Here is a 144179-nt window from a genome sequence, read left to right as displayed (position 1 = left end):
AGTAATGTCACTTGGGGGAAAAATATTTGCCAGGACACATAACACATTAAATTTATCATTAAATTATAATTTATTTTACTTTTTATTTCTGTACTTATTTGTTATTGTTGTTCATTCAAATCTCATGCAAAATCATAATTGATGCCCATTCATGGAAGCTACAATTCTAACCTTAGGGCGGAATCATCCCAGATTTGCACTAAGTGCAGCAATGGGCGGGAAAAAGAATGTTTTACCTGCCAGCCGTAATGGCGAGTTTTCGTGCCACGTTGTCCCAGTCCCGCCTTATTAATCATGCATTCTCAGGAAACACACCGTTTCGATGGCGGGCAGGCTCTCATTCGCCTGCCATACCATCGCCTCACCGCTTCATCTCACTGGGCACTATATTTAATGTGCAGCCGCGTGTACACCTCTCTGTGTTTCCAGCCCAGGACTGCTGCACAGAAGACATTGCCCTGAAAGGCAAGAAGACTGGAGTCTCCCGGTTTAATGATGCGTCCCTCGAGCAACTTTTGGATGCTGTGGAGGCCCGCCATGAAGTCCTCTACCCCTGGAGGACCAGCAACACCACCCATCCGACTTGGGAGGCGGTGGAAGCTGTGGTCAGTGCCAACACCTTGGAAAAGAGTTCAGCCACCCAGTGCCACAAGAGGATGAAGATCTCCTCCATTCCACCAGGGCAAGTCACTCTTCTCATCACTTCCAGCTCACACAATCACAAACCCATCACACATCCACAGGGGTCTCACTTAATGCCAGTTCAAGGGACATCACCATTCACTCTCACACAACTTCACTGTCCACATCACGTTCATGGGACCACTCACCTACCACACATTCCAGGCATACTTATCATCTGGCCTGGCAGGCATCCTGCTTACACTCGCTCCATCTCCATTGATGCAGGGCACAACAAGGAGAGGGTGCTTACTGGTGGAAGAATGCCTGAAATTAAGGTCCTCACAGACTTTGAAAATAGAGTCATCAAGCTGGCTGGCAAAGATCTGGACTGATCCTGTGCTGATGGTGAGGTCGCCGGTGCTCTACCACGTGAGGATTCAGCAGTGCAACATCCATCAGACAACCATGCTGTGAGTCACTTCCTCTGTTCCGCAGTCCCCTGCCATACGCTAATTATCTCTCCTTGCTTTCACAGGCACATCTGGGAGACAACCAACAGAGTCCATGACCCAGGTCCTCCAATCAAGCCCCAAAGAAACGTCTGAAGAGGAATCTGAAGGCACCTTCACAGCACTCGCCCACACCCTCCAGAAGCACAGAGACACACACCTCGGTGGGGCCTAGCTTTAGAGTATCCTCGGGATCACAATGAGCATCATCGCACTGTCTGATCCACAGCAGGCGGCGACAGGGACTTCCCAGTCCTCCAGCACTTGGAGGACTGCTAGAGACCAGAGATCTCCTGAGTCCAAGTCAGATGGCGAGCCTCTGGACTCGGTCATACCTCAGTTGCTGGAGCTGTAAAGGCAAGCTCGGAAACATCAGGAAGGGATGTCCACTGCAATCCTCAGATTGCAAGGCAGGATGGAGGAGTCCATCCACCCTCAGTCTGAGGTGATAAAGCCGGCATGCCAATGCACCAGGGTCAACACTGGTAGGATGGTGGTTGCCATGGAGATGTTGGTCAAGGACATTGCTCCTGCACTGCTGCCTAGGCTGAACTCTGTTACTGACATCATAGTTGGCCTCCAACAGTGTGTACGCGAGAGGGGTGCAGGGCTCACTCGATCTCACTCCAGCTTCCCCTCCTTTTGAAGGAGTCAGCCTGGGGCCGTCGGACACCCATAGGGAGGAGGTCCAGCAGCTCGTCATCCCGGGGCCATCCACACAGATGACTCCGGGAGCGTCTGGCCCATTCGAATCCCCTTTTTCTATGATCCCAGCAGCTCCAGATCCACAGGCCGAGGAGGGTGCCACTGCCACACAGCAGGATGCCAAAAGCAGGCCAGGGCCCTCAGGTCTTGGCCCTCCAAAGGACGCCCCCAAAGTAATCAAAAACAGGGCATAGCAGTTAGCAGGCTGTCCCCACCTCCACTGTGGATGTCGGGGGAACTCCAAGATGTAGCGGCAGGGTTAGGAAAGTTTAGAAGATGTAGTTGCACAACTTGGGCATGGGTGCTAATCACTTGTATATAATGTTCACTATTGTCAATAAACTCCCAAGAATGTCTCCCTGCCTATGGCTCCATGTTCTGGTGAGCAGTATTCATGTCACTCAGGTGTGAAATCTTGGTTCCTGCACAAGATAAGGGCAGGTGTCTCAGTCCAGGGCCTCTTCCCTGTGCTTTGTGCAGCCATCCGACCAAGGTGATGGTCCGGCCTCACACTCCCTGGACACATTACTGATGGCTGCACCTCGAAGGTGTTTGTTATTGCTGCCAGAATGTCATGAGCAGGTGTCACAGAGTTCCATCCTTCTCTCTGTGTGCTCTCAGCATCTTTAAGGCGGTGCTGGCCCCCATTTTTTCAGCATCTGTGACCAATGACGCTGTGCTCCTGAAGGGGTCAGGTGCTGAAGGCTGACAAAGGATCAGGTGCATTAAAAGTTTCACGGCTGCTTCTCCATGATATGACCCTGATCATAAAACACAAGTGAGCTGCCCTCAGCCAGACAGGAGTCAGACATTTTCAGAGGCAATGTGAAGATCTATGGAGTGTCCTCACTGCATGTTGTCATCATCCTCCTGGAAACAAGCAACTATTAGGGCCTCCACTGCGTCTCCATGACAGGAGCATTATACCAGAGGTTATGTGTGCTGCTATCAGCCAGACTGGAGTCAAACATTCACAGATGTAATGTGAGGATCTATGGTGTCTCCTCATTGCATGTCGTCATCATTCACAAATCTAGCAACTATGAGGGCCCCCCAAGTGCACCTACCTCACCTGGCCAGTGCGATGGCCTCATCACCTTCAATGTTGCCTTTGAAGACCTCCTCACCCTAACCCCCATCGACGTCCTCCTCATAAAAGGAGATTTGCAGCTCCTCCATCTCCTTCTCAGCCAGCTCCTCACCCCGTTGCGGTGCCAGGTTGTAAAGGATGCAGCAGGTGACGATGATGCATGACACCCTCTGTGGGCTATATTGTAGGGCTCCACCAGACCAGCCCAGGCCCTGGAACCTCACTTTCAGCATCCTGATGGTTTGCTCCACCAAGGTGCAAGTTGCAGCATGAGCCTCGTTATACCTTCGCTCGGCTGCAGTCTGAGGCCACCACATGGGTGTCATCAGCCACAGCATTTGCAGGTAGCCCTTGTCCCCGAGGAGCCAACCCTGCAGCCTCTGTGGACCTTGGAAGACATCAGGGATCCAAGATCTGCTAAGGATGTAGGAGTCGTGACAACTGTGCGCACACCTGCAGAATGCGTTTGTGGTGGTCACGCACCAGCTGAACATTCAGCAAGTGGAAGCCCTTGCGGTTAACGTAGTTGGCCGCTTGTTGCCACGGAGATCTGAGCACCACGAGTGCAGTCAATGGCACCCTGCACCTGTGGGAAACCTGAGAGCTGGGCAAATCCCAGTGCTCTTGCATCCTGGTTTTCCTGGTCCTGGTCAAAATGCACAAAGTTGTGTGCCCTTGCGAAGGTCGCATCCGTGACCTCATGGATGCATTTGTGGGTGAAGACTTGCGATAGCCCACAGAAGTCACCAGGAGCCCTGAAAGGAGCCACTGGCGTAAATTTGAGCGCTGCGGTCACTTTCACGACCATGGGCAGTGGATGCCCTCCATGCCCCCATGGCACCAAACCCTGCAGTAACTGGCAGATGTGAGCGACCAGTTCACAGGCTCCATGATCCTGATGTACCCTTCCTGCAGGATGAAAGAGAGAGACACATGGGTTAGCTTGGGTATACTAAGAACCTCTCTTGGTTAAGTCTGAAGGCCCTTTAATGCATGTCAGAGAGTGCTGGCCACCACTTGGATGGCCAGAGTTTAGTGCACTGTGAGGCTACCCAAAATCCCACCCATCTTCACCCAACTCCACCTGACTGATTGGCAGCAGCCTTGCCCATTGGACTGCATGCTGTACTGTCAGCTCAGGTGTGGGCGTTCTCCTAACCTGTGTTCCAAGGCTGCACTGTTAACTTGAACCATAGGGCAGACTGGTCCAAACCGGATGATGACATTGCAAGGGTCTGTGGCCATCTCCACCAGTGACTGCTCCATGACCAGATTTAGCAAGGAGATTGTACAACATGCCCAGTCATCCAACTGTTCTGCAGTCCACTACTCGCTCCTTAGTTTATAGTCTGTTCCCGAGGGGTGATAAGTTCAGGAGCATTTGATGGCACTTTCATGCCTCTGCGTTGCTTGAGTGGGCAGATAAGCAAGAGGCCCAACTCCAAGCATATTAATGTGGCTGCGTCTGAACTGTCTCAGCTGCAGAGGAATGGTCACTTTATACAAGGTTTCCCTAATGCGTGACCGCTTCCCTCTCCCTGACCCTGCACGAGCTTGTGCTCTACCATCAATCTCAGTGCAGCCCTTGCCCCCTCCCTCAAGTCACCTCGACTGCAGTGCAGTTCTTGCCCCACCAAGTCGCTTCAGTCGCAGTGAAACCCTTGCCCCTCCCAAATCACCTTGAACGCAGTGCAGCCTTTGCCCCCACCCCCGCAAGTTGCCTTGACCATAGTGCAGCCCTTGTCCCCACCAAGTCATCTCCATCTTGAAGTCCAACAGACGACCCTGGCGAGCGCTGCACAACCTTACTGTGCACTCACCTCTGAGTTCCCCTCAAAGTAAAGCCCACCAAGTGCACACATTATATGTGCTGTTGTGAAACATGTCAGCGTGATTGTAGGCGGACGATCAAGCATGGGGGTTGATTCCAGCGGGCTGGGCTTATAATGATATGTAGATGTATTACAATGAGGTTCCTGATGTCCGACGGCGGGAAACATTGATGGGCGGAGCCGAGTGGATGGCTGCAAACTGGTTTCACAACATTGTGAAACTGATTTTTTGGCCTTCTCGCCATATTGTCCACTCACACTGCCGACCATGCCCGATGCCAGTGGGCACAGAAAATTCTGCCCTTAGTCTGTTGTGCCATGTTTTATCATGATTCTTTGTGCTGATGTGCCATCTGCTGGCTGTTTGAAATGCTAGCAAAAGGTCGAAATGCCTAACACTGATGTCAAAGAATATTAAATATTGCTACCTAGCTCATGTCAGCTAGATTGTACTTAATGCACATACTTGCCTCTAAAACACAAAACACAGTCACATGTATGCACTAGCATTTTTCATATAGTTGCCTGTAGAGTGGCTCTCAGAGTTTTTGAGAAAGCCAAAGAGCCCTATATTTCTGGCCTATTTCATTTGTCATTATTCACATTTCTGCCTTTGTACTGGTTTGAGCCATTGGTTTGGATGGTTGAACTTGCACCTCTGAGAGTCTTTCAAGAAGGAGGCAGTTCGATTATAGATTAAGCATATTCCTGTGAGAAGGAGAGGGAGATTTTTTAAAACTAGAGCTCCTGGATGACTAAAGAAATTGGAATTAAAATGAAACAGAAAATGGATAAATGTCAGGTTCATAATATAGTGGAGAATCAAGCCGAATACAGAAACTGCAGGGGAGAAAATGGAAATAAAAGAGACAAAAAGCGGTTTTGTTTTATTCGTTCATGGGATGTGGGGGTCGCTGGCTAAGCCAGCAGTTATTGCGCATCCCTAATTGCCCTTGTTCAGACCACATTGCTGTGGGTGTGGAGTCACATGTAGGCCAGACCAGGTAAGGACAGCAGATTTCCTCCCCTAAAGGACATTAGTGAACCAGATGAGTTTTTAAAGAGATAGATAGGTTCTTGATTGGTAAGGGGATCAAAGGTTACTGGGAGAAGGCGGGAGAATGGGCTTGAGAAACTTATCAGCCATGATTGAATGGCGGAGCAGACTCGATGGGCCAAATGGCCTAATTTCTGCTCCTATGTCTTATGGTCTTAAAACAATTGGCAATGGTTTCATGGTCATCATTGGACTTTTAATTCCAGATTTTTAGTGAATTCAAATTCCACCATCCGCTGTGGTGGGATTCAAACCCAGGTCCCCAGAGCATTACCCTGGGTCTCTGGATTACCAGTCCAGTGACAATACCACTATGCCACCATAGGTAGTGGGTAACATAAAAGGGAGCACTAAAGTAGTTTATAAACTTATAAAGAGTAAACAGGTAGTCAAAGGATGAGGCCAATTAAAGACCAAAAAAGAAATCTTGTTGCGGCAGAACGCATGCCCATTACATGTGAATACATTACACTGCTATTTCTTGTCTCACTAACTATACATCTTCACCAGTAAAAAGTAAATAAACAAATATTTGTGAATGTGCACACTTGGCATGATTACGACTGACTTTTTAAAACTGTATCTTGTTATGAATATCTTGTTCATGGTTCATGTTAATACTTTAAAGGTAATGTTTAGTTCTGGGAAGATTATTGTTGTGAAGGTAAGGTAACTAAAATGCTGGGCTTTAGAGATTGCCAGAACACCTAAAAGAAAATGGCAGTTCAGAAGGTTACCCATGTTTGTTTAACAGAGTCAGAATAGAAGAGATAGGGCCATAAAACAGCAGGTGGACTTACTTAGCTGGACAACTGGAGACAACGTCTACACTGCTTGCAAAGAAGTGCAGTCCAAAGAGATGTTTTGTTCTGGGAGCTAAATTAGTTTAAAAGTATTCAGTGAACCCTGAAAGGTTACATCATCATGGAGCTAGGTGGAGCTTAAGAAGGTTCTCCGGTTTCAATTTATCTGAGTGTTCTGCAGCAAGGAAAGAGTGCTGTTAGGAAGGGAGTTCCAGGGTACCAAAAAGGTGCTGCAGTGGGATCTGTCTTTTAATATGCAGTGTGGTGTGTTCAATCTCAGTTTGCCAGTTAATTCGTATTTACCTCTTGTTAATTCTGAATGTTAGAGTATAAGATAGATATTGTAGATCATTTTACTATTCTGACTTTGTAGAGTAAAATTTATTTTGTTTGTTTAAAACCGTGGAATCTTTTAGCGTTATTCTCCTAGTGGGTAACTGGGATTTCAAACTTTGTCTACTTTAAACAAAACGTTGTTGGTCCCTAACCAAATTGTAACAATCTACAGAACAAGTTTAGTAATGAAGCCTTCCTGATCTTCTTATAAGTTTTGCCTATGGTTCAGTACCAACAGAAGATCCTGTTCCTTTCTCAGAAATTGGTACTTCAGACACTAAAGACTTAACTGGTTCATACTCTGGCATGAACTCATAAGTCAGCGGATCATGCTCATGATAGGTTCATCCCTCGCTGTGATCCTACGATCTACATGGATATTTCTCCCCTTTCTGTCAATTTGATCTCCACAAACTTCTACTACATTTCCCATATCCCACTTGTGTGACTTGTGAGGGAGGCTCAGAACACATACATGTTTATTTTGCCTGAAACATTGTTCTCTTTTGTTTATGTCACACTGACATTTTTGACTGAGCTGTTTACGTGCAACTCTAACAGTCAAGTTTGGTTGAACCAGACTCCAATGTACCCTTAACCTTCTCCTCATCAAAAGCTGGTATCTACCCTAATGTGGGGTTGTTCTATACTTGAGCAGGAAATTAGCCAACCGCTACTCATTTCGTACAGAAATTTGAACACCCATGGAGTATTTGTTTCTTGGGTGTTTCATTGCCTATCCTAACAGATCTTTAAACTGCTTCATTTGATGCTGGAAAGTAATGAAGGGTGAGAGTATGTCTGATACCGTTTTTGCTTCATGAAATCTTTGGAGCGAAACAGAACTAAATTGAGGGTTGTTATCTGAGGTAAGCTGCTCAGGTAATCCATGGCAAGGAAAAATAGACCATAACCCATCTATTGTTCGGTCAGCACTGGTGTTTAGACCTATGTACTTTACTTCAATCCATTTCGAGTGACTATCAATGAGTACCAAAGAAATTGTCATTTTCCTTTTCACAAAAGACCACATGAACACTTTGAAATGGATGAGTCAACCTTGGTTACAATAGAGTCTTTGGAGCTTATCTCTACAGTTTTGGCAGAGAGTACATTTGCTTACCATTGATTCTAGATCACTTTCTAGACCAGGCCAATAAACAAATTATTTTGTAGTGAATTTCATACAGGCTGTCCCTGTGCGTTCCTATGGATTTCTGTCAGAACCCTACCTTTCAAAGAACTTGGTCCCACTTATTGTAGCTCATGATAACTCATTTCGACTACGTGCAACAGTTTCAGTTCCTCGTCTGTACACTGGTCAAACTTTGTCCAACCATTCAGTGTCTGTTTGTGGACTCTTCTCAATGCCGCATCTTTCTGAGTTCCAGCTGAAATTTCAGATGCTATGATTGAGAAGACATCGTCCAGTAACCATATTGGGAAGATTGCACCTTCACAGCCTACATTTGAGACTGCAACAGTGCTTCAGCGATAGCGTTTTCTTTCAAACTCATCTGAACTGCAATATTCAATATTGTAGTCATACGTTGAGGGAGGTACAGCCATCATTGCATCCTTGACACTGCCAGCATCAGTATTGCAGACTTCGGTCCCAAAATAGCTACTGAAGGTTTATGATTGTTACTAGCATGAAGTTTCTACCCAACAAAAGCTGGTGAAATTTTGCTATTTCAAAAATGATTCTAAGCGATTCCTTTTCTATCTGCACGTAGATTAATTCACTTGTAGTAACAGTGCACAGCGCGAATGCTATGGGTTTCTCTTGACCACCATCCATGACATGACTGATCACTGTCCCAACTCCATGGCCAGAATTTTACACTACCCCGCACCCTGCCCCCGCAACCCCTGGGCGGGTTCTGAGGCAGTGAGGGGGAAATTGCACGGACAGGATTCCCTCCAGGTTCCCAACCATCCGAACCTCACAATGATTATACACTGGTGCAGAAAGAACCTCAGACAGGAAGCCCCCCTTGCCCTTAAGTGGCCAAGCCCTGCCATCCTAAAAATTCAGGCCCGCAGTTTGAAGTATTGCACATTAGCTCCAAGTCATGATTTGTGTCGTAATAAACGGGTATCGCATCATAGAACCATAGAACCATAGAACACTACAGCACAGAAAACAGGCCAATCAGCCCTTCTAGCCTGTGCTGAAATATTATTCCGCTAATTCCATTGACCTGCACCCAGTCCATAACCCTCCAGACCTCTCCCATCCATGTATCTATCCGATTTATTCTTAAAACTTAAGAGTGAGCCGGCATTTACCACGTCATTCATCAGTGGACAAGCTTCTCTTACATGTATTATAAGCATCTTGTTGTGCTTTAGATCATTCCCATTTCACATTTTTCTTCATCAACAACTCATGAAGTAGAGAAACACAGGCATAAATTGTGAGTAATATTGGACCATACCAAGAAAAGATCTAAGCTCAGACACATCTTTTGACTTTGGGGTATTGATTATAGCCTCTATCTTCTCTTTCTCTGGCTGTAGCCCATTTTCCATGATTTTCAGGTCAAGGTACCCTGGATTGCATATTGCTTCTTTTCAACTTCACATTGAGATTGTCTAGCCTTTTCAACACTTCATCCATCACTTGAAGATTCTCTTCCTCAGTTGCGGTCACGATCAACACATCATCTTGATTGCACAGGCAACCTGGCAGTCTTCACGAAATCTTACCCATTGCTGCATTGAAGATTTTTGGGAGGATTTCACATCATAAGGCAGCTTCATGTAGTAGTATAATCCCATGTGTCTGCTTATTGTGAGATTCAGTGTTGACTCTCTCAATCCACATTGAACTGTGCATAAGTGTGAGACAAACCCAACTTCATAAATATCTTAGGACCTGCTAACTCCACATAAAAATCTTGGGAGGTTGGTAATGGATACAGCACATCATCCACTGCCTGGGTGGTTGTGACTTTGTAGTCTCACAGTTTTGCCTCACCTGGGTGCTACTATGATTGGGCTTGCCCAATCATTATAGTCAGTTTTCACAAGCACACCAATTCTCACCTGCTTCTTTAATTCCTCTTCGACCTGGATTTCAGAGCACAAGGAACTTGTCTAGCCTTGCAATATACTGGTCTTGCATCGGGACTGATTCAGATGTGCGCTTCTACACCAAATATGCCTTTTCATAACTATCCTTGAAAATGTTGCTGTAGCTATTCAATAGCTGATCAAGCTGCTTGGTCATCTCAACCTGAAAAATGTGCTTCCAGTCTAACTTCAGCTTGTGAAGCCCAACCTTATCCATTAATGTTAGTTTGTTGACATATCTCGCTACAACAATGGGCAACTTGAAGGATTTCCCCTTCTATTGGACATTGCTCTCCATTTATCCACACGTTTCTAACACCTCACCAGAGTAGGTTTTCAATTAAATTATGCTCTCAGTTAGAGGTACACTACTGAATTTGCTCTCTTAGGTGTCTCTACTCATAATGGAGCAATCTGCAGCCATATCGATGCACATGTTGATATACTGTTGATTTACCGACACCTTTGTACAAAATTCTCTGTCATTTGTTATTGATAGTGGCATAAATGCCGTACAACCCTAGTTTGTCTTTGCTTAAGCACTCTGGATTCACTTCAATATTGTGAACTTTATCCTTGTGACGTTGTCATTTTCTATTACCACTGGAAAGTGTTCTTTTTCCCACTTTGGATATCACTCAGCAAGCAATTGCAATTTGACCTTTATTTTGGCAATTAAAGCATTTGGCATTTCTGGACTGACATGTCCATCACCTGTGGTTGCCACTGCAGCAATAACAAGTCAATAAACTGCTATCACCAGCAATCTTCTGACCAGGTCTTCCCACCTTAGTCTTGGCAGAAGTCTTTAGACTGTGGGCAGAAGTTGTACTAGTTACTTGCATAGGACACAGTTCCTGAGTTCTTTTTGTGTCATCTGCAAGGTAAAAGCAATCCTAAACGCTAGCTCAAGTGTAAGATTTTATGTGTTTAATAACTTCAGTTGGGTTCTTTCCTCCACCAATCAACGTATAAATCTGTCCATAATGCGCAGTCTAAAAATATGCTAAAGTTGCAAAGTAGTGATAAATTATTCAATGCTACTCTGTACTCACCAACTGTTTTGCTACTTTTCTGGGTTCTGGTTCCAAATTTGTAGCTTTCTGCTAGCTCTACTGGCTTAGGATTGTTCCTCACCCTTGCTGATGATGGCACATCTTTTGCCGGTTTGTGTACAAGACGGTTTGTTATCACACTGCACACTTCTGGACCAATCTCCATTAGCTAATTTGCTTTATTGCACTCAAGAATTGCATTTTTCTGAGTCTAGACCTCTTCACTTTCACCTTTGAGTTCTAAAATATTATTAGTTCTGAAGAAAATGTCCATTTTTTTCAATGTGGAAACTGAATGGTTCTCGAGCTCTCTCATATTTCCTAGGCTTCCAATGTATCCCATGGGTGCAGCCAAATTGTCCTGTTTCAGATGTAATAGTGACACATTACCTTCACTGTTTTTTTATTCATTTATGGGATGTGTGTGTGTTGCTGGCTGGGCCAGCATTTATTGCCCATCCCTAATTGCCCTTTAGAAGGTGGTGGTGAGCTGCCTTCTTGAACCGCTGCAATTCATGTGGTGTAAATACACTCTCAGTGCTGTTAGGGAGGGAGTTCCAAGATTATGACCCAGCGACAGTGAAGGAATGACGATATATTTCCAAGTCAGCATGATGATTGACTTGGAGGGGAACTTCCAGGTGGTGGTGTTCCCATGTATCTACTGCCCTTGTCCTTCTAGATGGTAGTGGTCGTGGGTTTGGAAGATACTGCCTAAGAAGCCTTGGTGAGTTTCTGCAGTGCATCTTGTAGATGGTATACACAGCTTCCACTGTTCAACTGTGGTGGAGGGAATGAATGTTTGTGGAAGGGCTGCTTTGACTTGGATGGTGTCAAGCTTCTCTAGGTAAACAGAGGGTATTCCATCACATTACTGACTTGTGCCTTGTAGAGGAGTTTGGGGAGTTAGGAGGTGATACAGAGTCTAAGTCAGCTGATGTAGAACAAACTAACCTGAAGCCAGACTAGTAGGTAGTTAACTCAAATAGACACTAGGGCCCTGCAGCAGCCCATTTGACAGAGTGTATCCACGTGGTGTCAGGAACAGTGAGGCCCAGCACAATCCAGTTGGGATGTCTGCCATCCAAGCAGGTAAGTCGCTGGGAGCCAGCTGATCTTGTTCATCGCAGTCCCTACTGCCATTTGCTGCCAATATTTTTGTACTGCGATCCCATCTCATCACAAAAATCTTATACATATTGGGAGGTACATGCCAAGAAATACACCGAGGTGGCCAGTTCGCGTATTTAAAGACACCATTGCGCACTGTGCATGCACAACATGAATATATTACTTCCGCTAATCTCACAGCAAAGGAGAACAGTAATTAAAACTAAAGAGGAGGTACTAAAAAGGCTGTCAGAGCTCGAAGTTAAAAGTTACCCAGTCCGAATGGGATTCATACTATGTTGTTGAGGGAAGTGTGGAAATTTAGCGATAATCTTTCAATTCTCCTTGGATATGGGAGTGGTGCCATCGAACTGCAAGGTTGCAAATGTTACATCCCTGTTTAAAAAAGGGAAGCGCGATAAACTCTAGACCAGTCAATCTTACTTCCGTGGTGGGGGAGTTTCTAGAAACCATAATCAAGAACAAAATTAACTGTCACTCAGAAGAGCATGGGTAAAATGACAGCCAACATGGGTTTATTATAGCCAAATCATGGTCTGACTAACCTGGGGATTGATGAAGTAATGCAGTTGATATATGGACTTTCAAAAGGTGTTTGATAAAGCGCCACGTAATAGATTTGTTAGAAAAATTGAAGCCCGTGTCATTAAAGGGGCAGTGGCAAGGTCAGGAGGTCACTGTGATATCGGCATCGCACGATATTCAGGTCTTCAGTTTGAATGCGCGAAAGAACACAGGCCCTGACTCAGCCTCCTCCCTCCGCCCGCACAGGGAGCACTCAGTGCTTCTGGATGCGCGTCACGCTGGGCGGGCCTTAATTGGCCCGCCAACGTAAAATGGCGGCACGGAGCTGACCACGGGTGGCGATTGGCTGCACGCCTGCCCATGCCCGCTCCCGCTCAGCCCCCCGGACGGGGGGGAAATTCTCCCAGGTTTTAAAATCTTTGTTTAATTGTTTTGAAGTCTTCAGCTCCCTGAGGCAGCTCTCTGCCTTCAGGAAGGTTTCATTCAGCACTTGCATGCACCCGCTCTTACATCAGCGCCCACTCTCTTCCTGCCCCCACCCCAGCAGCGCTGAGCATTTCAGCGCGCGCTTCACGCTGGCTGGCCGTTAATTGGTCAGCCAGCGTGAAAACGCAGTCGGGGGCCGATCGCGGGTTCCCCGGCCGCTCCTGGGCCTGCTGATCGTGCCTGCAGGTCAATCTAAAAATCCTGCTCCCAGTAATTATCCAACAGAACTAGGCCACAAGATTTCACATTTTTAAACAAAAACAAACTTTACTGTGTATATTTTTAAAGAATTAAACAAAGCAAATGTTACTAACTTAACACTATAGTTTATGAAGATTTATGCTATAAACTCAGTTTTACTTTTAACTCCCCGCTCCGTCCACCTTATTTTACAAAACCTTGAAGGTTCATTCACTGGGACCGACCCAAATATACGTCACAGCTCTCCGGAATTCAGTTTAATTCTGGTCAGGGTAGATAGAGAGAAACGGTTCCTGCTCATGAAATGATTCAGAACAAGAGGGCTCAAATTTAAAGTAATTGCGAAAGAAGCAAAATCGACATGAGGGAAAACTTTTTCATGCAGTGAGTGGTTAAAAATCTGGAATGCACTGCCTGAGAGTGTGGTGAGGACAGGTTCAATCGAGGCATTCAAAGGGGAATTAGACTCTTATCTGAAAATGAAGCATATGCAGAGGTACGGGGAGAAGGCACTGGAGTGGCACAAGGTGAATTGCTTAATTGGAGAGCCGGTGCAGACATGATGGGCTTTTGCGCCGTAACAATTCTGTGATTCAGTGTTTCAGCCATTCTCCAAGGTCGAAGATTTTATGGGGATTCCTCCTTTTGGCTAAGTGACCCTCCAACTTTTCTTTAAGAAGTCAAAACTGTGGACTCCTCAGTTCAACCTATTCTTACTAACATCAGGGAGCTTGTGCCAAAATTGGGAGAGCTGTCACACAGACTAATCAAGCAAGTCATACACACCGAATCATACCTTATGGACAATGTCCCAGGTACCACCATCACCATCCCTTAGTATGTCCACCGGTAACAGCAGGGCTGTTAGGAAGGTAAAGCTTTATTGATTAGGGTACAACAGATAGTAAGGATCATCTATGTAATAGCGCATCCCCAGCCTCCCTTGTGCATATCTCATTGCGCCTTGCCTGTGGTCCCTGGGACCCTTCATCTTGCATCACCTGGTCAGCAGCCTCTTCACATCCTCATCATTGGAGGAGATATTGTGATTCACTATTTCCTCCCACTCTGCAGTGCCAGGGTGTCCAGCGCACAGTAGGCCACAATGATATGCAAGACTCTCGCTGGGGCAAACTGAAGGGCTCCATTGGATCGATCAAGGCACCTGAATTGCATCTTTAGGAGACCAATGATCTGCTTGACTGTTATTCAGGTTGCACCATGGCAGGTGATGTATCTCTCCGCATCCGTTTTGGGGTTCCTCACAGATGTGGGTAGCCATGTCCTCAGTGGATAGCCTTTGTCTCCAAGTATCCATCCCTGAAGACGTGCAGTGCGGGGCTGGAAAAGCTTCAACACCTGGGGTTGCTTCCTGGAAACCATGCATATACCTGGAGGATCTGTCCGCACTGGTTGCCAACCAGTAGAATATTGATGAAATGGAAGCCCTTTCTGTTGATGAAGGCCACTGGCTGGTCTGGCCTTAATGGCCACATGCATTCAGTCAATCAGACCCTGCACTTGGCCCAGAGATGGCCCTGAAACCAATGCCTCTCTCAGCTTGACCATCTGGATTGGAGTGGGAATGGACACGTTCACTGGCCCTCTTGAACAAGTTATTGGTCACCGCCCTGATACACTGATGAGCCACAGACTGCGAGATCGCACACATATCTCCAATGGATCCCTGGGAAGATCCAGAGGCACTGAAGCTCAACATCACAGTGACCTTCAGCCACACTGGCATTGGATGGCCATAACATCCAATGGGGCTCAGCTCGTCCTCCATCATGGCGCACAGCTCTGCGATGGTCTCCCTGGAGAGTTGCAGTCTTCTATGACACTGCTGTTTAAGCATTTGAAGGTAGCTGAACCTCTAATGATATACTCTCTCTGCTGGGCAGTCTCTTCTATGCACAGGAGGCTGCTTGTATGCCCTTCCACGCAATTTGACTGTTTACCCACCCTGAGACAGGTCCTCCACGTTGCTGATCTCCCAATGCCTTTGGCTGTATTTTCATCCTTCTCTGCTTCTTCTCTTCCTTACTGGAGGCAGCCAATGTGGAAAGGGGGCCTTTGAAGGAGGTGCCCAGCCCCTTTCCCACCAGCGGCCCAAGCAAAGTGATGTGCAGGGCTCACCCCAGCCATTACTCCTCCCGCCAGCCTCAAAATTGAGACCAGGTGTGAAGTAGCCTTTAAGTGGCCAATAAGGGCTTCAATTGGAACAGGGAGGCTGGGTGCAGGTGGGAGGGTGGCGGGAAGGCCACCTGAGGAATATTATGGTGCCTCCCTGTCTACAAACCCGCTAGCAGGAAACCATAAAATTTTGCCCCATGGTATTTTTTATCTTTGCTTTTTTTAAGTTTCCCCATGCTACATACAATAACTGACACAGTGAACAGATGACCTTCCTTCTGATATCTGCCTATGATGTCTACAAGAAACCACTAGGTGGTGCTTGAGAGCAATAGATGATAATTGAACCGCTGATTTTCCCTCCCATCTTATTCAAAGGATTGTACATTCTATTGATGGCAGGGGAGATTTAGAATTCAAAATCAGGAATCGCTAAGTAAAATCAGGAATCGCTAAGTGAAATTGTGTTGCTAAATGCGTCTAACACCTAAGGTATCCCAATCATTACTGTTAAAGATGCAAATGGCTATTATATCTATAATATCTGAAACTATCCCAATACATCCATTTGTGGCTTTCCTGCAGCCTCACCATGTAGAACATTATCTAGCTATATACTGATTTTGCAACACTAAAAATCGATTTCTTAATGAATTCTGAATTGTAATTTGAAGCTATTGATTTTGTGGTTTTGAACACAAACAATTCTGTTTCCCTTACCAATAGTGAAGAATCTTGTCTGTTTCTCCTTTGCATATTTATATCTTAATTTCATTAACACAACATCGTGCCGCAATTCCCAAACCCCTTTGTGATCGTATGGAACAAAAGATCCAAATCGGAAATCAACAATTATTCTACTACAAATAATAAGTTAAAAAAGACCCCAAAATATTTGTAAATTCCAACTTCTGCCTGACTAGATTGTTGGTGCAGAAACTGTGATAACAAAGGATCATGAAGGTAGAATATCCATTAAAAAAAATGTTACGTTGCATCATCATCCAGCAAATGAATATATACTGGCAGCTATGCACGCTGCAAATTTTAATATAGTGGTTAAGCTAGATTATGGCACAGAGGTAGGAAATCTTAAAGTGTTGCCAAGTTCCATCAGCGCTACACTAAGACAATGGCCACTCAAAATTGAAAAGCTATCTTTAATATTATAATTTTAAAAATATTGCCATTCAGTTGCTAGACTTTAATTTCTTGTCAAAAACCTAATTTAAAAATATTTGCATTTCATTTTTCTATGTATTTCTAAATGCAGTAGCATTTGCCTCTATTGTGCTATTTTGACCCAACTGTCCCCACCCCATACTACATTTTGGAACAGGAATAAAACGCAAAATTTCAATTGAATCTAACAACAGATACTTATGAAGCCAATTCATGTAAATTTTTATTTATCAGAGTATTTTATGCAATCTGCAATACATTAACTGCTTTTCAATAGCACATCGACTGCAAAAGATGCCACGATTCACACCTAATTAAATGATGGTGGGTGCACTAGTACATTCTCATAATGATCACGCTAGGTGGTTCAGCTGGCCCCACAACTCATTTTAAAAGGCTATTAAAACAGTCATCAAGGTAAAATGTTACCACTATTTTTAAAAGGAAAACACAGCTGGAGTAATGGACACAATCCCTTCCCTTCAGTTTGAATAACCTAATCTGCTGGAAAGTGGAAACAAATTTGCCATTTGTTCTTCAATACAAATCCGGCTGGCGTTCAGTTCCCTTTTTTAAAAAAAGCCGGCAGTTTTTTGCCACTCCCCAAACAGTGCCACCCTAGGCCACTGTCTGGTTCACCTAGTGGACGCGCCGGTCTGGCAGGTCTCACAGGCATGCCATTTCTTTTCGGTACTGTCTCAAGGTGACCATTGGTCTAACTCAGGACAAAACTTTGGGTAGCTATAAGGCCTGTAAATCCTTGTCTCAAAGTTGTCTTTATGTCTTTATGTGATGTCTCAACACGTTGTAGCTGGCCAAGACAGCATCTTTAAGATGCATTTGTGGAATCTTGCCTCATGTTAATGCCACAATACTTTAAAGCAGTTCAATATAAAACACTTGTAAAAGGCATGAATTTATACAATCATTTTTCAATATTTTTAAACTTAGAATAAAAATGGAACTTCACAGCATCATCCCCTAGAGCAGCAGATGTGCGTTTGTAGTCATGATTTTTTATTCTGCATCAAGATAATACCCGGCAATGCCAAAAGCTTGGGAATGGTTTGTTACCCTTCCCTGTTAACTAGAGATGGCCATATCAGGTTTTCAAACATTGAAGAGAAAAACTGAAAACTAACAGCAGCCTGTGGGAATATTGATGGACGTCAATAATTAATTCTGAAACTGGAAACATAACAAGCAGAAGTTACTAAAAATAAGGAGTACTGTTAATGATGATTCCCAAAGGGTTAAAATCAAAAACTAATGGTGTTCATTAGAAACAGGTTCATTAGTAACAACTTGAAGAAGAGGTTTGTTCGCAAAATTGTTTCTCTGGTTGGTCTTTATCTCTTCTCCCCATTTTATCCTCATATCTATGTATCGCAGTACAAGCCAACTAAGTATTTCTTCAGCATGGATAAAGTTATATTTGGGAACAAATCACTAGGCAGCATGAAATTGGTGAAACCCTATTTGTAGCTTTCTCAAACAATTCTCAAACATGCTAAATCCAAACAAGATAGACCCCAGCCTCTTGCACTTGAAAGTATCATGCCCAATTTTCCGGGGTGCAATTTGAGGGGAGAGTATGAAGCTGTGCTACTGCCAAGCGTAAATTTAAACAAGTTTTTTTTGCATTTAAATTGGATATCATTCTAAATTTCCCAACTTCGAATGAGGCTCAATCCACAATGCATACTATGTCTCGATGCAATAAGTATAACAGGGATCTGAGGGCTTGGCCTTCTCAAGTAGGCTTTTTAAAGGTAGGTTAATGTTGCACAGTTAAATTCTGCTGCAGCTTGCCAGGCAGTTCAACATTTTTGTATGTTTCCTGTTAACACTTTGTTTCAACATTACTCAATTCTGATGTCATTGAAATAACACAATACAAAGTGCTGATGATGGAAATTCTTTTGGCAGTTATGATAGCGCTGCATGATTTAGATGATGTGTGTGTATGGGACCAACAAATGTAGATACAATAACATCTGAAATGTTTGGTCCACTATCTCTTATTAAAATGCACGATGCCTACCTGGATGTTTCAGAAGAGACCTAATTTCGCCACCTCCACTTCAGAAGAGATGTACCAGCTACTTCAGGGTCACTACAGACAGCTCTCAAAGATTGATGGCTCATCTCATAGGAGGGAAAATAACCATAGCATTAGGATTTGATGTCACTACATCATACCAGTTCACTCCAAGGGACTTCTGCTGCATCAGAAAATCTGCCCTGTATGTCTTTATCAAGAAAATGACAAACACTCTGAAAAGTGCAAGACCATTATCATGTTTCTTGTGGAAAGGAAGCATCACAAAATATAGCTTTTGCTGGGAGGTGAGAATCACAGGAAGAGTGGTCTAGATGGTACCCATTGGTGCCTCAAGATGCCAGCACTCTAATTTCTGAGACAGGAGATTGTGGGTTTAAGCCTCAGTCCAGAGACTGAAGAAGATAATCCAATCTGGTACTTTTTTGTAGTACTAAAGGCGTTCTACAGCATTCGAGTTGCTATCTTTCTGATGAAATGTTAAAATGAGGCTTCATCTGTCCTCTCGGGTGGACATAAAGAAAGTCCCATACATTATTTAAAAAAGAGCTGGGAAGTCCTTCCAGTATCCTGACCAACATTTCGACATTTCCCTACAGTGCAAAGAAAACTACACTTTAAGAATACCTCCTCAGCTATGAAGCACTTTGAGAAGTCCTGAAGTCAGAAAAGGCATGAAATAAATGCAACTTATTTCTTTCCTAGTTTAAGATGCTTGGAGGTGCTAAAATGGACACGGGCATGTTTAGCACTCAAGCGCTGATTAGGAGCGATTTTCATGGAGCTGTATATGTAGCCTCTATGCACACACTTCCAGGTGTGCCTGCACTGGTTGACAGACAATGGCATGCATGAGGATGGCTCAGGGATGGAGGAAGAGGCCTCACAGGTTCTTGGACGTGGGACTGGAAGTCCTGGTGGAGGAGGTACAGAGGAGGAGAGATGTCCTGTTCGTGTAGGGGGAAGGAGGACACAGGGGCAAATAATACAGCAGATGTGGGAGGTGATCACTAAGGAGATCACAGTCGGCACCCCTGCCATCAGAACAAGGCTCCAGAGCTGCAAAGAAGCTAAACAATTTAGCACAGGTGACCAAGGAAGATCCAATCTCTTAAACACACTACTCAATAACTGCACCAACACCAGCATCACAATCTCAGCACGATTCATCCACCCACTGCACTATACACGCCCACACTATTGCATACTTTACAGGGGCCACTCACACCTCAGCCACAACTCATCAATCATGTAATCAGAGAAACAAACACAGTTGTCAATGCCCTCATTCACAATCATCACTCTCTTTTTTCTGGGACAAGTTGGCATATAACAAACACCAGCAGGACCTCACCAGGGGAGGGGAAGCATGACTGCATAAGATCACTCCCCTTGAGGTGGCAGTACTGGCAGTAAGGAGGAGAAACTTCTTTAGCCAGAGAGTGGTGAATCTATAGAATTCATTGCCACAGAAGGCTGTGGAGGCCAGGTCATTGAGTGTACTTAAAACCGAGATAGATAGGTTCTTGATTGGTAAGGGAATCAAAGGTTACGGGGAGAAGGCGGGAGAATGGGGTTGAGAAACTTATCAGTCATGATTGAATGGCAGAGCAGACTCGATGGGCCGAATGGCCTAATTTCTGCTCCTATGTCTTATGGTCTTATGGTCTAGTAATCAGGAGGAGAGTGCCATATGCTGTAGCCACAGGCAGTACTGGGGACATCTCACCTAGAGATATGTCATAATTTCCAGTTTCCTTACATATCCACAACTATTCCTGATCCCTCATCTCCGAACCTACACTCACTCACAAGCTCTGTAAGGTCTCATCACACACATTCTCCTATAGTGGCCACATGCATTACACCTTACTCTTCTAACTTTATCAGTAGAGGAACATTTAGGGGACAGTGATCAATGTATCATAAGGTTTATGTTGGCTATGGAAAAGGACAAGGAACAATCCAGAGTAAGAATAATTAACTGGGTGAAAGCCAACCTCAATGGGGTAAAAATGGATCTGACCTAGATAAATTGGAACCAAAGATTGGGAGGCAAAACTGTAAACTGAAAAATGGGCTGCCTTTAAAGAAGAGATAGTTTGGGCACAGTCAAGGTATATTCCCATGAAGGAGAAAGGTAGGGCAAACAAATCCTAGATTATGAAAGAGATTAAGATTAAGTTAAAGAAGAAAAAGTGTGCTTATAACAGATGACAGGTGGATAATACAACTGAGAACCAGGCTGTATAGAGAAGGTTCAGAGGGGGATTGCAAAAGCAAATAAGAGAAGCTAAGAGAAGCTAAGAGAGAGTATGAAAAGAGACTGGCAGCTAACATAAAAGGGAATCCAAAAGTCTTCTATTGGCATATAAATAATTAAAGGTGGTAAAAGGAGGAGTGGGGTCAATTAGGGACCAAAAAGTGTGTACGCATGAAGGCAGGGGGCATGTTGAAATATTAAATGAATACTTTGCATCTGTCTTTACCAAGGAGGAAGATGCTATCCAGGCCATGGTGAAAATGGAGGTAGCTCAGACACTTGAAGGGCTTAAAATTGATAAGGAGGAAGTATTGGATAGGCTGTCTGTACTTAAAGTTGATAAGGCATCAGGACCAGCAGAGGTACATCCTAGGATACTGAGGGAAGTGAGACTGGAAATTGCAGAGGCACTGACCATAATTTTCCAATCTTCCTTAAACTCAGAGGTATTTCCAGATGACTGGAAATTGCAAACGTTACAACTTGGTTCAAAAAGATCATAAAGATAAGCCCAGCACCTACAGGGCAGTTAGTTTAATCTTGGTAGTAGGGAAGCTTTAAAAACAATCATGGGACAAACTTAATACAGTAAGTCCCTGTTTTAAGTTGCCCATTTTTAACTGTTCCACTTTAACATCAATTACCTAATGGGGCCCGTACTTGCATTTAGAATTGGGAATTTTGTCTTAAAGTTGTTTTGCATCAAGTCACATTAACTGGTCGGTGTATTGTGGAGTGGCCACTCCCACTCCCGAATTTATTCAAGGCCGAGTTAAATAGTTTTTTGATAAACAAGGGAGTCAAGGTTTATGGAGGCAGATAGGAAAGCGGAGGTGAGACTGCAACCAGATTAACCATGATCTTTTCGAATGGCAGAGCAGGCTAAAGGGCCAAATAGCCTACTCCTGCTCTTAAGTCCTATGTTCCTATGTCTCCTAACCCGCTGCCTCACTGACCCTCAGGCTCACAGCCTCTCCACTGCCTGACCCTCCCTCTCGATGACCTTCCAGCTCTTGGCCTTGCCAGCTTGCGGCTTACCTCCTACAAGTCAAAGTTGCTCTTCCTGCTTCTCACCGTGCTTCATTCCCAGAGCCCTCACTCATAGCAAGGGTTCAGGGGAGGGAAGCAATGTGTAGGAGAGGCAGGAAGTGGGATTTTCAGTGAGCGAGAGTGTTGGCGAGAGGGTGGGGCAGGGAGCAGAATGTGTAGTGAGCCAGAGGGTTGGCGAGAGGGAGGCTCAGGGAGCAGAGCCTGTGGTGAGCTGGAAAGTCAGAGAGAGGGGAGGTTGGGGGCAGGATATGTAGTGAGCCAGAAAGTCAGTGAGAAGGAGGCTCAGGGAGCAGGATATGTAGTTGGCAGGAGAGTCAGCAAGAAGGAGGCTCAGGGAGCATAATGTGTAGTGAGCTGGAGGGTTGACGAGAGGGAGGAACAGGGAGCTGGACATGTGGCGAGCTGGAAGGTCAGAAAGAGGGGAGGTAGGGGGCAGGATGTGTTGCGAGCCAGAGGGTCAGCGAGAGGGAGGGTGAGGGAACAGGTTGTGTAGCAGGATCAGCAGCAACTGGGGAGGTAAAGGAGTGGGAGAGGCAGCAAGCTGAAGGGTCAGCTGGAGGCACTGGATACAGCAAAGGCTATGGGCCCTGACAAAATTCTGGCAATAGTACTGAAGGCATGTGCTCCAGAACTAGCCACGCCCCTAACCAAGCAGTTCCAGTACAACTACAACACTGGCATCTACCCAGCAATGTGGAACATTGCCTAGGTATGTCCTGTCCACAAAAAGCAGGACACATCCAACTTGGCCAATTACCGCCCATCAGTCTATTCTCAGTCGTCAGTGAGGTGATGGAAGGGGTCATCGACAGTGCTTTCAAGCGACACTTACTCAGCAATAACCTGCTCACTGACACTCAGTTTGGGTTCCGCCAGGGCCACTCAGATTCTGACCTCATCACAGCCTTGGTCCAAACTTGGACAGAAGAGCTGAACTCAAGAGGTGAGGTGAGAGTGACTGCCCTCAAGGCCGTATTTAACCGAGCGTTGCATCAAGGAGCCCCAGCAAAACTGGAGTCAATGGGAATCAGGGGGAAAACTCTCCACTGTTTGGAGTCATACCTAGCTCAAGGAAGATGGTTGTGATCATTGGAGGTGAATCATCTCAGTCCTGGGATATCACTGCAGGAGTTCCTCAGGGTAGTGTCCTCAGTCCAACCATCTTCAGCTCCTTCATAAGGTCAGAAGTGAGGATATTTGCTGATGCTTGCACAATGTTCAGCATCATTCACAACTCTTCAGATACTGAAGCAGACCATGCCCATATGAATCAAGACCTGTACAGTATTCAGGCTTGGGCTGATAAGTGGCAAGTAACATTCATGCCACACAAGTGCCAGGCAATGACCATCTCCAACAAGAGAGAATCCAACCATCTCCTCTTGGCACTCAATGGCATTACCATCGCTGAATTCCCCACTATCAACATCCTGGAGCTACCATTGACAAGAAACTTAACTAGACCAGCCATATAAATACTTTGGCTATAAGAGCAAGTCAGAAGCTGCAAATTCCTCCCCAAAGCCTGTCCACCATCTACAAGGCACAAGTCAGGAGTGTGATGGAATACTCTCCACTTGCCTGGATGAGTGCAGCTCCAACAACACTCAAAAAGCTCGACACCATTCAGAACAAAGGAGTCTGCTTGATTGGCACCCCATCCACCACCTTAAACATTCACTGCCTCCACCACTGACGCACTGTGGCAGCAGTGTGTACCATCTACAACAACTCACCAAGGCTCCTTCAACAGCACCTTCCAAACCTAGAAAGACAAGGGCAGCAGATACATGGGAACACCACCACCTGCATGTTCCCCTCTAAGTCACACACCATCCTGACTTGGAATTATATCACCATTCCTTCACTGTCACTGGGTCAAGATTCTAGAACTCCCTTCCTGACAGCACTGTGGGTGCGCCTACACCACACGGACAGCAGCGGATCAAGAAGGCAGCTCACCACCACCTTCTCAAGGGCAATTAGGGATGGGCAATAAATGCTGGCCTAGCCAGTGACACCCACATCCCATGAAAGAATTTAGAAAAAGGATCGGTGGCAAGCAGGTGGCAAGTTGAAAGTGTTAGCATATTTCTTTTATAGTTTTAAAATTATTTTATTTTAAAAGTTATTTCATTTATGAATATGGGAATTTAGCAATGTAAATTATTTCAACTTACAGGGTACAATGTTTTTTTTCTGATGAGAAAGATCCTGCAGAACCTAACTACAGCCTTTGCATTGGTTGTAATAGGAAAACCTAATTCGCTTAAAGTGTTTCACTTGAAAGCTTAGAGATTGTAGCTAAGGGGATGGCACAGAGCCTGGAATCCATCATCTTCAGCATGGAGAGGTTAGCCAATTTCATCCAGTGACCAGTGGAGTCAAATACCATTGAGAGTCTGATGACTATGGTCACATCTTCCACTGCAGTCATAGCAGCTTCCATAACATGATAAACATCTTCAATGGAACAACAAAGTGCTGCAGTGGAAGCCAAAACTGCTTCCATTGCACTACTCGCATCTTCCATGGAATAGCAAAGTACTGCAATGGAAGCTCATGTAGCTGCCATGGTGGCTTTGGGCCCATCAGTTGAAAGGGGCTTGCAGAGAGAGTCTTCTGGCAGATCACTGGACTGGCTGAACATACGCCCCGAGGTAATGATGTAGAAATCATGCAGCAGGGACTTTCCAGATTGCAGCATTCCTGCTCCCTTCACCTTTGTAATTGCAGCTGCCTGTGCCAAGCAACCCAGACTGCTCAAGCCCATGCTGAGATGGTGAATCTGAGGCTAAGTCATCATGGCCAACAGCTTCTCAAGGAGGACATTTTAGGGGCCATCACATGCCACTGCCAATCGGGTTTCATTTTGTAGAAGCACCAGACAAGAACACTGATAGAATAGCCACTAAGGATAAGCACTAGGGTGAATAATTTAATATTTCTAAGTATTGTTGTGCCATGTTTGCATTGCTCTGGATACAGTGATTTTGTTATTTGGGTAGTGTTGGAATTGGTGGATTCTTTTTATTGTGTTCTTCATGGGAAATGGTTTCACAGGATTGAGTGCATATGGTGAACTTTTTGATGTATACGCCATCATAGCAGATCAGGCATGTGGTAACAGTGCTCTGAAGTTTGACGGTGGAGGACAACTCTCAAAAGTGGTCTTCAATTAGGTGGTGGTGAGCGTCCTTCCTGAGTGTGACCTCAATGGAGTGTGAGAGTTTAGTGAGCTGAGGGAAAATTAAATATATTTCTAAAAATCTAATATTGTTTGTATTTAACATTTAACTCCAAATACTGTTTAACTGCAAGTACTTTTTAAATTCTAAGTCTCATCCAGGTCCTAAGCATGGAAATAGAATCCATTGGCAGCAGCTGAAATAGTTAACTAAGGAATCTAGCTTGAACTGGTCTTGCTATACCAGGGTTCAGCTAGTCCCTTCATTTAGAACATATAAATTCAGTCATTCTTCATGCGACCTGCACTGGGTGTGTGACCTCAGCAGAATGTGAGTTTGGTGAGCAGAGGGAGTTCGTTGAGGAGGGGATGGAGGTGCACCTTTGCTTTTTCTAACTTTCTCACCCTGTAGGAACTGGTTCTTGGTGAGTATCTGGTAAGTGGTCAAGGTCTGTTCTATTCCTAAGGTTTAAAATAGTAAAGGAATTTGTGATGAGATTAATGAATATATAAAAGAAAATAAATAATTGAATAAAATAATTAAGTAATTAATTAAAGCACATGAGTATGGCAGGACAGGTAATGTGTCATGGCTGCAGCATCTGGGAGCTCCTGGATACCAGTGTTATCCAGGGCAAACACGTCTGCAGTAAGTGTCTGTGGCTTGAAGAGCTTTGGCGCATAATCATTGAGCTGGAGGCTAAGCTGTAGACACTGCAACACATCAGGGAGGACAAGAGTTATCTGAACGCTCTGTACCAGGAGGGTGTCACACCACTTAAGATAAGGTCTTCTGATTTGGAAAGTGATCGAGGACAGGAGAGTGCGACTGCAGCTGAGGCAGGTAAGGGGACCCAGAGGGCAGGAATCCAGGATTGTGAGCCTCTGCAATGTTCAACGTGTTTGAGATCTTTCAGCTTGTTTGAATGAAAGTGGGGACTGCAGGTTGGATGAGCTGACTGACCATGGCAATGTGGTACAGGAAGTAATTCAAGTAAGGGGAGCACAAAGGAACATAGTGCTAGTAGGGGACAGTATACTAAGGGGCATTGACATTATTCTCTGTAGCAAGGAGCGAGAGTCCAGATGACTATCTTGCCTGGCCAGTGCCAGGATTCGGGACATTTGCTCAGGGCTGGAGAGGAACTTTCAATGGGAGGGGGAGGATCCAGTGGTTGTGGTCCAAGTAGGTGCCAATGACATAGGCAGGACAAGGAAGGAAGCCCTGCATAGTCAGTATGAGGAGCTAGGCACCAAATTAAGAAGCAGAACTTCAGAGGTAATAATTTCTGGATTATTACCTGAGCCATGTGCAAATTGGCACAGGGCAAATAAGATTAGAGAAATGAATGCGTGGTTCAAAGATTGATATGGGAGAAGTGGGCTCCGTCTCGTGGGGCACTGGCACATGTTTTGGGGAAATTGGGATATGTACCATCGGGACGGCCTACACCTGAACTATGCTGGGGCTGGTGTCCTTGCGAGCCACACAACTAGGGAAGTAGAGAATGTTTTAAACTGAATAGCGGGGGCAAGGGATCAAATTTGGGAAGATGTGGTAAACCAAAGAGTAGAGACAAGGCAAGAGAGAAAGATACTAAAATGGGAAATGATAAACAGACCATGACAGGAAGGGACAGAAAGTAAAATATAAGAGTAAACCAGCTGATAAGGCTAGGCGCTACATAAATAATAAAAGGACAAAACTAAAGGCTCTGTATCTAAATGCACATAGCATTCAAAATAAAACAGATGAACTGATAGTCCAAATAGAAATAAATATGTACGATCTGATAGCCATTACAGAGGCATGGCTACTGGATGACATATATGAGGACCTGAATATTGAAGGGTATGTGACATTTTGGAAGGACAGGAAGTTACGAAAAGGTGGAGGGGTAGCTCTGTTAATTACTGATGATATTAGCACATTAGAGAGGGATGACCTAAGTTCAGGAAACCAGGATGTAGAAGCGGTTTGGGTTGAGATGAGAAATAATAAAGACTAAGAAGTCACGTGTGGGAGTGGTGTACAGGCCCCCTAATTGTAACTACACAGTAGGACAGACCATAAAAGAAGAGATAATGGGAGCTTGTTAGAAAGCTATGGCGATAATCAACGGAGATTTCAATCGACATATAGAATGAAAAATCAAATGGACAAAGGTAACGTAGATGAGGAGTTCATAGAATGTTTTCGGGCTAGTTTCTGAGGACAACACCTTCTGGGGCCAAACAGAGAGCAGGCTATTCGAGGCCTGGTATTGTGCAACGAGATAGGATCAATTGATAACCTCATAGTGAAAGCACCCCTAGGTAGCAGCAATAATATGATTGAATTTTACATTCATTTTAAGGGAGAGACAAGTGCGTCCAAGACTAGTAATTTAAACTTAAATAAGGACATTTATGAGGGGATGAAAGCAGAGCTAGCTAAAGTGAACTGGCAAATGAGGTTAAGGGATAGATGCATAAAGGTTCAGTGGCAGACATTTAAAGGGATATTTCAGAATACACACAATAGATACATGCCAATGAGAAAGAGAAATTCCAAGAGGAGGGCCCACCATCTGTGGTTAACTCAAAAAAGTTAAAGATAGTATCAAACATAAAGAAAAAGCATATAATTGTGCAAAGACAGGTGGCAGGTCAGAAGATTGGAAAGAATATAAAGAACAGCAAAGAATGCCAAAAAGGTTAATAAGGAGGAAAAAATTAGAGTACGAGAGAAAGCTAGCTAGTAATATAAAGACAGATATTAAGAGTTTCTATGGATATTTAAATAAGAAAACAGTTAACAAAGTGAGCGTTGGTCCTATAGGAAGTGCACCTGGGGAATTGATAATGGAAAGTAGGGAGATGGCAGAATAATTAAACAGATATTTTACATCATTCTTCACTATAGAGGACACAAGTAACATCCCAGAAATAGCTATAAATCAGGAAATGGAAAGGAGAGAGGAACTCAAGGTAATTAGGGAAGCAGTGTGAGCAAATTGTTGGGGCTGCGGGCTGACAAATCCCTCATTCCAGATGGACTTCACCCTAAGGTCTTGAAAGAAGCGGCTAGTGAGATAGTTGATGCATTGGTTGTAATTTTCCAAAATTCCCTAGATTCGGGGAAGGTTCCATTCGATTGGAAAATAGCAAATGTTGCTCCTTTATTTAAAAAGGGAGGGAGACAGAAAGCAGGAAACTACAGGCTGGTTAGCCTAACATCTGTCATAGAGAAAATGTTATATGCTATTATAAAGATGTTATAGCAGGGCACTTAGAAAAATTCAAGGTAATCAGGCAGAGTCAACATACTTTTGTAAAAGGAAAATCATGTTTAACCAATTTATTGGAGTTCTTTGAAGGAGTCACATGTGCTATGGATAAAGGGGAACTGGTGGATGTACTGTTCTTAGATTTCCAGAAGGCATTTGATAAAGTGCCACATCAAAAATTATTGTGGAAAATAAAAGCTCATGGTGTAGGGGGTAACATATTGGCATGGATAGAAGATTGGTTAGCTAACAGGAAGCAAAGAGTTGGCATAAATGGGTCTTTTTCTGGTTGACAGGTTGTGATGAGTGGTGTGCCATAGGGATCAGTGCTGGGGCTTCAACATTTTACCATTTATATAAATGGCTTGAATGAAGTGAGCAAAGGTATGGTTGCTAAATTTGCTGATGACACAAAGATAGGTAGGAAAGTAAATTGTGAAGAGGAAACAAGGAGGCTACAAAGGGACATAGATAGGTTAAGTGATTGGGCAAAGATCTGGCAAATGGAGTATAATGTGGGCAAACATGTAATTGTCCATTTTGGCAGGAAGAATAAAAACAAAACTTATTATGTAAATATCGAGAGATTGCAGAGCTCTGAGATTCAGAGGAATCTGGGTGTCCTAGTGCATGAATCACAAAAGGCTAGTATGCAGGTACAGCAAGTAATTAGGAAAGCTAATAGAATGTTATCACTTATTGTGAGGGGAATTGATTACAAAAGTAGGGAGGTTATGCTTCAGTTGTACAGGGCACTGGTGAGACAACATCTGAAATGCTATGTACAGTACCGGTCTCCTTATTTAAGGAAAGTGTAAATGTGTTAGAAGCAGTTCAGGGAAGGTTTACTAGACTAATACTAGGAATGGGCAGGTTATCTTATGAGGAAAGGTTGGACAGGTTAGGCTTGTATCCACTGGAATTTAGAAGAGTAAGAGGCGACTTGATTGAAACCTTTAAGATCAATCCTAAGGGGTCATGGCAGGGTGGATGTGGAGAAGATGTTTCCTCTTGTCGGAGAATCTAGAACTAGAGGTCATTGTTTAAAAATAAGGGGTTGCTTATTTAAGACAGAGATGAGGAGAAATGTTTTCTTTCAGAAGATCTTGAGTCTTTGGAACTCCCTTCCTCAAAAGACGGTGGAAGCAGAGTCTTCGAATATTTTTAAGGCAGAGCTAGATAGGTTCTTGATTAAGAAAGGGGTGAAAGGTTTTCGGGGGTAGGCAGGAATGAAGGGTTGAAGTTGCAATCAGATCAGCCATGATCTTATTTTAATGGCAGAGCAGACTCGAGGGGCTGAGTGGCCTGCTCCTGCGGCTAACGTGTATGTTCGTATGTGTGAGCTGTCCACATGGAGCTTTCTGCTGTTCCCTCATTTCCCCTGGTCTTCCTCTTCCTCCTCAACCTTCCCCCCTTGTGGCTATTGACTCTCTGACACAATTGCTAATGGTAGCAGATGGTCATGATCATCAAATTGTGAAGCTTGCAGCAAATCACCACGAATCTAGAGCCCTCCTGTGTCCCTATACTTCTGCAGGTGGTGTCACTCTGCATGACCTCATAGAGCCGTAGAGTTATACAGCACAGAAACAGGCCCTTCGGCCCATCGTGTCCATGCCGGCCATCAAGCACCTATCTATTCTCATCCCATTTTCCAGCACTTGGCCCATAGCCCTTTATGCTCTGGTGTTTCAAGTGCTCATTTAAGTACTTCTTAAATGTTGTGACGGTTCCTACCTCTACCACCCCCTCAGGCTGTGTGTTCCAGATTCTAACCACCCACTGGGTGAAAAAAGGTTTCCTCAAATCCCCTCTAAACCTCCTGCCCCTTACCTTAAATCGATGCCCCCTGGTTATTGACACCTCCGATGAGGGGAAAAGTTTCTTCCTATCTACCCTATCTATGCCCCTCATAATTTTGTATACCTCTATCAGGTCCCCCCTCAGCCTTCCCTACTCTAAGGAAAACAACCCTAGCCTATCCAGTCTCTCTTCATAGCTGAAACGCTCCAGCCCAGGCAACATCTTGGCGAATCTCCCCTGCATCCTCTCCAGAGCAAACACATCCTTCCTATAGTGTAGCAACCAGAACTGCACAAAGTACTCCAGCTGTGGCCATCTAGCATTTTATACAGCTCCAACCTAACCTCCCTGCTCTTATATTCTATGCCTCGGCTAATAAAGGCAAGAATCCCATATGCCTTCTTAACCACCTTATCTACCTGTGCTGCTGCCTTCAGGGATCAATGGACATGTACACCAAGGTCCCTCTGATCCTCTGTACTTCCTAGGGTCCTAGCATTCATTGTGTATTCCCTTACTATGTTAGTCCTCCCAAGATGCATCACCTCACACTTCTCAGGATTAAATTCCATTTGTCACTGCTCTGCCAATCTTACCAGCCCATCTATATTGTCCTGTAATCTAAGGCTTTTCTCCTCACTATTTATGACACCACCAATTTTCATGTCATCTGCAACCTTACTGATCATACCTCCTATATTCACGTCTAAATCATAAATGTACAGTACAAACAGCAAGGGTCCCAGCACTGATCCTTGTGGTACACCACTCGTCACAGGCTTCCAATCTTAAAAACAACCTTCAACCATCATCCTCTGCCTCCTGCCACTAAGCCAATTTTAGATCTCCTCTTCCAGACCAAGGGGACCTCTAGCAACATTGACCAACCACTCCCTTCCTCCTGATGACTCCTATAAAATCTCCAATGAGGTACAGTAACATAGCACTAATTCGCTTTAGATAAGGTTCTCAGAGAATTTCTGGAATAAACGTTGATAGAATGTTGGTGAAGCCTGACAAGGTGTCCTAGAAAGTCTTCTAATGAGTAACAAAAATCCTCTTCAAACACAGGAAGTGTCCAGCGAAAGCTGAGCATGGCTTTAACTGGCACTCACAATCATCACCAACAACTTCTTCACCTGGTCAGTGTTAGGAGAAGTCACTAATTGCAGTGCTAGCCAGAAAAATGGCATGCAGCTTCTTTAATGAGCATAAGGAGCCAATTTAATTGGTCATGAGAGCCTTAATAATCATTGGGGTCCTTGTTCCTTCAACTCCTTTACCAGGATGCCACATTGTGTTGAAAGTGTTGCGGTTGTTCAAGAAATTCAACTTGACTAGCTCAAAGACTATTTAATGTCTAAAATATCCAGGAAAAGTAGACCCAACACATTTACTGCAACTCCCATATTTTTGCCTTGACTTGTCAGAGTGATAGTTGTGAATGTTGGCCGGCACAATGAGATGTACCAGCCCCTGTTCTCTGTGGTGGATGGTGCCTGTACCTTGCCATACTGTGCCATGTTGGAGCTTCTATTTGTTGTTTGGTTTTCATTTTTTCTGCTGGCCTGGAGCAATTGATCCAGGGCTCACTGAATGTTTTTAAACTAATTGTAGCTTGAACGCCCAAAACAAAACAACTTTCTGGGCTGCACTTTTTGCAAGCAGTGTAATGGGCAGAATTTTCTGAGCCCGCTGGCAGCCGGTTTGATATGTGACGTGCACGGAAAATATGGTGTGACCTGCTTCACAGTGGTGTTTCCTGCCATCGGTCAGCAGGGAGCTAATTGTAATACATCAGCATATAATTAAAAGCCATCTCGCCAGGCTCTTGGAAACCCATCATATCATCTGTCCACATCGGCAGGAAAGCACGCCGACATGTTTCACAACAGCACGCAGGCCACGTGCACTTGGCGGCCTTCACTTTGGGGGAACTGAGGTGAGTGAGTGGCAGCATTCTCCACAGCTTGCCTGTTGTTTACAGGCCTCAGGGGCACCGGGATCAGGGGCAGCTGATGCATGGCCCCGGAGACGACTGCTGAGGTGGGGCGGTGTCCAGGGGCAAGTGCTGGCCAGCCTACGAGGCAGCTGTTGTTGGTGGGGTGAGGGGTGGGGGGGTGGTTCAAGTGCTGTCCTGGCGCTGCATCCCACGCACAGGCAATCGAGGTGAGGGGTAGGGTAAGTGATGGAAGTGGCCACACATTAGGGACACCTGTATAAACTGACCATGCCTCAGCAACTGAGACAGATCAGGCACAGCCACAGTGATATGATTGGGGTCGGGCACCTAGCCTGCCCGCACATGCAAGCAATGCGGAGGCACCAAAGGGCCACCAAGTGCTCCATTCCTTACCCCGCCACCCCTTCCCAACCCCAGGCACAGACTTCGAGTCTGCCACCACTTTATTGGACCACGGAGCAGTTAGGCTACAAAAGTTGTACAATCTCCTCACCATCACTGGCCATTTAGCAGTCACTGCTGGTGGTGCTCACAGCCCCTTGCAATCTCAGCATCCCAGTGTGGACCAGTGTCCCCCATGTTGTAGGTTGACAGGATAGCCATGCAACACATTCATCTCTGGCCATCCGAGCGGCCACTATCTGGGAAGCGTAAAGGGGCGGTCACACAGGGCCAGGGAAGGTGCTAATTACACCCATCGTAACCACGTCTCTCTCTCTCTCTCTCTTTCATGCTGCAGGAGGACCATGTCGGGATCATGGATCCTGGTGACCCAGAATCCTGGGTCTCAGTATGCCTGATGGCCTACAGAGACCGTAGAAGACGGAGGAGAGAGCGACCGAGGCACATGGCCACGCAAAGGCAGGAGTGGCAACCTCATGAAGATGGGGCAGCAGGGGCTCCCGCACCCGCTGCCCAGGAGCGACAGCGAGCCTTGGCTGGTCAGCACCTAGAGACACTCAGGGTCTATAGACATTGTCTGCCTTTCCTGTAGATGACTGAGAACCAGTGTCGATGACGACTGCACATGTCTAAGGACCTGGTGACTCACATCTGCCACTTACTGCAGGACTTGGCGCCAAGCGGACACGGAAGGCACCCACTGATAGTGGCTGTGAAAGTGACTGCGGTGCTCAATTTCTATGCCAGTGGCTCCTTTCAGGGCTCCACAGATGACCTCTGTGGGATTTCACAATCCCCCATCCACAAATGCATCCATGAGGTCACGGATGGCACACAACTTTGTTCATTTCGCCCGGGAGCAAGACAGCAAGGGCCACTGGATTCACCCTGATCTCGGGATTCCCATAGGTGCAGAGTGCAATTGACTGCACTCATGTGGCACTCAGATCTCCATCGCTACACTCAGTGGACTTCATCAACTGCAAGAGCTGCCACTCACTGAACGGTATGCAACCACTAGAAATGCATCCTGCAGTTGTGCGCACAGTTTCCAGGGAATGTGCACGACGCCTACATCTTGAGCTGCTCGCAGATCCCTAAGTCTTCCAGGGTCCACAGAGGCTGCAGGGTTGGCTCCTTGGGGACAAGGGCTACCTGCAGAGTCTGTGGCTGATGACACCCATGCGCCGGCCTCAGACTGCAGCACAGCGACACTATAATGAGGCTCATGCAGCAGCTCGCAACTTGGTGGAAGAGGCCATCGGGATGCTGAAGATGCGGTTCCGGTGCCTTGACCGGTCTGGTGGAGCCCTGCAATAGAGACGCAGAGGGTATCAGGCATCATTATCGTTTGCTGTGCCCTGTACAACCTGGCACTGCATCAGGGAGAGTAGCTGGCTAAGGAGGAGATGGAGGAGCTGCATGACTCCTCCGATGAGGAGGATGCCGATGGGGATGAGGGTGAGGGGGTCCTTGGTGGTAACAATGACGGGGATGAGGGTCTCACAGTGGCTAGATGAGGCAGCCATGCTCGGGAGGCCCTCATAGCTGCCAGATTAGTGGAGGATTATGACGACATGCAGTGAGGTGTCCCCATAGATCCTCACATCGCAGTTGTGAACGTTTGATTCCAGTCTGGCTTATGGCAGCACCAATACACTCTGAGAGAATGCTCCTGTCATGGAGATGCAGTGGAGGCCCTAATAGTCGCTTGATCGCAGGAGGATGATGACAACATGCAGTGAGGACACTCCATAGATCTTCACATAGCCTCTGCGAATGTCTGACTCCTGTCTGGCCGAGGGCAGCTCACTTGCACTCCAGGATCAGGGCCATCTCAAAGACACAGACATGAAACTTTAGATGCATTTGATGCTGTGTCTGCCTGCAGCACCTCAGCCCTTCAGGAGCTGGTGCACAGCATTACTGGTTGCAGATGCTGCTGCAATGGTGGCCAGCCCCACCTTAAAGGTGCTGAGAGCACACAGAGAGTATGAGATAACTCTGTAACGCCTGCCCACTACATTCTGGCAGCAATGACCAGAACTGCCGAGGTGCAGGCATCAGTAATGTGTCCGGGGAGTGTGAGGACGGACCATCACTTTGGTCTGAAGGCAGCACAGAACACAGGGAAGAGGCCCTGGACTGAGACACCTGCCTTTTATCTTGTGCAGAAAGGTTTCACATATAACTGACATGAACACTGCTCATCAGAACAAGGAGCCACAGGCGAGGTGACATTCTTAGGAGTTTATTGACAATAGTGAACAGTATGTACAAGTGATCAATACCTGTGGCCAGGCTGTGCAAGTAGTTTTACCTAACTTTCCTAACCCTGCCACTACGTCTTGGTGCTGCCTGGACATCCACAGCAGAGGTGGAGGCAGCCTGCTGACTGTGATGCCTTGTCTGCGATGACTTTGGCGGGTGTCCCCTGGACAGCCAAGACCTGGAGGGCCACGGCCTGCTTCCGGGGTCCTGCTGTGTGGCAGTGGCACCCTCCTCAGCTTGCAAAGCTGGGACTGCAGAGGTCACGGGAAGAGGGGAGTCAAGTGGGCCGGTCAATCCCAGAGTCACCTGGGTGGATGGCCCCAGAGCGTCACCTGCTGATCCTCTTCCCTATGGGTGCCCTAGGGCCCCTGGCTGACTCTGTGTGGAAGGAATAGTTGGAATGAGATCGAGCTGCCCAGCACACTTCTCGCGTACACACTTTGGTGGAACGGAGGAGATCATTCATCCTTTTGCAGCTGGGTAGCTGTCCTTCTCTGTAGGGTGTTTGCGCTGAGCACCGCTGCCACCCCCTCCCAAACCGGGTTGGTGACTTTGCTGCCCATCCTGTGGCCAAAGCGGGTTAGAGCACATCCCGGCAGGACTCCATGACATCCAGCAGTTGCTCGGGGAACCCGTCATTGAAGTGGTGGGGGGGGGGGCGGGGGGGTGGGGGGGGTGCTGCAGTCTTTTTTCCTTTGCTGGCCATTTCTCCCAGGCAGCGATGGTGAGCTGCTGGCGATGAGCGCTTTGTTGGCAGATGACTTTTAAAGATGGCAGCTGGCGTGATGCAACAGGGCAGGCGAATGAGAGCCTGCTTGCCATGGAAACGGCGTGTTTCGTGTGAGTGAATAAATAATGAGGCATGCTCAGGAGGATATGGTGTGAAAACCCGCCATTTTTGTCAGCGGGTAGGGCTCCATTTTACCCGTCCGCTACTGCACAGTGCAATTCTGGGAAAATTCCACCCCTTGTCTCTAATTCTCCAGCTAAGTAAGCCTACCTCCTGTTTTATGGTCTTACCTTTCTAGTTATTAACCCCTTAAGTCAACATGGCCCCAACATTTTATCTGTGATAGTCTTCCAGCTGCTTTAGTTGTATTTATCCCATTTTCACCAGTTAACCTTCAATCTTCTCAGAACTAAAAATTACCTCCAAAACAGTGCTACAAATTATATAGTTATAACAGAATACAATGTCAGTAAGTGTGAGGCAGCACATTTTGGTTAAAAAAAAGCAACAAATATAGGCTGGGATTTTCCTCGGCCAAAGTTCCGTTGACTTCGAGTAGGAATTTCTGGTCCTACGGTGGGTGGGACCAGAAAATCCCCGCCATACTCTGAATTGAAATAGGCTCAGTGCTGAGAAAGAGCAGAAAGATTTGAGGTATAGGTTAACAGGGCAATAAGGGCAGCACTTCAGGATATTCGGCCATAACAAAAAAGCTCATAGGTTCCATCAGAAGACATATAAAATATAAAAGCTAAGAGGAATCAATGTGACTATATAAAATGTTAATATGACCTCAGTTAGAGTTCTGTGTGCAATATTGGGCTCCACACTATTAAAAGAATATTGAGACTATAGTGAGGGATAACACAGGTTCACTAGAATTATACACTAAGATAAAAGCAAAATACTGCGAATGCTGGAAATCTGAAACAAAAAGAGAAAATGCTGGAAAAATGCAGCAGGTCTAACAGCACCTGTGAAGAGGGAAAAAAAGCGCTGAAGAAGAGTCATTCGGACTCGAAACGTTAACTCTGGGTTTTTTTTCTCTGTTAGCCCTGCTGAGTTTTCAGCATTTTCTGTTTTTGTTTCACTAGAATTATGCCTCATACGGGGAAATACAAATATGCAAAAAATTGAAAAAATGGGTCTTTTATCATTAGAACAATGCAGGTTCCAGGATGATATGATGGAAGTACTTAAATTTATGAAATGATGGAACAGGCAAGATGGAAGCAAACATATTCCAGTGGCTGAAGGGCCTAAACGAGGAACCATGGTGACAGCTTTCTGTATCATAAGATGATGATTTGTACTGTGGTGGTCAACTCTCTGTTAAGCATTGCCTGACGTGGATCAGGAGCCCTACTCTGGCATGGCAGTCTCTGCTGCATTTGCTGGAGAGGAAGACAATGGCTGAGAATGTGCATGATTCACTGGCCTCTCTTTTCTCTGGGCCCACTTCTTAGACAGCTGAACTTTCATTTCTACTCACTTCTTCCAATGCCCTTCCAAACAGTCAGACTCCAAAGGTCATGGCCATCAGCGATTCTCTCTCTCATTTGTCAGTGTTAATGTGCGCCATCTCCATTTATTGTTTGTGCTTGTGGCAGAGGAATGGATGCCCAGAAGGTTGTGAGCCAGTGGTCAGTTCACCGTACATATGGCTTTTAGGTATACAGCCGTCATCCATCTGATAAATGAGTCTGAGCTAGACCAGATGTCGTTGACTTAACAATGAGTGTGTGCTGATGGAATTAGCATGCTCCAGGACCTCTGGATTGGTGACCTTGTCCTGCCAAGAGCTTTGTTGAGGATTCATCTGAGGCATTGAAGGTGGAAGCTGTTCAGCCTTTTCTCCTGCCTTGCATATGTTGTCCAGGTCACACCATTGTAGAAGAGTGCCCTGAGGACACAGGCTTGGTAGACTCAGTTTAGTGTTTTCACTCAGTTCGCTGTTGTTCCACATTCTTACTCAGCTTGGACATGACAGCTGCAGCTTTTGCAATGCATATGTCGATTTCAGCATCAAGTGACAGATTGCTGGTAATTGTGGAGCCTAGATATGTGAAGCTATCAACAACCTCCAGCATCATATTGTCAGTGCTGAATGATGGCAACATCCTGGACCATGACCTTTGTCTTCCTGATGCTGATGGTCAAACCAAACTCGTTACTAGTGTGACGGAGTCTGTCCATTTGTTGTTTAAAGTGTTTCTCAGCATAGAATGCTAGTGCGGCATCATCTCCTTAGAACAAGTCTCTGATGAGGACTTGGCATAATTTTGTCTTAGGTCTCAGGTGAGCAAGGCTGAACAGCTTTCCATCAGTTCTGGAATTTTTTTTTATTTGTTAATGGGATGTGGGCGTCGCTGGCTAGGCCAGCATTTATTTCCCATCCCTAATTGCCCTTGAGAAGGTGGTGGTGAACCACTCTGTTGAACCACTGAAGTCCATGTGTTGTAGGAACACGCACAGTGCTATTAGGATCTATGGACATGCACACCAAGGTCCCTTCCATCCTCTGTACTTCCTAGGGACCTGCCATTCATCGTGTACTCCCTTGCCTTGTTAGTCCTCCCAAAATGCATCACCTCACACTTTTCAGAATTAAATTCCATTTGCCACTGTTCTGCCCAGCTGAGGCTGAACCAGTGTCCTAAATAAGTTAAACATAACCTCCTTGCTCTTGTACTCCCCTATTAATAAAGCCTAGTATACTGTATGTTTTATTAACGATGCTGTCAACCTGTCCACCTTCAATAACTTATGTACATATACACCCAGATCCCTCTGCTCCTGCATCGCCTTTAGAATTGTACCCTTTATTTTATATTGTTTCTCCAAGTTCTTCATACCAAAATTAATCATTTCACATTTCTCCACATTGAACTCCATCTGTCCGCCCATTCCACCAAGTTGTCTATGTCCTTTTGAAGTTATACGCTATCCTCCCAACAGTGCACAATATTTCCAAATTTAGTTCCATGCTCAAATTTTGAAATTGTGCTCTGTATTCCAAGGTTGAGGTCATTGATGTATTTCAGTAAAAGCAAGAGTATCAACACTGACCCCTGGGTAACTCCACTACAAACCTCCTCCAGCCTGAAAAACAGCCATTATCCACTACTCGCTATTTCCTGTCATTCAGCCAATTTTGTATCCATGTTGCAACTGTCTCTTTTGTTCCATAACTATAACTTTGCTCACAAGTCTGTTGTACGGCACTGTGTCAAATGCCTTCTGGAAGTCCACGTACACCACATCAACAGCATTGCCCTCATCAGCCCTCTCTGTTATCTCTTCCAAACACCTCCAGCCATTCCTCCAACTGTTTATTGCTGCCAGTGGTGGCCTTCCCTTCCTATGTTTTCTACCTCAGATCTCTCTTGTAATGAAGATTAATTATTGTAATTAATAAGGAGACATTGCTGAAAGATTAAACAGAAAGCAGAAGAAATTTCTACAGAGAGAGAATTGTGAGACTATGGAATTCACTTCCCAGGTTAGTGGTTGAGGCAGAAACTATGCTGATTTTGGATTGGATTGGATTGACTGAAGGAAAACAAATATGGGACAGGGTGGGTAAATGTGATTAGGACTTAGGGCTCAAATGGAGGGTAAATGCTTACAAGGGCTGGTTGGACTGAGTAGCTTGTTCCCATGTTGTAACATACATGCACGTATAAATATATATTACATATACATATTGTTACAATTTTGACATTTATAAGATTCTTATGTTTTCAGACTGTATCTTTACAGTTAGGGGTTCATGTGTCCTGTTCTGTAGTCTGCATGGCAGTAAACCTGGGTGGTTTGATTATTAGATGTCAAAGGAAGGTTTAGATTGTTTTACAGAGAAGAAAATGCGAAGTATTTGCATTTGGAGACAATGGCAGCTGTTTCTGAGTTTACAATGAGTAGACTCCCAAAGTTCAGGAAAGGTGTTATTGGTATTGGCTTATAAACAGTTGTGCTGTAAACTGTCCATTTACTTTTAGGATAAAAAAGATTTGGAATCAAGAATAGCTAATTAACATTTCTACCTGGATGTAAGATTAAAGTGTTTCACTTTGTCATGGGAAAGAGGGCAGAAGAAGTCATTTTTGAGATCAGGTTACAGTCTTCCCTACAAATGAATGAATATCACAGACAGATTGCAGTTTGTTCTGTGTGATCAACAGAGAGAAGAGATTGCTTGGCTTTGTAAGCTACCACAGATAGATGCAGGAGGGAGACAGTCTCTAGTCGAAGAGACGTATCCTGCAGCCTTCTATGAATTCTGGGAGATTTGTTCTGGCATGGTCAGGGGGAAGAAGAACCATTGGAACAAGTTTTACTGCTGTTGGTGGATTTAAGAAACTCTCCAAAAACTGAAGAAAGCTCCTGGAGATGGTCACTTCAAGTTACTGCTCGACAAAACTGGAGTACAGAAACACATTGGAGCTGGAAGCAGCTGTGGACAGTTTGCTAAATGGACTGTAATTATGTGGAGAGTGCATTGGGTGATAAGTATAAAAAGGGGACATCAATTTCTTTAGTTTAAAGTGTACGTTGTCAACAAAAGGAAAATAGTACTTTGTCAACATTGCTTTTAGTTATTTGTTATAGTAAAAGCTCTACACGTGAAATATCAGTGTTTAAGCTTTTAGCTGGATGTTCAAATTTATTTTTAAATGTTATTGGTCTCAGCAGCGATCATAACAAAATATATAAAAGTTATAGAAGTACATGGAAGTCACAACACTAGTGTAATTTTAAGTTATTGCTGATTGTGCTCAATTCTCTAATTCTGTGAGTAAGGCTCCACAACAGGATTGGAACTGTAAACACTTTAAGGTTAGAATTTGGTATATTTGGGCCTAAAATGGGCACAAAGCATACCAAGTTAAGTAGTGGAACAACCTACAAGAGGATTTTTCAGCAGCCCCTCTAACAGTGCTCCCTACAATGCCACAGTCCAAATGAAGACCCACCCCACCATGCCCATCAAACCCTGGCCTGGTCAAATTCTCTCCTGGAACTTACCTGAGGGCTGCTGCTGGAAGCCCTAAATTCACCTTTCACATCGGGCAAGGTTGGAGGCATGGCTGATATCAGCAGCACGCCTGGAGGAATTAGATGGGGCCAAAGTCTAATTTAAGGATGGTCTCGGGTCTCTCTATCCACATGCACGTCCCTCATGCAGCATCACATCTAGGCCCCAAAATAATTAAGCCCAGATTAATTTCTACCTACAGTTTACTATTCAGCTTCACTGATGAAGAATGGCTTGTTTATTATTTATTAAAGGAGTGCTTTACCTGTGGGATTGGTATTGCAACATGAATCATTATTTTAAAGGGAAGAAGGATGAGTGGAAGGATATTGGAGGAAAACCTAAATGCTAAAAGTATTTTATGTACCAGCTGGCAGTCTAAAGGAGGTGTCAGATCTCTAGAGTCTGATTTATGTCAGTTTGCAGCTTACTGATAAGCATTTGTCAGTTTTCTACAGTAATCTTTTGGGAAAAGTATATCTGGTATTTACCTGTCTGGTGTGTCAATTTTCACCAGTGAGCCCATGGGACTGAATAGGAGAAAGAGCCCAGTCTTTGATACTTTAATAGGAAAGTATACAATTCACAGCCTGAGTGGGTGCCTTCAGGTAAATAAGACTACACTGTCTACATCAGGTCTCTGGTGATATAAAGTTTAGTCGCTATCTGTTTTCTCTAGATATATAGTGGTGGCAAGTTGTCTATTTATTCCTAAATGATCTACAGAGACTCAATTCGATTAAATGTTTGGATTTTTGAGTTTGGCTTTCCTAATATTCAAATTATCAATCATCAAACACAAATTTTAAGCAGAATAACAAATTTTCATCAACAACAGAAGCACAAAGTATTATTGGAACAAGCCACATATAACATCAGTTGTCATCATCCAATAAATAGTGTGATTCACTATAAATCAGTGGAAAGTCAGAATAGGCTCTGGATCTTGAAGAGACAAAACAAGAAAGCAAAATAAGAATAATCTGACAGGATGACAAGATAATTATAATGGCAAACTGATGTTTAGCATTTAAGTTTTGAATGTCATACTTATGTTAGCAAACTATGGTACACAGAGAACATAAGGAGATACATTTGCTTGGGACAGGAGCACATAATGGGTGCTAATAAATTGGCAGCTAGTTTTAATTTTATCTAATTTTCTTTTTTTTTCCACCTCTGAAGGCCCATTGAGGCAGTCAACAGGATTTGAACCTGTGCAGAGAAACCCTGATGGTTTTCTAGTCCATTCCCTTAACCACTCGGCCAGAACTACTACCAGCTGAGAGGACAGTGAAAAAGGAAATTGGGTGAAGCTCAAAATGGGCCACCAGTTTGCTGTTACCCTTTCTGTGTTACCCCCAAGACAAATTTATGCCCCATGATATTCTAGAATGAGTAAATAATATTAGATAACAATTCTAAACTTTAAAAAAGGTGTTCAGTTAAGGATGCATTACTTCATTAGCTGTGTGAAGTGTTAATTCTGTAATCTTATGAACAAAAGAAATAATTCCAAGGTCATGCTATGCAGCAGTTTTTTTGTGATGGTGAAGTGGAGAACTTGCCTAGCTCGATTCAGCAAGGTCAGCTAATGTAAATGATTTATATGTGCTCCCTGCATATTGATCACATGTAGGGAGTTGCTCCTTGCTAATTTTTTTCACGGTTCTGCTTGAGTGCTGCAAATAAAATGGAATGTAGTCAAAGCACAGAGTTGCCCCTGTTTATGAGCAGAGGTTGGGTGTGTTAGTGGAGGAGGAGCAGTAGGAAAAGGATTCCATTTTGGGACAGAGGGGACCTCTGCTTTCTAAATCAATAAACAGCAAACATGGCAGGAAGTTTTCCACAGTGAATTCAGCCTCCATGCCTATATATTGTTGGAGTAAACTATGAATAAGTGTTCGACTGAGGAAGTGTGCCTAGGTAATATTGTTTATAGTTTTCCATCTCGGCAGACATTAATAGCTGCACCATACATGCACCAAGCACTGGCTAACAGCATGGTGCATCATCAGCATTACAGCACTGAAAGCATTGGTTCTATCCCCGTCCCTCAAGCTTTACCCAAAGTTGTAAAGCCACAGCAGAAAATAGATCTCAAATAACTAAATACATCTTTTACAACCAATTCCCGGTAGCACTTTGTCATGAAAAGCCGATTTCAACCACAAATTAGTTATGGGCATATTGAACTTTTTAAGGAAGACTTGTCAAGAAATACAAGCAAGGATACTGAACAAAAGATAGTTGATAATGTAAAGTGACCTGGAAAAATTCCTTAGTGGATTATACTGACAGACCTGCCCTGAGAGAACATGGAATGTTGCAGCTGAAAAGGTGTCAAGGCCTTCTTCAAGCAGAGACATTTAATAGGTAGATAGAAAAAATGCAAAAGACTGAACTTTAATCACCTGTGGTTGCAATGACAAAAGATTGATTACCATGTCTCAGCAGTCATCTAAAATCCATTTTCTGTTGATTCATATCTCAGAATGTGTAAAATGGCCAGAGATCAATGAAAACCAACTCTGGGTGCAAGACTTTTTTTTCCCTTACAGGAATACACAGGGAAAAATGGGTTGAAAAGCTGGCTGCAGAGCAGTGCAGTGTGTGCTAGTGTGCCGTGTGTGTGACAGCAAGAAGAACACCAACTAGTCACCCCTACAGTTGCAGGTGAAGTTTCTCTCTCTCTCTGTTATTGGATGCAAGGCTCAGTGGAAGCTACAATCAAAAAAGAAACAGGAAAGCTTCTTCAGCTATCCTGCAGAACCAAGTGTGCGCAAACCCACTGCAAAACTGCCAAACTCAGCACTACCAGGATCATCCAATTTAATGGCCACAATGTTTCGCCATCTACGGCTCACTAACAAGCCAAAGACTGATTCGTATATCTTTTCAAACTTTTATTTGGACTCTTAACTTCTCATTTCTGATCTGTATGTATGTATGTTGCGTTTTTATTATTTTTCTCAGGTTTTTAGTAACTAATAAACTTACTCTTTCTTTGACTCAAGAAAGCCTGGTTAAATTGGCTCCATATAAAAAATAAGTGCATTTGGACTGGGAAAAGATATTCACAGGGGAAGGGATCCCTTTTAAATTAACCTTGTTGTGACCAGCCAAGGGATTGAATAAAGAAGGGGAGTCAGCTCATTCCTCCTTACCCGGTAGCATAACAAAACTGGGATCCCGTATGGGAAGTTAACAAATTGAGGGACCTTACCCAGGGACCGGTCATAACAACTGGGGACTCGTTGGATGTTAATAAATTGGGGGACCTCACCCGGGTACCAGAGGTACCAAATTGGTGGCTTGGTGCTGGGTATTTCCCACAGACAAAACAAAAGAATTAGAATGGGGAAAATAAATTGTTTTTTTTAGATCAATTTTTAAAAACTGCAAAAGGTTTTCTTGAGTTTTCCCGACCAAAGCGTAAAACTGTCTGTGTTTGATGCCAGTGTTTTCACAGACGGAAGGGATGTTAGTTATGAAAATTTAACAGTTCTGTTCCTCAAAGAGTTAAAAGAGCTAGCAGGGCACTAACTGGACAATGATGCACCAGGTAGTGGTGCCACTGAGGTACCGTAGGAAAATATTATGGCTAGCTCACAAAATTCCAGTGGCTGGACATATCAGCTTATGCAAAACCCAAGCCCGCATCAGCCAGCATTTTTACTGGCCACACCTCCACAGGGATGTAGTAAGGTTTTGCAGAATCTGCCAGGAAAACCCCAGCCTGCAATAAAACCTGCACCTATGACTCACGTGCCTCAAACTATCTCCATGCCATGAGGTCATCCCAATTCACAAAGTAGAATGTAGCTGCTGACAGGGATGCATCTCTTGCTACAACCAAATATCAAAAGCATATATTTTGTGAATTTTTAAAGGCAAAAGCTGGCCACAACCACTAAAAAAGAACCTGAATTGTTGTGGCACTGCCAATGTGTTCATCCTCTCTGAGAATGAAAAGGTAGTGAAACAGACTGTTGGGGTAGAGATCACTAAGGTATAGGTAAGGGAAAGTTTGGTTCTTTTGTGATATCCCAATGAGGTAATTGTTCTCTTCAACTTCTTCTTGCTTGTCCTTCAAATTAATTTGTGCCCTTCATTGTCACAGGACATTCCAAAGCTTTTTATTTTTTGAAATGTAGTCACTATTGTAAGTTAAGAAATGTGGCAGTCAATTTGTGCACAGCAAACTCCAGAAAATCTATTTTTGTGATATTGATTGAGGAATGAATATTGGCAATGACACTGGGGATAACCCTACTGCTCCTCATCAAAATATGACCTTGGGAGTGCTCTCGGATTGATGTCTCATCTGATATATGGCACATTTGACAGTACAGCACTCCCTCAGTACTAAAACTAAATTAAAATACAGGGAACAGTGACCAACCCCAATAAAGTTTGTTCTTGAGAGGGCACTTAGGGGTGGTAGAAGAATAAGCAAGAAAAATAACTCCCAGCAAAAAAGATCAACTATTTTATGCACCCCAAATAAGGTCAGCTTTGACTTTTGTGCTCAAGTCCTAGAATGGGACTGGAACTCATAGCTATCTGACTCAGAGGCGAGAGTGCTACTAACTGAACCATAGTTGGCATGGTATTAGTCTCACTACTATGCATAGAACCATTTGCTGAATACGTCATGCTAACACATAGTCTTTTTTCCTTATGTGTCCTAACGGGGTCCCTGCCAACGGAATATGCAGGAGCTGCCACATCACACAAAAACACGTCAAGCTTTCCTGATCTTGCAAACACAAACTCCTATGTACTTACCTCAAGAGACACTGAAGGAGAGGGTCAGAACCTATTGGCTGATGAACAACACAGTGCAAGTGAGGAGGAGGTGGCAGCAGAGAAGCAACAACAAAGGGAAGGGAAAACTAATGACAGATGTGTGTCAATTGCATGACCTATACTCCCTTTTGGCATGCAAAGTAGAACTTCTTAAATATTAATGATACTTTATTCAATCCTTTGGGAATCTTTAGAGTTTTTCAACATGGTATAACAGACATTCTTCAAGAATACAGCTCTGACACCTGTGCAAGCCTGCAAAAAGTTTTCATAATTGCACTAGTCGAAATTTTACAGCCATTTGTAGGAGTCCTTAAGAAAAGAGCTTCAAAGCTGGTGAGTTGTTTTGCTTGTCAATGTTGTGACTGGAGCTACATAGACCTGGGTCTCCAGTTTACTGGCAGCTCTCACATCTGGCCTTGATGGTGGTTTTCTAATTCTGTAGTGGTGTAGAAAATATGCCCTAAACATATCCAGTAGCTTTCTAAATATGGTTTTGCGATAACCCTGATAAAGTCTCAAAAAGTATCTGTGGTAACTGAGGGTATAGCCCCGCCTGCTGTCTATCAGGGGTCACGTGATGTTCTGTTACAGCTCCAACCAGTGAGCCCTAAGCGCGGGCAATCCAGGGGGTGGGGCTTCCTGACAACAGTCCTGATCGAGTGTGTAGCACCTGGAAAGCTCTCTGTAATAAAGGTTAGCTGTTTCTTGTTGAAACCTATCTATTCCATTGAGTCATTACATTTGGTGACGAGGGTAAAATTAGCTCCGACTATGCGCCTCACCCTGTTACTGTGAGTACATTGAATTTTAAGAGAAAGAAAAGCTACTTATCAGTCATGCCACTGTTTGGCAGAATCGATCCATATGATGCGACTATGGAATACTGGAGCTGGTATGTAGAGCGCCTCAGATTTTATTTCATAGGCCGCAGAGGAAATGAAGAAAGCCATCCTCTTGAGTGTATGTGGCAGTAAAACATACAACCTCATTTGTAACCTGACAGTCTCGAGCATGCCCAATTCTAAGTCCTATAATGAATTAGTGGACCTCATGAAAACACACTTCCAGCCGAAGCCATCTGTTATAAAGCAGTGTTTTAAATTCAATTCCGGGAGAGTACATTGCAACCTATGTGGCGAACCTCAAGCAGTTAACAGAACATTGCGACTTCAGGGACACGTTAAATGATATGCTGTGGGATTGATTAGTTTGTGGAGTTAAGAACGATGCGATACAACACCGTTTATTTGCCGAGGTCGACATTGACTTGAAGCGCGCCCTAGAAATCTCCCTCGCCATGGAAAGTGCTGCAAGAGACTCGCAAGCTTTGCAGCACATAGGACATGGCATCATACTTCATGTGGGGCAGGAAACTACCGCCAACTGTGGCGCAAAAACCAGACCCACAGCATCGAAGCGAGATGCAATGTTCGCTGTGAGAAACATGAAAAAGCCTAGTAGAAACACTTCAGCAGCAACTTCAAGATTAAGGGCGGGATTTTCTGCACTCACCCGCCGCCAGGATCTTCCACTCCCGCTGCAAGTCAAGGGACTTCTGGCTGGGACACCACTTCACCCACGGCAGGTCCTGCCCGCGACGGGGCCAGAAAATCCCGGCCTAAGTTGTTATAGACATGGAAGTGATCATGGAGTGGACATCTGTAAATTTAAGGTGGTGGAATGTCTTTACTGCCATAAGAAAGGTCATGTGGTAAGGCAATGCAGGAAAATCTGAAGCAGCCGGCAAAACAGCAAACCAACATGATTGAATTAAAGAATACAGCAGAGAGTGAAGCTGCCGCCACAGAGGTTTATTCCCTGTATAGCATAAGAGCTGTGAAAACCGAACCTATCACTGGGACAATCCAAGTTAATGAGAAGCCGCTAATAATGAAGGTGGATACGGGTACCTCAACTATGGTGGTGGGAGAGCACAGTTTCAGGTACCTTAATGAAGGTAGACAGCCAATAAACCTGGAGCAGACAACCGCTAAATTAAAGACACGCATGGGTGAATCCATTCAGGTATAGGGCATCGCCAAAGTACCGGTTTCTTACAAGCTACAGACAGCCCAGCTGCTTGTAATAATTGTGAATGGAGAAGGACCCAGTCTTTTAGGCCAATACTGGCTATAGAAAATCAAGCTCGATTGTTCTGAGGTATTTCACCTCAAATCTGATGGAGTTCCAGAACTTCTAAGAAAATACAACATAGTTTCTCGGGATGAGTTAAGAGAATTGAGAGACCTTCACATGCTGCAAGGATCCCTCAGGTCAGAGTTGGTTCCTCTGGAAAATCATGAAAAGAAACAAAATGAATTTTGTGCCACTCTGAACAAACTGAAGAAACAGTTGGGAGAGAAGACTCAACATGTTCAATATTCCAGGAGGAAGCCAAGAAAGAGACTGAAGAATCAGCTGAATGAAACAAAAGAGGCATTAGAAGGAAAAGTCATAGAATTTTCCAAGATGTGAGTGGATAATGAAGCCATGAGTAGCTCAACTGATCTGAGCCAAGTTAAGGTTTCACCAGAGAGAGCCTTGGCCGACTGTGAAATCAAAATGAAGGACACAGCAAAACTCTGCAGCAAACAGGAAAAGAAAAGATAGAAATCAGATTAGACAGGCTAACCCAACACTGGTTCCGAATTGGTGCTATTATTGAATTTCTTAGATTCTTCGCCTGTGTGTGTGAAACAAATTAGTAATTGGACAATCAGAGATCCAACATTATTGAAAGTCAGAGACTTTGTCTTAAAACGATGGCCAAACTTGCCCATATCTGAAGAAATGAGAGCCTTTCATGTCAGATAGATGGAATTGTGCTGCCAAGGCAGGATTTTGTTGTGGGGGTCAAGAGTCGTGGCCCCACCACAAGCCTGAGAGCCGCTCTTGACAGAGCTCCATAGGTGAAGTGCCATACATGCGAAATTTGGGCTCTGTAGGGCTCCTGGAATCATTGTCTCAAAGACTGGTCCATTATCTTTCCAAGTACAAGTGGGAGATAGAATCATCCGTAATCACGTAGACGATATTTGTGCCAGAGAGACATTCCAACAACCAACTATTCAGCCTGTGATTAATATCGAAACGTCAATTCCTGAGGTGATTGATTAACCTAGGATAGACATGCCCAATTTCTCTGTAGAGTTGCCAAACCCTGAACTGCCACGTTCCAATGATGTGTCTCATGCTGCAGTTCCAGATCTTGTTGAGGAACCTCAAGTGGTAGAGCTACGCCACTCTAGCCATACAAGGAGAGCACCTCAGGGACTTGATCTTTAATCACCTGAAATTGTATATATGTTTGTGTTGTTGGATGTTCAAATGTTTCTGTTAATAGAAACTGTAAAAAATTAAAGGGGAAGGAAAGGTGATAACTGAGGGTACAGAACCTCCTGAAGTCTATTAAGGGTCATGTGATGTTCTGTTGAGGCTCCACGGGCAATTCGGGGGTTGGGGCTTTCTGACGAGAGTCCTGAAAAGCTCTCTGTATAAAGTTTAGCTGTTTCTTGTTGAAATCTGTCTGCTCTGTCAAATCATTACAATAGCAAGCGTTAATGCTAAGAAACATTGGTCCTCCAATGCAACACTGTGAGGACAAAAGTTCTTTCATAGCTAATAGCTGGTTCCCATCTGTGACCACAGCTAGCTGATAGGTAAGTGACCCTTGTCCTGCCTTGAACTATGATTCAAGGCCAGGGAACATGAAAGAAGTTTTCACACAATAAGCTGGGGGCAATCTAATCCCTTTCTGGATTGTCTGAATGCAAATATTTGTATCTGCATGTTCCATTTATAATTAATAAGTAAATATGGCTTCTCTCAAGAAATTAAAAATTTGTTCATTATAATTGCTTAACAAGTCCGTGTCAAAGTTAATGTCACTAAATAAAGGAATGCTTGCCACAAGACATATTATTCAGATTGGTCAATAGATGGTTGAAATAGCATATGTGAGAATCAAAGGTAGGAAAGGTGGGCCCTGAGTTTCAACATTGTCTTCAGCACTTATGTCATAGTCATGCAGTTATTGGGCTGAAAATATGGAGAATATTTGCATTTTAACACATTTACACAGTTATTGTCTTAAACGCAAGTTTTCTCAATCATTTTAACAGTGCAAATCAAAGCCCCTCTGGAATCTTTTTCATAGCTACAAGGATATGAAAGATTCTTGGAATTATACTGCTATGGCAATCAGTGTAACTTTACATCCAAAATAATAGTCGTACAACTCCCCCTATCACTTTAGACAAGTGTAAGTGAGGAGTTGATGAGCTGAACATAAGAAATAGGAGCAGGCCATTTGGTCCTTTCAACCTATTCTTACCATTCAATAGGATCATAGCTGATCTTCTACCTCAACCCCACCTTCTCAGACCATCCCCATATTCCTTAATTCCCACACTTTCCAAAAATCCATTGATCTCTGTTTTAAACATAGTCTACCACTAAGCATTCACAAAATCTCTGGGATGCAGAATTACAGAGATTCCCAACCTTTTGAGTAAAAACAATTCTCCTCATCTCAATCCTAAATGACCAACCCCTTATTTTGAGATTGTGGCCTCTAGTTCAAGACTTCCCAGCCAGGAGAAACATCCTTCCAGCATCTGCCCTATTAAGCCCTTTAAGAATTTTAAATGTTTCAATGAGATCACTCTCATTCTTTTAACTGCCAAAGAATACAGGCCCAGTTTACTCAATCTTTCCTCTTAGGACAATCCTTTCATCCCAGGAATCAGTCTAGTGAAAATACCAGCAGAGGCAGGAAGATAATGGGCACAAAACCCCCTGTCATCCCACCCTATTTTATGCGCCCCTCCTCCCAACCTCCCAGCCCATTCCCAGGGAAGCAGCAATTTCTAGCCCATGTCTGTTGATGGAATGAAAGCGTTTTCTATTCACATATGGTTATTGTTAGGGGCATTGATGGCTATGCTTGTAACATCAATGAGACTCTGGGTTTTAGGAAAGCCCATCAGTAAACTTACTGCATCCTTTTATGACATTGATTCTTTTCCATGGGAAATGGACAAAAGTGTTTCCACTGCTTGATGTATCAATGGAACAAAGTCTGACAATTATGATAAATTTCACCAGTGGGAACTTAAAAGGACTGGTCATGTGAAAATTCAATGCTGTAATGACCTTCAGGCTTTCTCTGAGCTAGGTCTTGACTGTAGATCAGACTACAATGGACAGCATGTGATAGCTACCCTGGCGAAGATTATCCCAGTTAAAGAAGGCCTCCTTAGGCATAGCCAAGTAGATGTGCTTAGATTTGAATTGGGTTCCAGGCTAAACCTGGTGGTCACCAGATGTCTGAGGTGCCTCCGATATACTTTACCCTTTGCAGGCACTTATTTTCTTCTTCTAGATCCATAACAGCCATCCGAAAACTCAGTGGAATGCCCAACTAAGCAGTGTGGTTATAGCTAAGTGTTGAATCTGTTGGTAATAACAATGCTGTGGTCACAAGTCTGTAGAAAAAAGAATCGTATCATGCAAAAATGTAGGAGCAAAAGTAGAGGAAAGTTAATGCAACAAAACTAAGACAAGAATTCCAAGTCAAACAGTGAACCAGATGAATCTGAGATACCCTGGAAGCTGCCATATCCTTTCATTTTCTGACGGTTATTGATTGGCAGAATATCTAAGTTCCAGAGCAAACAATGTGGAAGTCTGAAACAATGCTACAGGAGTGAAAAGACAGATTGCATCAGGGCCCTACATTAGTATGATTTCATAAAATTACCGGATGTAATAAGGCCCATACACCTCCAAAACGCAGAAACATTTTGTGATCACTGAATTCAGAGGTCCAGTGATTCTGATGCTCAGATGAATTTGTCTGGTTCTGTAATGCTGGTGTACACTGATGTGCTTCCTGCCAATGAAGAAACATGCTGATATGCCATCAGTAAAACTCTTCCTTAGTTAATGATTTTAAAAAGTATTTTACCCCAGACAAAGGACCTCTTGTTGTTCTGTAACAGCACACTACACATGTAAATAGCATCCAATGAGCCAGGTTATTTTGCATTGTTACAAGATGGTAAGCTTCCCCCTTCCATCACAGCTCATTTTTCAATTTATTACATGCAACTCTTAATGATTAATGCCATAGTCTCACCTGTTCAGGCATAAACAGCTATAAGAATGTAGTCAATTCCCCCTGTTCTATGGTGTATTGGAGTCAGTCTGACCCCTGCATTGATGCCATAAATTGTTGAACTGAAAAGCTTTTAGCAGTATCAGTAATAAATAGCTACATTTCACTATAATGCCAGTGTGTGCATCGATTTTCAAAAAGTCTGTTTTTCTACAAGTTTTGACAGTGCAGTGCTCTCTCAGTACTACAGTCAAGTATATCCCTATGTGCTCAAGCCTCATTTCTGAGTCTCAAAGTCTTAAGCTTCAGGGTTAATGGCAAGAGAGCTATCACTCAGCCAAGATTGAGTACATAGCTTTACTTGTTGCATAGGCTGATTTCAGAATGGGAAATAGAATTAATTAGAATGAATGTTGATATGAGAACTGTAAAAAGGGGTGCATTTCCCTCCATTTGACAATTTTAGCAAATAATAAAAAGTAATGATAAAGTTCAGCAAACTGCATTTTTTTCGTTAACATTGTCAAATGCAAGAATACTCTATTTTTATTTTCACAGTCGATAGACCCTGAATATTGGGTAGTCAATTGTGGTCATTATTGTAATGAGGGCTGATGCAGCAGTCAACTTAAACACAGTCAGAACACACAAACAACAATGAGGCATCTCACCAGGTAATCTCACAAATTGGGAATTGAAGGTAATCCTTCTGAATTTGACCATTTCCATGAAACAAAATTCCTCTCAAAGGTCTTTCTTTTGATTATTAATCCAGAAGACATGGCACACCTCGAGCTAGGCCAGCATTTATTGCCCATCCCTAATTGCTCTTGAAAAGAAGCTGGTAAACCACCTTCTTGAACTGCTGCAATCCATGTGGTGAAAATATACAGAATGGTAGAGAACTTGCAGGATTTTGACACAGCGACGATTAAGGAACGGTGATACTTTTCCAAGTCAGGGTGTTGTGTAACTTGGACAGGAAGCTGGAGGTGGTGGCGTTCCCATGTATCTGCTGCCCTTGTCCGTCTAGGTGGTAGAGGTCACAGGTTTGTGAAGTGCTGTTGAAGAAACCTCAATGATTTTCTGCAGTGCACCTAGTATTTTGCAATTAAGTGTCACAGTGGGTTAAGAAACTACTGAGATTAACATACTTCTGAGCCCTAGGTCTGAATCCACTCTTGGTTGACAGTATAGGAGTCTCCTGTTTCTGCTAGGTGTAAGTATTGTACTAAAATGAGTTTGGTTAGTTTCAGCTCATTTCCCTATGCCTAACACTCACTCTGAGACACAAAACTGCAGTGTTCTGTTTTCCAGAATTGACATACTTTATCTCAGAAAGCACAAATCTTACTAAAATATTATAAAGTCAAGGACAAAAAAGAGTAAGGCACTTTAATTACAATCACAATATTTCTACAGCTGCAGTGAATTTGATGATAACGTATGGTACATATATACAAACATACATACGAATTAGGAGCAGGAGTAGGCCACTCGGCCCCTCGAGACCACTCCGCCATTTATTAAGATCATGGCTGATCTGATTGTAACCTCAACTCCACATTCCTGCTTACCCCCAAAAACCTTTCGCCCCCTTGTTAATCAAGAATCTATCTAGCTCTGCCTTAAAAATATTCAAAGACTCTGCTTCCACCACCTTTTGAGGAAGAGAGTTCCAAAGACTCATGACCCTCTGAAAGAAAAATATTCTCCTCATCTCTGTCTTAAATGAGCAACCCCTTATTTTTAAACAATGACCCCTAGTTCTAGATTCTCCCACAAGAGGAAACATTCTCTCCACATTCACCCTGTCAAGACCCCTCAGGATCTTAAAGGTTTCGATCAAGTCACCTCCTACTCTTCTATATTCCAGCCTAACCTGTCCAACCTTTCCTCATAAGATAACCTGCCCATTCCTGGTATTAGTCTAGTAAACCTTCTCTGAACTGCTTCTAATGCATTTACATCTTTCCTTAAACAAGGAGACTAGCATTGTACGTAATACTCCAGATGTGCTCTCACCAGTGCCCTGTACAACTGAAGCATAACCTCCCTATTTTTGTAATCAATTCCCCTCACAATAAATGATAACATTCTATTAGCTTTCCTAATTACTTGCTGTACTTGCATACTAGCCTTTTGTGATTCATGCACTAGGACACCCAAATGCCTCTGAATCTCAGAGCTCTGCAATCTCTCGCCATTTAGATGATAAGTTTATTTTTTATTCTTCCTGCCAAAATGAACAATTTCACACTTGCCTGCATTATACTCCATTTGCCACATCTTTTCCCACCCACTTCACCCTTTGTAACCTCCTTATGTCTTCTTCACAATTTACTTTCCTATCTATTAGCAAATTTAGCAACCATTCCTTCAGTCCCTTCATCCAAGTCATTTCTACTAATTCTAAAAAGTTGAGGCCCCAGCACTGATCTCAGTAGCATTCCACTCGTCACATCCTGCCAACCAGAAAAAGACCCATTTTCTGCCCACTCTCTGTCCTCTGTTAGCTAGCCAATCTTCTATCCATACCATTATGGTACCCCTACACCATGACTTTTTATTTTCTGTAATAACCTTTGATGTGGCACTTTATCAAATGCCTTCTGGAAATCTAAGTACAGTATATCCACTGGTACCCCTTTATCCACAGCACATGGGACTCTTTCAAAGAACTCCAATAAATTGGTTAAACATGATTTCCCTTTCACAAAACCATGTTGACTCTGACTGACTACTTTGATTTTTTCTAAATGCCCTGCTATAACATCTTTAATAATAGCATATAACATTTTCCTTATGACAGATGTTAGGCAAACTAGCCTGTAGTTTCCTACTTTCTGTCTCCCTCCCTTTTTGAATAAAGGAGTTATAGTTGCTATTTTCCAATCTAATGGAACCTTCCCTGAATCTAGGGAATTTTGGAAAATTACAACCAATACATCAACTACCTCATTAGCCACTTCTTTCATGACCTTAGGGTGAAGTCCATCCAGACCTGGGGATTTGTCAGCCCACAGCCCCAACGATTTTCCTAATGCCACTTCCCTGATGATTGTAATTTTCCCAAGTTCCTCCCTCCCTTCCATTTCCTGATTTGCAGCTGTTTCCGGGATGTTACTTGTGTGCTCTATAGTGAAGACTGAAGCAAAATACCTGTTTAATTCATCCATTATCAATTCTCCAGACGCACTTTCTATAGCACCAACACTCACTTTGTTAACTCTTTTCTTATTTAAATATCTATAGGAACTCTTACTATCCGTTTTTATATTACTAGCTAGCTTTCTCTCATACTCTAATTTTTCCCTCCTTATTAATCTTTTTCTCATTGTTTGCTGTTCTTTATATCTTTCCAATCTTCTGACTTGTCACTCGGCTTTGCGTAATTATATGCTTTTTCTTTAAGTTTGATACTGTCTTTAACTTTTTGAGTTAACCACAGATGCTGGGCCCTCCCCTTGGAATTTTTCTCTCTCATTAGAATATATATATTCCGTGTATCTGAAATGTCCCTTTAAGTGGCTGTCACTGAACCTCTATTGATCTATCCCTTAACCTCATTTGCCAATTCACTTTAGCTAAATCCACTTTCATGCCCTCATAATTGCCTTTAAGTTTAAAATGCTAGTCTTTGCCCCTTTATTTCTCCCTCAAAATGAATGTAAAATTCAACCATATTATGATTGCTGCTAACTAGGGATGCCTTCATTATGAGGTTATTAATTAATCCTATCTCATTGCTCAATACCAGGTCTAGCATAGCCTGCTCTCTGGTTGGCTCCAGAACGCGCTGTTCTAAGAAACTATACCAAAAACATTCTATGAACTCCTCATCTATGCTACCTTTGCCCATCTAATTTTCCCAGTCTTTATGTAGATTAAAATCCCCCATAATTATTGCTGTACCATTCTAACAATCATTTAACTGGTGTGGTAATGTGAAACTGTTAGCTATCTAATATTTATTACATTTTAGATCTGTCAAAGTGAGAAAACCAATTTAGGGACACATTTACTGCTACCCAAACATTACATGTTAAAGGCATGCTTCTACACAGGGCATTAGTATTTTCTATTGAGATTGTCCTTTTTGTTACCGCCTGGATTGGTACAATTTAGAAATATTGAACAGATATGCACTAGATGCAAAACTTTTATTAATTGATACATTAATATAAAGTGATATGTGAGTTTGACAACAAATTTCTGTGAAGCGTTATCTTATTTATCTTGTTTATTCTGATGTCCCAATTGATTTACAGCAACTGAGTGCACGTGAAATAGTCAAATTCTCTAAATTTCAATGCAGTATTACTTTTCTCTAATTCTGTATTTTCCACTAAACTGAATTAGTAACCATGTACATAATAATATTGGTTATTGAGCAAGGGCAAATCCCTTTGAAGTGGAGGAGAAAGGAAAACTCATCAACTCACTCTTTTGTTTTTTTTTTAAGGGCCGTTTCACCGCTGACGGGCGCGATGACAGCTCGTCCTCCGCAGCAAGGCGGGGGAGGGGGGAGAGTGCGAGAGAGAAAAGAGTGCGAGAGACAGGTGTTGGGAGAGAGGGGGGGGAAATGTGGGGGTGGGGAGAAGATATCGTCGCCGCGCGGGGATGAGTGCAGGCTGTGAGCAGCGGGACGCGGGGGCCAGGGGAGGAATCATGAGGGGTGGGGGAGGAATGGGGGGGGGGAAGGGCGCGGAGTGACCTCCCTCCCTGTGCTCAGGCTGCCTGTGGTGAACCGCCGCTCCGCTTGTCAATCCTCATCCGCGCCAAAGAAGTTCCGCTACGTCCGTCCCCCTTTCTCTCCCCTCCCCTTCGCCCTGTGGGCCTTCCATTGTTTCGAACTTCCATCCCGTTGTAATTTTCTTTTTTTCTGCATTTATAAAAACATTTTTGCAATGCCCGGGATGATGGAGAAAGGGTCGGAATACCTGGGGAAAGGCCGATCAAACGGCACCAAGAGCCCGGCTGGAGCCTCTTCCAATGGACATTATTCCGAGGAGAGTGGCAGCGACGACGAGCACGGTGGTAGCCTCGAACGCTATGCGAAAAAATTCAAATCAAACTTCATTCGTAGCCGTTGAATTATTTAAATACCAAGTTATTCGGTGTCGGTAGCTGGACGCCGTTTGTTTTTTTATTTTGTATCGTCGTAATGTGTTTTATTTTTATTTCCTTATTATTGTTACAGATGTCGGAATGCGAGTGGGCTCTGATTATCAGGCATCCATTCCAGAATTTAACCCCGGTAAAGAATCATCCTCAATCGATGATAATAATGTCTGTTTATTAATGTGAGCCTAGATTGTTCTGGAACTGAAGGTGAGGGTTGGTAGCCTCGGCTCCGGGTGTACGTGACCCCCCTCTTCCCCTGACTCTTGGATTGGGGGTAGGGTGGAGGACGGTATTCGCAGATTAAACTTTCGGCTGGTGTGTTCTGTACGAGGGGAAGTGAATCGAGTGCTATCTGTGCCAAAGGTTTTTTTTGTTTGGGGAGTGGCCGGGAAGTGGGGGGGGGGGGGGGTTGGTGGTTGTGGTCGGTGGGGTGAGGGGCTCCGAATGAACCGAGTCCGCCCAGACAGGAAACCAGCTCTTTCAATGGGCAGGAGGCCCCGCGCGTGCGCAGTCGTTGGGGCCGGGAGCGCGCGCGTGCGCGTGCGCAGTTGTCGGTCGGGCCGGGTGCCCCCGCGTCCGCAGTTGTCGGAGCGGCCGGGAGCCCCCGCGCGCACAGCTGTCGGGCCTGGAGACCCCCGGCGCGTGCGCAGACTTAGAACGAGGCTGCTCAAATACATTGCTGTAAATTCTGGAGCGACTGTTGATGTAGACATACTTGTCACTGTCTATGTTTCCAATGAGCCCTTCTTTGCTGGTTGATTATCAGCTTTCTTTTCTCCTAATTGCCAGCTGTTTTTGTTGTGCTTTTTGCAATTTTGGCCAAAATGGATTTTTTGCATTATCATGTTTTTCCCCCTTGGGCGATATTGCTAAAAACAAAATCTAAATGGACGTGTCTACATGCATGTATTTCTTAAAAGCATTAAAAACTAAAGAATGATCAGTTTTTTAAAATTTGGAAATGTGACTACATTTCAAAATTAGGGTGTATGCAAAATTAAAATATATGTGTAAAATAGATAAGCTGAGACTCAAATTTGAGTACTGATATCCTGTGAGCCATGAATGACAGAAAAGTGCAGATTAAAAATTGGTTGGGCCGGTTTTCAGATGTCCCTAGAGGCTGCCTAAAACAGTCGGTTTAGGCTCATTAGTTATGTAAAAGGTGTTGAATGCATGTTTTAGGCCCCCTTGCTGAAATTGGTCTGCAATGAGCAGGGCCAGCCTAACTAATGATTCAGCAGTAATTTGCTGCAGTACATAAAATGGCTGCCAACAAAAGGTGAGTTTCCTTTTATTTAACCATTCTCTGGAGAGAGGGGGAGCAGAAAAGCCATTTTCTGTTTTCTTAACCCCTCCCTCACCAAGTACTGCTGTGTACGTGGCCTATATTTGAAACAGCAGTAGGGTGAGCTGCCTGTGGAGGTATGATGGGCAGCAGCTCTCACTTTTATGTAGATGAACCCAGTTTCAGGCTTCCTGGTTTGACTGTACACTCCAACCACCTTGCCACCTTTGCACTTAAAATTGAGCCAGTCAAATTTCCACTGCAACATCTCTAGACTGATGTAGGATCCCAGCATGGAAACTCTGTCAGTAATTTGGGCGAGAGCAGGATTAAGATTGACTATGGTAGCTGTCCCCATCTCCCTCACACCCCCCAAGTCATCTAAACTGTTAACATTTTCTGTCCAGGCTCATAGTTTAAAACATGACTATGTGGTAGGGTGGGAGGAGGATCACTACAGAATGTGGAATGCTTTGTGTCGTCACCTTCAGAAGAGGACAGGGTGACTCAGAAGTTGGAGGACAAAAAACGCCATTCTGAAAAGATTTATTTGGTATATATTCAGTCATCTTTTATCTCTCCTTACAAAGTGAAAACTTTATGGTAATTTTCTTAAGTATTTAATTTCTTACAAATACAGTATATTTTTGTGGGCTGTATGCATATTGATAGAGCGTATTGACCATTTATTATTCCTTGTGTAGGTCTGCTCCAATGTTGAGGCTAATTTTTATCATTTTCTCGAGGAGGTGGTTATTTACATAGTCTAATACTGAACACTTGTTAATTGTCATATATGGATATATGGTTGGTAGTTGATTCACACGGTTACATTGCATCATTTGAGCTCGCCAAAGTTTTATTTCTGGCTAGCGGAATATTCTGAAAATTCTAGAGCAAAATGGTAACTGTATTCTGCTTATACTATTTTTAAAAAAATCCTTGTATTGTAAAACAAGCATTTTTAAGGGTTACCATTTTGATTCTAGAAATCTACAGAGTATTCCGGTAGTAACGTATTAAGGTGTCTTCATTGCAGTGGAGGGCAAATGAAGTGGGCAGTACTTGAAGAAACCATATATCCATATATGACAATTAACAAGTGTTCAGTATTAGACTATGTAAATAAACACCTCCTCGAGAAAATGATAAAAATTACCTCAGGTTTAATGGAGCAGGTCAGGAGGGAAGCCATCACCACTGATGCACGAGGCTCTTGGGAGAATACTGCGAGTGATTTAACAATAGAGAGGATTGAGTGATTATGGCAAAGGCCTAGTTACTGGAGTACCTTCTGTGGACTTACATTAGATCACCTGCCTTTTTTATCATCTTAACCTTTTTGGGAGTAAGGATGATTTTCTTTTTAGTGGAAATGTTCAGTAGGGTTTTATTTAAATTAATGATGATTTGATTTAATTGTAAGTATTTTGAGTGTGAGACCATGCAATAGTTACCTGGTATATGTACATTCTTTAACTTTCATTCACGTGATGTAGGTTTCACTGGCAAGGCCAGCATTCATTGCCCATCGTACTTGACCTTGAGAAGTTGGTAGTGAGTTGCCTTCTTGAACCGCTGCAGTCCATGTAGTGTAGTTATTCTGACAGTGGTGATAGGGAGTTTGATTCAGTGATTATGAAGGAGCCGGGATATATTTCCACCTCAGGATAGAGTGGGGCTTGAAGGTGGTGGTGATTTCGTGCCCCTAAGCTTTGGAAGTTTGAATCTAATTTGGGTGTTCAGTTGGCTTGCTAACTGCGCGAATTATATGATCCAATCCTTTACAATGGATTACTGCTTTGAAAATGGAGTATCCATTGTTTGAAGTATTTCAGCGCTTCATTTAGTTCTAACAATTGAAAGCTTAGGCCTTACATTTCACAGCAAGTTTATGGACACCATTTCACAGTACATTTTGCTTAAAAAATTTCATAAGCACAAGAATAGATCTTTCCTTTTTTTGTGAGTGCAATGAAATATTGCATCTCTAAAGTAAGGTAATATTTGCTTGAAATAAAAACAAATTTCTGGAAAAACTCAGCAAGTCTGGCAGTATCTGTGGAGACAGAAACAGAGTTAATGTTTCAAGTCCAATATGACTCCTTCGGAACTGAAGAGAGGTAGGAACGTGATGGGTTTTATGCTGTTGAAAAAGAGAGGAGGAGCAGGTGGAACAAAAAAGGTCATAGGTTAGATGGCAGGGGAGATTAAATGACAAAAGATGTCATGAAACACAAGCCAAAGGGAGTGGTAGTAATGGTATTAAAGACGCAAAGCACTGATCCTGCGTAGGTGTTATAAAACCTATTATGTTCCTACCTCTTCAGTTCCAAAGATGTCATATTGCACTTGGGCTGCAGTAGAGTGCTTCAGTTGGAGTTTGGTGACTGAGGGCGTTTGGTGAGAAGGGAGGAGGTGCTCCTTTCTTCTTTACCTTTGCTCAGAAAGAAGAGCGGCAGCCTTGGTAAGTAGGAACTGCTGAGTAAATTAGAAAAGTAATATTTTTAAGTTCCTATACTTGGATTTAACTGCAAAGGGAAATTTAGGGCCAATATAATAAAGTAATATAAATAATCCAAAGTAGAATAAAGTTAACATAAGGGAAGTAGAGTTAAGACATGGCAGGGCAACTCAGTCAAGTGGAATGCGTGTCCAGTAATATGTGTGAAGCCATGGACACTACCAGTGTCCTAGCTGACCACATGTGCAGGAAGTGCTGTCAGCTGCAGAAACTTGAGCTTCAGGTTTCAGAGCTCAAGCGGTAGCTGGAGTCACTGTGGAGCATCAGCGAGGCTGAGAGATACGTGGATAGCACGTTCAGAGAGGTGGTCACACCACAGCTTAAGAACCTGGAGACAATGAGGGAATGGGTGACCACCAGGCAGTCCAAGAGAAATAGACAGCCAGTGCAGGAGTCCCCTGGGGTCCTGTTCACAAATCGGTTTTCTGTTTTGGAAGCTGCTGAGGGTGACAGTTCCACAAAGGAGTGTAGCCAGAGCCAAGTTTGTGACACCACGAGTGGCTCAGCTGTGCAGGAGGGGAGGAAGAAGAAAGGAAAAGCTATAGTGACAGGAGCTTCATTGGTTAGGGGAAACAGGCAGGCATTTCTGTGGTTGTAAACATGACCCCCAGGATGGTATGTTGCCTCCCTGGTGCCAGGGTCAAAGCTGTCACAGAGCGGCCACAGGACATTTTTCTGGGGGAGGGTGATCAGCCACCGGTTGTGGTCCATATTGGTACCAGTGATTTAGGTAGGAAGGGGGATGTGGTCCTGCAATCAGAATTTAGGGTGCTAGGTAGAAAATTAGCAAGCAGAAACTCTAATGTAGTAATCTCTGGATTGTTCCCAGTGCCACATGCCAGTGAGTACAGAAATAGGAGGATAAGGCAGATGAATGCATGACTGGAAAGATGGTGCAGGAAGGAGGACTTTAGAATCTTGGGAAGTTGGGACTACCTCTGGGGAAGATGGCACCTTTAAAGCCGGGTGGGTTGCACCTGAACAGAGTTTGGACTGAGTTCCTTGCAGGGTGTTTTGCTAGTGCTGTTGGGAGGGCTTTAAACTAACTCGGCAGGGGTGTGGGAACCAAGAAAAAATATTAGCGAGGAATACCAGGATGCACAAAATACTGGGAGGGACACATAGCACTAGTACAGAGAAAAGTAAGTTAATAGGCAACATCAGGGTAAGGGAAAAAGTAACAATCTAAATCAGGGTTGCTTTGCATGTATGTGAATGCACGGAGTATGGTAAGTAAGATTGGGGAGTTACAGGTGCAGATTGCCATGTGGAAATATGATGTTGTGGCGATAACAGAGACTTGGCATAAGGAAGAGCAGAACTGGGTGTTAAATATTCCTGGGTATCAGGTGTTCAGAAAAGATAGGAAAGGAGGAGGGGTGGCGGTATTGGTTAAGGAGTGCATTGTAGTGCTGGAGAAAGACGATATCCCAGAGGGTTCAAGGACAGAATCAACGTGGCTAGAACTAAGGAACAAAAAGGGCGCAATTACATTGCTTGGTGTAGCCTATAGACCACCAAATAGTGAGAAGGACGTAGAAGAACAAACCCTGCAGGGAAATTACAGAGAGATGCAGGCATTATAGAATAGTTATAATGGGGACTTTAATTACCCGCATGTAGACTGGAACAGTGGTGGTGTAAAGGGAGGAGAGGGGCAAAAGTTCCTAGATTGTGTTCAGGAGAATTTTCTACAGCGGTATGTGTCCAGTCTAATAAGAAAAGATGCACTTTTGGACCTAGTTGGAAATGAGGCTCGCCAAGTAGACCAAGTGTCAGTGGGGGACATTAGGAGAGGGTGATCATTGTATTGTACATTTTAGGACGATGATAGAAAAGGGCAGTAGGCAATTCAGAGTAAAAATAATTAACTGGACAAGTACCGACTTTGATGGGTCAAGGACGGAGCTGGACCAGATAGACTGGAACGAAACATTGGCGGGAAAAACTGTAGCTGAACAATGGGCTACCTTCAAAAAAGAATTGGTTTGGGCACAGGTATATTCCATCGAAAGAGAAAGGTAGGACAAACAAATCCAGAGCTCCCTGAATAAAAATGGAGATTGAAATTAAGATAAAGAAGAAAAAGGTGCACTTACGACAGGTGTCAGGTAGAAAATACAATTGAGACCTGGAGGGATTCAGAGGGGAGGTGAAAAAGCATATTAGAGAAGCGAAGAGAGATTATGAGAAAAGACTCACAACCAACATAAAGGGGAATCCCAAAGCCTTCTATAGGCATATAAATAGTAAAAGGTGGTAAAAGGAGGAGTAGGGCCGATTAGGGACCTAAAAGGGAATTTACACATGGACAAAGGGGGCCAGTGCTGAGGTACTAAATTAATACTTTGCATCCATCTTTACCAAGGAGGTAGATGCTACCCAGGCCATGGTGACAGAGGGTTAACTCTGTCACTAGAAAGGTTCAAAATTGATAAGGAGGAACTGTTGAATAGACTGTTGGTACTTAAAGTTGACAAGGCACCGGGACCGGATGAGATGCATCCAAGAATATCGAAGGAAGTGACAGTAGAAATTGCAGGGACACGGGCCATATTCTTTCAGTCTTCCCTAGACTCGGGGGTGGTGCCAGAGGACTGGAGAATTGCAAACGTTATGTCCTTGTTCAAAAAAGGTTGTAAGGATAAGCCCAGCAATTACAGACCAGTCAGTTTAACTTCAGTGGTGGGCAAGATTCTAGAAACAATTATTTGGGATAGAATTAGTAGTCACATGGAAAAATATGGGTTGGTAAGGAGGAGCCAGCATGGATTTCTAAAGGGGAAATGGTGTTTAACTAACTTGCAGGAGTTTTTTGAAGAGGTAACAGAAAAGGTCGATGAGGGTAATGCTATTGATGTGGTGTAAATGGACTTTGAAAAGGCATTTGATACAGTGCCACACAACTGACTTGCAACGTGGATACAAAATTGGCTGAAAAATAGGAAGCAGAGGGTAATGGTCAATGGATATTTTTCGGGCTGGAGGAAGGCTTGTAGTGGAGTTCTCCGGGGTCAGTGTTAGAACATAAGAACTAGGAGCAGGAGTAGGCAATTCAGCCCCTCGAGCCTGCCCCGCCATTCAATACAATCATGACTGATCTCATGTCGGCCTCAACTCCTATTTCCTGCTCTCTCCCATAACCTTTCACCCGTTACTAATTAAAAATCTGTCTATCTCCTTAAATTTATTCAGCGTCCCAGTATCCACTGCACTCTGAGGTAGTGAATTCCACAGATTCACGACCCTTTGGGAAAAGTAATTCCTCCTCATCTTTGATTTAAATCTACCACCCCTTAGCCTAAAACTATGGCCTCTCATTCTAGAATGCCCCACAAGGGGGAACATCTGCTCCACGTCTACTTTGTCTATCCCCTTTAGCATCTTATATACCTCAATTAGATCTCCTCTCATCCTTCTAAACTCCAGCGAGTATAGGCCTAAACTGCTCAATCTCTCCTCATAAGACAAGCCCCGCATCTCTGGAATCAATAGAGTGAACCTCCTCTGAACCACCTCCAATGCAATTACATCCTTCCTCAAGGGGACCACAACTGTGCACAGTACTCTAGATGCGGTCTCACCAATGCCTTGTACAGTTGCAACAACACTTCCCTATTTTTATACTCTATTCCTTTAGCAATAAATGCCAAAATTCCATTTGCCTTGCTTATTACCTGCTGTACCTGCATACTAGTTTTCAGCAATTCATGCACGAAGACACCCAGATCCCTCTGCACTGAAGTATTCTGAAGTTTCTCTCCATTTAAATAATGTCGCCTTTTTATTCTTCCAACCAAAAATGGATAACCTCACACTTATCCATGTTAAACTCCATCTGCCAAATTTTGGTCCATTCACCTAACCTGTCCATATCCATTTGTAAATTTCTTATTTCTTCATTGCAACTTATTTTTCCACCTATTTTGGTGTTATCTGCAAATTTAGCTTTAGTACCTTCTATCCCTGAATCCAAGTCATTAATATAGATTGTAAATAGCTGGGGCCCAAGGACCGAATCCTGTGGCACCCCACTAGTTACAGCTTGCCATCCAGGAAAAGACTTTTTTACAGTATTGGGACCGTTGCTTTTCCTGACCTATATTAATGATCTAGATCTTGGTATGTAGGGGACAATTTCAAAGTTTGCGGATGACATGAAGCTTAGGAGTGTTGTGAACGAGGATGGTGTGGAACTTCAAGAGGACATAGACAAGTTAGTGGAGTGGGCAGATAGGTGACAGATGAAGTTTAATGCAGAGAAGTGTGAGGTGATGCATTTTGGTAGGAAGAACATGGACAGACAAAATAAGGGGTGAAATTTTGAAGGGTGTACAGGAGCAGAAAGACTTGGGTGTATATGTGCATAAATCATTGAAGGTGGCAGGACGGGTGGAGAGAGCAAGTTAATAAAGCATATAGTATTCTGGGCTTTATTAATAGGGGCATAGAGTACAAGAGCAGGGAGGTTATGCTGAATTTGAATGAGACATTCGTTAGACTTCAGCTGGAATATTGTGTACAGTTCTGAGCACCATATTATAGGAAGGATGTGAACACATTGGGGAGAGTGCAGAAGAAGTTTACAAGAATGGTTCCAGGGATGAGAAACTTCAGCTTTGAGGATAGATTAGAGAGGTTGGGACTATTCTTCTTGGAGAGAAGAAGGGTAAGAGGAGATTTGATAGAGATGTTCAAAATCATGAAGGGGCTGGACAGAGTAGTTAGGGAGAAGCTGTTCCCATTCATGAAAGGACCAGGAACGAGAGGGCACAGATTTAAAGTGATTTGCAAAAGAAGCAAGCGTAACATGAAAAAAACTTTTTCACACGAGTGGTTCGGGTCTGGAATGCACTGCCTGGAAGTGTGGTGGAGGCAGGTTCAATCGAGGCATTCAAGGGGACATTAGATGATTATTTGAATAGAAACAATGTGCAAGGGTATGGGGAAAAGGTAGGGCAATGGCACTAGGTCATAAAGCTCATTTGGAGAGCCGGTGCAAGACATGATGGGCCAAATGGCCTTCTGTGCTGTTAAGATTCTGTGATTCAATGTTAACTGTTTCTCTGCCAGATCTGCTGAATTTTTCCAGCACTCTGTTATTTCAGATCTCCAGCATCCACTGTATTTTGCTAATATTTGCTTGATCTTTGTCATTTAAATCAAATTTGACAACTTAGACATTACTTTAAGGAGCTGTTGGCTCTTGAATGACCAGCATTTGACTGGCACCAGATAATATATTAGTTAGAATAACTGAGTTGGATTTGCTGCTCCCTTTTTAGCTCTTGGTCCTGGACAGATACCAGATGGCACTTTCATTCCAGTACAAGCTCGAATAGAGCATAAACGCCAGCATGGACTGGTTGGACCAAATGTCCAGTTTCTGTCCTGTATATTTATGTAATTCTAGGTAAGGCATGTAATATTGTGATAGCAATGCTCAAGTGAATGAGTTTAAATTTTTAAAATATATCTTTCCTCCCATTTTCTTCTTCCTGCTTTTAAATGTGCTCACTATTGCTGCAGTATGGTTCCATCAGCACTGTGCACACTTTTTGCTTTGTCCAATTGGTCATTCTTCATACATAAGCCTAGATGATGAGTGTCAGCAGGTTATTCCTTATCAAACAGTCCTTGATACCCTCTTTCCAGCAGACCAGAAACATGCACCCTGACTGGATTGCGGTTGTCTTTGCTGGCCCAGGGTACTGAACGTCCTTGCTGTCTTAAGATCATATGTAACTTGACATAGATGGGGCATGCATTGTGTGACCTTTGTGGGTCAATGTTCCTTTGTTAGTAAATGCACTACCTAGAATAAAACTGAGTGTTGAGGATTCTTAAGTTAAAATTTACAACACTTTAAACTAAACTGAGATACTGATCCAGATTTTTGTGTGGGCTTGGAAAAACCTGACCTGTGCACTTCTGTGCCTTCTAAAATGTGCACCTGACCTACATATGACTTTACATAGAATTTTTGTCTTTTCAAACAGGAATTGGGTTCGCATTGCATTTATTGACCCGCGATGGAGTGCATGAGGAGTGTAGGTGTGGAGGCAGGCCAGTTGGAAGGCCCCTCTCAGTACTCCCAACACAGCAGACCACCTCCCAAAACCATTTAAAGGCCCCCTAAACCTCACCCCATCACCCTATGCCACCTCCATGTTCCCTCATATATCCTCCAAAGCCATTCACCCAGTCTGCAAAGCATACAATCCTCAGGAGCCATGCAATGCCAATGGGAATTATTTTAAAAAACATTTGAAAGAAGTAAACCTCTAACAATCTAATAAAACCCTGAAATCAAGCACATGTATCGTTGATACTAGAAAAAAAAGCTACTCCAGTCAAAAAAAAGTAATCTTTTAAGTGCCTGTTAGGTTTGTAAACAAACAAGAAAACACATCAAAGGCATATTCTGTTATTACAGCCTCTAAAATGTTCCAATTATTCTTGGAACAATAGACGACCTGCTGAGCTGAAGGCATTATAAGCCTTTGAAACCCAGCCAAGAATTCATAATTGCTACAGCTGTCATAACAAAAGCTTCCAGCTATATTGCCTGAAACTTAACAGAACGGTTTTCCATTTCAAAGAAGAGTGCCTGTCACTCAATGGAGGGGAGCAGGTGCAGAGATTTTTTTCAACTTTCAAAAGCAAGAGTATTTTGAATAGTCAGAGCTGTCAGTTGATTTAAATCACAGCACAAAACAGGACAGCTAGAGGCTAACAGAACATTTTAATATATTTTAATGCAATATGACACTTATGACAATTGGAAAAGTACTGTAATGCATGACAACAATTACACAATGCTGATCAATGTAAGGGTCAACTTACCCTTACAGGACAGATCCCTATGATCACTATTAAAAACATATCTACATTACAGTGCAGCATTTAATGTTGACATTTAAAGGTGTTAAAGCCTTTAACACCTGTCAGATTGTCCCCAACTCCTCAGTAGGCTCTCCCTAGTTGTTATGAACTCTCCAGGGAGGCGTGTTTTTTTTAAGGCTTCACAAAAATAATGTGCAGGAGGAAATACAATTTTCTGTGGCCATCTCAATGGGGACATCAACCTCTTCAGAGGTGCATGTGTGTTTTGCACCCAAGGCCTAGTACAGGAAGATTGTGTGGGGTCAGGAGGCACAGGGAAATTGTTTTCCCCAGCAAAAATACTAAGTTCAGCATTTCACAGCCTGATTTGCACCTCCATTGGGAGGTGAAAATCCAGCCCATTGTATTTACAATTAGATTTTGTAACAACTGCAGATATAGAATTGCATTTGTACCTCAGCAAGCAGAAAGTCTGACTTGGTAGGAGGGAGAAATTACTTCATGATTGTGATAGTTATGCATGGATTTTGGAAGTCATGGTCTTAATGTGTGAAAGCTGTTTCTCAAACTTTTTCTCAAAGTAGCTTACTCAATTTTCTTTCAGGTGCTACAAAGTATAGTGATAAGGAAATTGGTGGCATGCTGGTTTGGTCCCCTTATCATGTTATTCCAGATGTAAAGTGTAAGTAATCTAATAATCATTTATTCTACTTTCTGATAAAATATAGTATCTGTCTTAACTTCTATTTCCACAAATCTTTTTTCAATATATGAAATTATTCTTCAAATTTGTAATTATTTTCAGGGAGTAAAAATGTTATTAATCTAAAGTCCAGGACCTATGGAAAGTGTAGGCCAGATTCTGAAGTCTGATGCCTGATCAGAGAGTTTGATGAACATTACAATATTCAGTCTCTCCATACTCCTAGAACTTTTAAACAGCAGCCTATAGAGCAGTAGGTAGGGAACACTACAGAAACACACGAGTACATTAGACATTATCCGGGCTGTGGAAATCTTCCATGCCGTGGGCACTTTGAACACCAGACTGGTAGATTCAGGTGCGCAAATACTTGCAGAAATTAAATTTATATTTGCAAATACATCTATTTTCTGATGCAAAGCACCTAAAAAAAAATCTAGTCCCTATAATGAGTTGAATATTTTGAATTTTAATTATATATAATTTAGTATATTTGCCACTGTATTGTTCAAAGTAAGCTAAATGTTGTAGCAAGATGGTGTTACTTAATGTAATCCACAATGTAGAATGTTGTAGAGGAGAATTATGTCTTTTTTAAGGTAACAAAGTTTAATTGTTAAGCATACATAGGCTCATGTCATTGAGATTAATTGCTTAATTAGGAATCTTGGCAGATTTGATTTCAGTTTTAGGCTGTAAATCAGAATCCAGCAGTTCAAGTTTGTTTTTGCATTAGTAACCAAGCATGAATCTGTGTGTGTTGGATATATAGCTTTTAATACATTACAACACAGTCCCTAAAACTTGCATTGACCATGCTAATCCTGCACAACTGTCTATATCGGACAAATGACAGTAACCGTTTGCCATTGCCATTGAATTCAATTACCTAGGTGCCATTATAACACATGAAGAGGATTGGCTGTTTCGGTCCATTCAATAAACTTTTTGCACCTTGTTAAATTGCGATGAACTATTTATTCAAGGAGCTGAGTGCCAAGGAGCACAGTCTATCCATTTATCTTTTTATGCCCCAGGTACAGCTACTTGAAGCATCCTGACATCTCCACTTGCCAACTGCCATATTTATTGACAGTTCAAAAAACCAAGGGAGACTTCAGGCAGCTTTATTCACATGGTCGCAATTTACAGACTTGACTAAACTCTCATTCGATTTAGTAGCATGCATTACATCCACCACTTTTAACTAGATTAGGGATCCTAGGTCCTTACCACTTCAAAAATCATAATCATAACCAAGTGCATTAGATTTAGTACCCATCACATACAGTGGGCAAATTGAGTTTGCACGAACATGTTGCTGGATGTGTTAGGGACTACAATAGATTTCATTGGCAGTTTCATGCCCATTTTCTGTTCCTCAGTTCGCAGTTGCACTAAAGTGTCTGTTGCCCATGTTTTTAAAACAAGTAAATGAAAAATGATTGTAGTGAAATGCTAAAGCAGTGTTGTCCAATGCTTTTGTCACTAGCCACATGTAGCTAATTAGAAACCCAGATAAGACTAATTATATTGTTGATTATTAAAAAGAAAAGGTCATAGATACCGTCACTGGATATGTGACCTCATTACTCATTCTCATGACATATGCATGTGTAGTTTAGTTTTGTTGGTTGGTAGAACGGTAAGATGAAAAGCATGTGCAAGTGTTTTGTGATCATTGTTCAGTAACCAAAGCACAAACAATGCCGGATGCTAGAGTGCAATTACCTGTGTGAGCATATGAGATGTATTCTACTAAAGTCAGTGCATGTGGCTAAAACAACTGTTTTAGCCATACCCATGGTTCAGCATTTTCTATTGGAAAACACCACTCGAAAATATCAATTTGGAATGCCTATATCCTCTCAATTGACCTCAACAGTTGTGCTTATTTTTAAGATCTGCAGTTTGAATAGCAGTTGTATTCTGAGCTCCTGTTTTGTTTACTTAATCTGTGGTGAAAGAGACACATCATCACCTTAGCAGCAAAAAAATAAATTGTGTATTGTATGACATAACATTTCTGTCACTATAAACTTGTCTTGCGCAATGCACTATTGGTCAGATGATCACACTCTTGCAGATATAAAACAGTCTTAAAATACTGGATACTGCTCAGCACACTCTAATCTTGAGGATTTCTCACCAAACAAAAGTTAAAATTAAGGGACTTCAGGTTCAATTTATTTCTTTTGCAATTAAACTGTCTGACCTTAAAAGTATAATATGTTAACTTAAATGTAGCTTTGTCAAAGCAAAATACTACATTGTGCATTACATGACGCATTATTTTGGTAAAAGCATTATATCATCTGATAATTCTGGAGTAGTGTAATACAATGTCCTCTTAAATGTATTACAAGATGGTGCATGTTTGCTGTCATGTGAACTTCACACATGCTGTGTCACGCTCTGTGATGCACTTTATAGATAGTTCAGATGAAAACAGCAGCCAAATTGATCTTGTGCTATAGGAAATATTGAAATCAAACATGCAGGAGGTAGCTAGGAAACCAAGAACTTGCAAAGAACATTGGCTTGGATAGTAATAGGGATGGGTCCTGTAAGCGGCATGGGTGGGAGAGGTTGACGGGTGGAGCTTTAGATGGGAAACCCAGAATTGACCCTGACAGGTTCCGCAGTCAACCAGTTGGGCAGGGAACAGTCACGGGAACAAGTAGATCTGACCCATGGCCCCGGGAGGGGTCTTCCAAGCCATCTGGGGAGGGGATGGGCTTTGATCCAGGACCCAGGGGTCTTTATATGGAAGAGGGATGCTGTTTCAGGGTATCTTGGGGAAGGGGTTGGTGGGGAGCACTCCTAGCCTACAAGAAGTTCTGCGAAGGCACACCTCCCTGAAGCTGTCCTACTGAGACCTGAAAAACTTGGCTGCCCACTGTGAAACTTGAAAAGCAGGTTAGATCAGAGGCTCCTGTCCTCATTGTTGTATTAAATTTGCCATCCTGCATCTTGGGAGTAGCTTGGCTGCCCAACATCTGCCCTGGAAAGCATGGCCTGCAGCAATTAACATTTTCTGTAAAAGTGGGCAGGTTAGAGTCAGGCTTCAGAATTAGAAATAGAAAATTTTCTCCCCACATCTACTCCATTGCACTTGTTTTGCGTATTAACATTCCTCACGTCCAGTCTTGAATGGCCAGTCAGGTAAACCTACAAATAATAGTGAACCAATCACTCAGAACATTAGAATTTCCCGAATCCATTTTCTTTATCCTAGCCTGCTGCATATGGGCATGAGTAACAATAGTATTATGACTGTAGGAGGCATTTTGATTCCCCTGTCTGGCAGAAACCAAGTGCTGAAGGAATTAAAAATGAGCAGGTCGATTTGCTGTTCTTTGATTTTAATGCAGTTGTTTTTTGGGCAGTCAAAATGTCCACCCAAATGAGGCAAAGCAACATCTGTTCATGCAAATTAGGAATCTGTGACCTATGTAGGACACCCAGTCTCACCCCACTTGGTGAAACCTGGTCTGCAGCAAGAAAGGCCCTGTAAGATGTGAAGCGAGGAGAAGCTGGAGTGCTGACTGGGCAATGTAAGTTTGAGTGATTTGGTTGGTTCGTCATCAAACTGACATCAATGGTGTACAATTGAATGGAGAGAGCAAAGAAATAAAAACTTACAATGGGAAAAGCTGTCTCAGCAGTGAGACAATTTGTGACAACAGGAGTTAGAACATTTGTAGACAGAAAATCACAGAGATTTAATATTGTTTTTGTAAGGATGAGAGTATTATACTATGTAATGCACAATGGGCCATAACTTCTGAGCTCCCAAGAGTCGGATTGGGGTGTAACCCAAAGATGCGCTGGGGACTCTCGGTACCTCACAGGTAAGGGCTTGCATGGCAATTGCCCAGAAGTGCAAACTTCCTCCTCAGGGCAATTGCCCTCTGCTGGGAAACATCTGAAAATGTGATTCAAATTGCAAAGTGTGGGTGGTTCCAGCCGTGTTACACGATTAGATACCCAGAAAAAGTTAGAAGAATTAGTTGGAACTTCTGAGTAAGTATTTAAAAAACCCAGACCACTCCCCACACTCCCAGGGGACTCACCCCACCGCACAGCTAACCACCTCCCCAACCCCTTCTCTGATCTGACACACCCTGCGCCTCCCCCCCGGAAGGCCTCAACCTGAGCCCCCACAGGCCGAACCCACCCCCCCGAACTGACCCAACCCAATGTTCCCAACTTCCGACCCCCAACCCGCACCCCCCAGCCAAGATGTTCACAACCAGCCTGAGTAGATGAAAGCGAGGTCTGTAAGTTGGATGAGCAGGCTGGCCATGACACCATGATACTGGAAGCTGTTCAAGCATGGGTTGCAAAAGGAAAGTAGTGGTAGTAGGGGGACAGCAAAGTGAGAGGAATTGACACAGTTCTCTGCAGCAAAGAGAGAGAGTCCAGAAGGCTGTGTTGCCTGCCCAGTGCCAGGGTTCAGGGCATCTGCTCAGGGCTGGAGAGGAACTGGCACCAGCACTGGGGAAAGTGGGGGATCTACCGTTGGGGTGGTCTACACCTGAACCGGGCTGGGACAAGTGTTCTTGTGAATTGCATAACTAGAGAAGTAGAAAGGCCTTTAAACTAAATGAGGGGGTGAGGGATCAAGTTTGGGTAGACGTGGCAAATCAAGGGCTAGATCCAAGGCAGAGGACCATAATAGTAATATGGGAAATGAGAGTCCTAGAATAGCAGGAAGGGGCAGGGAGATAAAACCTAGGAATATACCTAAAGTTAAGATTAGATGTTACAAAGATAACAAAAAGACAAAACTCAAGGCTCTACTTCTGCACATAGCATTCATTACGAAGTAAATGAATTGATAGCACACATTGAAGTAAATAAATATGACCTGACAACCATTAGAGAGACATGGCTGCAGGATGACAAGGATTCGGTCCTGAATATTGAGGGCTATATGACATTCAGGAAGAATAGGAAGCTAGGTAAAGATGGAGGGGTAGCACTGTTGATCAAGGATGGCATTGGTGCAGTAGTTAGAGATGATCTTGGTTCAGGAGATCAGGACATAGAATCGGTTTGGGTGAAGATGAGGAATAGGGGAAAGAAGTCACTAGTGGGAATGGTCTACAGGTACCCTAACTAACCACAATTTAGGACAAAGTATGCAAGAAGAAATATTGGGTGCTTGTGATAAAGGGATGGCAGTAATCATGGGTGATTTTAATCTACGTATAAACATGAAAAATCAGATTGGCAGTAATAGCCTGGATGAGGAGTTCATAGAATGCTTTTGAGAGAGTTTTGTAGAGCAGCACATTGTGGAACCAACCAGAGAGCAGGTTATATTAGACTTTGTATTCTGTAATGTGACAAGATTGATTAATGTCCTCAGAGCGAAGGCACCTCTAGATAGTAGCAACCACAATATGATTGAATTTTACACCCAGTTTGAAAGGGAGAAGAATGGGTCTAAGACTAGTATTTTAAACCTAAATAAGGGCAACTACGCGGGCATGAAAGCTGAACTAGCTGAAGTGAACTGGGATACTAGGCTAGGGGATAGATTAATAGAGAACTAGTGGCAGACATTTAAGGGGATATTTCAGAATGCGCATAGTAAGTATATTCCTACTATGAAAAATTCTAAAGGGAGGACCTGCCATCTGTTAACTAAAGAAGTTAAGGAAAGCATCAAACTTAAGGAAAAAGCAAATAACTGCGTGAAGATGAGTGGCAGGTCAGATGATTGGTCAGAATATAAAGAATGGCAGAGAATGACTAAAAGCTTAATCAGGAATAAGAAATTAGAGTACGAGACTAAGCTAGCGAGAAATTTAACAACTGATAGCAAGGGTTTCTACAGGTATTTAACAGGGAAAAGACGAAGTAAAGTGAATATTGGTTCTCTAGAGAGTGAGAATGGGGAGTTAATAGTAGATAATAAGGAAATGACGGATGAAATGAACAAATATTTTGCTCTGTCTTCACTATAGAGGATACAAAAAACATTCCAGTAATAGCTGTAAATCAAGAGGTGGGTGGGAGAGGGGAACTTGGTGAAATTGCAGTCACCAGGGAAGTGGTAATGAGCAAACTGTGAGAGCTGCGGGCTGACAAGTCTCTGGGTCCTGATAGACTTCATCCCAGGGTCTTAAAAGAGGTGGCTAATGAGGTGGTAGATGTGTTAGTGTTAATTTTCCAAAATTCCCCAGATTCTGGAAAGGTTCTATCAGACTGGAAAGTAGCAAATATAGCCCCTCTTCAAGAAGGGAGGGAGGCAGAAAACAGGAAACTATAGGCCAGTTAGCTTGATGTCTGTCATGAGGAAGTGTTAGAATGATCATTAAGGAGGTTATGGCTAGGCACTTGGAGAAACTGAAGGTAATCAGGAAGAGTCAGCAAGGTTTTGTAAAAGGGAAATCATGTGTAACTAATTTATTGGAGTTCTTTGAAGGAGTAACATGAGCTGTGGATAAGAGGGAGCCTGCAGATGTGATGTACTTGGATTTCCAGAAGGCATTTGATAAGGTGCCACATCAAAGGTCATTGCGGAAAATAAAAGTTCGTGGATAGAAGATTGGCTGGCTGGCCGAAAACTGAGAGTATGCATAAATGGGTCTTTTTTTGATTGGCAGGATGTGACGAGCGAAGTTCCGCAGGGGTCTGTGCTGGGGCCTCAACTTTTCACAATTTATACCAATGATTTAGATGAGGGGAGTGAAGGCATGATAGCTAAATTTGCAGATGACACGAAGGTGGAAAGTATGTCGCAAAGAGGACAGAAGGAGGTTGCAGTCGGACATAGATTGAGTGAGTGGGCAAAAATCTGGCAAATGGAGTATAATGCAGGAAAATGTGAAGTTGTTCACTTTGGCAGGAAGAATATGGCTCTTTGGCATTGCTCATGGGTAATCTGGGTTTGGCACATGGTTGTTGAACTGTAAACTTTTTGTACCTTTAAGACCACAGTTTAGGTGCTCATTGGGACATTTTACAATATTAAAAAAGGCTATACAAATGCAAATTGTGGCTGCAAATTTAGGTGATCTGTCTGAGGTCAGCAAATTGCTTGTAGACGTCAGGCTGCAGATCAGAATAATCCAGGTTGAAATTCCTGGCTTTTTTTATCCGTTTGAAGATTGTTTTGTAGAAGTAACAGTATAATGTTTCAAATATTATGGATGTATGCTAGGCGTGGAAAAAACGTTTTTCACATGGCAGTGCTTATGATGAGTGAATGTTATACTGTTTTCACAATCTGGCAAAATCCAGTTTGACACACTGATATTAGGATTAACAAAATCATAAATACTTTTTAAATAATCTTAAAAAGATAAGGTGGCAATCAGGCTGAATCAAATGGGCATCTGAACTGATGTTTGATCTCTTTGCATGATTCTGCTGAATGAGGGGGAAAGGGAGTGATATTTTCATGGCTGTAAGTATTGAGATCCATCATTTGTAGGACACTTTTCTTTACACGTAGATTTGATCAATTTTCACTTTCCATTTTCTTTAGTGTTGTATTGGATGGATTAAGCATCAGGGCTTTATATGCTGAGGTCCTAAATAAAACCAGAAAATTCTGCCAATTAACTTCAAGTCTGTTAGCATCTGAAGAAACACAGGTCAGGCATAACATCAGACAGATGTTAGAGTAAAACTCCTCTACTCTTTCCAACAATGCACATTAACCTTAGCAGCTGCTCTTTGCTAATCTTTGACAGGAGTATTCTTCTTGTCCATTTCCTCTTGCATATTTGGTGCACTGAACTGAGAAGCATTTTCCTTTTTGAAAGCATTCAATGCCTGGCATTGCTTATACTGCCAGTTAAATGATAAACTTCAATAGAGGCTGTATTTAAAAGCAAACTATAATCATTCGTCAGACTCTGAAAACATTTTGGATTTGTTGCAACCATTGGCATTGCATGGATGTCATCGGAGCACCTGCTGCTTTAGCGAAATGTTGGTCTAGTGTATTCCATTGAATATTATTTAGAAAATAATTGTGCATATCAGTACAAATTTGACAAAAACAAATTTAAAAAGCATTTACAATAAACATATTGATTGAAAGTTACTTCCCCTATGGTATCACTCTCCATTTAGAAAGCAAATTGCACCAGTTTGGAAAGCAAAGATTATTTTACTTTTTGAAAAGTTACTGTTGTATGTGCAAATTAATAATCGCTAAGGCACATAAATATATGTTTTCTATTCAAATTTATAATTGCAAATTCACTGGGTTATCTTCACATGCGATTTTATCAATATATTAATTAGTGCTGTTATCCTCAAACACATTAAGAATATTGGTGGCAGATTCTTGTTCCCTTAGTAGTTTATAACAGCAGGCATATTTCCTACTCCATTTTTTTATGTCATCAAAACATCTTGATTGTGGCTGGAATTAGTGTCATGTTGCAACTGTGGATGGAGGTTAATTCTCCTTTTAAGAGTACCTGATGCTGATGTTGGGCCACGATGATGAATGCCAACAAATGTCTGTATTGTGTAATAATTATTAAAAATTTTGCACTTTTTTTTTAATAGTGGATGAATATATTGCAGTAGCAAAGGAAAAGCATGGCTACAATGTGGAACAGGTTTGTAAAAGAAAACTATTCTGGAAGTTGCTTTGGAGGATGGATGCAGTCTTTCTTTGCATTTAGAGCCTATAACTTTGTATTTTGTTGTCTTAAACTTTTATTATAATGCATGACCATATCAAGCAGAAAGCATTCATTTCATTTTGATGTTTAGATCACTTTAGTAAACTCCCTATTTTAGCTATCAGATCTAAAAGTTTCCACTCCTGATTGCTACCTAGTGACCTCTCTGTACTTCTAAACATTGGGTGAGCTATGCTGCACACTGTTGAATTGGGTACTGACACTCTGACCCCAATATTTATGGAGGTTACTTGTAGCGACTAGGAAATGTGGAGGTCCTGACAAATTTAACAACATATTTAAAAATTTTCCCTTCTGTTTCCTGGTCAGCAGCCAACCAAGTCAAGAGGCTGAATGGCTGTTGGGCTGGAAGGTCTTTGCTAGAAGGCTGCAGCTGAGAATTGGGGAGCAGGTAGGGAGAAATTGCAGGGAGGCTGAAGTGCTAAACATGGGATGGGTCATGAGGTGCCAGTCACAGGGAGGGAGGGTGGTTGCTGCAGGTTAGCCTGGGGGGCGCCGGAGGGAAGCGCTTCTGCTTCTCCTGTCCTACAAGTGGTACTAGAAAAGCAATCACTTGCTGGATATGGCAGTTCTTGCTTCCCTTTAGCTACTGGATTTCCGGAACCTTGGAAACCTGGCTTGCAGGCGCATTGCATTAAATCCATGTGGCTACTAAAATTTGAGGTGCACTTTCATTAGCATATTTAAATTACTGTACAGCCTCTCAAGAACAAGTTATTCACCTGCCCTCCCGCCCCAACCTCAAGTTCAACAGGATGTAGGCACATTCACAGCGGATTGGAGTTACATTTCAGACTTTTAAGTTGTTACTGTCTCTTGTCTGGTAGAGGGGTGGTGGGGAGGTGGTTGAAGCCCCTCCCTCTGCTGTTATTGTAGCAAAAGAGCAATGGAGGAGAGAATAATTGATTGTGCAAAGACAAATTCTGAAAAAACTATTATGGATCAGGGACAGAATTGCCATTTGGAAAAACGTGAACTTTCCCAAGAATCCCCTTGAGTACCTTCATAGTGATGTATTATCAGTGCCCTCCTTTTGTTATGGAGAATCGGAAAAATGCTGTGCCTCTTTGAGACACAAAGTCTGCCCTAAATGGAATTTGATACTTGCTTGGATGACAAATATTGCATAAATGTGCAGACAGTTTTCTAACATTTGTTACTTTGCGTATACCTCAAATAGGCTTTGGGAATGTTATTCTGGCACAAACACAACATTGAGAAGTCATTGGCGGACTTGCCTAACTTCACCCCTTTTCCAGATGAATGGACTGTGGAAGATAAGGTCCTCTTTGAACAGGCCTTCAGTTTTCATGGAAAAAGTTTTCACAGGATTCAGCAAATGGTAACTATACTTTTGCAAATTATTTCGTAAATTTTAAGGCAACATATTTGATACTGAATTCAGGTTGAATTCTGCTGGAAAAAGGTAATAGACCTTTCAAAATTATGAATTTTGATTATATTAATACAAAAGCAAAATACTGTGGATGCAGCATTTCAGGTCGATGACCTTTCATCATTATGGATCAAGCTATTCCAGTGATGAGAAATTTCCACCATTTGGCAGAATTACGACTTCAGAGAAATGGAATTCAAGCCCTCTGCTTGCCTGGGGGCGCAGTCATTCGGCTCCCCTCTCCTGAATCTGTGGCCATTCTACCTGACTTTGTGATTGGGAGATGTAGAGGCCAGATCCCCCAACCCCACCCTTGCCCATGAGCTGCTGCTGCCATGAGCAACTTGCAGAGTACTTGCCTGCACTGGAACATATATCTGGTGCTGCCTCTGCTGCTGGACTTGGGTGAGAGCAGGTCCAGGGCTGGGAGGTGGGCTAAGAAGTGGACTGTGAAGAACTTTGGGTGGGGAGGGTGGGGTTGGCGAGGGCACGGCTGGGGCAGGGAATGGAGCAGGGCTTGGGGTTTGTACCCTTAGCCCTGACAGCCACTTTCTTTCACTCCAGCTCTCCCACATCTGGGCTAGGTGGATAAATCCAGGGTAGGGGGAGGGTGGAGAAAGAGTGAATGTGGCTGAGTGAGTGAGTGGGCTCAGTAGTTGAGGGAGGGCGTGAGTGTGAGGGGAGGCAGGTTGGGAAAATGGGTGTCTGTATGTGTGGCGGAGGTAGAAGAGCTGATTACAGTGTGTGTTTGTGTGGTGGGAGGGGCTTCATTGAGTCTTGTCACCATGGAATATGGAGAGTTTGGCTGAAACCTACATGAGTACATAGAATAACATTTTTGCAAAGTACTTTAAAAACACAGATTTTCATATTTATATATTATTAGATGTTGATCTATAATAGGTGAATTTTAATAACATACAAATGTTAATGCTGCTTTTTTGTTTTTTGAAAATTAACAAGACCTCAGGAAAAACCAGCATTTTTATGAATGTATATGCATACTTGGGATGTAGGCATCGCTGGCAAGGCTTTATTGCATATCCCTATTTGCCCTTGAGAAGGTGGTGGTGAGTTAAAATGGGGTCACATTGGAAAATAGTTTACGAAGCATTGCCTTGGTCCTTTTCTTCACTTTGCATGTACACAATCCAATAAGGTCCTGTTCTGGTGTTAACATGGACTTCATCCTGTATTACATGCACTAGCTGCATTGATTGTTGAATTGTTGGGCTCAATTGGTGATTTCATACCAATGCATTGGTCCACAGCCTTGAGGGTAATAAAAGGGAAGACTTAATGTTTCCACCCATTTGAAATAGTCTAGAAGGATTTGCATTTCACTATAGATCATACAGTGCTATAATTACATGATTCCTTGTCACAAAATTTTCAGGCCTTTTTGTCTTTGGCCACTGTCACTTATTAACTATTCACTGCATAAAGTTGTTCTCAGGGAAGTTGCTATATTCTTGCTTTTAACAAGATTGACCTCTTTTATTTCAAGAGAAATAGGTCTTAACCTGTCCCCCCTCCCACCTGGCAGAAACTGTGTGGGTAAGGGACTAGGGGACAGTTGCCTAGTGATAATGTTACTGGGCTAGTAATTCAGGTACCCAGGCTAATGGTCTGGGGACGTGAGTTCAAATCTCACCATGGCAGCTGGTGGAATTTAAATTCAATTAATTAATAAATCTAGAATTAAAAGCTAACCTCAATAATGGCGAGCATATAACTTGGATTGTCATAAAAACCCATCTGTTTCACTAATATCCATTAGGAAAGTAAATCTTCTGTCCTTACCTTATCTGGCCTATATGTGACTCCAGAACACTCAATGTGCCTCAACTGTACCAAACAGCTGCAGAAAGGGCAAATAGGAGTAAAACTGGACACACCACCTGGCATTGACCTTGGCATTGGAAACAACAACGGCACATGCTGCCAATCAACCCTGCAAAGCCCTCCTTAATAGTATCTGAGGGCTCCTGCCAAAATTGGGAGAGCTGTCCTACAGACTAGTCAAGCAATAGCCTGACATAGCTATACTCAATGAATCATACCTTTTATAACCAATGCCCCAGACACTACTATCACCATCCCTGCATATGTCCTGTCCCAATGGCAGGACAGACCCACCAGAGGTGGCAGCACAGTGATATAAAGTCAGAAGGAAGTTGCTGTGGGAGTCCTCAACATTGACTTTTGGATACCAGCACAATAAGTCAAACATAGGCAAGGAAACCTCCTGCTGATTACCACCTACCACCCTGTCATAGCTGATGAATCAGTACTCCTTCATGTTGAACACCATTTGGAAGAAGCATTGAGGGTGGCAAGGGCACAGAATATACTCTAGATGGGGGACTTTGATGTTCATCAAGATTGGCTTGGTAGCACCACTACTGGCCGAGCTGCCCAAATGCTGAAGGACATATCTACTAGACTTGACCTGCGGCAGATGGTGAAAGAACCAACAAGAGGGAAAAACCTACTTGACCTCTCCCTCACCAGTCTGCTGTCACATACGCATCTGTCCATGACAGGATTGGTAGGAGTTAACATCGCACAGTCCTTGTGAAGATGAAGTTCCGTCTTCACACTGAGGATACCATCCGTTGTGTTGTGTGGCACTACCACCATGTTAAATGGGATAGATTCAGCACACATCTAGCAGCTGAAGAGTGGGCATTTATTAGGTGCTGTGGTCAATCAGCAGCAACAGAGTTATAACCAACCACAATGTGAAACCTCATGGCCTGGCATATCCCTCACTCTGCTATTACCACCAAGCCAGGCAATCAACTCTAATTCAATGAGCAATGTTCAATGTGCAAGAGAGCATGCCAGGAGCAGCACCAGACAGAACCAAAAACGAGGCACCAACCTGTTGAAGCTAGATGTATGCCAGATAGCCAAAGCAGCTTGCAATACACAGAGCTAAATGATCCTATAAACGAACTGATCGGTTCAAAGCTCTGCAGTCCTTCCAAATCTGGTTGTGAATGTTGATGGACAGTTAAACAAATAGCCAGAGGAGGAGGTTGCACAAATATCCCCATCCTCAATGTTACGGCAGCCTCACTTGTCAGTGCAAAAGACAAGGCTGAAGCATTTGGAGCCATCTGCAGCCAAAAGTGCCAAGTAGATGATCCATATCTGCTTCCTCCTAAGGCCCTCAGCAACACAGATGCTAGTCTTCAACCAATTTGATTCACTCTACATGATATCAAGAAAAGGCTGAAGGCATTAGAGAAGGCTCTGAGCCCTGACAACATTCCAGCAGTAGGACTGAAGACTTGTATTCCAAAATTGCCACGCCCTTAGCTGAGCTGTTCCAGTATAGCTACCACGCTGACAGCTACCTGACAATGTGGAAAAGTGCCCAGCTATGTCCTACCTATAAGGACATGAGGACAAATTCAATCCGGCCAGTTACAGGCCCATCAGTCTACTCCCTATCATCAGTACAGTGATGGAAGGTGTTGACTGTGCTGTCGAGTGGCACTTACACAGTAGTAACCTGCTCACTGATGCTTAGTTCGGGTCCCGCTAAACATGAACAAAAGAGCTGAACTCAATGCAGGATTTGACTGAGTGTGGCATCAAGGAACCCCAGCAAAATTTGATGTCACTGTGAATATGGAGTAACCTCTCCACTGGTTGGAATCAGGCCAATCATCTCAGCCCAGGATATTGCTGCAGGAGTTCCTCAGGGTAGTGTCCTAGGCCCAACCATCTTCAGCTGCTTCATCAATGACCATCCATCATAAGGTCAGAAATGGGGATGTTTGCTGATGATTGCACAATGTTCAGTGCCATTTCCAACTCCTTAGATACTAAGACAGTCTATGGCCATATGCAGCGAGCCCTGGACGACATTCAGGCTTGGGATGATATTACAATCCCTTTGAGGATACATAAGCCAAATGAAAAATTACCAAACAAGATTTCTGCTTTGGTGCCTTTTTGTTTTAACACAAATCAAAATGAACTTAAACATAAATTAACAGGCAAATCATGGTATGTACAAACTCTAAATTACACATAGAATAGCAGATACAACAAAGATGGCTTTTCCAGGCAGTGGACTCCACTGTTCAGCACCAATCTCAGCTATGAAGTTCTTTCCAGCTCGGGCCTTCCTTGGGCAGAATTCTAGTCCTTTTCCTTCAAGGAGCTAGTTGATTTCCCGTAGGCAACACATTCCGCCTAAACAGGATTCTGCCCGTGCAGTCTTCTACACAATGGCGCATTTGTTTCTGGACTTCTCAATTCTCAACTTCCCTTGATCATGGTAGTGTGGATCTACCAGAACGCCTTTACATTTGCACGGAATGACTGATTCTGGGTGTTCAATCAGCTGGGCAGGAAAGAAACACCAGCAGTAGTCTTAAATGTGCTTTCAAACTACTCAGAAGACTAGATCCCCCCACAATACTTGCTGACCACTTGTAGAGTAAAGGATTAACTCTTAATGATAGCTCCTCACGCTCATGCTCAGTAGCTATGTCACAGTGACGTCACTTACAGAAGGAAAATAATGAGAAGCCTCTTGTAGAGTAGCTCCAGCTATGTCTCCCTCTTGTAAATAGTATGTAAATGAAGGTATTTCCAACAAAAGATCCAGCAAGATCTCTTCAGGAGTAAGAAGCTAATCAACCCCAAGGTAAAATGGTAACTAATGGTGTCCGCAGTGACTGCACCCACAGAGAAACAGTGGAAAACTGTGGGAAAAGCCTCAAGTGAAGCGCAGCAACAGTGCAGCACAACAAGTGAAGGACTTCGAGGCCAACCCAGCAACCACACTGGAGACAAGAAAATAATGAGGGCAGCCCATGGCAAGACATGCAGTGTGAGAAAAGACAACTTCGAATCAGGGTGAGAAATGGTTACTACCTTGCTCTTACCAGAATCATTTCAAAATTTAGAGGGCCCCCAGACAGGCTGAGGAGTGGCAAAATTGGCAAAGACATTTTACCTGGTACCACAACGCCTCAAGCCTTGCAAGTAAAGGGAACAAAGATCAAGTTAGCACTTTGTTGTATTCTGTTGTGAGCATAACAGTCGTACTGGCCAGATGGGGTGAACGAAGAGACAGCCTCCTACAAGGATGTCATCGGAGCCTTTTACTCATACCTCAGTGTTTATAAATTATTGTCATTGAGGGGTAAAATTTAATCAGCGCAGTCAAAAATGGGGTGAAGGGATTGACTCATTCATCAATGATATGTACTGCCTAGACAAAAGTTGAGAATATGGAACATTAAATGAGGACCTGATCAGAGATAAAGTTGGTGTTTTAAATGAGAATCTCTGACTTTTTACAATCTTGGGTACATTTAAATTTAAGCAAAGCTGTACAACTGGGCAGACAGGCTGAAGAGCAGAGGTAGAATAAAGCTTTTGTCAGAGATGCGAGGAAAATTTCCAAGAACAGCCCGATGAAGTCGTTCAGTTTGTGGCTCGTAAAACCGAAAGCATAGCAAGGCAACAACTGGGGAAACATCCTGAAAAAGCGCCAACTGCCATTTTCCAATGTTCCGGCTGTGGTGAGAAGAGGGTCCAGAGGCGGGAAGAGTGCCCCGCCCGAATTGCACGTTGCCATGGGTGTGGCAAATTAGACCATTTTAAAGTGGTCTGCCATTCCAGGAAATCTGTGTTTACAAGACAGGAGGAGAAATCTGCTAAAGGAACCTCCACTAAAGAAATTCAAAACTTTGACAACCAGGAAATCATCATCTTAGAAGAAATAAAAGAAAATAAAAACCAATATTGAGTGCTGACATTGATGTAAATGAGTATCTGATTGAATTCGAGCTAGGTACAGGAGCTGGCGCCTTAGTGTTATCCGATACAGTTTAATGGCTGAATAACATGACACTGTAATTGTCCTCTATTCAACTTCAAGGACCACAGGAGAATATTACAGACCTTTCACCTTTCTTTGGGGACAAGCTAGAAGAAGCAGGAACAAAATGCACCAAGAATGGTGGAGACCACTGCGAGATTGTATTCTATACCTTAATTTGCTCTTTCAGGAAAGAGTGCAAGAGAATGAAGTTGCTACTGAGGCAGATGATCTGTTGGAAGAAGAGGTCCTGGCCCATACTACACTCTGGCTCCACTGCCAATAATTGTGAAGTCTTTGTCCTCTCTTTTGAGGAGAATTACCCTTTTGTTAAAGAAGGTAATGAATAGGTGAATTTGTCTGCTTATTCCACTGAGCCCATCGATGACATGCAACAACAATTGCAAGCAGCCAGCAAAAAGCTGTCCAGGGAGAATGAGACGCTTAACCCCAAATTGGATCAAACCAATAGTGAAAGTTCAGAGGTTATTAGGCAAGCCATGGAAGCACTCAAGCTTTCTTTCGGTAAGGAAGCAGAGGCCCAAACTACAGAGTTTCTGCAGCTGAGTATCTGAGAAAAATTTAGTCGAGCATCAAATGGAGCTTGAAAATATTAAAATTAAACATGAGCTGGCGAAGTCTACCCACCTAAAAAGGAAGGCTGAACTACAAACCCAGCATTTAGCAGTCACACAGCACTAGCTAGCCATAGAGAGGGATTTACACATTGGAAATAGTGCATCAAAAAAAAGTGAACATATTGCAGCATAGGAGTGTATAAATGCAGTATCTCATCTAAGGAAATGGCCACATCATCAGACAAAAGAGTTGGCTACAGAGCAACTGCACGAGCTGTCTTTCCTATGACTACTGAGACTCATGTAATAAAAATGTCGGACACTGACATTGAACTTTCAAGCAAGTCTGCAAACCAGAGTATTATGCAGGAACTTCCTATAGATCCCAGCCCTGAAGTTTATTCAATGTTTGATGGTGCATTCCTACTTTCTGCAGTTGATCCTGAGATATTGACTGCAATGGAGCAGCTTCATGCTGAAGCAAGGATGGAAGCGATATGCCTACCTATAGGAGAAATTCCTACCCAATGAGTCGTAGGGAAGTCCTTTCCTTGCCTCCACCAGTGTCTTCAGGATGTTCTTTGTTCTTCCTTTCATCCATCAGATTCATTCCTCACTCAGGCATTGATCCTTCTCTTGACACAGCAGAGGTGAATGATACAACTGCAAAGTTCTTCATAGGAGCTAAAAGTGTTTCATTTTGTCAAGCTGTTGCTTTCGCCTTTTGCCTGTGTGCAATGCAGAAGACAATGAGAGGGAGAATTTCATTTCGTTGTCTTCCTTTCCAAGGGGTGGTGATCATTCGAGTCCAGGAAGGTTCTCCCTTGAATCAGTTTTTCCTTGATTGGTCTTCACTGCCTTTACATTCAGGTCATTGTATGTATCACAGCCGAGGAGTGAGATGTCGAGTGAGGCTGCTATCCCAGCCTACCAATGTGTTTGCCTTCGATGGTGACAATAAAAGAAAATATATGTCCTCCAGGAGAGCCAAGAACACTGTTAGGGATTGACGCCTTTGGCAAAAGTGACTTCGGGGTGGGGGTGGAGGTTGGGGGGGGTGGGGGGGTGTTGGAAGTGGGAGTTGGATGGGAACTTTGAATAGTACATAAGGTTTACAGTTTGTGGAAAATGTGTATTTGGGTTGTAAAGGGTTAACTTTAATAGCTCCAGAGCATGTGCGTGAGACGCTATGTCACAGTGATGTCACTTAGTGAAGGAAGGTGACTGAGAAGCATCTTAAAGAGTAGTTCCAGCTATGTTTTAGCCTTGTTTAACCTGTGTAACTGGATAGTATGTAAAGGTGTTTTCAACAAAAGACTGTTGCCTCCAGCAAGATCTCTAGTAAGAAGCTAAAGAACCCTGAGATAAAACAATGCTAACAAAACCACCTCCTCTGCCCAGCTCTTCTCTCTCTCTTTGTCTGCCATATTACTTCTGCATTTTAATTTGCTTCTTTTTTTAAATTCTTCCATGGGATATGGGTGTCGACGGCTAGAGCAGCATTTATTGCCCATCCCTTATTGCCCTCAAGAAGGTGGTGGGGAGCCACCTTTGTGAGCCACTGCAGTCCATGTTGTGTAGATACACCCACAGTGCTGTTAGGAAGGGAGCTTCGGGATTTTGACCCAGCAGAAGTGAAAGAGCAGTGATATAGTTTCGAGTCAGGATGGTGTGTGGCTTGGAGGGGATTTTGCAGAAGGTGGTGTTCTCATGCATCTGCTGCCCTTGCCCGCCTAGGTGGTAGAGGTAGTGGGTTTGGAAGGTGCTGTTGAAGGAGCCTTGGTGAGTTGCTGCAATGCATCTTGTAGATGTACATACTGCCACTGCGTCAGTAATGGGGGAACTGAATGCTGAAGGTGGTGGATGGGGTGCCAGTCAAGTAGGGTGGTTTGTGCTGGATGGTGTCAAGCTGCTTGAGTGTTGTTGGACCTGCACTCATCCAGGTAAGTAGAGAATATTCTATCACACTCCTGACCTGTGCCTTGTAGATGGTGAATAGGCTCAGGAAGTGAGCTACTTGCTGCAAAATTCCCATCCTCTGACCTACTCTTGTAACCTCAGTATTTACATGGTTGCTGGTACTGCTTCCATGTCAAGGGTCATCAGCTCATAAAGACCAGTCAGTCTTATTATCCAAAAAATTATAATTGATCCCTTTACTAGTGATACAAACGCTTAAAATTCCTTTTCAAATGTTTTTAAAAACAATTGCACATTCCCAAACATTTAAGGTAATTACAAATTTTTCTTACTGATACTGCTTCTGGGTGAAAGGCCACCACACTGTTAAGTGGCAAGTAACTTGCATGCCACATAAGTGCCATGCAATGACCATTGCCAACAAGACAGGATCTAACCATCTCCCCTTGACGTTCAGTGGTTATTACCATCGCTGAATTCCCCACCATCATCATCCTGGAGGATTGCCATTGATAAGAAACTTAACTGGACCAGTCATATGAATACTGTGGCTACAAGAGCAGGTCAGAGGCTGGGAATTTTGTGGCAAGTTACTTTCCTCCTGACTCCCCAAAGCCTGCCCACCATCTGCAAGACACAGGTCAGGGGTGTGATGAAATATTCTCCACTTGACTGAATGAGTGCGAGTGCAGCACCAACAACATTCTAGAAGGCTCAACGCCACCCAGGACAAAGCAAACCTGCTTGATTGGTACACCATCCGTCAGATTAAACGTTCATTCCCTCCATCACCAATGTATAATGGCAGCAGTGTGTACCTTATCCAAATTGCACTGCAGAACTCGCCAAGCTTCCTTCAACAGCATCTCCCCAACATGTGACTTCAACTATCCAGAAGGACAAGGGCAGTAGATGCATGGGAACACCACCACCTGCAAGTTTCCCTCCAAACAACACACCAACCTGACCTGGAACAATATCGCCTAACTTTATGCCAGGGCTCCTCGGGCCATGTTTTCACTGCTACCATGCCTGCCGACCCTGATGTCAGTCCCGCTGAATTTGGCTAGGAAATTAAAATAAACCCCAATATCTGTCATTGATTCAATTGGAGAACATTGAGATGATACAAAAGCAAATAATATAGGGCAGGAGCAAACCATTTGATCCTTTGAGCCTGATCTATCATTCAGTAAGGTTGTGGTTAATCTGACTGAACGCCACCTTTCCACACCATCTGCATATCCCTTGATTCCCTTAATTATTGATAGATTTTTGGATACTGCCTCGAATATACACAATGACTGACCACCCATAATTCAGGATTCCCCTGTCAGGAGAAACATCCTCCTGGTATCTAGCCTGTCAAGTCCCTTGAGAATTTTATACATTTCAGTAAGATTACTTCTAAACTCTAGTGAATATAGGTGTCGTCTACTCAACCCTTCTTCAAGGCAATTCCTTTATCCCAGGAAGCAGTCTAGTGAACTGTGCTGCATTCCCTCTGAGCCTGATATCGGTCCTTGGGTAAGGAGACCAAACTGTATACTGTGCTCTGGGAATGATCTCACAAGGCCCAATATTATTGCTGCAAGACTTATTAACTCTTATAATCCAAGCCCTTTGTTATAAAGACTCATGTACCATTTGAATTTGTAATTGCTTACTGTAACTGGATATTAATTTTTTGCGATTTTATGTACAAGGATACCCAGAGACCTCTGAATACCAACATTTCCCAGTGTCTCACCATTTAAACATTATTCTGTTTTTTTTCATTTTTGCTAATAAAGTGGATAACTTCATACTTCTCCATATTATATACCATCTGCCACATTACTGTCCATACACTTAATCTAACGCTTTGCAGCTTCTTTGCATCCTTCCAGAGCCCACTTTCATTCCTAACTTTGCATCAGCAGCAACTTGGATGCATTATGCTCAGTCCCCACATCTGAGCTGGGGATATGGATTGTAAATAGCTGAGGCCCAAGCACTGATCCTTGTGGTGCCCCACTAATTATATCCCACCAACCTGAAAGTGACCCATTTGTTCACATTCTTTGTTTTCTGTTCATTAACCAATCATTCTATATTATCCTTCATACTGTGAGCCCTAATTTTGTGTAATAATTTCTTGTGTGGCAGCTTATTGAATGTTTTTTGAAAATTCAAATGCACTACATCTACTAGTTCCCCCTTATCTATCTTGATAGTTAGATCCTCAAAAACCTTATTTGCAAATATGATTTCTCTTTCAATAATCCATATTGACTCTGCACAGTCATATTATAATTTTCTAAGTGCCCTGGCATTGCGTACGTAGTAGTAGATTCTAGTATTTTCCCTACTACTGATGTCAGGCCTTCTGGCCTATAGTTCCTTGTTTTCTCCCTTTTTTGAATACTGTGGTTATTTTTAAATCTACAACTAATACTTTGTTAGTCTTTCCACCCCACCCCCACTAGAGCTGTACCTTGAGTATCCTGCCATCCATTCTTAATTAGCACTTTTCTTAGATAATATCACCACGTTCAACACCTCTTTGATCCTTTTGTCTGTGACATCTTTTGATTATCTGCTCCTATCACTGCTTGCTTGTCCCCACAACCACCCCACCCTCAACTTCTCTCTCCCCCCGCCCCCCACCTTAGACCAGCTTATATTTCACCTCCTAACTATACTTCAGTTCTGCCGAAGGGTCATGAGGACTCGAAACGTCAACTCTTTTCTTCTCCACCGATGTTGCCAGACCTGCTGAGTTTTTCCAGGTAATTCTGTTTTTGTTTTGGATTTCCAGCATCCGCAGTAGCTTTTAGCTTTTTGTTTTTAACTCACTTTGTTAACATGTTTCATTTTTAAAATATTTATAGAAACTCTTATCTGTTTTTATATTTCTGGCTAACATTCTCTCTTACCCTAATTTTCCCCTCCTTATTAATCTTTTAGTCATCCTTTGCTGTTCCTTATGTTCTGTCCAATCTTCTGACCTTCCACCGATCTTTGCACAATTATATGCTTTTTCTCTAAGTTTGATGCTATCTTTAACCTTTCTAGTTAACCATGGATGGTGTGTCTGTCCCTTGGACTTTTTCTTACTCGTTGGAATGTATCTGTTCTGTTTATTCTGAAATATTTCCTTAAATGTTTCATACTGCATTTCTATTGACCTATCCCTTAACCTAATTTGCCAATTCACTTTAGCCAGCTCTGCTTTCATGTGCTCATAATTGCCCTCAGACCCACTCCTCTCTCCCTCAAACTGAATGTAAAATTCAATCATATTATGGTCACTGCTAGCTAGGGGCGCCTTCACTATGAGATCATTAATTAATCCCACCTCGTTGTACAATACCAGCTCTAGTGTAATGTGCTCTCTGGTTGGCTCCAGAACACGCTGTTCTAAGAAACTATCCCAGAAATATTCTATGAACTCCTCATCTAGGCTACCTGTTCCCCTTCTGACTTTCCAGTCGATATGTACATTATCTCTGTGCCTTTCTGACAAGCTTCCATTATTTCTTCCTTTATGTTCCACCCTACCATATGGTTACCATTGGGGGGCCTGTACACAGCTCCCACAGTGACTTCTTGCCTTTACCATTTCTCATCTGTACTCAAACCGTTTCCACATTCTGGCTTCCTAAACTTGGGTCATCCCTCTCTATTGTGCTAATACCATAATTAACTAGCTGAACCACCCCTCCGCCTTTTCCTCGCTTCATGTCACAGAATCTCACAGTGCAGAAGAGGCCCTTCGGCCCATCGAGTCTGCTCTGACACGTGAGAAACACCTGACCTACCTACCTAATCCCATTTACCAGCACTTGGCCCATAGCCTTGAATGTTATGACGTGCTCATCCAGGTACTTTTTAAAGGACCACCCTCCCAGGCAGCGCATTCCAGACCGTCACCACCCTCTGGGTAAAAAAGTTTTTCCTCATATACCCCACTAAACCTCCTGCCCCTCACCTTGAACTTGTCCCCTCGTGACTAAGGGGAACAGCTGCTCCCAATCCATCCTGTCCAAGCCCCTCATAATCTTGTACACCTCGATCAGGTTGCCCCTCAGCATTCTCTGCTCCAACGAAAACAACCCAAGTCTATCCAACCTCTCTTCATAACTTAAATGTTTCATCCCAGGCAACATCCTGGTGAATCTCCTCTGCACCCCATCCAGTGCACTCACATCCTTCCTATAATGTGGCAACCAGAACTACACACACTACTCCAGCTGTGGCCTCACTGAGGTTCTATACAACTCCAACATGACCTCCCTACTTTTGTAATCTATGCCTCGATTGATAAAGGCAAGTATCCCATATGCCTTTTTCACCACCCCACTAACATGCCCCTCTGCCTTCAGAGATCTATGGACACACATGCCAAGGTCCCTTTGTTCCTCAGAACTTCCTAGTGTCATGCTGTTCATTGAATACTTCCTTTTCAAATTACTCCTTCCAAAGTGTATCACCTCACACTTTTCAGTGTTAAATTCCATCTGCCACTTATCTGCCCATTTGACCATCCCGTCTATATCTTCCTGTAGCCCAAGACGCTCAACCTCACTGTTAACCACCTGGCCAATATTTGTGTCATCCGCAAACCTACTAATCCTAGCCCCCACTTAGTCATCTATGTTGTTTATATAAATGACGAATAATAGGGGACTCAGCACAGACCCGTGTGGACACTGGCTTCCAGTCACTAAAGCATCCTTCTGTCATCACCCTCTGTCCCCTACAACTAAGCCAATTTTGAATCCACCTTATCAAATTACCCTGTATCCCATGTGCATTTGCTGCCTTTATAAGTTTCCCATGTGGTTCCTTGTCAACTGCACTGCCCTCATCTACACACCTGGTCACCACCTCAAAAAATTCAATCAAATTTGTTAGGCATGACCTCCCTCTGACAAATCCATGCTGACTATCCCTGTTCAAACCTTGCCTCTCCAAGTGGAGAGAGATTCTCGCCTTCAGAATTTTCTCTAATAGTTTCCCTACCACTGACGTAAGACTCACTGGTCTGTAGTTCCCTGGCTTATCTCTACAACCCTCCTTAAATAGTGGAACCACACTAGCTGTTCTCCAGTCCTCTAGCACCTCCCCCGTGACCAGAGAGGAATTAAAAATTTGGGTCAGAGCCCCTGCGATCTCCCCCCTTGCCTCCCTCAGCAGTCTGGGACACAAATCATTCGAACTTGGAGATCTGTCCACTTTTAAGCCTGTCCACACCTCCAGCACCTTTCACTCCCTATATCAATTTGCTCAAGAACCTCGCAGTCTCTCCCCCCGAGTTCGATACCTACACCCTCATTCTCTTGGGTGAAGACGGATGTGAAGTGTTCGTTCAACACTCTAGCGATGTTCTCTGGCTCCACCAATAGATTGCCTCCTTGGTCCCTAATGGGCCCTACTCTTTCCCTGGCTATCCTCTTCCCATTGATACACTTATAGAATATCTTGGGATTTTCCCTACTTCTACCAGCCAGAGCTTTCTCTCATCCCCTCTTTGCTCTCCTAATTGCTTTCTTAAGCTCCACCCTCCTACACTGTTTAATATTCAGGTCCCAATCCACGTTCTCCTGAAACCATGCCTCTGTATTGTTTATCAGATCGTATTTATTTATTTCTATGCGTGTTCTTAGTTCAGCCATTTTGTTTCAAATGCTTTGCGCATTCAGATGCAGAGCCTTTAGTTTTATTCTTTTTATAACCTCTAGCCTCATCTGTTGATTCACTGTTAGATGTGTACTCTCTATCCCTTCCTGTCAAGGTCTGTTTTTTGTTAATAATACCTTTCTCTTTTGCTTTGTTTCTACTCTTTGATTTACTGCATCTTCCCAAATTTGATCCCTTTCCCCCCCACTACTTAGTTTAAAACCCTTTCTACTTCCATAGTTATGCGGCTCGCAAGAACGTCAGTCCCAGCATGGTTCAGGTGTAGACCGTCTCAACGGTACAGATCCCACTTTCCCCATTATTGACACCAGTGCCTCATGAACTGGAACCCACTTCTCTCACGCCAGTCTTTGAGCCACGTGTTCATCTCCCTAATCTGATTTGTCATATGCCAGTTTGCACATGGCTTGGGTCGAGATTATGATCTTTGAAGTTCTGTTTCTTAATTTGATGCCAAGCTCCTCATACTGACTATGCAGAACCACCTTCTTTGTCCTGCCTATGTTGTTGGTACTAATATGGACCACGACAGCTGGGTCCTCCCCACTCCCACTGCAAGTTCCTCACCAGCCCCGAGCAGATGTCCTGAACCCTGGCACTGGGCAGGCAACACAGCCGTCTGAATTCACACTCTGTGCTGCAGAGAGCGGTGTCAATCGCTCTGGCTGTACTGTCCCCTACTACCACTACATTTCCTATAACTCCCCCCGTTTGAATGGCTTCCTGTACCACGGTGCCATGGCCAATTAGCTCATCCACCTGGCAGACCCCACTCTCATTCAGACAAGCTGAAAAAACTCAAATCTGTTGGACAATTGCAAAGGCCAAGGCTCCTGCACTCCTGCCCTCTGAGTCCCCTTACCTGCCTCACTTGCAGTCACACCCTCCTGCCCTGGACCACTGACCAAATCAGAAGACCCTATCCTAAGGGGTGTGACCACCTCCTGGAATAGTGTGTCCAGGTAACTTTGCCCCTCCCTGATGAGCTGCAGTGCCTGCAACTCAAACTCCAGCTCAGTAACATGGAGCCAAAGTTCCTGCAGCTGCAAGCACTTATTGCAGATGTGTTTGCCCTTGGATCCGGAAGCTTCCACGTCCTACAATTGCAGCACATCACCTGCACTGCCATCTCCAATATGTATTAATTAATTAATAATTGCTAATTATAATTAATAGAGCCTACACCTCCCAATAGGTTTTGGCACTGCCAGTAAACTTTACAATATTGATTAAACTAATAATACCAGTTACGGGTTTACCGGCTCCTTCTGCACCAAAGTGGAAATCAAATACTGGAGGCTGAAAAAGAGTAGAAGAAAAAAGTGCCTCCTCCCTGCCCTTCACTGAACTCCCCACTCAGCACACTTTACTTCTTGCAGTAAACCTTACCTAAAGCATCTCTTTCCCCCTATGCACCAAATTCCCACTTTGAACCAAATTCCCAAATGTACTCACTCAGTTCTCTGTCTCATTCAAGCCGAAGTCTCCCCTCACTGACCAAGAGCCTCTTACTCCTTCAGCTAGGCTGCAAAGGCTTGGCTTCCGCCTCAGTGCAAGGGCGCTGCCTCTGTCACACACATTTCTGAGAAGGCAATGCTGTGACTCCAATGTCACCTCACAACCTCTGCCCCTGCAGTCTATCATAAGGCACTGATGAGGCCTGTGCCTATGGAAAACATGAGGGACATTCAGCATTGAAACAAGATCTTGCTTTATATCTTTACCAAAGTTACAAACAAGGAACAAAACATAAAACAGTTATCAAAGTCACACAAAAACATTAAGGTAGCACTGATAAAATGAACACGTCACCCATGAAAACCCCATCTCGTTCTGATGGTGCCTTAAACTTACACTCGTGAGTGCTACGCCATGGTGCCGCCCATCACCACCCCCTCACTGGCAGCGGCTTTGGAGGCAGATTGCTGACGGTGCTGTTGTGTTGGCCCTGATGACCTTGGTGGTCGTCCTCTGGCAAGCGGGGCCTCAGCAGGCTCCGCCTGGCACGGTGCGACCAGCGACATGGCTGGGCACTCCTCAGTCGTCACGGCCTCTGAAGATGCCACAGTCACTAGCAGAGGGGTGGAGGAGCTGCCACCCTCGTCCAGAGTTCTGTGAGAGGAGTCCACAGAGACGACAGGCAGCTTATCCATCAATGTGAGTATGTCTGGACCTCCCTGCTCACCATTGAAGGATGGGCACCTAGCAGAGAGACTAGGTGCCTCATCCATCTCTCGCACTGGCAGTGACCTCCTGAGGTCACAGCGGTGTATGGGCCTGCAAGTTTGAGGGTGACCCCAAGAACCTCTGATTCTGTCCCTGGAGCTGCCTCTCCATGAGAGTCACCCAGGCTGTGCATTCGGTGCTCAGGGTCAATGTATCATCACTAAGTGTCTGTGCAAGCACAACAGTTGCTTGCCAAAACAGTCGCTGAGGCACTGAGTGGCCAAGCGATGGATACTCTGGATTTGAACTTCTCACTGGAGGTGCCAGGGCCCTGCCTTCTTGCACACTCCCCCGTTCTCTCAACTGCCCAGTGTACTCTTACCACCCTCCCAGACCCCTGCCTCTCTTAGACCTGTAGACCTTGCTCCTCGCTCGCATTCCATATCCTGGGCGTCCATCTCAAACCTGAACAGGATCAGGATGGAACCCCACCATCATTCGTGTGCACTCCAAACCTGAACTGGATGGCACCCCACCATCCGTTCGTGTACTCTCCAGCACATTATGGCTTCTCTTCTGAACATAAACAAGTGCATTCACTGGTTCACCCTCTACCTGCATCACCATTCCAGCCTGGCAACCCCCCCCCCCCCCAAGCCAGTTTGAGGTGCCTATCACATTGGCACTCCTCACCCTTCTTTACACACAAGGTAAGCAGCAACATCTCACACCCTTGGCAGGCACAGGGATGTGTGCCATTTGGCACTCAGCATCTCACACCCCCCGAGCACCACGATTTACAGCCACCCTCCAAGACACGTATGCTCAGTTCTTTGCCAAGTTGGTACTCATCCTTGCAGAGCATAGAAGATCATTGAACCGTTTCCGGCACTAGAAACTAGATCCATATGGGCGTGCCACATCATGCCCGCTCACCTGGGCAGCCACCTCTGTACAGGCCTCCTTTGTCTGGTGGGGTGGCCTCCTCTTGTCATTCCACTGCATGAATATTTCATGCTGGGCACTCACTGCCTCCACTAGGGCGCACAGGCAGTTGCCTACGAATCATGGGGCAGAGTGCCCACCAACATTGGCATCCTGCCTGCCATGCTCACCAGGTGCTAAGGCCATCACTTATGCCAAATCTTTCAGTCTGTTGTCGACAGCTCCATTAGGTTCTTCCCCAACTCCTGACAGGCTTCTGGGAGGTGCCTGGGCTCATTTTATATCCCCCTCCAGGTCACCATTCAACCCAATGCCTGCCATGCTCCCGCCAGCAGTGCTACACCAGTGTCCAGCCCTTAATTGGCTAGCCAGCATTAAATCACGTTGTTCTGACGTTCACAGGCAGAAGCGGACATCACAGCAGCTTCCCAGCCCACCGATCACGTGCGAAATTCGGGGGATAGTTTGCAAAGGTTTGAGCCTCAATTGAAAATATTGCTGAGAATATTGAAAATATTATTTGACACTGAAAATCTCGTCAACTGATCATTGATATGCTGTGCTTGTTGTCCAACCCCTGGTTTTTCATTTTTGAGATATTTTAACATTTCAAAACCATAACCAGAGATGAAAAGGATAATGATTTCTCTCAAGCATGTGAATATTCACTGACTATATGCTGGGTGCATCAGTCCTTTGCCTACCTGGAAATGCTGCTGCCATGAAGGACTAAGAAAATGCAGCATATTGTTATGTGAAGTATCCTTTCTAATGGGAATTTTTGAGTAATTATCAATTCAGGATATGGACCATATTTATTTCCCTCATCCTGTTCGCTTCCACTTCCCAAATCCATTATAGTGACAGTGTATACAATAGGGGAGGTGATGGCATAGTGGTATTGTCACTGGACTAGTATTCCAGAGACCCATGGTAATGTTCCGGGGATGCAGGTTCGAATCCCACCATGGCAGATGGTGAAATTTGAATTCAATTGCCGATTGTCATAAAAACCCATCTGGTTCATTAATGTCCTCTAGGGAAGGAAATCTGTCATCCTTACCTGGTCTGGCCTACATGCGACTGCAGACCCACAGCAATATGGTTGACTCTTTAAAATGCCCTCTGAATAAGGGATGGGCAATAAATGCTGGCCTAGCCCAGCAGTGCCAGCATCCCATGAACGAATAATTTAAAAAATTACAGTATCATTTTTTAAAATTGATTTCCTCTTGTATCATATCTCAGCTACCAGATAAGTCAATTGCAAGTCTAGTGAAGTACTACTACTCCTGGAAAAAAACTCGATCACGAACAAGTTTAATGGATCGGCAAGCACGAAAATTAGCAAGTAGAAACAATCAAGATGAAAGGTGGGTCAAGTCAGATAGTTATTATGCTTACTACTTTATGAAGCTTAATATGTGTACACTAAATTGTAGTGTTTTAGATCAAGATCAGGAAATAACATTGAAGTTCATCTGGTCTAGGATATATCAAATTCTGCAATACATTTCATACTCTTCGCAAATTTTTCATCAGGTACTTATCTAGCTCTTTCCTGAATTTACTTGTTCAATCAGCCACAACTGCCTCCTTTGGATGTATTCACTACTCAGTATAAAGTAGTTATATCCAAATGTACTTTTCATCCTCCCTCTTCTATATAAATTTGAGGCTTCTCCCTCATGTAGGATTTATGTTAAACATATTGATTATCTTGTCTATATATTTTAGGATCCTGAATGTACTTCAATAAGATCATTCCTGAACTTTTTCTCTCACAAACATTTTCAGCTTCTGCAGTTTCTACTAATTCCAGATCTTAACATATACTAACACCAATTTGCACTTATATAACGTATTTAACATAGTAAAACAGCCCACTGTGCTGTACAGGAGTATTTATCAAACAAAATTTGACCCTGAGCCATATAAGAAGGTATTAGGACAGGTGGCCCAATAGCTTGGTCAACTAAGTCGTTTTGAGAGTTTTAAAGGAGGAGAGAAAAGGGAAGACACAGAGATTTGATGAGAGAATTCCAGAGTGTAAGAGTTCTGATAAAAGGCCATTAACTGCCTCACCACAGATTTTGCCAGACCTGCTGAGTATTTCTAACATTTTTTATTTTTATTCTAGAGCTTAATGCCTAGGCAGCTGAAAGCACGACTGCTTTTGGTGGAGCAAAGAAAATCGAGGATGAGCAAGAGGCCAGAATTAGGAATGCAGAGATCTTGGAAGTTTGTAGAGTTGGCTACAGAGATAGGGAGGGGTGAGACCATGGAGAGATTTGAGAACCAGGTGAAAATTTTAAGATGGAGCTGGAGGTCTTGCCAGAATCAGAACCAGTGTAATTCAGCAAGCAGAGGGATGAAGGGTAAATGGGATTTGGTGCAAGTTAGGACATGGGACGATGGGTAAATGGGACTTGGAGCGAGTTAGGACATGGGCTTTTAAATGTGTTCAAGTTTGCAGAGGTGCATTACACCCTTTTAAATACTGGGGTGTTTATTTTGTAACATATGATCAGAATTGTGCACAGTACTCCACATACAACCGGATCAATTGCAATATGTATAAACAGCTCAAGTCCTCTCTAGTCAACACTGATCACACCAAATTTTGATATTAATGCTAAAGGCCTGATGCCTTAAAATATATTTGTCTTAAAAAAGAATTGCACTAACCATTTGAAATTACCTAGATGTCTTATTCTCATCTAGTTGAATCAAAATACACCTGAGCTCTAATTTGTAATATTGAGAGGTGGTAAGAACTTCAAAGTCAGAATAGACCCAGTCAGATTGATCAAAACGATATTGCCAAAACCACTATACAATAATTTCATTTTTCCACAAATGCAAATATCTTCAATTCAAAGTAAAAATTACAATTTGTGCAATTAATCGTATTTAGAAAGTTGAACTTTAAATACCTTCCTTATCATGTTTAATTTGACTTCTCATCCTCTGTTGAACCCCTTCACAAGCAGTTGATAACTTCAGGGGAAGTATCTCAGGTAAAGCAAAGGAGTTACTAATTGCATCCATGACTACAATTCCCAAGATCACAGTCTCAGTTGGTGCACTGTAAAGAACTATTTAACATTCATCAGAATAATTCTTTGTTCAAATTTAAATGTTTTCTCATGCTGTTTCAGGATTTATGAAATTATTTTAATTGCAAACAGACTAGGAAATTAATTTAGTAGCATTTTTAACTAAAATGTTACATTTAGACTTCATTGAACCTAGCTCAGAGAAAGCGACAAAAGGGGTAATCATTCTTAAAATTTGAAAACAATGAATTTTTATTAAAAATCAGTAATTATTTTGGTGTAATTTTCAGTGTGTGCCTCTACTTAGATTATAACACTGATTGAGTTAGTTATTCAAAATAGTTTGTAAAGGAGCTGGAAGGTACAGTTTTAGAACATTTTTTAAAAATAAGTCAAACTCCGAGAGGGATAATAGCATGTTTCTTTTATTTATACTGAGAATTCAAAAACAAATGTTATTCATGGATTAATCAAACAGCTGTGTTAGCTGTTTATTCAATGGTAGTGTATTTGGAAAGCATGTACAAGGAACCAAATAATAAAGAAATGCTTCACTGTCTTTGAGCAGAAGTTTTGGAAGATACACAATTTATTTTGCAATGAAAATGTACATTCCTCCTCCTCTTCTCCCACTCCAACCTAACTTTCAACAGCATGAGGATAATCACAGGAGATGGTGTCAATTATGCTTCACATGTCTGCGCTTCATATAAAATATGAACAAGTCACAACTGAGCAGTATATTTTTTAAACAGAGAGAAGTTAGTTATTTGTTTTTGACCTTCACATAACACCAGCCTTTCTCCAAATAGAGCTTCCAAGAGCAGTTGCCCTGTATTTGGCCTCTGAATGTACCTCTTTAGACAACTTTTCTACATGGAATATCTGAACAGTGGCTTTTAAAAGAGCAGACCGGGTGAAAAACTAAACATCAAAACATCTCCACACCTCTGTTACCAATGTGCAATGCCATCAGTGATCAGTTAGTATTCTTTTATTAAGATTAGATTCCAGCTTAATCAACCATACTAATTGTGTTGCATCTTTTATAATTTTCTAACTTTTATGCTATTTGGTACAAAAGCCTAAGTGTATCAATATCAGTTAAGATATTTAAACTATATTCTTGATTTTAGTGATGATGGAATGGAGGAAGGAGCTGCAAATGATGTTACTGACAGTGATTATGATCCCACTAAGGAAACTAAGAAAGAGGTGAGAAATTTTGAACATAACAAAGCCAGATTTTCAGCTGAAGATTCATTGAATGAGACTCTGAAAGTTCCTTGTCCTGGATGTGGTGATGTTAAAAGTTAAAGCTACAGAAGCTTGCTGCAGTCCACCTTCACAGTCAGATTTTCAACACTATGAAACCTCAATGCTTTTAAGCCTTTGTTGCAGTTGCCTTTTAGATTACTTATTCCTTTACAAGTTAAATATATATGTTTAACCTTCAAAGAGTTTAAAAACCTTCAGAGTTAGCTCAGTTCAAAGAGCAGTAAAGCTGTTATTAATTTTAACTAGTGACTTGGTTTTCCGTGAATGCCTAAAGGGATCAAACTGATAAATATGGTAGAAACTGGGACAGGAGTCCATCTTACATAGTGATCACCAATTTAATACTGCTACTTTGAAGGAAATTCAGAGTGGAATTTAATGTAATGGGAGTCTTGCCCATTGGCTGGCGAACCAGCGAGAGCCCCACATCGCCTCTTTTTGGCAATTTGGCACTTAGCTGGGCAGCAGCAGGCCTTCCCTGGGGTCAAGTACCCGGGGTGGAGACACGCCTACCAAGACCTGCCGGCCAGTCAGAGACTGGCAGCTGTTCATTGCTCGGCAGATTCAGAATACATGGATTACGTGGAGGTGGTGGCTGCTGCCAGTATTGCACTCACCCGAGGCCCAGGATCTCTAAGGGACCCAGGCCAGAGGTGAGCGATGGCAAGAGGAAGATCGTGGGTTGGGGTTGCAGGGGGAGGGGATTGGCAACAAGGGCAGGGATGGCCCTTTGCACCCACCCGCCCCCCACAACCAAAGCCGAGTCTGTCGATTAGGCATTGAGTGCCTTTGAACAAGGGTCCTCCATGGAAGCCTGCAAGCAACTCCTTAGGGTTAGTTTTTTCAGGCTTCCAACATGGTGAATCTCCTGCCAGCCACCGATGGTTGAATGCCAGTGGCAGGATGAGAAAGGGCCTCAATTGGCGGTGGGGCAGGAAGGCCGTCTATGAGTATTTCTGCCACAAACTTAAACGGGGCAGATGTAGGTAGGTGGTGGGGCTCCACCCATCATCCGCTCGATTAAATGCCCCCACCACCTCCAAACTTGCCCATGGGGGAAGGGTATTAAATTCCATCCTCAATGTCTCCAGTCATACTTAAACTAACATTTGCGGGAATGCAGTGTATTGAAAGCACAGAACAAGAAAAGGCATTTAACCCAGTATGCTCTTTCTTTCATTAGCTGTGCAAGGTAAACAAATGGAAACTCTGCTTATGTGAATTCCTTGGTGATTTGGTTTGGAGACTTTTAAATATGGTGGTGAATTTCTACTTGTGCTAGGTATCCAGCTGACCAAGGAAAAGGAAAGGAATACTTTTTTGTTAAGCACCTGAAAATAGAAGACCAGTAATAATACAAAAATGGAAACCTGGAATAGGAGAGAAATATGCATACTTCCTGATTCCCTTATTCCTGATTGCTGTCTACCAATCTCGGCTGGAAATGTACATGCAGAAATTGCCTGAGAATAGGTCACTTGGCTGTGATGTCCTCCACCTTTCATTAGCTTGCAGACACTCATTACTCAAGTTCATGTCAGGAGTAACTATTTGTACAAGGTACTGCAGGGTAGTCAACCTAGCATAAGTTACCTTAAGAGACAGGTAATTGGAGAAAATCGGTAAGGAAAAATAATCTGATGGCCTTTAAATGTTCCTGCTTAATTAGCATTATTTTTTTCTCCAGGTTTTATGATTTGTGCATTAAGAGTTGTGTATTTGAGGGAAAAAAATTACATTGCTGCAGTGGTTTTCTGTAGATGGTGAGAGAGTATAGTGATTACAAAATTTCACTTTGGCACAAGCTTCCCTGTTTCTACTAACCTCCTTTGCTGGCACACAATGCCTTTGTGTTTATGGAGCGGAGCTATGAAGCAAAGTAGGACTGTTCCATAGCTACTGGACATTCTGTGTAATCCATGTATTCTGAATCTTGGTCATAAAAGAAAACTGCCTAATTTAGAGCAAAGCCAACTTGCTCCATTGTCTAAAGTAAAAGCAAAATACTGCAGATACTGGAAATCTGAAATAAAAACAAAGTACTATAAGGTCTCAACAGGTCTGGCAAACAGTTCCGAAGAAGAGGCATATTGGACTCAAAATGTAACTCTGGCCTGGATTTTCCAGCCCCATCATGGTGGGACCTGCCGCATGAGATTCGGCAGCCCAGCCTAAAGTCCATTTACTTTGGGCGGGACTAGACGATCCTGGTAGCAGGCGGGCCTGATATCCGGCCCTCTGATTCCCTCACCCCTGATGCTGCCAGACCTGCTGGATTTTGCCAAAATTTTGTTTTTATTTGCCTTGTGGGCTGCCTTCCAAATTAAGTAAATCACTTATTATAAAAATCCTTATAGCATTCATCCACCTTAATGGATGCCTGTTCTCTTTCTCCCACTTCAGAACAGAAACAAGCTGGTTCCTATTTTTTAGGATGCAATAAAACAACTATGGAGAAATGCTTAAGCATAAGATGTTGCAAAACAAAAGAGGGTAATGGGTGGGTGCCACCACACACACCCAATTATGTGCTGGAGATAAATTGAAGAGAAGAGGATGCCTTGACATGGGAAATGAAGAGAGCAAAATATTAGCTGGAATGTTATAGAAACGATGCAAAATAGTTAAAGATAAACCTTGAGAAGCATAAAAATGAATGAGTTGCACTGCCAAGGGATTGGATGGCATAGCAGTTTGCGTCTCAATGTCTTGTGGCTCGTTTGTTATAGCACTGTTTTGTATGATAAAGAATGCAAGTCTGCCACATGTGACAACCCATCACCTTTAAGAGTCTGTAAATGATTCCACTAAAAAAGCCATTCATCTAAAGCTTTTGTTTGCCTAATATGAATTGCACACTGTCGCACTAGAGTATACGCCAATTACCTAATCATGAGAACTCAGCTTTGTTTAGCAAGACTCAAGACTTCAGGATCTTTATCCCAAATATGCACAGAAGTACCGCTGGAGTTAAACCAACTGAACCCATGCAAGTTGCCAACAGGCAGCATGATATTTTTTTTTCCTCTTGCCCTCCCCAGGACCGCCTTAGCAGTTTAGCGCATTGACTTCCAGGAGTATCTAGCGCTAGTGGGAAGAATCACAATCCCAGTGACAATACCTGAGGTCAAATCTTTTAAGGAACCAAGCTGGCTAATCCATCAACACACTGAGCTTGCCTGTCTTCAAAATTGGATGTTTGAATTTACTACAGAGTATCCATTGGTTTTCTGTCTCCCATTGCCAGATGTCACCTTTTAAGCCAAAATGACCCCAAAAAGAAACTGCTTGGGTGGGATTTTCATAATTGAAACAGAGTTGGGCCATTTCTTGATGTCACGATCCTGCCTCCTGCCCAGCGGTGCCTGTCCACACAATTTTCATCATGGGGTGTTAGGGACAGGCTGGAGTAGGGGTCACTGAATCCCGAAGCAGGGCGGAGGGAGGCAGATGCTGACTTGCGCGGGCTAGAAGACTCGACACTGGATGATCAACCCATATCGGTAGCTGAGTGTAATGCCCCCTAAAACCTCATCGCCTAACCCTCCATGACCCCCCCTCATCCCTCCATGCCTGTGCACGCCACCCCCATACCCATTCTTCCATTCCTATGCCCACTTACCGCTGTACTCCTTCAACTCTCCCCCTTCTCTCTCCCCCTCCACCTCCCAATGCTGACTCACCCAGTATCCACTATGTACAAAACTGCTCAGCCCTATAATAACGTTGGGAAGTCTTTGATATGCTTACAAAACTACCAAAATAAAGTATTTTCTAAAGACCTGTTCAAAAAAGATTCCTTTTAAATGGTCATGAAACTGTCAAAATAAATAAACTCATAGTCCCCTTGATAGGTGTGTCAAAATAATAAAACAGCAAACAGCATGTTTTATTACACTCCTAAGTTTGCAGCTGAAAGGGGAACTATGCAGTCTAATTTACATTAGAAGGGTATGCAGTGTGATATGGTGGCTAGTATCTTAGCAGTTAGAGTTGGGTATTGGGATATTTATAAAGTCATGTTATCTTCTTTATATTTCACAGGATTAGCGCATAGAATTTAGGTTTTTTTAATTGCAATACAGTAGGTGGCAGTAATACACCAAAAATGTGTGAATTTGCCAGAAACTGTCATCCCTGCTGAGCTGAATCCATTTGTCTATTGCAATTCTATTGAATGACTGTCAAAAATCCCTGCTGAGTTGAATCTATTGGTGAAGTTTGGAAATCGGGCAAGCATTCATAATGGGATTCCATTACACAGCTATATAATCAAATACTCCAGAGCTAATTACATTAAAATCTTTGAAAGCCCTCAGCCATCTGTTCAAACTTGAAAGCAGGGAACATATGTCTGAGTAGCACATCAATGAAAAGATGAACTCTCAGGGGAAAATTGAGACCCCACAATGGAGCCGGCAAGGGCGGGAATGCTGTGTGCGGGCTGGCTACCTCAAAAAAAACCACACAGTGGGAATCCTGGAACCAGGTCCTATCCATCGTTTTAAATCCTGCCCATCTCCGTTCCAACACACAGGGAGGCATGAACATCTGGCTGTTGTTTCCTCCCCCATCGACAAAGTGGATGGTCACTAGTTGTTCAGAAAAATAAAATAACTGGTGTTCTGAAAGATACAGTTCAAAATATGAAAATATATTAAGTGTTAGTTGCAAACACTCAGATTGTTTTATAATAGTGATCATAAATTTATCAATGATGAAACAAAAACAATACCTAAAAATGTGAATTTAATTCTTTGCTTGCTGCAAGAAAGCATAAGTAACCTTGTCTTAACACCATAATTATTGTAAAAAAAAAATTAAACCGTACTATTTTGAATGGAAGCTGGGATAATTCTTCTTTGTGATTCACTGACCAGAGTTGTGTGTTTTCAGGATTTTGTACTAATCAAGTGCTGAGTACTATCGCAACACCTGACTTATGGTGAGTGTAGGGGAAATCATTAAAATTAAGTTCAATCATGTGATTTCTGGATTTCTGGAAGTCCCATTGTGCTACTACAGGAATGAATGTGCTGCCCTAGAAATCCAGAAGTTCTGTTAATTGGCCTTACCCAACCCTTCAGCTACTCCAGGTTATAAATGCCTCCTATCTGAAACTTGGAGAAAGCTTGGATTCACAGATGATTACATTTTTTGGCTCTTCTGAGTTCAGTATTAAAAAGAAAGAATCTCACTATTGAGACCTTGTTTAAAGTTTGAAGTGACACAGTCAGTGATTATCATTTACCCCTTATTTTTAGCGCACATTTGTTGTTTTTAGAAATGACAGTTACATGGTTAAAACGATGAAGTGGAATTGTTTTTAGTTAAAATACTGTATCATTTTTGATAACACATCTTTATAATTTCTGTAACTCATTTTACTTACATTTATATAATCTGTTAGCATGTCAGTATCTCAAAGCACTTCACATAATTAATTAATTTTGAAGTGCTATGACTGTTATCTAGGCAATTTCTCTGGGTAAGGTTGTCAAAATTCAGTGTTGGTGACATCACCTGGGGATGTATTGAACAACTAGATAATTTAAGAAGAATAAAGACTAACTGAACATAACCCTATTTTCATTATATTAGCATGATAGTTTGCTTTTCTTTTTAAGTGGAGTGTGTTTTGTCTCTTAAAATACATGTAACATCTACCTGCATTCTGATGTTTATTTTTCTGTTAGGGTAATCCTGATCCACCTGTGCAGGTCAGCAGAGTTGGTTCAGTCAGACGTGAGCTTCCAAGTTTGCAACATCGTCACCACCCTCTTCGATCCAAGTGCCGCCCACCAAAAGGAATGTATCTTAGCCAAGAAGATGTTGGAGCCATGTCCTGCAGCCCAAATGCAGCAAGTACCATTCTTAGACAGCTTGATATGGAACTAATCTCATTGAAGCGCCAGGTATTTGGATACCTGTAGTGTAGTTTTAAAACTCCCAAGAAGTAAATTTTGTTTCTTGTCTACCATGTATAAAGTAACCTGAACTACAGAATAATTTTCATAACAAAAGCTATAATCTTATCACTGCTAAATAAAGATGGACTTTATACAATTAATCCAGCAAGTGTTAATTCATACTTGAACAAATGTTTAAATTAAAACTTAGCTTTTATTTGCATTTTAAGTATCTTTGCTTTCTAATCCAATAATGTCAAGTGTCAGCTTGGCCAATTTGTAGCACTCTTGAAGATCATGTGTTCAAGCCCCACTCCAGGGACTTGAACACGTAATCTAGGCTGACTCTTCAGTGCAGTACTGAAGGGATATTGTATTGGCGTAGGCACCAATGGTGAGACATTAAAGCAAGGCCACATAACTTGTTCAGGTGGTTGTAAAAGATCCCATGGCTCTACTCAAAAGAGCGGAGTTCTCCTAATGTCGTGACCAAAATTTATCCTCAAACAGCACCACCAGCCAGATGAATCGGGCATTTATTTATGTCCGTGCTTTTTGTGAGACCTTGCTGTATAGAAATTGGTTATCATGTTTGCTTGCCTATGTAGCAACAATAACTGCCTTCAAAAGTAGTTCATTGGCTATAAAGCACTTTTGGATTTTATGAAGTGAAGAAAATCATGGAAGCTTTTTTCTTTCAACCAGAATACCTCTTAATGAGTGTAAATGAGAAAGAAATTGCATTTACATAGTGCCTTTCATATTCTCGGGACTCCTTTCTCAAGCAGTATGTTAGTAGACTTACAAAGGTGGATTAGTTGCTAGATCTGGTTACAAGTAATGAAATAGAAGAGGTGGTGTGAGCACATTACGACTAGTGATCACAATCTGATATGGTTTAAGATCCAACTGGAAAGGGAAAATGATCAGTAAAAAAGCTAATATTCCAGATTGGATTGGAGAAAATTTTAGAAAAATTAGCATGCTAGCTCTGGTAAGGCAGTGGGAGAAATTGGCACGTAAGCTGTATAACAACAGTGGGATATTTTTAAAAAGAGATCAAAGTTACAGAATAAATATATTCCATTAAAAAAGAAAGCTGCTGGTAGTTTTAGGATGCTGTGCATAAATACTGAGGTGAGAAACCAATTAAAATTGAAGAAGATGGCCTGTGAGGACCATAAAAATAACAAGGAAAGAACTAAAAAAGTAAGAGATTAAGAGTGGGATAAGGAAGGCCAAGAAGGAGTGTAGGGGAACAATTTCAGGATGTGCAATGTTACAGTGAAGTATTTTACAAATATATCCATTAAGAGAGTGAAGACTGACTCCTGAGGGATTGAGGATGCGATGCAGTGAAAATCACAAAAGAACTTGATTTAACTTGAATGGATTAAATTTTACAAAAGGAGATAGACTAGAGGAAGTGGCAATTCTTTAGAGTACTCAGACCATTCAAATAGTGCATATATTGGCAACTTCTAGTATTGCATTGTAGGAGTGATAGCAAAACAACTTAAAAGCCATTTTTGGATCTAAGTTTTGGAGTGAAGTTTATGAAACTGATGTACATCCATTTTTGATGAGCTTTGTTTTTTTAAAATTAAACTTGAACAAAAGTTGGAGGTTCAATGTATCTTCAATCAAACAATTTCCTGTGATGTGATGTATGAGGAGCAGGCTATTCAATCTCAGTTGTTGCAGTCCTTTACTGTAAGGAACCCTGCTTTTATTGACTGCTTGTAGTTTCTTATACATAATGAAAGGATGTAATAATTGCAAAAGGTGCATTCTTTAGCCTAAATTAGCAACTTCGATTTTTCTTGGGTTGATGTGATTAAACTAAAATGACCATCTGTACGTCATAGTTTGTTCCATTCTCTGCAAGATCTTGATGTATGCCTTACGTAATGGAGGAGATGAAGCTTAAAGCAGCGGTACAGCCTGTCAAATTGGCTCTGATGTTGAACTTGCGAAATTTAAGAAAATATTAAATCTTTACTTAAGAAATTCTGGTTAAAATGTTTATCCTTTTATTTCTTCAGTCCTGCTCTATCTGGCCCCACAAAAAAAAATGTCTTTCTGACTTGGCTCCTCTTTCTGTTAGTTGGCCTTTGGGCACACCACAGTAATTTCCCTGCGCAGGCAGTTGAGGCTCCAACAATGTCATCATAACCTGTTTACATAAAGAAGGATCTGGCAGCCATCTGTCAGGTGCCCCTCTTGTGCACTCAGAAGAACAGGTTAAGATCGCAATCAATGGGAAGGCAGCTTGATTAGTGTATATAAGTTGCACTGTTCATTTTACCTATCCGCCTACCTGGTTTTTGCCAGGTGGGCAGGGTTAAAATTGGTCCTTTAGTTCTTTATCATAGAAGTTTTACTGCAGAATGAGGTATTTAGGTTCATTATACTTGTGACATTACTAGCTCCACTTGGAGCTGCATATTGCTGTTCCATTTCCCTGCTCTTTTGTCATATCTATTAATATTTTCCTCTTCATCTTAAAGTTATCAGAAAGGGGGGAGAAAATTAAGCAGGGTTTCCTTCAAGTTGAAGTGGCTTCAAGATGGTATGCTTGATGATAGAAATTCAAAATAATGACAATCCTTTGTGGCACACTCAGTCATCTGATACCTTAACCATGCAGATCCGAGGTTCCCCAAATGTTGATGATTGATAGGCCAGTCTGGCTCATAAGTGGAACCTGGAAGGTAGACATATCACTGTGAGCTGGGATTCTTCCCAATTGTCTCCAGGTAATCCTGCAAGCCACTGCCCTATGGGACAAACAGCAGGTAATTTACCAGTGGTCTGTGCTGGTAAGTTAAATGGTTTTACACAAATTTGCACTTGTATAGCATCTTTAAAACAAAAACATCCCAAGGTAATTAAGAAAGACATGAGGAAAATGGATGCTGAGACAAAAAGGAGAAATTAGAAACAGTGACCAAAAACTTCATCAAAGAAGTAGATCTTCAGAAGAAGGGATGATGGAGAGGCAAGAGTTCCAGATTGAGAGTAAATCAGCTGAAAATACAGCCACCAGATTAAATGGAAGTGGACATGTACAAGTGCTTGGTGTTGAAGAAAAAGAGTTTGGGGGGTGTGGGGATGGGCAATGACGGTGATGTTCTAGAACTGGAAGAGGTTGCAAATAGAACCTAGGCCATGTGGCACTTTAAAGACCACTACAAGAATTTTAACATCGCAATATTAGGGGAAATGGGAGCCAGGGTAGGCCGGGAAGGGAGGCCCCTTGTGGATGTGCTGGACTTGGTGCGGAATAGGGTACAACAAGTAGTGTTTTGGATGAGCAGAGGTGCAGAGGTTGGCGGGTCAGCACGGAGAAGGTTGGAGTAATCTAATCTGAAAGCAGCAAATACACGTAGGAAAATTTTAGTGACAGACTACGGTGGGGCAGGGGCAGACAATGTTTGGAGGTTTTGTGATGGAGAGGTTATAGATTCAGAAACTTATCTTTAGGTTGAACAGTATGCTAAAGTTCAGAATGCGTTGGTGACCAGCAGAAGACATGGAGTTGGTAGTAAGAGAATAGAGGTGGTGATGAGGGTGAAGGCGATGGCTTTAGTTCTGAACTGCAGCAGTATCTTTCAGCATCCTTGGGGTCCCTAAGGCTTGGCTTTGCCAACCCTTGTTCATGGTCTCAAAACTTGGGTGTGTATGTACTTTGCATTGGACAATCAGATTCTACCTGTGTGGGTTTTTCAGTAGATTAGTTCTGATACTTAAAAGATTTCCATTAGTCTCGAATATCTGGGTGTCTTCCCTCTTAAATGCATTAAGCTCCTTGCATTCAGCTATTTGGGATGACATTCTCCATACTCTTATTATCAAAATAAAAATTTCTTCCAACCACCCCTTACCTGCTTTTCGTACTAATCCTAAATTTATGCTCCAATACTGATTCAGTGACTAGTACAAATAATAATTATTTACCCTCCCCAAACCTTGGGAAAACTTTGAACACTTCTGTTAGATTCCTTCCTACCTCCTCTGCTCTGGTGATTATTGTCATGAGTCCTAAAATGATGTTGGATAATACCAGATGAATACTTAATGCTTTTGTCCAAAATTCCTATTTGTAGTATTGATTTTGCTGATGCATTAATTCTATTATTTTAAATGAATCACTCTTCCACTGAAATAACAGGACAAGTTAGAAGCACGTTAGGCATTCATGCATTTAAATGGTGCACTTTTCAGGACTGGAGTTTTTCAAGTGTCTCATCATAATTATAATCCTCTGATCCCTGGTATCATCCTCATAAATCAACATTGCACCTTTTCTATGGCTTCAATACCATTGCAAAATGAAATTCTCGAAACTGAACAGAATAATCCAGATTTTTGTTTCTTTTTGTACTCAATGATCTAGATATACAATACAGAATTTTGAATTTTTTATGACTCTTCTCCCCCCCCCCCCCCCCCGCCCTCCCCAGCAACTTTGCATATCTGTACCACTTTAGTTTCTGTTCATCAGCTCCATTCTTTGCAACGGTTTTAGTTTTTATAGGAAGTGCTAATGACCAAAATTCCTTTTCAAAGTTAACCCAACAGTTTGTGAGGATGAGATTATGTCATGAGGATCCATACTGTACTGCCATTTGAACTCCTCTCCAGCGGATACTTGTATCTTTCATAGCTCTTGACCATGCTGTGCCCTATTGTGAGGTGAGAAGAGCGGAAAGGTAAATTGACAGGGAGCCTCTGGTCCTCCAATCCTCAGATATGGACCTGACTGGTTTTCTACCTTGCCAAAGGATTTCTAATGCCCGCACACCACTAAACTAAGATTCCCACGTTTGTGGCAATTTGAGTTCACTGCACACCTAAGGTTAGTATTGTATGTATAGTCAAAGTTTTCAATTAGCGCGTTTGCTGCCTCAATTTTACTCTCCCTGAAAATGAATGGGGTGAAATTGCAGCTGGTGAGCACACAAGTGGAAAGTATCAGCCATCTAATAAGTTATTAGTCATGTGTTTATTCTTCTTGCAGACAGTAGAGGGTTGCAGGTGGCACCAAAGCAATGACAATTTAATAAGAGGACCAAGGATTGAGAATTTTTGGAATTCTGTTGATATAATATATAAAAAAAATATTTCTCTCTTTCAACAGAACTTCGCAAATTGAAAGAGCCATTGTAACGATATTTTTTGGATTTTAAATATGTTAATATAATAAGTCACTGGGCTCATTAAAGCTTAATTTGACTAGATATCCAGGTTTATGAGATTCCTAATTTTGTTGACTCCAAGAGCTGAATTTTGCGTTTTGGGTCAATATTATAATGTCGGATCAAATGTGGGTCCTGACACCGTGTTGGGAACCGGCACCAACATGGCTTTGCCTTGATGGGTCCATTAGTGACCAGAGGGCATGCTCACCATCCAATTAAGGATGGTGGGCGGGCTCTTGAAACTGGAGGGCCAATAGGAACTCCTCCAGCACTGGAGGAACTGCAGCCTGCTGTTGCAGGTGCGGGGGAGAGAGAGGGCACCTTTATCTTGAGGTACCCACTTATCCTCTTAAAATGTGAATTAAAAATGGCCACAGCTGCCGAGCCACCATGGTGGAGGGGAAACCCCTGCAAAGGGTGGCCTGCCGCCGCAGCTATAACTGAATAGGCAGGTTGGGGATGAGGGCGGAATGGGGAAGGTGATGGGGCTTAGAGTCTGCCTGCAGTGCTGGTTCCCCAGTCTGCTGCCAGGTGACTGACTCCAGGAAGCTTCCGATGCTGCAGCCAACTGGAAAGTTTCAGTTGACCTCTAATTGACCTTTTAACGACTTCAGTTGGCAACCCATAGCTTGTGGGCAGCTAGCCATTACATCCCTGACCCACCCCTCCCCAAAATGGCTTAGGGGCGGAGTGATGCAGGTGAACTGATATGCAAGTCAGTAGCATGAAATTCTGGGGCGAAATCCCTGCTCCACATGGTGATTTGATGGGCAATTTTGTGATGGAGTTGATGTCTTAGATTTAATTCATGTTGTCCCTCGCCCCCCCCCCCCCCCAGCCAATAGAAATAAATTTGCTTGCGATTGCAAACAGACATATCGCTCTGAGCGTAAATGAAACCTCAGCTTGTCACTCCACTCCCATGCCACTTATTAGTATGGATTTTCTCAGAAGTAAAAGCTTCTACTTTGCCCCTTCCCACAATTGTTTTTGATCCTATGTATCAACTTTGCAAAATTAAAATCTGGTTGTAACTACATTTTATAAATTGCTTAAATTAATTTTACTAACCTATAGAGAAAAAATATGCTGCCTAAAGGAGCAATGTTAATTTCAAAATTGATTATAAAAAGATAGGTAAAAGTCTAATTTTGAAATGGTTTCCCAGGTACAAAATGCCAAGCAAGTTAACAGTGCACTGAAGCTGAAATTAGAAGGAGGCATAGAAGAATTCAGACCATCTGAGGTAAATAATATGGTGCTTATAATTTCACAACCAATGTAATTCTGTCTTGTTATGTGTGCAGTTTTAGGTCTGTAGTTTTATACGTTATATGATAATATTCCTCTGTTCATTGACTACCTGTAAAACTAGACGGATCTGGAGATCTGTGGCAAAAGTGGAGTTCTATATCAAGAAATTACTCTTTCACTTGGCATAAATAAGTACATGAATGAATCCACATTGGGAATGCCACCGTATTCAATGTGCACTGATCTTTTTTGGCAAGATTGAAAAAAACACTTTGTGTGCTGATGCAATGCACATCTGTGCTCAGATATGAGGTATGTCTGCATTTGCAGCTATACAAATTTATAAAACAATTCTCCCTTTATCGTTTTTGGGAATTAAGTGTGTGCAGTTTAGACCTGGGGAAACCAGAACAAATGTTTCAAAAATTAGACACGAAATAAACACACTCTCTGTCCTTTGCAAATGGGATTAATAAACAGCCCAATAGACATTTGAAACTCATAACAGATGAATCTATAAACTATCAATTGAGTATGGGTTCTTTCATCTTCTATTTACACACAGCTGCTAATAATTGGACAAGCTGTGTGGAAATTACTTGAAAGTTGAAATTTTTATCTTGGAGTATAATAGGCATGAATTGGAAGATTTTATTTTGGTATGTATGTAGGTCCCAATGTGCCTGAGACTATAGAGGGGGAATATTTTTAACTTTGGAAAAGGTACTTGGCAATTTTACAAAGGTTTAGAATAACTTTTTTTTTATAGGGAGCATGTAGAATAAACGGTTTGACAGAAAACAATATAACAAGTTGAAAGAGCAAAAGTATTTGAACTTCAGTCATTGTTGTGAGGTGTTGATAGTAGTGCACCCGTTTCTTGACTTAAGATGGGAGTGCACTGAAAACGCTTGACTGAACAAGTCAGTGAAAAGATTAGCAATGATGTGATTTCATCTTCTCATCAATAACTAAGGCCAGAAATACTCAAATACTGTTAAGTAGCATTATGCAACGTAAGTTTTTTTTTTATGGGGTATGTTCAGACTTTAGCTTAAGTTGAAGCTGTTTATTTTTTTCAATAAAATACTCATCCACAGAACCTATAAATTGACAGATGACCAGAGGAGCATTAAAAGGGTATAAGAAAGTTTAATGATTTACACTTTTAGGGCTGAGTTTTATGTGCTGGTGTTGGTCAAATCTAAACAATTGAGACATGATGCAAAACTTGCTAGGATGGTAATGCTAATAGCACTCAATTTTCTAGGGTCAGGCCATTTGAAAAAATATTCATAAGATCATGATAATTAAAGGTGAAGCAGCCATTAATTCCCTTTCAGAGCAACTACCCATAAAGACTCTAAAGTCCCCTTATTGCAGTATCCAGTTAATTTTCCTCATCCCAAAGTGTTTGCTTTGATTACCGTATCTAGAAGTCCACTCTGGAATATTGAACTCTCTTTGTGTGAAGAAGTACTTCCTGGTATTCTAAATCTGTATTACATGAGTAACCTGCAATTATTTATTTTATTCTCATTTGTTTACATTTGTCTCTGTTAAACTTCATCTGCTATTATTTTGCCCACTTGCATATTTTATCAAGTTCATTCTATAATTTCTGAGCTGCTTCATAAAATTTCACTGAGCTTTCTAATTTGGCATCATGGACAAATTTAGTTCATTCTATAATTTCTGAGCTGCTTCATAAAATTTCCTTGAGCTATCTAACTTGGCATCGTGGACAAATTTAACCAATTTGAATTGGGTTTCTGAGTCCAAATAATTGATGTAAATTAGAAATGTATTAGTCCCAGCATTGAGTATTGTGTGCAGTTCTGGTCACCACATTATAGGAAGGATGTAATAGCTCTGGAGAGAGTGCAGAGGAGGTTTACAAGAATGTTGCCAGGGTTAGAAAAGTGTAGCTACGAGGAGTGATTGGATAGGTTGGGGCTATTTTCCTTAGAACGAAGAAGGCTGAGAGGTGATTTGATTGAGGTGTACAAAATTATGAGGGGAATAGATAGAGTGGACAGGATAAAATTGTTTCCCTTGTTGGAGAATTCTAGAACCAGGGGACATAGATTCAAGATAAGTGGCAGAAGGTGTAGGGGGGACATGAGGAAGAACTTTTTAACACAGAGGGTAGTGGGTGTCTGGAATTCACTGCCCAAGTTGGTGGCAGAAACTCTAAACTCTTTTAAAAAGTACCTGGATCTGCACCTTAAGTGCTGTAAGCTGCAGTGCTATGGGCCGGGTGCAGGAAGGTGAGATTAGAAAGGGCACCTGGGTGTCCTCAGTTTGGCATGGACAAGATGGGCTGAATGGCCTCCTTCTGTGCTGTAACTTTTCTATGATTCCTGGAGTACCACAGTCACCCCACACTACCCAAAAATAACTCCTGTAACAAGTACTTAATAGTTTCTACTCTGAAGCTAATTTCTTAGCTATGCAAAATATTTACCCTGAGTTAGCTTGATCTTGATGGTTATCTTAATTTTGTCAAATGCTGTCTAGATACATTCATTTTAGGGGTTCCGACAGCCTACCAGGAATGCTACTTCCTCAAAGATGTCAAGGACGTTAGTCAGGCAGCATTATCCCCTTTCTGACTCCATATTGACTGCTGTTAATGAAATTATTATACAGATAATACTTAAGTTTCCGGGCATATTCTATTGCATTATTTCACAGAATTGAAGTAAAACTAATCTGTTGCCCTTTTTGAATATGGGAACCATGTTGACCTGTTCCTAATCTAGTATCTCCCCATTGTCCAGTTACTCCTTTCATAATGATTGCCCATACCTTAGGAATCTCTTCCCTACAACATCAACTTGAATTTAGAAATCTCATTTAACATAGCTCTTCATGGGAATGGTTAGCAAACACAGAATTTGACACCACACCAGAGAGGGGATATCAGGAGATGGGACCAAAAGCTTGGTCAAAGAGACAGGTTTTAAGGAGCATCGTAAGGGAGGAGGGGAGGGATCGAGAAGCGGAGGGTTAAGAGGGAATTCCAGAGCTTGTATGCTGGACAACTGAAGACACGGCTAGTGGTGGAGCAAAAAATACTTTGGGTTGTGCTAGAGACCAGAAATGGAGGAGTGCTGAGACATAGGGCAGAATTTAATGGTCCCTTGGGGATTGGTGGGGGGGGCATAAAATTCCCAGGGTGGCCTTCCCACCAGCTGCCCACCCACCTATCTGCAATTTTATGTGGGGTAGGTGAGGCCTAGGGTGGTCCATTACCCTCATCCCAATGGAGGCTCTTGGTCACTTCCTGCCCCAGCCTCAATTTTGAGGCTGGTGGGAGGAGTTCCTGGGAAGGGGGGCCACTGGCAAGTCACCCAGCTCGGGCTTGAAGGGAGGGGGGCAATGCCTCTCTAATGAGCTCCCTCTCTACAACAGTTTCTCTCTCTTCTCCTCCTCTCTCCCTCCCCCCCCACAGTTGCTCACTTCCCCCAGCCTCTTTATCAAGATTTCCCAGCCGCCTCCTCGGGCCTCACCTCTCCTCCCCACCATGAGATCCCTGCAATTACCTGGACTCTGGGACTTTGAATCTGGGGACTGCCACAGTCCCATTCCTGATCATTGTTGGCGGAAATCCATTTTCCAGCCAACTAACTCTGAAGAGTTTAGAAATAGGGAAGGATAAGGCCAAGGAAAGATTTGAAAACCAGGATGAGAATTTTAAAATTACGGAGTTGCTGGTCAGCGTACACAAGGGATGATGGGTAAACGTGACTTGGCGTGAGTTGGGATACAAGCAGCAAAGTTTTGGATGAGCTTAAATTTACAGAGGGTGCAGGGGTGGACAGCCTGCAGAGTATTGGAATAATCGGGTAGTGTCCTTCAGCCCTCTAGGGAAAATACTGTCTATCCTTCAGGGTTTATTGCTTTGCCCTTTTAGCCTGTAAAAGATTTAATAGCTCCAAATACAGATCGATGACTTGAGGGAGGTGGTACAGCAGTAGGACCAGAAAATTGTATGCAGACAAAATTTAAAGAGATGTGGACAATTAAAAAGTGTCAGAATCAGTGGGCAGAATCATTGCATCCTTAGGCTCAAAAAGCATTCCACGCTGTTAGAAGCTTTTTGCTAAAATTAAGGGGGAAGAGTGCTAAGAACTGATCACCAAAAATGAAGGGACAAGAAACCCTCTGTGCAGGTGTCAGTTGACAGGCAAATAATGGAGCAGACCAACATCTGAACTCTTGTTTTATGGCTGCAAGACTAGAGATGGTGCTGCAAGAGGCGAATGTGAAGTGGATGGCCCTATTTTTCCATTTATCCCTATAGATCAGCAATGCAGCAAACCTGGAAAAAGGTAGGGGCAAAAATCTTGCATGTCCATTTCATGGTCTTTGCAGCAAGTGACACTGCTGTACATCTCTGTCCCTGAGCCTATGAAGACATTCTCAATGGATGTGCCAATGCTTATTGATATGGAAGGTGGCATCATGGGTTTGAACAAGCAGGCTATTTTGGCATAAGTTGCTTTTGGATGCTTGCTCACAAGCAGTGCCACTGAGGCGTTAATGATGTTTGCCACATATTATTTGAATATTTTAATGAAGCACCACGTGTTTCAGGCAGGAGTTTCCTGTACCACCTAATGTCTATTGAAAAAGTAACTCAACTACAAGTAAGTGGAGGCTCAACAATACTACCCATTTCTGGTCCTATACGTTGTGCATAAATGCAGCTTTTTGAATTGTGCATGTAGCAAAAAACTAACACAAAAATCAGCTCCGTTATATTTGAACTGTTAATTATATTATTTTATTTGACACTCAAACCAAATGCTTGTCACTGGTGTGTGAACATGCATTCCAATTTTATGGTTGCTATTTTTCTAAAACTAAAGTTGTACTTATGGGGAGTAACACTTTTATATAGAGGATTTAAAATTGGCTGTGAAGGTATAGTTGGGTACACCAGAGTATGTGTGTTAATTTGTTTTATCTTAATTGCTATGACTTAAGCAGTGCTAGAATTTATTGTGGCATGATTATATCAGTTAATATAAATTGTATGAGGATATTAAAAGACTTCTACTTTTCACACCAAGTCAGCTTTTGATCAACTGTCTAGTCTCTTCCTTTAACATTTGATGAGTATACTCCCTCTTGTGGTACTCAGGAAGCCTTCATCTTGAAACTCTGTTTTATACTGAGATAACTGATTTTTGTAAATGCTCAGCAATTGGCCTTAGTTGTCCTGGGCTTGGCAAGAGGAAAAGATCAGGCAAAGTTCCTGGTTCTGTTTTCAAAATTGTGATCTTGGCTTGAAAGACTGTGGCCCGGATATTCTTCTCGGGCTCTTGAAATGCAAATCAGGCCATTTTGCTGTTTCCGAAACATACCTGACTCATGACTGACTTTGCCCGGGATTTTTATTTCATCAAGCAAGGGGTGGGTTCCATGTGCGGTTTTCGCAACGCAGTGCAGGAGGAGTGTGGATGCCGAGTCAGACTGGTTAGAAGGTTAGCCTCAGTTCTTGGGGACAGCAGCCCAGCTCCAAGTATTGTTCTTATGACACCTAAACTTCACACCGATCCACAACCCCATGCCCCCTCCATTCTCTCTTGTACTCCTCATGCCCCCTCATGCACATTCCATGCCCCTTCATACACCACATGCCACCCATGTATCCTCCATAGCCACTCACCCAGTACCCACCATGGGTGCTCAGGTGCCATGCAGTAGCAATGGGTGCAGGTAAAAGAAAATTCAAACCTGTAAGAATCTAATAAAACTTTCATTCAAACATCTGGCATTGATACTGCAAAAAAAAACTTAATCCCTCAAATGGCCATTAAGTTGTGCAAACAAACAACCAGGTATTCAGGAACCACAACAAAGGAAGATTGTTATTAAAACCTCATAAAACGACCAATCACTCCCCCAAGCAGCTGTGCAAATGGAGCTGAGTACACGGAATTCAGCCAAGCATTCATAATGGTCACACACTCTCCGTGGAAGTGTGATTTTTTTTTGGGTTGGGGGCTTCTGAAATCCACACCACGCGAAAATAGCATTGGGAAGATAATTGAAATTTCCTAGGATCTTCACAATGGCAACCCTAACCTCAGAAGAGTTGTGTATGTATCTTGCACCCAAGGCTTTCCCAACCCATAAAAAGGCCAGGTGAAAAGAGCACGGGGTCAGGAAGGCAGAGCAAATTTGTTTTTGCAACCAAAAAATAAACAATTTCAGCTTTCTCCACCCGATTCCTGCCTCCATTGGGAGACTAAAATCTGCGGGGGTGTGGTGTCTTTGTGTTTTTGCGTGTTTTGACATAATCTACAAACAGGATTGGACTCACCTCTCCCTCCAGCAATAAAATAGTTTGTTGTTCACAGAATGGAGGCATGGGTAAAATACCAGAAGTTGCTGATAATCTTGGGAAGAAAAAGGGGACTGGAGAACATGCTTTTCACCAAAATTGCTGTTCTTAGGCCTCCATTTCTACATTATTAATTGAACTAAATTAAATGGTCTCAAAATAAATTGCAGATTAATCATATGCTTTTAACTGTAACAACTTGTTCAGTGTGACTAAGCAACATTTCTTAAGTAACTGATAGGTGTATACAACATTAGGGCAATCTATTGACCATATGTGATCTTGAAATAGGATATCTTTATTCACCTTTTTGTAAACTGATTACTAATATAATTCCAGTGTATGGTTTTTAACTGTTCTTAATGGCTACAAATGCAAGATTAGGGACCAAAAGGGCATCTACACATGGAGGCAGATGGCGTGGTTAAGGAACTAAATAAGTACTTTGCATCTGTCTTTACCAAGGAAGAAGATGCTGCCCAAGTTATATTAAAAGAGGAGGTAATTGAGGTACTGTGTGAAAAATTGATAAAGAGGTGATAAAAGAAAGGCTGGTTGTACTTAAAAGTTAAAAGTCACCAGGAAGTAAAGGAGGAAATCGCAGAGGCGCACCGGTCATAATTTTCCAAATCTTGATACAGAGATGGTGCCTGCGGGCTAAAGAATTGCCAATGCTACACCCTTATTCAAAAAAGGATGTAAGGATAAACCACCCAGCACAGGCCAGTCGTGTTAACCTTGATGCTGGAAAACTTTCAGAGATCATTATCCGGGATAAAATTAACAATCACTTGGACAAGTGTGGATTAATTAGGGAAAGCCTGCAGGGATTTGTTAAAGGCAAATTGTGTTTAACTAACTTAATTAAGTTTTCTGATGAAATGACAGAGTTGGTTGATCTGATGCATATGGATCTCTGAAAGGCATTTAGTAAAGTGTCACGTAATAGATTTGTCTGCAAAGTTGAAGCCTATGGAATGAAAGGGAAAGTGGCACTATGGATGCAAAATTGGCTGAATATCAGAAAACTAAAAGTAGTGGTGAATGGTTGCTTTTCAGATGAAAGAATATACACATTGGAGTTCCCCAAGAATTGATTCTAGGACCACTGCTTTTCAAGAAATATATTAATGACTTAGACTTGGGTGTACACAGCACAATTTCAAAATTTGCAGATGACACAAAACTTGAAAGTATTGTGAGCTGTATGAATAATAGTGATAGAGTTCAAGGAGATATAGGCTAGTGGAATGGACAGATGTGGCAGATTATATTTAATGCATAGAAATGTAAAGTGGTACATCTTTGGTAGGAAGAATGTAGAGAGGCAATACAAAAATAAAGAGCACAATCCTAAACGGGGTGCAGAAGCAGAGACCTGGGGGGTATATGTGCATAAATTATTGGGTGGCAGGGCTGGTTGAGAATGTAGTTAAAATGCGTGCTGGATCCTGGGCTTTATAAATAGAGGCATAGAGTACAAAAGCAAGGAGGTTATGATGAACATTTATAGAACTCTGGATCAGCCTCAGCTGAACAAATGCATCTAATTTTGAGAACCACACGGTAGGAATGATGTGAAAACTTTAGAGAGGGTGCTGGAAAGATTTACACGAATGAATCCAGGAATGAGGAACTTCATTTATGTGGACAGTTGGAAAACCTAGGGTTGTTCTGCTTGGAGAGGAGAAGGTTGGGAGGAGATTTGATAGAAATATTCAAAATCATGAAATCTAGGCAGAGTATATAGAGAGAAACAGTTCCCATTGGCAGAAGGTTCAAGAACCAGAGGACACTGATTTAAGGTAAAAGACAAAAGAACCAACGGTGACATGAGGAAAAATATTTTTATGCAATGCATAGTTAAGATCTGGAATGCACTCCATAATAGAGTAGTGGGGCAAGATACAATTAGGACTTTCAAAATGGAATTGGATAAACATCTGAAGAGGAAAGTTTGCAGGACTTATGGGGAAAGGGCAGAGGAGTGGGACTAACTGAGTTCTTGCAGAGAGCCAGCACACAGACAATGAGCTAAATGGCCTCTTTCTGTGCTGCAAGCATTCTATGATTCTATGTTGTTGGATACGTTGCACAGCAGATAACAAGCGCATCAGCTTGCAATACATTTTCCATTTGCTAGCACAAGCATTTAATGTGTTTGAGCTAAACTCTTTTATATGCTCTTAAAATGCAGCCATGAAGCTGCTTGCAGAGATTCTATTAAAGAGTGTGTTAAGTGTTTGTGTGAGAACTGTATCAGTCAAAAAAATGACTTGCTTGTAAAAAAAACATTTGATGCCAAGAATAAATACAATTCCCATATTAATCAAACTTTAAGTGAGCAACTTATAGCCTCAATTATGATATATTTAAGGTACAAAATACCAGAATGTGAGACTTTCTGAATTATTGCAAGCAGGTTTCCACAACATATTTTGTTGGGTATCATGCGTTAGTTATTTTCTGTATAGAATGCGTGGCAGTATTTTAAGGTGGGGTACGATTGGGGTCAGTAAGCCGAAAAGGGGATAGGAAGTATCTTGAACATGCTATCTCTCCAGAAGCACATACATAATGCATATTAATATTTGTCCTGAGTGTTAGGTTCTAGAGAAGCTTTATTTTCATTAAAAACTTTTAAACAGCCTTATGGATCTCTGTTTTGAATTTTGTCTTTTGGCTGCTTGCTGTTGAACAGAAGGGAGGGGAATAAAAGAGGAGGACATCGACTTGGATGATATTTTTATCTACGAGGATTTTTGTGCCAGATTTGGGATATGTCACCTAACAAGTTATTTTCTATTCAGGAGGCAAAAATTGCAGTCTCCAGTCGGAGCTTTTAACTGATGGGACTAACTTTTTAAATTAATTATTCTTTAAAGATAATCTTTTTGTGAAAATACTCAGAAGTATTCCCACACTCCCCATATGCACCTTTAAGGATATCAGTGTCTTCAAATTATCTTAGAGCCTATAACAGAGGCCCTTGGATACAGCTACTGAATATATACCTGAAAAGTAATGATTTAGGTATAGGTTTTGATCATATTTGCTTACTAATATTTTTAGTTTTTGCCTAATAGTCCTGTTAAACTGGAAAGAGATAGCTGGCCAGTCAGCTTTTGAAAGTTAATATTTACACTGAGACCCTTTGTTCTGTTAGAAGGATTAACATTTCAGATAAAACTTTTTTAGATACTGGCTTAACTATTTGCATATTTCCAGCATTTTCTATTACAGATTTCCAACACTTAACCTGTTTTTATTTCAGATTTCAGCATTCATCATTGCACATGGGTGGGGAATGTGTTTTGACTTTATGCAATAAACCTCAACAAGTCTTATCATTTACTACTTTTGCTATGTGTAATGCAATTTGCCACCCAGGTATTGCAGTTTTACAAAGCACAGTCCTGGGCTGGGGGAAATCATGGCATTGAACAATGGCAAATCACACTCACTGCATATTTGCAGTGTGCAAATATACTCTTTGTTAATTAATGACAAAATGGATTTTACTTCTATTATTAATCAAATTTTTATATCTATTATGACATGAAAAATATTACCTGTTTTTTATATATCAGTGTATGTGTATATATACAGTAGAATAAAACTTAACAGAAGAATTGAAGCCATTGCCTACAACTTTGGCCTAATGGGTTTTTGATTAACCTACAATATATTTGTCAAGTCTCATGAAGTGTAAACCTTACATACTTAAAACTAACTGTGCAAACAAAGGTATAGTTGACACCTGTCTACACATGCTGACAAGTTTAAAAAAGAATACAAGAGACCAAGCAAAATCTTGGATATAACTATAACATCCAAAAATAAGAACTTTTGATATTGAAATTACTTAAAATTTGCAGCACCTAAACAGGTCATTTGGCCTAACTAGCTTATGCTAGTCTTTAACGAGCCTCCTCCCATCCTACTTCATCATCTATACATATCAGTATATCCTTACATTCCTTTCATCCTTGTACCCACTAAGCTTCTCCTTAAATGCATCTATGCTAATTATTATTATTCTAACCACTCTGGGTAACTAAGTACCTTCTGGATTTATTAGTGACTGTCTTATATTATGGCCTCTGAATTTTTTTAATGTCAATTTATACATAAAACAATATGAAAAGTATGGTACTGCACATGATGAATAAATGTCATTGCAGGATAATAAAGATTTTGATGTAGAGATTTTTACATTCTGTTTTTTGCACTCAACAAATGCATGTCCTATATGTTTTGTTTTGAATGGTGCTGGGAACCTACCTTCACAGCTTCAATTCTTTTTCTGTTCCTTTTTTCTTCTCTGATATATGACTTATGTTTGGAGTTCAGTGCCTTTAGACCATTCCATATTGCACCCAACTTCCCATCCTTCTACATAAGCCGAAATGCTGAAGGCCATGTTTAACCCTGCCCACCCGGTGTAAGCTGGGCAGTTAAAATCACCTAGGAAAGTTGTTTGACAATGTCCTTCACCTTTCAATCTTTAGCCTATTCTTCTAAGCAGGTAGAAAAACACCTGCTTGGCAACCAGTGAGGTGCTGCTTTAAATATGCAGATCAGGCTGCGATGATATCATCGTATCCAACAGATATTTCAATTAGATGCCTGAGCAGGGAAGCAATTTTGGCTTTCCTGCCAGATGAACATGGAAGGGGAAAGAGGTAGGGCCAGAAGAAGCCAAAGCAGGTAAGTTTTTTTAAAACTTTATTTTGGTTTGCTTGTGGGACCAGGGGAACAAGAGTACCCCATGAGAAACATTTAGGTATCCATTATCTCAGGTCCTCCCACCCATCGATCACAAAGCCCTGCCCAAACTACATCTCCGCAACATAGCTGAGTGCCAGTGACTGTTCTGCCTGACAGTCTGCTCTTTATCAACCTTAGGTTCCTGCCGATTTCAGATGGGCAACTGAAAAACCACCCAGGCCTCTCTCTCTTGAGGTTCGGAGGATTTGCTATCTACCTCAACCTGATCCTATCTGATACTGTCCTCGTCAAAATCAAGCCTTGAGTGTCAGCAGAAATTCAAGTGTGGATGCCACCTCAGTTCAGCCCAACCTTTCCCATGTGATAGCTAAATGTGCATGCAACCAACAAGAGTAATTGTGTAGCAATCAGGAGCTATAACTCTGCCTAACATTTTTACTCACCTTTTTTTATTCGCTCCCTTTTCCTAGTGCCCATTTTCTTAATGGGAAAATTTAGCACTGCCATTGTCAGCTTACTGCGATCAGTTATCTTGGCAAATAATGAAGGTCAAACTTTTGACTTTTCTGTAGAGTACTGCAGCGCACTGGGCATAATGCAGTGAACTTTCAGAGGAGCTTGTTTTTTTTTCTTGGAGGCAATAATTGATTTGAGAGTTATGCAATGGTACTAAAATTTTCAATCCAGCTATATTAGTTTTTTTTAAAAAGCAAACCATTGCCAGAGGGATCTGTCTTGCCTTTAAATATAGATTTTTTTCTTCAAATAGAAAATTGAAGTAAAGATTGACTATGGTCCAATATGAAGTTGAACCTATTCCAGATGCCTTTGGGGAGAAAACACCATTCCACCGATGCTTTTGATCTCTTTTCTGCACCTCCAAAAAAGATGTAGTGGTGTCTAGTTCCTTCTTCATTGTGTTCAATTTCCCTGTTAATTACAGATATTGTTTAACCCTATGAAAGAGAAAATGCATTATAGGTTTTCTGAAGTTCTCATGTGATCAACGAGCTTTAAATAAAAATAATTCCAGTCATAAATTGGAGTTTGTAGATCGTGGCGATCTATGATGTGCAACTGACTTTTATTTCCCCATTTCCATTTACAGTCCACTCAAAAAATCAATGCACGTTGGACAACGGAGGAGCAGCTACTTGCAGTACAAGGTGGGCTTCATCCAAAGGCCTGAATCTGAAGCTGTGATTTATTCAGAGCTCTTATTCAATTGCCACTTTAGTGGTATTATTGAAGCAATCAGAAAAAATCTAAGGCCCCTCAGGAGTGTTGGATTTTTCATAATACTCAGACATTTATGTACTTGGTCAGCAGCAATTTTAAGACAGATTTTTTCTAGAATTCAGAATTTTTTTTTGATAGAACATTATTAGTTCTAATAACATTCTCTTGTTAGTAATACTTTTATTTGCCTTTTATATCAACCTTGGCCATTAGAAAGATTGACCGATGCAAATATATAAGCTCCCTGCTTCAAAGATATGAGAAATATTCATTGCATTGGTGAATGTTATTTCAAATGAGCTTTTGTGAGATTTTAAATCGTGACGAGCAACGGTTCATAAGCATGTTTTATGTCTGCCTTTCTAATGAGCAAAATGTATACAAATTGATCAGAATCTTGGGACATTCATAATTGATTATGACAGGAATTCAAAGCACCTTTCCTGAGAAAAGTAGGTTATGAACCTTTTTTGTTTGCACAATATTTTAGGAGCATTAGTGTGTAAAAGCAGTATAGTGCTCAACTTTATAGTCCCAGGATTTTATTAATCTCGCCCAGAGCATTAGTTTAGACACTGAAGTTAGCCTCAAATTTGAGCTAGACAGGGAATTTGAGCAGTTAGGTTCCTGCTTCCTTTTGCGATCCACTGATGTACTGGAAAATCTCTGCCGATATCTAGTGAGAACAGAATCAGGCTCAGTTGTGATGCATTTCAAGGTCAGTATGTGGGCTAACACAAAGGGTGACCATTTGTGCCTGAGCCTTTACATCAGATGGTCACCTTCTACTTTACTGCTATGATATTTTTCTGTTTCCCACACCAGCTAACCCGTGGCCTCCAAAGTAAGATTTTCAGCTGCCGAATTATGAGCATTTTCAGCTTGGGAGCACCTCTTCCCACTTCAAACTGGGATGAGATTGCACAAACTATTTTTTTTGCTGCAGTTCTAACCCAGCAGAGACCTCTTCCAGTTACTGTGAGCAGTTTCTACCAACTAGTGTGAACTGGATTTGAACCTAGGGGTAAAGGCCAGTGCCCAACCAACTCATTTCCACCACTTCTTCATTTTTTAATAGTAATACCCATTTGTAATTTTACATTAGAGTGTGCTATATCTCTTAAAAATAAATCTTCCAAAAATTAACTTTTTAAAAAAGTTTTATTATCTTTCTCAATTACTGTTTTTGCTTTCAGTCTTAGATTGGGGAGATTTAGTAATCTTGAGTTCAAGAAATTGAGTTAGCATTGATAGACATGGTCACTTCACTAGAGATGCTTTAACTTCAAGCGGGTGTGCTAATTTAGCTCCCTCACACTTTATGACTTAGAAACTCCTCCAATACAATTTGCCTGATGATTTTGGGACTTCAGTATGTCCTGAACTTAAAGTTAGAAACAAATATTAGAATTAAGTTTTTTTTTGTACCTGTTCTATATTATACACACATTGTAGAATTATTTAAGAAGGAAAAGAATGATATTAAGCATCTGAATTTTATTAGCATGGAAAAATACAGCTCTTTTAAAACCAAGGATTCTTGTTTCATTGAGCAATATGATTTAAAAATAGATAGAAACTGTGGTCCACTGAAATAGTGTTGCAACTAGAACATCAAGACTGGCAAGTTAACAATTCAAATAACCCAGCTTTCAGGACTGCATCTGTGTGGCTGTTGTGTAAGTGAGAAGCAGGCACTCTATGTCTTTTGCAGTCAGCTTTTTAAAAAGAGCCCTTTCCATTAGCAGCATTGAAGTTGTGCTGTACAAAAGTGTTTTGTTCTTCTATTCCTCCACATCAGTAATGAAATAACAACACATTCGGGTAATTATTCACACTGCTCACCTATGTGAAAATGTGCTTGCTTTCTGCTCACCCCTCCATATATCATGTGCATTGACTATTTTCCTAGTTTTCTATTTGAATGTTTACAGCCATTCCCCTCTTACTGCTTCATTATTGTGAGAAGAAATCGCAAGCTAATAATGTCTTATGTGACTGCAGGTGTCCGTAAATATGGGAAGGACTTTCAAGCCATTGCAGACGTAATTGGAAACAAAACTGTTGGCCAAGTGAAGAACTTTTTTGTTAACTACAGACGTCGTTTTAATCTTGAAGAGGTCCTACAGGAATGGGAGGCAGAGCAAGGAACACAAGAATCAAATGGAGTTTCTCCCACACCAGGGGAGGAAGGAAAGCCTACTTTGATTTCCGTTCCAGCAAAAAGTCCAGATATAGAAGAGGAGGTAGTAAGTTTTTCCACCCTTACACTTAAACACCGCAAATACCTTTGTTTCTGTTGTAAGGGCAAATACTAAGGGCCGGATCTTCACAACCGAGGCAGGTGGATCAATATTTCCCAACCCAGCAGACCCGTCTTTGCAGAAAGAGCACTCTCAGACCCAATTATCGCACCGGATGTTGGAGGGAATGGTGGGCGGTGGTGGGTGTGCAGGATGGACTTGGGGCCTGCCATCCTCAGAAGCACATTGGAGGTGGCCGTGGGCAGCCGAGTGCCAAGACAGGCTGTTTAACTGCCCGTCTTGGTTCTTTGGGACTTAGCCCCACTTTTTTTATATTTTTGGCCCTCTAGCCCTTGATCCTCCCGCGCCTTCACACATCCAGCCACTCTCCTTGCCCCCCCCAATCCACCCCACTGGCCCCTCGTATCCTCCATGCCAACCCATGACACTTCCATGCCCATTCACCCAGTATATGCTCTGTACAGAATCAGTGAACCTTATAGTAACAATGGCATGTGTGGAACTACTTAAAAAGCACCCATTCATAATTTTCTTCAAAAAAGCTGCTATTGTTACAACCTTATAAAAGTGTCAATCAGCCACACCCTTAAAGTAAAAGTAACAGACGCTGTAAACGTTTGACGTTACTTTATCTTGTACAAATAAACATTGAGCCATTGACAAACAAGATCTTTGAAAAAAATAGATTATTATAACATCATTAAGCTGTCAATCAGACAGAGTTTTCCCCTCTTTCCAGCTGTGTCAACAAAGGTAATTGTTTTATGGAAGTCTGGGCTCAGACTAAAGCCTCATTATGCATGCTTGGCTAAGAGCCAGACTCCCATAAAAGGATTACCTCTGTTGACACAGCTGGTGAGGAGGGAAAACTTTGTTTGACTGATAGCTTAATATTATAATAACTTATTTTTATTTGATCTCTTTTGTCAATGGCTCAGTGTTTATTTGTACAACATAGAGGTGTGAAGTGCTTATAGCTTCTGTTATCGATAGGACTAGGAACATAGGACTTAGGAGCAGGAGGAGACCATTCAGCCCTTTGAGCCAGCTCTGCCATACAATAAGATCATGGCTGATCTGGTTGTGGTCACAATTCCACTTTCCTATCTGCTCTCCATAACCCTTGACTCCTTTGTTTATCAAAAATCTGTTTAATTCTGCCTTGAATAAGTCCAATGACCCAGCCTGCACTGCTTTCTGAGGAAGAGAAATCCACAGACTAACGACCCTTGAGAGAAAAAAATTCTCCTCATTACAGTCTTAAAAGGGAGGCCACTTATCCTTAGACTGTGTCCCTTAGTTTTAGTCTCCCCCATAAGTGAAAGCATCCTCCTGGTTTCTACCCTATCAAGCCCCCTCAGGATTTTATATGTTTCAAAAAGATCACCTCTCATTCTTCTAAATTCCAATGAGTATAGGCCCAACTTGTTCATAGGATAAGCCCTTCACCCCAGGAATGAATCAAGTGAACCTTCTCTGTACTGCTCTAACCCAATTATATATTTCCAAATAAGGAGACCAGAATTGTATGCAGTATTCTAGATGTGGTCTCACCAATGCCCTGTACAGCTACAGTAAATCTTCCCTACTTTTATATTCCATTCCCCTTGCAATAAATGTCAACATTCCATTTGCCTTCCTAATAACTTGCTGTAGCTGCATACTAACCTTTTGTGATTCATGTACCAGGACACCTAGATGCCTCTGAACCACTCAATCTCTCCCCATTTAAATAGTATACTGCATTTCTATCTTTCCTGCCGGAGTGGACAAGTTCACATTTTCCCACATTGTACCCAATCTGCCAAATTTTTGCCCACTCATTTAACCTGTCTATATCCCCTTGCAGGCTCTCTACCTCTCCTTGACAACTTAATTTCCTATACATCTTGGTGTCATTGGCGAATTTAGGTACCATGCATTCGGTCCAAATCATTGATGTAGATTATAAATAGTTGAAGCCCCAGCACTGATTCCTGTGGCATTCCACTAGTTACTTCTTGCCAACCCAAAAAAGGTTCCATTTATCCCTACTCTCTGCTTCCTATTAGTTAACCAATCCTTTATCCATGCCAATATGTTACTCCCTATACTATGTTCTCTTATCTTGTGTAGTAACCTTTGATGTAGCACCTTATCAAATGCCTTTTGGAAATCCAAGTACACCTCATCTACAAGTTCTCCTTTATCTACCTTGCTTGTTACTTCCTCAAAAGTCTCTAATAAATTAGTTAAACACAATTTCCCTTACACAGCCTAGTTGACTCTGCCTGATCAAATTATGATTTTCTAAATATCCTACTACAACTTCCTTTAATAATGAATTCTAGCATTCTCCCTATGTTAGGCTCACTGGCCTATAGTTTCCTGCTTTCTGTCTTCTCCCTCTCTGGAATAAAGGTATAACATTAGCTGTTTTCCAATTCGCTGGAACCCTTCTAGAATCTGAGGAAGCTAGCTTTCTCTTATACTTAACTTTCTTTTTCTTTATTATTCTGTTTAGTCATTCCTTGCTGGTTCTTAAAATCTGACCAATTTTGTGATCTACCACTAATCTTTGCAGATTTGTAATGTTTCTTTCAATTTAATACTATCCTTAACTTGCTTATTCAGCCATGAATTATGCATCCTTCTCAGAGTCTTTCTTTCTCACTGAAATAAACCTTTGCTGAAAGTTATTAAATATCTCCTTAAAAGTTTGCCACTGCACCTCTACTGTCCTACATTTTAACCTAGTTTCCCAGTTCACTTTAGCTAGCTCTGCCTTCATACCCTTGCAATTACCTTTATTCAGGCTTAAAACACTAGTCTTAGACCCATACTTCGCCCCTTCAAACTGAACATGAAATCCTATCATGTTATGATCACTGTCACCCACAGGCCCCTTTACCATAATGTTATTGAGTAATTCTGTCTCTTTGCTCTTTACCACATTGAGGATAGCATGCTCCCTGTTGGCTCTAGAACATACTGCTCAAAGAAATTGGTCCACATACACTCTATGAAGTCATTTTCCAGGCTAGCTTTGCCAATCTGATTTGTCCAATCTACATGTGGATTAAAGTCACCCATGATTATTATGGTACCTTTCTTACACACCCCATTTATTTTTTCCTGTATACTCTGTCCTACAGTGTAACCACTGTTAGGGGGCCTGTAAACTACTCCCACAAGTGCACTCCTCCCTTTCCTATTTTTATCTCTATCCAAATTGATTATACATCTTGCTCTTTTGCGCTAAGGTCATCTCTCACTGCAGTACTGTTGACATCCTAAATTAACAGAGCTACCCCATCACCTTTCTTAGCTTGTTATCTTTTTGAAATGTCAAATGGCTTTCAATATTCAGGTCCCAGCCTTGGTCACCTTGCAACCATGTCTCCATGATGGCTTTCAGGTCATACATATTTATTTCTACCTGTGCTAATAATTCATTCATTTTGTTACAAGTGCTGCATGCATTCAGATACAGAACCTTTAACCCAGTTTTTTTTTACTATTTTTAAAATCTCTGGTCTTATCTACTGGTGCACTTAAGTGACCTCTCTGTCCCTTCCTGCCACACTCTGGTTATCTTTACCCAAATCGCTACCCTGCTGTAGTATCTTGTTGTTACCCTTTGATTTACTACATCTCCTTTCACACAATCCCTTCACCCCCCTCATCCCCACCGACTATTTAGTTTAAAGCCCCCTCTACCACCCTAGTTTCCGACTCACCAGGACACTGATATTTAGTTTTTAAAGAAAATTATGAATGGGTGGTTTTTTAAGCAATTCCACACATGCTATTGTTACTATAGTGTTCATTGGTTCTCTACAGAGTGTATACTTCCGAATGGGCATGAAAGTGCCATGAGTTGACTTGGAGGGACCGTGGGGGGTGTGGGTGGGGGACAAAAGTTGGCATGAGGTTGCATGGGTAAGGCCTTTTGACCTTGCCTTTCAAAAGGTTCCCAAATTCAGGCTATGATTCTTGACTCCATTGAGGGGCTGTGAACCACAAGTCATAGAGAAGCTGGTCCGACTCCTCGAAAAATGCAGGGGGCTAGGAGACGTCTACCCCTACAGTGGAGCTTGTCAGTTTGGGAGTGCAGGCTAACCGTTCGCACCTTTATTACACACCACTGAAAATTGTAGGTGCTGGGAATGGGGGCAGGAATCACGAAATCTGGTCCCACCTGCCATTTTTAAATAGCTCCAGAGCCCTTGGAACTCTGCAACAACCCAGCCCTAAGTATTTTACTATACCAAGGTTCTTTCTGACACAATCTCAATATGTTTATTGAAAACTAAATAAGCATATTTTATTGCTGATCTGATAATTTGGTGGATAACATATTTCAGTGAAGTTTAAAAAGTTGAGCAGCCTGAAGGTAACAACAATAATTAAAAACTGTGAATAACAAAAATAAGTTGATGCACATAATTTTGCAGAATAAACGAAAACCATTAATTGAAATGTCTCGTTGTAGATGTTAGACATGACGGAGGGGTTGGGTTTCTGTTCCTGCAATTACCAACCCCAATTTTTTTGATATATGTTCTTTCATGGGATGTAGGCGTCACTAGCAAGACCAGCATTTGTTGCCCATCCCTAATTGCCCTTGAACTGAGTGGCTTGCTAGGCCATTTCAGAGGGCAGTTAAGAGTCAGCCCCATTTCTGTGGGTCAGCATGTAGATCAGACTGGGTAAGGATGGCAGATTTTCTTCCCTAAAGGACTTTAGTGTATTTGGAGAAGTGCCTTTGTGTATTATGACCATAGGCTTGCCATAGTCATGTGACATCAGATGTCACCCTTGGTGTATGAAGGCTTGAGAGCAGAAGCCATTTCGTCCACCACTTGCAACATGTTGTCAGGAGTGTGCAGCTGAAATTGAGGGGATTTTGATAGTTGTAAACGAGCCAGCAATTGTAAGAAACAGCAGAGAATCATTAAAACTTCAGTCTGCAACTTCGTACAGGACATTGGTCACTGGGTAAGTCAGCATAGCTTTGAATATTCCAGTACCTTCACCTATTGGGATGAAGGCAGATTTGAAAATAAATTGGAAATTCTTCCAGTCTCAATGGCAAAATTATGAAAGTTCCATAAAGTTAAACAAGAAATCTGAACAAATAAGAGTATCAGCTCTGTCAACAGTGCTGGGGAAAGAGTGCTACAACCTTTATTGCACTCTAGATCTCACTGAGGAGCATAAAAGCCAGCCTTGTGAAATTTTGGAGGCCTTAAGGACCCACTTTGAGCCCTTGTGAATACTTTGTTTTCAACACCAGAGCTCAGGAGGAGGGGGAGAACATTGAACAGTATGTGACTACATTGAGATGCCTAGTTAAATCTTGAGTTTGAACAGCTGAAGGATGATCTGATCAGAGACAGATTGTCTTAGGAACAAGAGATCCCTCCACGAGAGCAAGTCTGCTGAGGGAAGGGACGCCTACTCTGAAGAAAGCTGTTGACATGCGCAGAAGCTCTGAAATGGTCAATCATCTGTATGATGGGAGAACTGATGAGGCTTTGCACTCTGCTGAGAGGCAGTTCAGGCCTTCCATGTCCAAAATAATGGAGTGAAGCAAGAACTATTTGCAGAAGGGCCAGCAGAAAGATCAAGGCTGGAGTACTGGATGTAAATGTTATGGAGGACACAACACAAAAGAAAAGGAAGTATGTTTGGCATGGGGAAAGCAGTGCTTTAACTGCAAGAAGCTAGATAACTTTGCACGCCAAGTGTTTTGCTGGGAAGAAGAAAAGCAAGCCTATAAAGATGGTTCCTGAAGAGATGTCGATGAACTAGACAAATTACTCTACACCCTAGAACAGGTTGGCACCCTCAAGCCTAAAGGAGAAAAATGGTTTGGACTATTGGAATGATGACTGCAGAAGGAGAGTATGAAGTGTCAGATAGACACTGGTGCTACGTGCAACATCATGAGCTTCGCAGACCTGCGTGAGGTTGCGCAAGATGGTGACCTAAAAATTAAGCTGTCAAAAGTAAAGTTGAGACTATATGATGGAACATTGCTCACCTTAAGAGGGTAAACTAAGCTGAGCCACAATAATGAAGACGATCTACAATTCCAAATAGTAGACACTAAGCAAAATCCACTCATCCCAGCTGAAACAAGTCAAAGAGTTTGGGCTGATAACCCTCCATGTACCAGAAGAGATTTGAAGTGTTTCGCATGGCACAAAACCATTTACTGCTTACTTACTAAATCCTAAAAAATTACAAAGATGTTTCACAGGTCTTGGATGTCTTCCTGGTGAATATCATCTTGAAGTAGATGAGATTATGCAACCAACTCAGCATCTTCCGAAGAGAGTTCCAGCTGCTCTCAAACACAGCCTGAAAGACAAGACAGAGGAGCTTGAAAAGATGGGAATAATCAAGAAATTGACAACTCCTACAAACAGGATTAGCAACATGGTAGCAGTGAAACACTTTGGAAAGCTGGGGGTGTGTAGAGATCCAAAGGACCTCAATAAAGCTTTGAAGAGATCTCTCTACCCCATGCCAAATATTGAAGAAAGTTTGCCACAACTTGCCAAGGCGAAGGTCTTTACTGCCCTAGATGCGAAGGATGGATACTGGCAAGTGAAGTTGGATGAAAGCAGTAGTTTCCTGACTATGTTCTGGATGCCATTTAGGAGGTACAAATGGTTGTGCATGCTGTTCGGAATTTGGCCATGCTTCGGAAGAGTATCAACACAGAATGCATGAGATAGTCAATGCCCCTCCAGGAGTGGAAGCAATCATGGATGATCTACTAATCAGTAGATGTGGAGATACGATGGAAGACAGCATCGCAGACCATGATCAGAATCTAGAGAGAGATTGCCTGATGAACCTGAAGCTGAATAAGAAAAGGTGACTGAAGTCAAGCACATAGGTCATGTAGTGACAGCGAAAGGGGTTTGCCCTGATCCTGATACGGTGAGAGCAGGAGCAGCAGAGAATCAACAACCAAAATAAGCAAAGGCGGTGCAATGATTTGTTGGATTTGTAAACTATCTAGCAAAGCTCATGCCCCAGTTTGTCATCGGAGTGAACCTCCACGCAAACTCACTGCAAAGGATAATCAGTGGTATTGCTGTACAGAACAAGCAGCAGCTTTCACTTGCGTGAAACAACTAGTGACGACAATGCCAGTGCTGAGGCACTACGATGTTGACGATGAGATCATCCTGCCAGCGAGACAGGACTTGGAGCAACCCTCATGCAGCAATGAGAACCAGTTGCATTTGCATCCAGACCGTTAATGCAAACTGAACGATGCCACGCAGAAATTGAGGAAGAGTTAAATAAAAATGCTGGAAAAACTCAGCAGGCCTGGTAGCATCTGTGGAGAGAAACAGAGTTAACATTTCCAGTACAATGTGACTCTTCTTCGGAACTCGCCCCAGCTTTGGATTTCACCCTACCTTTCTTCTGCGCCGTCCGTCCTCCAAAGCCCTGGAGTAGGACTTGAACCAACAACCTTTTTACTCAGAGGCGAGAGTGCTACCAACTGAGCTATGGCTGACACCCTTCTGATATCAGCAGATAAACAGAAGCCTTGTTCTACATGTCAGTATAGTAAACATAAAAATGCTGCACAAAGTCCCATCAGGTTTCTAATTTAAAGTAGAATAGGTACTTATGTCTTCAGAAAGTGATAGGAAACAAAATTGTGGATCTTGAGAACTGTTAACTTAAAGGTTGGTATAATTTGTACAAGTAAATATGTAGCATTAATGTTTTAATATAGTTACATCTGATGAAGATCTAGAAGCACTTGTGCTAATACACTAATGAACTACTGTATTTCAAAATTGTAGTTATCAAGCTGTGCTAATTTAACTATGTCTGTAAAGGGTGCTTGTTTTTCAGTGAGCTATGGCTACCGTTTCCCCTTATTTCTCTTACAGGTTCAACCTCCTCCAGCTTCTGGCCCAGCACCTCCAACTCCAGTTACTGTAGCTGCTACATGTGTCGCTACCTTAAACCAGCCTCCACCACTGCTTCGACCAGTGCTTCCTGCAGCTCCTGCTCTTCATCGTCAACCACCTCCTCTCCAGCAGCAGACTCGATTTTTACAGCCAAGACCTTCCCTTAACCAACCACCGCCCCCACTAATTCGTCCAAGTAACCCTATTCCACCCCGTTTGAATCCTAGGCCAGTACTACAGCAGCCTCCATCACTGATTGGAATTCAGACTGAATCACAGTCTTCATCTTTACATTGACTTATTTTTTTCTTTGCTTTATGACCTAAAACAAAAAAGTTTGCTTGTGTGGCTTTGTTTAACTGAAGATGCTTCACATAACCCAAAATTCACCAACTAAGAAGAATGTTTCACACTATCTAATTGCATCTTGATGTACTCCATCTCTGCGAGTTCTACGTTTTGGGTGAATTGAACTCCTGACAACACAACAATTTAAATTAGATGATTTATTGTATATCAACATATCTTTTTTGTACAGAAAAATAAAAGCCAGTAAGATTGACACCTGAGAAACTTAAGAAAAATATTTTTAACAATTATTTATGAAATTTGATGCACCACAGCCCTTGTTTTATTGCCCTGTATTAATTTATTATATTTGAAAATACAGTATTCAGCAAATAACGGCAAAAACATCAGGAAACATTTAAGATTGTATTGTGTGAAATACAGTCTTTTGAACTTGTATTTTTTATGGTTAAAACTTTTTGGACTTGACAGCATTAACTCCTGGTTGTACGAGTCAAAAACTTTGTCCCAAGGAAGTGCACTTAATTCAACTTAGTTCCAAAATAGATATTTTGGTTTGAAACACCAGTTGGTAAGATTGAAAATTAATCTTAATTTGTTAAATGTTATCAATTTGCTGCATATAATTTCAGCTTTGAATTTTGTAAAATGGTTAACATTGCCGAAAGTGAAGTAGTTACTGCATTTAATTGGTTTTGATACCAAAGAGGTGCACTTGGTTTAGGAAAACTCCAGATAATCATCTTGTTAATTAACATTTCAGTAATGTTAAATGCCTGTTCCCAGCTTATCAAAATCTGTCATTACTCCTACCTTTTTAAATATCTATTTATAAAATGATTAATAATTACTGAAATGTGGCAATTGCTGCATTTTTGTAGCAAACATATTTTAAATTTCTGATAAATATTAAATGCATTTCTTATAAATTAAAGTGATTTCCTCATAGGATACAAGTAGTGAGTCCTGTTCGAACTGAGATGAGCATCACTAAGGGTACATTCATCATGCTATCAAATCAGTATGATTAAAGTTGTTGAAAATGGTGGCCGAGAATAGGTCCTAGAACAGTTATTTCCAAGCCAGTAGTTTGTGGGTCTGAGTTGTAAGGGTGTCCTTCATAGTGCTGTACACCTTGAGTGTGAACTTTGTCAGTTTTCATTCTAGCCAGTACACTGAACAGTAGAGTACAACAGGATACTTACTGTGAGGGGAAGGTGACTAGGCTAGCACAGGCACCATTGCCTTACCCTAAAAATGTGCCTCCAGTTGGCTGCTGATAATAGACCATTAACTATGATCATGTATTAGAGGACAGTCCACAGAATCATGCTTCCCCAGCAGGAGACTCAAATGTGCCCTGCGGGGAAATAGAGGAGGCACGGGTGTGGAGGTTTTTCAGATAGTTACTTTTTATTAAAAATGGCTTGAGACTGTAATTGATATGCATTAATTCTTTTTTTCCGTGTAAGATGTTTGAAAATACTAAAATGAAATACTGTAATTTGATGTAGAAAATAGCACAAAGAAGAACCTATAAAACCTCAAAGTACTTTAGTTTACTGTACATATTGACATGAATTTTGTCTTATTTTAGTTTTCGTTTTCAGTTTATAGTGTAACAACTGTGCATGTACAGTCAGAGCTCCCTTATTTATCTGTTAAGTCAGACATTCGGCATGTATTTTAAGCAGTATTTTTAGTGTAAGAAATTGTGTGCTTGCTCCTTTGCTGTATTAAACTTCTATCTGGAAATGCTTTTCTTTTCGTATTTTCTAAAGTTTTGTTTCAAAGACTTGGAGTTAATGCATTGTTATAATTGGACTTTACTTCGTTAAGATCTATTGTACTCCACAAAGCATTAATCCTATTGATGGAAATTTGTTAATGAATATTGCAGGGAGAAATAGTTTCCAAGTCCATGTAGTTTAAGTCCATGTAGTTTTGCTTGAGGCTGGCCAGTTTTGTACTTTGATTGACAAACATTTATTCAAGACGAACACATAAGCAAGGCAGGGATTAGGGCCTGGAGTTTCTATTATATAATGCATGTGACACAGAAACTTGCCATTTGGCCCAATAGGCCTGTGCCAGTGGTTATACTCTGCAGGAGCTATCTCCAGCTTACTTCATCTCAAACTATCAATATCCTTCTAGTCCTTTCTCCCTCATGAAATTACTTGGCTTCCCCTAAACATCATCTATACATTTTGTCTCAACTATTCCATGTGGTCGCAACGTTCCACATTCTAACCATTCCCTTGAGTAAGGAAATTTCTCCTGAACTCCTTATTCGATTTAGTAATGACTATTTTATATCTGTGGCCATAGCTTTGGGCTCTTACCCACACCAATTTCCCCCAACCAACTCTGCCCTTCCCAACAAGTGAAAACATCTCTATCAAATGGCTTCATAATGTTAAAAGACCTCTCAGTCTTACCTTTTCAAGAGAAGAACCCAGCCTGTTTTTTTTTTTGCACTTTCTCCAATGCCTATCCTTTGTGTAATTTCCTCGCCATTAGCCCCAGATGCACATGTAAACTGGATGCAAACTATTTATATGGCTTAAAAGATTGCAAGGTTTAGCGTATGGGTTATGCATATAATTACAATGACAAGTGCCCTCGATTGTTATTTTACGTTCATAATCAAAGCTGTCCAAACAAATTTCTACTTACATTTCTGACTCAAATGCAGGTACTTTCCAATTAAATTTGTTTGGAGAGCAGTCTCAAAATTTTGTCTAGATTTTCAGCCATGCTAACAAATCGAGTAATTTTTCTGGTCTTTTAACTGCAATTATCCTCACTGAGACCTGGGGCAGAATTTTACGCTGATCGGGCGGGTGTGCACCCGACCTAATCGGTCGTGAAATCGCACGAGATGACATCATGCGAGCATCCAAACGTCATGCTGTGCTCGCACGATATTTCGGTCGCTTGCCGTGCTCAAAAGTCGGAAGGCACGCCTATCGGCAATTAAGAGAGCAATTAAGTCCATTAATGGTGCAATTGTCACTTTACGTAGCCCATCCAACCTTGCGGTTGGCGGACAGGCGAATCAGCTGGGCGGCCTTTACATTTTTCATCGAAGTTCACCCAAGAGTGGGATGAGGTTTCTGTTATTAAATAAAATAAAAATAGACATCTGTGGACAGCGTTTTTATAATCTATATGTTTAGGTGCCTGATTGTGATGCTTGGACAATTTTTTTCTGATTTTAAAAACTTTATTTCCTGGGTTCCTGGTCTTCAGCCCCCTGCGGCAGTTCTCTGTCTTCAGGGAGCTTTCTGTCAGTGTTCACCTGCGCCTGCGTTGATGACATCTCCCGCCCCCACCCCGGCAGCACTGAGCTTTTCAGCGCGCACTTCACACTGGCTGGCCGTTAATTGGTCAGCCAGAGTGAAATTGTGGTCGGGGGCTGATTGCAGTCGGTGGCCCGTTTCCCGACTGCTCCCAGGCTTGCCGATCGCTCCTGCCCGCCGACCTGAAAATTCAGGCCCTGATCTGTGTTAATATGTTTCTTTGAATGCATTAAATATAAGTAACACTAAAAATTGGATAACTTCCCTGTTTGCAGATCCTTAAAAGATGCTGTGTCTGATTTGCATGAATGATGATTAAATGGGTAGAACCATTAAATTTTAAGACCCAGTGAAGGAATTGCTGATTTGGGATTGGTATTTCCTTGTTCCCTGATTGTACAGGCTGATTTATGCCCACATAATGTTCAGGCGTTTTCTGAGATTGGGAAGATAATTGCGTGTAACTTGACATTGACAAAATGGCTGCAATTTTGGATACAACCTCTTAATTATATGCAACCTCCTAAATTGATGGGTTTTTTTGCTTGTCCAAAGTTGAGCTTCAGAGACATTAGGGCACATATAAAGGATTGTAGTAAAATTAAGAATAGTAAAGCAAAACAAAAACAACATGAGAACAATAACGAGCTGTGAAGTTTAAAGGGAGATTATGGGAGCTTAAAAAGCTATGGAGTACTATAACTGGCAATCAACCTGAAGTGAAATAGCAAAGGCTTTGTAAACATATCAAAAATTGTTTAAAAAGAGCCAGCATATGCATGATGGGCTGAATGACTTCTTTGTCAAAGCTTTTATTATTCAAAGGTTAGACCAATAAGACAATTAGAAAGCAATATTCATAAATAATTTGTAACAGACCAGAAACTGAAAATCTGAGAAATGTATAGCAGGGCAATCAGCATTTGTTGAGATAAGTGAGTGGTTAATGTTTTGGGAATAACCATTTGCCAGAATTGAAAACAAGGGAACCCATTTTAGCAGTTTAGGTGGTAGAAGAAGAGAAAGGAAAGAAAGAATAAGGACTTATAGTGAGAAAATGGATAGGCTCAATAACCTCAAGCTGCCTGATAGCAAACTGATATGAAAGAGCATCTCAGTAAGGCCCTGGAAAAGCATTAAAAGAATAAAAGCAAGTGAACAGCTAAGACAATGAAGAGAAGCTTGTACAAAGAAGAAGGCACCAAAATGGGAGAAATTGAAACAGGAGGAAAAAGAGGAGAGGTAGGCAGTCCAAAGTAAAAATAGAAAATTTGAAACACATGCACAACATCTACCTGCCTGTAAAGGCAAATAGCACGCCAAAAAACAAACTCTGTATCCCACAGCTAGAACTGTTCTGACAAATATATCTCACCTCCCCCTTCTGAGACACATTGAATTTAGATCACCAACACCCAATACTCTGAAAAGGCTGGATTTCCTTGCCGAAGCCAGAGCTTTAATTAGTGGAAGCAGACATGTATATATTACTTAAGGGATATTAATGAGATTTTTAAATTGATGTTGAGGGAAACTGACCAGTGAAAGAGATGCGAGATTGAGCAGCAGTTCAGGTGGACATTTAAATTTATAATTTATCTCATTCGAACCACTGGTGTCTCCCTGCCTCTGGCAAAATTTTGGTAGACTGGATACAGTTTTCTTGAACTCCTTGAGGTTTTCAAACTGGCAAGATCAGGACAGGTTGTGAGGTAGGATAGATGTGTTTGGCAGCACTTTTTCGGAAGGTGGAATTTTTTTTATTATTCATTTATGGGATGTGGGCATCATTGGTTAGGCCAGCATTAATTGCCATCCCTAATTGCCCTTGTTTAGAGGGCAGTTAAGAGTCAACCACACCTGTGGGTCTGGAGTCAGATGTAGGTCAGACTAGGTAACGTTGGAGGATGCAGAGGTGCTTCAGTGTGATTTGGACAAACTGAGTGAGTGGGCAAATGCATGGCAGATGCAGTATAATGTGGATAAATGTGCGATCCACTTTGGAAGGCAGATTATTATCTAAATGGCTATAAATTGAGAGAGGGGAATGTACAACGAGACCTGGGTGTCCTCATACACCAGTTGCTGAAGGTAAACATGCAGGTGCAGCAGGCGGTTAAGAAGGCAATTGGTATGTTGGCCTTCATGGGGAGAGGATTCAAGTACAGGAGCAGGGATGCCTTGCTGCAATTATACAGGACCTTGGTGAGACTACACCTGGAATATTGTGTGCAGTTTTGGCCTCATCTGAGGAAAGATGTTCTTGCTATAGAGGGAGTGCAGCGAAGGTTTACCAGACTGCTTCCTGGGGTGGAGGGACTGGCATATGAGGAAAGATTGAGTCGGTTAGGATTATATTTGCTGGAGTTCAGAAGAATGAAACCTACAAAATTCTAACAGGACTAGACAGGGTAGATACAGGAAGGATGTTCCCGATGAGGGGGAGTCCAGAATCAGGGGTCACAGCCTGAGGATACGGGGTAGGCCATTTAGCACGGAGATGAGAAATTTCTTCACCCAGAGAGTGGTGAGCCTGTGGAATTTGCTACCACAGAAAGTAGTTGAGGCCAAAACATTGTGTTTTCAAGAAGGAGTTAGACATAGCTGTTGGGGTGAAAGCAGGAGCAGGCTATTGATTTGGATGATCAGCCACAATCATAATGAATGGTGGAGCAGGCTCAAAGGGCCTACTCCTGCTCTTTATGGCAGATTTCCCTTCCTTAAGGGGGCATTAGTGAACCAGATGGGTTTTTATGACAACCAGCAATAGTTTCATGGCCATCATCAGACTTTAGTTCTAGATTTTTATTGAATTCAAATTTCACTATTTGCTATGGTGGGATTTGAGCCCAGGTCCCCAGAGCATTAGCCTCTGGAATGCTAGTCCATTGAAAATACCACAATGCCAGCACCTCCCCCATATGCAGAAGGGGTGCACAAGAGAGGGACTGACATCACCATGACACTATCCTTGTCACAATGTTTACGGACAGAGACTTAACTACCCTGATCCTTCAGTAGAATAGCTTTTCTTCAGGCTGAGGTTGTCACGGCAGCTGATGGCAAACATCTGCCTTCTGGACTTGGTGGGCATACATTCCGGTAGTCTTGAAAGTCAACACCGACTTCAATTGTTTTGCCTCTGGTTCTTTCCAGGATACTACCAGAGATATCTTGAGGGTCTCAGTCTGCTGCACATAAGGCGATGGATGAAATTTTTGACAGGGCTGGGAGTTATGTAAACTTCCCTTGTGATGCCATTTCCACAGGTATAGGGTGCCAGCAATTGCACATACATGACAATCCAAACATCACCATACAACCATGAGTTTATTTTTATCAACTCCAAGGGATATTCATTCATCAGTGCATGCAGCTGGACTGCATCCACAAGAAAGGGTTCATGCAAGTCTACGTCATGATGCTTTCAAACTGCTGCAGTCAAACATTCCAGACTTATTGTTCCAGGAAGCATACCAGAGGGCTGACTCTTATAAGACAAGCGATACTCCCTTTCAGCTTGACTCATGTCACCTTGGAGGAATCCCACCAATGAGAGCTAGGGTGAGAATTATATTATTAGAGGGTGATCTATCTGAATGTTTAAGATGTGTTCCAGGTGCCCAGATAGGTCTGGAGCCCCACTTCAGTATTCGCCAGCAAGGATGTACAGAATAATGGTCGTGCCTTGTGTCCTGCACAACATTGCACAGCAGGCGGAAGAGGAATAAGGGATTCATCATTCACCTTCAGATGAGGAGAAAATTTAGGAGGAAGAGGATGAAGATGGGACTTTCCCATCTACATTGCTCTCCAGGATGACAAGGATGCCTTAATATCGTGAAGGTTCACCTTGTATTGACTCACACAGCAAAACGTAAGAAATGAAATCCTGTAGTTCGCACCCACTCCCTCTCTTCACACTAAGCAATCTTTCAACCACTCATCCACCCTTTGCACATCCACCAAGTGGGTCCCGTCATGTTTTGACATTCATCATGATATAAGTTAAAGGGTAACTTAACTCTTGTGACACAATAATAGACAAATGTGGAAGTAGTGCTGATCAATAAGCATTATAGAGAAAGGAAACTTAATAACATAGCATTTTGTCAAACACCCATTGGCATACCCTTGGTGAATTACAATTTCTTGAACTTACATTCCCTACTGCTGCTATGTTGTGCATCTTGTGTGATTCAGAGATAGAGATGGGATACCCAGATCCTTACCCTATCTGCCAAGATGCGATCTCTGAGGGTCCCACCAAAGACTTCTCCAGCTGCACCAGTGCAGAGTCAGTCATTGGAAGAGGAGACAGCATATCAGGTGTTAGTTAAGGGGGGGCAATGGTTGAGAAATGGGACCACTTTGAGTGACGTTCCCACTTACATGTTCCCTCTTGCCATCATCCCTCTCGTGGACCAGCACCATATCACTATAAAACTTACTGGAGATCAGTGATGCATTGTAACACCATGAAAAAGGTATCTGTAATTCTGTTTATAGTAGCAGAGATGTCCTGTGGCAATGGTCATGGCCTGCATGGAGTTATTTGACAGCCATACTTGAAATTTTATGGCAAGATCCCCTGTCTCCTTGGCAGACAATTCCCTGCGCCATCAATCCACTAGCAATCAAGTTGGACTCTTCCATCTTCTCCATTATTGTGGAGAGTGTACATGACACATCCACCAGTATTTGGCTAAATTGTTGCTGCATTCTTCTACTCAATAATAACTTCCAGGTTTTGGCATCTATGTCCAGCTGAGCAGAGCTTGCAGTGGATTATAGCCATAATGTGAACTCTCCACAGCTGTTGCTGCACCAGTATTTGCTTGTGCTGACTTGTGAGTTGTAAATCACCAGGGGAAAACAATACTAACTGTTTAAGTGTGTGCATTTGCATTGACCCAGGCTGTACATCGTGAGACTGTGCACCCTCAGAATTAATGAGGTCCTCTGAGGAATCATCCTCATCCATGTCCTGCAATACTTGCAGTACATGTAAAGGCCCTGGAAAGCAAATTAAAAGGATACGATTTAGTCATGGCAAAGCCACAATCTTGGCAATCACCATACTCAGTTTATTCGTAGTTCAGTCATTGATGAAATAAAGTCAGTATTTGTGTGTTAAGGATATTTGTAATTCAGCTGCCAGTTATCTGTGAGTTCCCTGTCTCTCTATCTCTGGGAGGAATGTAAATGTGTCATTTATCTCCATGGCCTGCACCTCAGCATCTGTTAGGTAGACTATTTGTGGTCGATCACCTCCAGTCCTATCATTTTCCTTTGTGTTTTGTGCTCTCTTCTACTAGGAGAGAGAAAATAGACCTATGAGTGAGTGATAGTCTGGTATTCACTTGATAGATGCATTCGGTGAGGGTTACTATGAGACAGATGCATCAGGATTGAGATGACGATGGTGCATGGATAAATGGGGAGTTGATAAATTGCATAGAAAACAAAGGCTGGGTATCACTGAAAGTTAAGTGGGTGTGAGGAATGAGATGATGGATTTCACTTGGTAAGCATAGTGAGAGGGAGTAGGGCCTTACAATAGAGGATTTTTATTTATTCATTGGATGTGGGTGTCACTGGCTAGGCCAGCATTTATTGCCCACCCCTAATTGCCCTTCTTCAGAGTCAACCGCATTTCTGTGGGTCTACAGTCACATGTAGGCAAGACCAGGTAAGGACAATAGATTTACTTCCCTAAAGGGACATTCATGAACAATTGGCAATTGTTTCATTGTCATCATCAGACTTTTAATTCCAGATTTTTTTATTGAATTCAAATTTCATCATCAGCTATGGTGGGATTTGAACCCTGGTCTGCTACCCTGGGTCACTAGAATATTAGTCCACTGACAATACCACTATTCCACCACCTTCCTATAAATGCCA

General features: G+C 42.3%; 1 protein-coding gene across 7 annotated transcripts; it reads left to right on the top strand.

Moving 5' to 3' along the window:
* The first annotated feature begins 56490 nt into the window (after nucleotides 1–56490).
* LOC144689745 (REST corepressor 3-like) lies at nucleotides 56491–136722 on the top strand. 7 transcript variants are annotated; one of them, XM_078557111.1, is made up of 12 exons: nucleotides 56491–56761; nucleotides 56925–56981; nucleotides 68111–68188; nucleotides 76751–76803; nucleotides 78071–78232; nucleotides 96680–96804; nucleotides 99627–99705; nucleotides 105465–105683; nucleotides 112050–112127; nucleotides 124333–124390; nucleotides 126468–126709; nucleotides 134638–136722. In XM_078557111.1, the coding sequence occupies exons 1-12, from the start codon at nucleotides 56632–56634 to the stop codon at nucleotides 134953–134955; spliced, it is 1599 nt and encodes a 532-aa protein (XP_078413237.1). In that variant the 5' UTR covers nucleotides 56491–56631; the 3' UTR covers nucleotides 134956–136722. The 7 variants fall into 7 exon arrangements, with proteins under 7 accessions (XP_078413237.1, XP_078413235.1, XP_078413236.1 ...); XM_078557109.1 differs by having other exon boundaries at nucleotides 126468–126712; XM_078557110.1 differs by having other exon boundaries at nucleotides 56492–56758; nucleotides 126468–126712.
* The last annotated feature ends 7457 nt before the right edge of the window (nucleotides 136723–144179 follow it).

The sequence above is a fragment of the Cetorhinus maximus genome, chromosome 14 (assembly GCF_964194155.1).
Source record: "Cetorhinus maximus chromosome 14, sCetMax3.hap1.1, whole genome shotgun sequence".
Classification (NCBI taxonomy): domain Eukaryota; kingdom Metazoa; phylum Chordata; class Chondrichthyes; order Lamniformes; family Cetorhinidae; genus Cetorhinus; species Cetorhinus maximus.
Note: the sequence above shows the minus strand (reverse complement) of the source record. Positions and strands in the feature narration are given on the sequence as shown.

Coding starts and splice junctions, on each gene's coding strand:
- LOC144689745 (XM_078557109.1), top strand. CDS start 56,632: ATGCCCGGGATGATGGAGAAAGGGTCGGAATACCTGGGGAAAGGCCGA. Junction 99,706..105,464: donor CTAAGGAAACTAAGAAAGAG/GTGAGAAATTTT, acceptor TTTTTCTGTTAG/GGTAATCCTGATCCACCTGT. Junction 126,713..134,637: donor CAGATATAGAAGAGGAGGTA/GTAAGTTTTTCC, acceptor TTTCTCTTACAG/GTTCAACCTCCTCCAGCTTC.